At 44.6% G+C, this 142,342-nt stretch overlaps 6 protein-coding genes and 1 pseudogene across 8 annotated transcripts; 3 read left to right on the plus strand and 4 right to left on the minus strand.

Moving 5' to 3' along the window:
- The first annotated feature begins 7,862 nt into the window (after positions 1-7,862).
- Positions 7,863-33,404, plus strand: pmepa1 (prostate transmembrane protein, androgen induced 1). Of its 2 annotated transcripts, none has more exons than XM_066702114.1 (4): positions 7,863-8,283; positions 27,939-28,093; positions 28,756-28,809; positions 29,070-33,404. In XM_066702114.1, exons 1-4 carry the CDS (start codon positions 8,181-8,183, stop codon positions 29,670-29,672), a joined length of 915 nt encoding a protein of 304 aa, XP_066558211.1. In that variant the 5' UTR covers positions 7,863-8,180; the 3' UTR covers positions 29,673-33,404. The 2 variants fall into 2 exon arrangements, with proteins under 2 accessions (XP_066558211.1, XP_066558212.1); XM_066702115.1 differs by having other exon boundaries at positions 29,073-33,404.
- Positions 33,405-54,902: 21,498 nt separating this feature from the next.
- On the plus strand, positions 54,903-63,421 carry LOC136748820 (interferon-induced very large GTPase 1-like). The gene is made up of 4 exons (XM_066702867.1): positions 54,903-55,484; positions 56,100-57,367; positions 62,818-62,951; positions 63,402-63,421. Exons 1-4 carry the CDS (start codon positions 54,903-54,905, stop codon positions 63,419-63,421), a joined length of 2,004 nt encoding a protein of 667 aa, XP_066558964.1.
- A 1,839-nt stretch (positions 63,422-65,260) lies between these two features.
- On the minus strand, positions 65,261-70,622 carry pck1 (phosphoenolpyruvate carboxykinase 1 (soluble)). The gene is made up of 10 exons (XM_066702116.1): positions 70,519-70,622; positions 69,639-70,012; positions 69,057-69,238; positions 68,640-68,843; positions 68,137-68,324; positions 67,660-67,822; positions 67,246-67,470; positions 66,998-67,129; positions 66,625-66,720; positions 65,261-66,445 (listed from the first exon to the last, which is right to left on the minus strand). The coding sequence occupies exons 2-10, from the start codon at positions 69,860-69,862 to the stop codon at positions 65,985-65,987; spliced, it is 1,875 nt and encodes a 624-aa protein (XP_066558213.1). The 5' UTR covers positions 69,863-70,012; positions 70,519-70,622; the 3' UTR covers positions 65,261-65,984.
- Positions 70,623-81,690: 11,068 nt separating this feature from the next.
- ccndbp1 (cyclin D-type binding-protein 1) lies at positions 81,691-88,194 on the plus strand. 2 transcript variants are annotated; one of them, XM_066702117.1, is made up of 11 exons: positions 81,691-81,873; positions 83,165-83,224; positions 83,458-83,537; positions 83,701-83,782; positions 83,941-84,037; positions 84,347-84,420; positions 84,614-84,690; positions 85,353-85,606; positions 85,798-85,858; positions 86,216-86,262; positions 86,983-88,194. In XM_066702117.1, the coding sequence occupies exons 1-11, from the start codon at positions 81,786-81,788 to the stop codon at positions 87,089-87,091; spliced, it is 1,029 nt and encodes a 342-aa protein (XP_066558214.1). In that variant the 5' UTR covers positions 81,691-81,785; the 3' UTR covers positions 87,092-88,194. The 2 variants fall into 2 exon arrangements, with proteins under 2 accessions (XP_066558214.1, XP_066558215.1); XM_066702118.1 differs by lacking the exon at positions 81,691-81,873 and adding an exon at positions 82,028-82,273.
- Positions 88,195-95,263: 7,069 nt separating this feature from the next.
- Positions 95,264-114,307, minus strand: LOC136748821 (protein-glutamine gamma-glutamyltransferase 6-like; annotated as a pseudogene).
- Positions 114,308-121,704: 7,397 nt separating this feature from the next.
- LOC136748822 (protein-glutamine gamma-glutamyltransferase 6-like) lies at positions 121,705-125,306 on the minus strand. The gene is made up of 4 exons (XM_066702868.1): positions 125,290-125,306; positions 123,242-123,579; positions 122,947-123,107; positions 121,705-122,067 (listed from the first exon to the last, which is right to left on the minus strand). The coding sequence occupies exons 1-4, from the start codon at positions 125,304-125,306 to the stop codon at positions 121,903-121,905; spliced, it is 681 nt and encodes a 226-aa protein (XP_066558965.1). The 3' UTR covers positions 121,705-121,902.
- Positions 125,307-129,670: 4,364 nt separating this feature from the next.
- On the minus strand, positions 129,671-139,030 carry LOC136748407 (protein-glutamine gamma-glutamyltransferase 5). Its single transcript, XM_066702119.1, has 14 exons — positions 138,946-139,030; positions 136,028-136,198; positions 135,828-135,906; positions 135,247-135,431; positions 134,286-134,404; positions 133,722-133,847; positions 133,369-133,546; positions 133,004-133,124; positions 132,497-132,600; positions 132,103-132,345; positions 131,402-131,698; positions 131,077-131,237; positions 130,371-130,504; positions 129,671-130,030 (listed from the first exon to the last, which is right to left on the minus strand). The coding sequence occupies exons 1-14, from the start codon at positions 138,953-138,955 to the stop codon at positions 129,886-129,888; spliced, it is 2,073 nt and encodes a 690-aa protein (XP_066558216.1). The 5' UTR covers positions 138,956-139,030; the 3' UTR covers positions 129,671-129,885.
- Positions 139,031-142,342: the final 3,312 nt, after the last annotated feature.

The following is a 142,342-nucleotide window of genomic DNA, read 5'->3' on the forward strand; positions in this document are numbered from 1 at the left end:
ACTTCATTGGTCTCCGTGGCAGAGAGCGAAGGGGAGTGCGATTTCCCGGAGTATTGTATTTTCCTGACGAATCCTGCTGCTGCCTGAACTGCTCGTGCACTGGTATGTGCCTGCGTCAGTTCTCTACAATAGTTTACACGCATTTCTGGAAACAATATCTCACGTCCTCAAAACTACCAACACAATGCTCAACACTACTAACACAATGCTCAAAAAGGTTTGTTGCCTCTGCACAACTTCGCAGATCCTGGGCAAAGTTGAACAATGCCTTAAAAACCATGTTAACAACCCTCAGAATGAAATATCTGCATCAAAATAATACACACACATCATTATATCAAGAGCTCTTACTGACCACCAATTGCACACTGCTGTGATAAATAGAAAACACTACCGACATAATTCCTGTGTGTGTCTGGCCTGACTGTACCTTTTTATGGATGACCTTTTTACATTCTCACTTAGAAAATGAATACACAAACACAAGAGCAACATATCGAGAACATATTTTGTTCAAAACATTTCCTTTCAGACACAGGATATGAAGACATATAAAGCTATACAGTGTACAGTATCTGTATGGAAAAAGGAAATGCGTCAAAGTATACAGACCCCAACCACACAGCGCAGCCCTCAATAAACATTAAATAAATGATATGATCAAAGAGAAAATATTCACTCAGCATTGTCCCTCTCGTTTCTGTCTGGCAACATGTGTTCATCTACATGACAAGCTGAAGAACACTCTAATATTGGACTAGGAAAGAGACAATATGGAGGGGCAAAAATTTATGAAAACCATGGATGACTGTGGAACCCATTGTGGATGAGTGCAGTGCGGTGGAGACCCAAATCCCAGCCTGCACAATCGGCTCAGGACCCTCCTGCTCTCTCTTTTAGCATTATCAAAATGCCGTCTGCAATATTTGTATAATAAAATAATAACAATAATAACATTTATAATAATAATATAGCCGATTTTGTAGTTCTCATTATTATTATTATTATTATTATTATTATTATTATTATTATTGTTGTTGTTGTTGTTGTTCTTTGCAAAGAAGGAGAATGAAAATGGATTTGGTTTCAGTAAAAATAAACAAACAAACAAACAAACAAACAAATAAATAAATAAATAGATAGATAGATAGATAGATAGATAGATAGATAGATAGATAGATAGATAGATAGATAGATAGATAGATAGATGCATTCCAAAAAGAAAAACTTGAAGGAGCAGCTACATTTTTGTAACCATTTAAGTGAGCTTACTGTTAATCTGCCTTCTTACCAGGAGGCAGGCTGTAAATCTCCCCCTCTGAATCCCTGGTGAAAAGGGGATTGGCTCACGCTCACACTCTGCATTGTTGCCCTGTGTGATGGGGGATTAGCGCTGAACACACCTGTGTCACCAGAGCCACTCCAGACACAGGTAAGGGCTGTGTTGCAAGGCGCTGCACATCCTGGCATTCCTTCATTGAGGCCCTGCACAGATGCTCCTTCTGAATGGGGGTTGGAGATGGAGGGGTGAATAAGTGGGGTTTAAGCAAGTGTCTCTGTTGTTGTTGTTATTGTTCATTTTAAAAGCATATGTGTGGATATATATATATATAAATAAATCTAAAACTTACTTCCCGGCTGCTGTGCATGTGAACACCTACACCCCGCCCTCCGGAGCTCCTTCCCCACAGCATTTGTTTTTGCATACAGAAAAAAGGGGCTAAAGTACACACAGCTTCTGGGCTTTCTTCTTCAGTGGAGGAATCAAGAAAGTGTGTGTGTGTGTGTGTGTGTGTGTAGGTGTGTGCGCATGTCTGTGTGTCTGTGTGTGTGTTTGTGGGTTTGCAAACCCCTATTTATTTGGAATCGTTTGCAGCTTTGCTTAAAATGCAGCCTCCACTCAGCAGGACAGCTTACATTCAAATTGCCAGTAATAATGAAACAGCCTGAGGATCGGTAGACAAAACATCCTCTTGAGTCGTGCCTTTCAGAGCCCCCCCCACCCTCTCGCCCCAGCCCACACACACACTCTGCTCCAGAGTCTGGCTCGCAGCGTTCAGGGATTAGCTATTATCCACAGAGACTCCCTCTCTCTCTCTCTCTCTCTCTCTCTCTCTCCCTCTCTTTCCCTCTCTCCCTCCATCTCCCTCCCTCTCTCTCTATCTCTCTCCCTCCCTCCCTCCCTGTAGTATAAGTTCTGGGGTTCTGCGTACACTGTGTGCTCCTCTTGCCTGTGAAGATAATTGATAGGTTGCTCCTCATTACAGGTAGGTGAGCTGTCACCCTCGGGGGGGCTTGATTGCACAATTGAACACGATGTACCTGAAGAAGTTAATTGCACTAATTAGTGGGAAAAACTTGGGCGAGAGGGGCAGGAAAACATTCATTTAATTAATATTATGAACCAACGTCCCCAATAATTAGACGTTTACGTTAATTGGAGGTATGGCTTGGCCGTACATGAGACACATATTTTGTTGGCTCATTTAGCAATGTCACACTCCTGTATTTATATTGTGTTTTTCCTCATTTGAGGGAATCAGACAACTAAAGACAGCCTCATGGGAAGCTTCCTGGTTAAATATTGAGTATTTGAGAGTAGCCACAGTGAGACTGTTGGTTGTGTACGCTGGTGGGGTGGGGTGGCCGGAGACTGAAAGAGAGAGAGAAAGGGAGGGAGAGAGAAACAAAAAGAGGGAGAGAGGGAGAGAGAGAACCAGTAATATACATATAGAGCGAGAGGGGGAAGGGGAAATATTGGCACTTAAGTCTTCACCGAAATGGTGAGTCCTCCACTCTCCTGCAGGTGGGGTTTGGGGTGGGGGAGGTGCTGGACTGGACAGACAGACAGACTTGGACTTTGTGGAGAGGAGAGGCAACCATGGGCAGCTCAGTGTAATCCTGCGGAAACCCCCGCCCCCGCAGCCTGGCGACTACAGCCTTGCCCAACCCGTCTACCCGCAGCGGCCCGCCACGGCTCCAAGTGAAGTCAGCATAACCAACAACCAACCGCTAAACACCTGCCAACAACAGCAAACCCCCCCCTGTCTCCGAGCGCGTGCAGGGGGGTGGGGGGCGGCTCATGCAGTGGCAAGATAGGAGGCTGGGATACGCGTGCGTCTGTCTCATAAACCCAGGAGGCCTCCTTTCCTTAAGACTGACAAGGATTTAGGAGGACTTGCTGCAAATCCAGAAATAAATTAGAGATATCCTCACTCAAAGGTGCCTTTCTCCTTTACCTTTTGTTTTTCAACTCTGATGCAGTGCAGCTTAGCGCAGACCCCCACTGTGCTGTGCTGGCTTTGCTCCTCACTGCGTAGGTTTGGCTTACTGAGGGGCGGCTGCGAGATTCAGTGAGCAGCGCTCAGAGAGGAAGAGAGTCAAGCCTGGAAAGCGCAGGGGACTCGGGGATGTCGAACCGCGTGGCTACCGTGCAAACGTCACACAGCACACGCGCTCTGTGCGTCACGACGCCCCACTGACACCCCTCTGTGTGGATCAACACCTGCGGACAGTTCCAATCTGCTCTTAAGGCTTGCATACACGGAAACACGTACCACTGGATATTATTCACAGTGATGTGGTTACCTTTGTAATATTGTGCCTGAGCACCACACAGTGTGTTAGAGTTTGTAAGCCTTGTAACCTTGGTTAAAGGCATCTGCTAGGTGATATAATGATGACAGAAACAGAGCCTAACAGATCCATTCATGCAGTCCGAAATGCACCATTTAAACCAAACCTCATTCTTGCCTCCTTTTCGAAATGATTATTATTGATTCATTTATTTGTTTTTAATTCTTGTTTTCTCTTTATATCAGCCGGTGAGGTTTCGGCTGTGGATGACTCTCAGCAGGCCTGTCCTGACTCTGAAGGCCCCGAGCTCTAATGCTGGTGTTTCAACATTGCCTTGTGTTTATGAATTGTTCTGCGTTTTGTTGTTTTTCATTGTATTGTGTTGTATTGTATTGTATGTACTGTTGCTGACCCCCCTGCTCTGCCCAGCCCAGCCCAGCCCAGCAGCTCTGACCAAAGTGGGTGTAATTGGATAAAAAAACAACTGAAAAAAGGGCAGCATTTCCATACTCTGAGATAAAGTCTGCCTGTCACTTTGCTTCTAGGGATTTTTCATTTTTTTCATGTCTCTCTCTCTCTCTCTCTCTCTCTCTCTTTCTCTCGCTCTCATCAAAACACAATTCTGAATCCTCCATGTCATGTCCTGGGATAGCTACTTCTCTGCCTTGTCTCATTCCCACTCCGGCTGCCTGCTGTTACAATACTGCCTCTGTCTCCAGGGCTGGATGGCTCATCGCTTGAATCAGGATGCAAGGCATTTCTCATAGTTGTTATTTTTGGATGTTTTTTTGGGTGGCAGTGGGAGTGGGGGGGTGGGCTGAGCAGAATAATGGAAAATATGATACAGCCCAGCTGAGACCGGCGATCTCCTCTCTGGACACGTTTAATTGAGCAGCGCATGGATGGTAGGCGTAGGTGCGGCAGACAAAGCACCAAGCACAAATGGAGAGCATGCACGAACACATCAAACTTGGGTGGATTCCAACTATTAGAGGAGAGGAGAGGAGAGGAGAGGAGAGTGCTGGGATGTAAAGTGGGAGAAAGAGGTGTGCAAAGTACCCCAGTTGAGGTCCCTTTCTAAATATGGAGCACACACAACCCAACACACACTGAACACACAACCCAGCAGCATGCAGCCTGCAGATAAGCATGTATACAGATTTGGAAATGTGTAAGTGTGTCCTCATATGAATATGGATATACATAACACACTGCGAACTAATCGGTGATAACAAATAATAAACAATTTGTGTTAAAAGGGGATTAAAATGAATGTCACACTATGGAGTTATGTTTTCTGTCGTTGCTGTCTTTATCTGATTGTCCATCGGGGGGCGCCTGTTCCGATGGGACAGGTCCCAGGTACAGCACAATCACAGGGCCAGTGAAAGGGGAAGGTACCAACACGGCACAATGCCTGTAGCTGTCAGCACAGGCCACTAAGCTCTGTAAGCAATTGCAAAACTATTTACATTTTTACCAGTTTACATTCCAATCGGAGGAAGAAAAAAAAATGCATTCGGGTCCCTAAGTGCAATTCTAGAACTAATTTGTATTTCACACATGAATGTCCAGTTTTCAAAACACCCCCTCACCTTATTGACGTTACAAACGTAGCTTGATATATTATGATTTGTTGCAAATATTTTGTGTTGAAATATAAGATTTGAAATGGATTTTGCAGAAGTAATCTTGCACTGTGTTTCTGGTCTTTGCCTTTGCAATTTTAGAAAAAAGAAAGATCACGCCCTGTTATTCAGGTTTGCAATTTCTACAGAACTAGAAATGACTAAATCCGCTCATCTGTGTATGCGCACGCATCCATTCAACAAGCGTGCTGTGTCGGATGTATGCTTTAAATACACAGACAAACTAATGTAGGGAGTGCCAGGTGGAGAGAACTAAACTTTAAATACCTCTGAGAAGATCAATACAACCAGCCATCGTCTCTCCAAGTTAATTCAATATACAGTTGAGCAACACTTTACGCAATTTTACAGTCTACTTACATTTTCAATTTTCGCATCCCATCAGTGGAGCTCATTGTAATGGCGTGTTTTAGGCGACAGGGGGCGTGTCGTAGGGGACACAACAGGCTGCCTCAGTTTTGCCTCACATAGTATACCCGTTTATTATGTCACCCCTTCATCACTGCTCTCTCTGTGTGTGTGTGTGTGTGTGTGTGTGTGTGCATGTTTGTCAGACATTGTGTGTGTGTGTGTGTGTGTGTGTTTGTCAGACATTGTGTGTGTGTGTGTGTGTGTGTGTGTGTGTGCATGTTTGTCAGACATTGTGTGTGTGTGTGTGTGTGCATGTTTGTCAGACATTGTGTGTGTGTGTGTGTGTGTGCATGTTTGTCAGACATTGTGTGTGTGTGTGTGTGTGTGTGCATGTTTGTCAGACATTGTGTGTGTGTGTGTGTGTGTGCATGTTTGTCAGACATTGTGTGTGTGTGTGTGTGTGTGTGCATGTTTGTCAGACATTGTGTGTGTGTGTGTGTGTGTGTGTTTGTCAGACATTGTGTGTGTGTGTGTTTGTCAGACATTGTGTGTGTGTGTGTGTGTGTTTGTCAGACATTGTGTGTGTGTGTGTGTGTGTGTGTGTGTGTGTGTGTGTGTGCATGTTTGTCAGACATTGTGTGTGTGTGTGTTTGTCAGACATTGTGTGTGTGTGTGTGTGTGTGTGTGTGTGTGTGCATGTTTGTCAGACAGTGTGTGTGTGTGTGTGTGGGGGGGGGGGCTTCTTCTCTCTGAATAGGCGCAATCAGACCCCCACCTGGCCGTGCTGTCACATGCAGACCAGTGATTAAAGTCAGATCAGCTGAGTTATCAGATGTATTCACGTGATTTGCGTTTAGCTTATTCTACAGTGCCATTTCTGTGGCTGTTTATTTATATATTACATTTATTTTTATATTTGTGTTCATCCTTTTTGGGTTCATTGTCCCTTTCTTGATGTATCTATTATCGTAGATGAGTTCACAGAGCTGGGACACTAAGCTAGACTGGGTATAACAGTGTTTAATATATTAGCGCTGTGGATAGCGGTGGCCTCCATCAGCAGCACCCTTGTGCGCTTGATTCACTGTTTGTTTTATTCGGCTTGATGATTGATGATAATATTTTGGCATGGCTTTTGTGATCTTCGCAGGCTAGACAAAATAGTATTTATGTGTTTGTTTTACAGTTGTATTCTCGTAAAGATAAGGCTTCAGCTTGACGGCTTGAATTAGTGTATTGGCCAGGACGCGAATTAAAATGTGAAAAGACCCAGAGCGGCTGTGGGGGGAGTCTGCTTCAGAATAAAACCAAACACAATTGCTTATTGTCGTCATTCCTGAAGACAGAAGAAGCCGTCCATTGTGTCGCAGCGGGGGCTGGGCTCTGAGCGTTGAATCCAGGGTCAGCGGCGGGTTAGGGCTGACAGCCGGCGGGCCTCTGAGCGGTGAGTGCGGGTCCGTGTGCCGGCGTGCGGCGCTGCCCGCTCCCTCCCGCCAGGGCATTACCGCCCACGTGTACGCTGGAGGTGCCGCCCCTTCCCCTGATTGGCGCCGGCTGTCCACACCCACCAATCAGAAGCAGGGAGACAAACTTTTGAACTTTTCATTGGTGGCCGGGTTTGTCGCTCGGGCTTGAGGGGGCGGGAACGTCACGGCGGAATGCGGGTCTTTCCGTCCGGCCGATATTTAAAGGGGCAGGCGCAGGGTTAGGCCGTCGGGAAAGTGAAGAAATAAGTTTTGCGTGGAAGTCAGGTGCCTCTGCCAGAGACTGTGGCCTGATGGCGACATAGGTGTCAAGGACTGAGTTATATCTTGCGTAAAAGACCTCTCTTGACCCCCCCACGTCTCCTGACACCCCCAATAAAGGGGACACACGTCTGTCTGTCCATTTTCTCCCCACACTTTTATAAGTAAAAAAGTTATACACAGATACTTCCATCTGATAATAAAGCGATCGTACGCACCTCACTCGCCACTGTGTCGTATGTGTTCACTTGTAACCACTGTGCGCGTCACAAAGGGAATAAAATACATGTTTAATTTTCTCTTTCCCCTCATAGAGAACTTGAATTAAAATATAACACAATTACAATCATAATCACGTCTGTCCGCTCACCGCTGGTCCTGGCTGAGGGGGCGAGTGTCTGTGTATGGTTTTGCTGGTGCGGCGCCACGATTGGTCGCCCCGCCCGTCACTCAGGCGGCCCCAGTCTGGCAGTGACGTCACCCTGTCTGCCTCAGCCGGAGCCCCGCCCCCCCAGCGGATCTGCGCCGCCTTGGACTTGAACGCGGGGCCGGCGGCGCAGCGCAGCAGAGCAGCAGCAGAGCAGCGGACTGCGCGCAGCAAGCTGGAGATACCGGGGCACTCAGGACAGGCAGCGGGCCGGGGCTGGGGGGGGACCCGACGCACACCCCCGACATCCTCCGCCGTCCTTCCAGAAGAGCGCGGACCCGTGTCCGTCGGCACCGCCGCCGAATAAAGCCGCCGCACCGCGGACGCTGCGGGACATTGTTCTACACATTATTAGGAGCAGACGGCGGGGACCGGAGCCCCAGCGCCGGACACAGTGACACTCTTTCTCCCCTAGACAGCTGCCGGGTTTTAATGCTCAACTTCATGGGTCTAAACGGTACTGCGGCCATCCAGACCAATGTATCCTGTACATGCAACTGCAAGCGCTCCACTTCATTCCACAGCATGGAGATCAGTAAGTGCCGCTCGCGTATCTGTGGAGTTTGCATGTTCCTGTGCGGGTTGTGTTTCTGCTGTATGTTATTAAGATGTGCTGTGTTCACTGCTGTGCTCACGGCTCGTCTAGTCTGGAAGGTTTCTTGATTCGCTTGGGGTTTTAAATGGGACCGTTTCTCGGTCCATTCTTGTGTTAGTTCAGGTCTACGTTTTTCTGTGTAAGTTTCTAACATTGGCTGTAATTAAGATTGTTTGACGGATTGGTAGGACCCCCCCCCCCCACGGGTCGTTTCGGTACTTTCAGACAGACAGACAGACAGACAGACAGAGACGTGCTTGATGCGCATAGAAATTAAAACTGAAGTCCTTGTCATTGATTATCAGTCTGCGCTCTGGTTTTGAATGCGCGTCTGTGTCTATGTATGTGTGTACGTAGCTTATCTGTCTGTCTGCCTACCTGTCTGTCGGTCTGTCTGTGTCCCATCCAGATAATTGATCATACCCTTTGCCATTCTTCCCAGTCTCCTCTTGTCCAGTCCTTGCACACTGATAACTTTCCTGGAAAATAGTCTTCAAATACCTTTCCAAATGACCAGCTTTGCTTTTTCACACTAGTGGTCTGCTTCACGGTACCCTAATGATATGAAGTATATATGTGTGTGTGTATATACTGATTATTTCCCCCAGTTTTTATATATGTATTGTTAACTACCAATCCTAGAAGTAGGAGTTCTCTGAGAGAAGGCAGCTCTGAGGGAAGCAGGTTTGGTTGCCAGAGGGGTAATGAGAAGAGACACCGGGGGTCCTTCTGCTCCGGGCCGGGTCTGGGGGTCTGGCTCGGGGCAGGGAGATCCAAGATCCCCCCACCCGTCACTGTCAGCTGTGTCGGATAGCTCTCTCTGTGTTTTAATTCCATGGGTTTAAGCCTCATTATATAATCCACAACCCCCCAGCCCAAGTGTTGGCAACTGTGAGTAGACTTCATATAAGTTTCCTTATTTGTAATTAAAATAATGCAATGGAATGGTAAAGAATCTCCAAAATGTTTGTATTATTATTATTATTATTATTATTATTATTCCTAGTTCTGATGTGAAGAGGTCGAGGGGAGCTGGCAAAGTCTAGTCACAGCCAGACCGGTGAGACATGGATGTCAGACGGGTTGTTCTGGACACCAGGTGCGCAGTCTGTGCGCAGACACTAGACGCTCCTGTATCCATTTGATAAGCGTCTGTGCTATTTGTTTTATTGAGTCGCCTCACAAACTGGGAGAGACAGAGAGAGAGAGACAGAGAGAGAGAGACAGAGAGAGAGAGAGACAGAGAGAGAGAGAGACAGAGAGAGACAGAGAGAGACAGAGAGACAGAGAGAGAGACAGAGAGAGAGACAGAGAGAGAGACAGAGAGAGAGAGAGAGAGAGAGAGAGAGAGAGAGAGAGAGAGAGAGAGAGAGACGTGTGCGATTCTATATTATTCACCATGTCTGTTTCACAAGGAAGTCATTATACCGCCGTTGGGTAATTAACTGTAGATCGCCCTCTCGCCAGTAAATCATGTTCATAAGTGTTTATTTAGATGTCAAGAAAGCAGACCCGTACAAATATGAAGCAACGTTCAACATTCGTACTGCTCTATTCATAATCACCCTGTTTGTCTCTGTCCACACTGCATCATTTAACGCTTAATACACAATAAAATACCATTCGCACATAAAATATTAAGTCTTGCCAGCACAGTCAAGTTACAGAATAGTTGTGTGTGCAGCTAAGCAGTAACCAACATGGATCTTATACCTGTCAACCCAAACCCTTGTAGACTTGGCTGTCTAATTTACTGGAGCTTCAAATCAAGTAAAACAATCTAACACGCATATATGTCTTTATATGTGTGTCTGTGCACGTAACCCTCAGAACTAGCATAACAAAGTAATTTTTGGTGACTAACATATTGTTCTGACAGCCCCCTCTAGTCCCGAACACTCATCTGGTAGTACAGGGCGATGCAGTAATGTATTTGCTTGCTTATGATATTTTGGTAAGGACAGCACTATCTTGCTCATCTCAGCCTGCGATAACACAGCTGTGATTTGCAGGGGCTGTTGTGATGCACCCTGCTATGATAAGATTTCCCACAGGAGCAGAAAAACAACAACACAGACTCCCTGATGCTTGGGTATCTCGAAAAAGGATCGGCAGAATAAATGTACAGACAGTCAGTTTATATATAATCACTTGGCAGAGTTTCCATCTGTTTTTTATTCCCCTTTTTACAATTTATGACCCTCGGTACGTACCGCGCGGGGGGGAGCACTGCCTTTGCTACAGAGAGTGTCCAGACACCCGCAGAAAAAGGGAACGTAACCTACACATAAATTACTCCATGACTGATGCCCCCTCCCCCCTTGCACCCCCCCTGGAGAGCGCAGTGTGTGGAGGGGGGCCCGTGCAGTGCCTCCACTCTGGGACAATTGCCACTCAGACTGTAGACTGTGTTCTGTCAACAAAGATTCCCTATTGTGGCAGCCTGTGGGGGTGTACTGAGTTGAGACTGCACCAAAAAAAAAAAAAAGACAGAGGTTGGAGCAATTTGGTGCCAGCCGAAAAGGCCAGATGTCTCCAGGGCCTTTTGTTTGGAAATGTTTTCTTTATTTTTTGAATGGATAATTGGTTAATATAAATATATAGTGTGTATAGTTTTAAACAGTATGTATGCTCTTTTAACTTTGTTGATTAGCCTTAGTAGTCTGTTATAATTAGACATTCAACAGCTAATTGCTGTTTTCAGAGCAGAAAAGAAAATGTAGATTTATATATTCCTGGCTGTGGTGTTTAGTACTGTTTGCTGTTTTTAGGCCATCAGCGCACCTCAGGTGTTTCTGTAGCTCCCTGGTTTTTTTGGGCAGGGTTGCATGAGTGCAGTCTGATGAATGCATGTGTGTGGAAACGTGTGTTTTAAAGTGCTGACATAATTGTAGAAGGTTTTTCTTTTTTAAAGGCAATAGCAGAGTTGCTTGTTTATAACTTTCTGACATGTTCGTATTGCTCACAAAAATAAGAGGGGGCGCCCCTGTGCCACACGGTCATGTGTTGGTAAAGTGTTTACTGTACACGATTACTTGATTAAGAAAAGGAGTGGAACTGGAATAAAACCAAAACTGAATTCCGCACTTGCTTTGAGTTATGCTCCTGGTGTCTCTGAAGGCATTTACAAATAAATCTCGGCCTGCATTTGGTTTGCGTGCGAGAAATTGTGATATCCTAATTAAGGGTGTTGCTACAGCCTCCGTTAAAACAAAAGATAAAGAGTGTCTTCTGTTTTTTTATTTTGGTATTCTCATTTGTTATATGATGCATTCATATTTTGATTGCTCTTTTTGCAGGGAGGTTTGCAGTCAGCTGGGCTTGTGGAGACATTTGGGGATGGGGTGGGTGCAGCAGTGACAGACCTGACTGTGTGGATGCACATTGAAGAGCGATGCCTGGCTTCTCCATGGCTCTGGCCAGTTTGCTGAAGCAGTAGCACAGCACAAGCCTCCAGCTCCCAGCCACAGTGTGTTGAAAGATTGACTGACTGCCCGGTGTAAAGCAGTCATTCATAATGTAGGCCTAAAGGATGTTTGCTAATGGCAAAAGCACACGCATAAAAAGTGCTGACGTAATCTGATTGTGTGCAATAAACGCGGCCGCACAGAGAGCCAGCCAAGACCAGAGTGGTGGTGTGCCTGTCCAGACGGGCAGTGTCCAATGCCCTGCAATGCTGGGCGGGGGCATGCAATGAATCTGAAACCTTTCTTCACTGCTGGGTTCTGGGTGTTGGAAAGGTTGCCGTTCCCCACAGCGCACAGTCACCGGCGCCTCATCTGGATAGCTCGGCAGTTTGGACCGCTGCGACGGGCTGGCTCTGTGTGTTCGGGTTGTGCCTTGTGGTCCTCCGGGACGTGGGAAGATGGAGGAGCCGGGGTGGGGCCTGGAGCCCTGGCAAGCTCTGGCGTTGGCCCCTGTCTGGGCTGTGCAGTCTGTGCGCTGGCCTGGCTCAATGCTGGCTCAGTGCTGTCTCGCTGTGCCGTGCGTAGACAGGAGATTATCTCTGGACGCACGCAGGGCTGGTTTCCACTTCATGCTACGGCACACCTGGCTGCCCTGCCCCTGCCGTCCGCCTGCTCGCAAAAGGAGCCCAGAGCAGTCTGGTTATATATAAACTGCAGAGAATAAAATCGACAAACGCGGGCTGGCACGCTCTGCACAGCAGGATGCAGGCTGGGCTTTAGCTGACCCTGTCTGCTTCTACAGCAACATCGCGATAATGCATCCAGCCTGGATTAATCGTCTGTGTTTATATTTTATTTAATTTTATTTCTTTATAATGTATTTCTCTGCTTGGGTTAACAAAAACACACCCTTACTATAGGCTACTGCAGTAGCCCAAAAGAAGTGCAGTAGCTGTGTCGGGAATTCGATATATTCTATTAGGGTGTTTGTTTTATCTATTTATTTGATTGGTTTGTTTTTATTGAAAAAGCAGAGGACTGAACTTGACTTGACCTCAGGCAGGGCTGTGGATAGATGCAGGTTGACCTTTGCCCTTTGACATCTTTACAGCAGTAACCCTGAGAGCCAGTAAAAAAAAAAAAAAAAAGACAATTTTAAAACTAACAGGTGGAGAGATGAGAGCGTGCACTGAAACAATGAATACACTTAAATATAATAAATAAGAGCGCAACAATATAATTTACGAACAAAAACAACAGGGAATAATCTATTATGGGATTGGACTCCGAGTTAGCGTGTGTGAGGAGAGCCTGCCACTGCTTGAGCTCTGGTTCTGTCCGGATCGCAGTGGGTTACAGTGCATGGCTTCTCTCCGGCTGGCCCGTCTGCCTGCTGTGGGGGGGCTCCGGCTGAGAGACCCTCCCCTCTTCAGGCGGGTCGGAGGAGCCCTGCTCCATTGCGGACTAAAGAAAACCAGATGATATCAAACGCCATTCTTCTGTCTCCTTTTCTCAACGGATGTCGCCCTGTCTCTATTTTCCTTATCTGTTTGGTCGCATTTGTTTTGTCATTTTGCCAACAGACATTTTCAATAAAGTAATAATGGAATCTTTTTTTTTCCGTCATAAGGAATTTTTGTTTCCCTAAACCAATAATCAAACAACACTTTATTTTAAAGCTAATCTGAACCAAGGACTGTGTTTTAATTTAATAAAAGGAACCAATGAAGAATAGGAAAAACATACAACCAAATGTAATTATTTAAAGACTATGTGAAACGTAACCAAACACACAGATTGATTTATAGTGTGTGAGCTGGTTTAAAATTTCAAGAGTGACGTTTCAAATTTAAACAGATTTTACTTTCTGTTCATGACCTCTTATTCCCGCACAACGACTGGAATTGTAATTGTGTGACATTAAAATTACAAATCAGGCCTCTCTTTTTTTTCACGTCTTCCTTTCCTGCTTCGTTATGCGCCCTCTGTGTTTATTTTGCCAGAATTTCCTATTTACTTTATAAAAACCAAACTTTCCATCTACGCACTCTGGCTGACACCGCACCGACCACGTAGACCCAGCACTGACAGCCCAGACCACCCAGCGAAACAAAACTCTCACAGACCCCCCCCCCCCCCACACACACACACACACACACACACACACACCCACCCCCGCACGCACGCACGCACGCACACACACATAGAAACTCTCACACACACATACACACATTGACACAAACACTCTCTCTCTTCTCGGTTTCTCCCATAGGCGACCATAAAATCGGGCTCGTAATAAAAGGGGAGCACTGGGGATATATAACTTGGCACAGTTTACAGTAGGGGAGTGACCTCCAGTCCTGTCTCTGGGCAGACTGGGGATGTGAGCGCGTACGGCTGCAGTGAGCTCTCAGCACAGGCGATCCCAGTGGACCTCCAGCAATGCAGTGAGGAACGTTTCCTGGTCTGTCTTCGTTTTCCTGTAACCCCCCCACAGCTGCCAGGGATTCTGCGCTTCTTCCGCGAGCTGAAAAACCTTTTTTGTTGTTGTTGTAAAACTTTGGATATCCGATAGCTGGCGTCCTGTGTGACCCTGTTGGCGTGGGCAGCGTCAGGGCTCAGGTGGCCGGCCCATGTGGTCCGTGCCAGGCGGCGCTCAATCGGGTTCATCAGGAGCCGGAGCGAAGATGCCACCCGTTCTTACTATACTTGTACAACTTTTAATAAGATCGTGCAAATTGTGCGTTTTAATTTTTGCTTTCAAACCCAGTTTTTAAAGTAGTTTTTTTAACGTGTGTGTGTGTGTGGCTACACCTTCAGCCTCAACCCTCCCTGTTGTAAAGAGGAAGGTGGCTGGTCTAAGTGAAACAAGATCCTGTGTGTGTGTGTGTGTGTTGGGGGGGTTATCGCATTGTCTTTTTTAAAATGTCTGGTGTGGTGAGCCTTACAGCGCTTTATCAGGAAAGGGCAACTCGTCTGGCCTTCAGTTTACAGTCGGGACTTTTTAATCATTACCCAAACAAAGAGCCGGTCTGACTGGGTGTTTCAGGAATACAGCTCCTATCGCCGGGCGGCTTGGCGAGTTTACATATCTAAACCGTAACCAGGTGTGCAAAGCCAGCCTGGGGCCACGGTGCGTTCGGGCTATTTATACATTGTAATTATCCCCGCCTGGACCCGACAGTACAGTAATTGCAGACCACACTTTTGTTTGCCTTTGTTGTTCTTCTACTGTACCCCCCCCACCACCGACTCCCTCCCAGTCAGCACGCAGTCATTGACAGACGCAGCTGGCTCACCGTCTGACCTCGCACCTCCGGTCTTGCTGCCGCCGTGACACATCTGCACAGGGAGAGGAGAGAAAGGAGCAGGGGGAGAGCGATAGAGAGCAGAGGAGAAGGGAGACGAGGGAGAGGAGAGAGACCAGGAGGGAGAGAAATAGCACCTGGCAGCTTCATTCCAAGTAGCTCCAGCCGCTAACTGTGCACATCCTTTAGCATAGTGTCTTTGAGGCTCTGTGGGGGTGTCTGTGAGGGAGTGTGTGTGTGTGTGTGTGTGTGTGTGTGTGGGTGGGTGGTGTGTTACTTCACAACATTTCCACAGTGATATTGCACATGAGTCTGTGTGCTGTGCTGGGCTGAGCTGAATTTCCTATGCCCTCTCCCTCCCTGTCTCTCTCAAGTCTAGTCTGCTGCTCCACACCCCCACACCCCCACTCCCCAGCCTCCCACACACACACACACACACACACACACACACACACCCCTCCTCTGAATGCCCTACGGGAAATCAGTGTTAGGATGCGTGTCCTTTGTTGTCTGTGTTGGCTGGGAGCTCCAGACCAGGGATATTTCTATTGGTGGTACAGAAACTCCTGAGCAGTGTGTGGGGTGGGCAGCACAGAACACTGCCGTATAGGAACAGACCCTAAGGCTGCCTGGTGACCCGGCGTGGCTTTCGGGACAAGCATCCTGGGGGGACAGGCCTTGGCTCGGCTCGGCTCAAACACAATTCTCGGGTGGAATCGCACGGTGCGTGGAGTGCTCACCTGGCGCAGTTACTGCACCCATGGGCGCGAGGGGGCTGTACCGTGCAAAGTGTCGATCCGGGCGTATAAAATGGAGTCGAGGAAGGGAGACGGATCTGTGTCTGTCAGTGGAAATGCTTGGCAGCTGAATGCTCTGCTAGGCATTGTAGTGACAGCTGCTGCAAGTGTGTGTATTAGTCACCTTGCTCGGCCGGGGGATAGGAGGAGGAGGAGGAAGAGGAGGAGGAAGAGGAGGAGGAGGAGGAGGAGGAGGAGGAGGAGGAGGAGGAGGAGGAGAGGTGGTGGATGTGGTGGTGGAGGGGGTGAGGTCCTCCTGTCTGACTCAGCCGTTTCCTTCCCCCTGACTCGCTGTCTGGGAATGTATATTGCAAACTCACCATCGGCTTACAGTGCACAACACAGGTGCTTGGCTAGCTAGTCAGGACTGGAGAGAGAGAGGGAGAGGGAGAGAGTGTGAATATGAGATGGGAGAGGAGAGAGAAAGAGACGCACAGGCAGAGACCTCAGCCCACACACGTCTACCTCTGGCACAGAGCCACAGACGGAGTTCACTACAGGGTCCCGGGACACTGATCTAGTGGACAGCTGTACTGGACCCTCACGGGAGACAGCATCTCTGCCTTGCACACCTCTCTTCTGCGTCGTTTTTTTTTTTTTTTTTTTTTTTGCTCACATGTTCAGTGGTTAGTCGCATTCTGCTGCTGCCCAGCCGCGTCGTTAGAGGGAGAAATTATTATCAATCTTAAAACCACAAACCAGCTACTGTAAGCCTTGAGCCACGATGCACAGACCGTCCGGCCGTCGCTGTTGTGTAAAGACGAGGGGCGAAATCTAATATAGATATTGGGCCCTATTGTGTGTTTGTGTGTGTAATTAATTATATAATATAATATATATATATTATATAAATATATATAAATTAAACTAATAAAAGTCTAATAACTACATCAGAGACTCTCCTAACGGCCCTGCAGAGTAATTTCTCCAAGGAATCCGCTCCGCTTTGCAATGTGCAGCTGTTTCGCCGGGCTCTCGCTGCCTGGCTTTTTTTAGCAACCCTGTGCGCAGCTCGGGGGGTGGGGGGGAGAGGGTGGTTGCCAATTCATTTGGAAGGGTGTCAGAATATTAACAAACTGCAACTTGGCTATGTCCTTAACGGGGAGAACGCGAGAGAGAGACGCAGAGGAGGAGGATTAGCGTAGTTCTAAAATAAAACCCAGTAATTGTTTCATTATATTTCATGGCTGGTGACGTATGGACACCTTAAAAGAAGGGCAAAGTGTCTAAGATGTCTTTGTAGGCAGTTCTGGGGGAGGGTGGATGAGGAAGCGCGGGGATACAGTGGGGCGGCAGGTGAGCGCCCAAGCTGGCTGGGGTCCCTGCGGGTGAGCTCCAGTCAGAGGCTGGACTCATTGCGTGGCCAGCTGGGTCTGTTTTCAGTGCTTTACGAGTTGCAGGGCACTGGAGCAGCCAGAAGCAGGTGGCTGGGCCTCCCAAGGTCGTTGCCTTTATTTTGAGCAAGTTTGCATAGGTATGAGAGGCTTGTGGGCAAGAGCACAGCTGGACACCTCCCTGTATCCATTTCCAGCAGTGCACGGCTGCATGGCAATCTGGACAGCCTGCCCCCCCACCCCTCGCCTCACCCCAGACTGAAGCTAGAGGCCTGAGATAGACTGTGTAGGGACTGTGGTGGAAGAGCACTGTGTGGGGGCCCCAGGGACATCTGGTATGCAGCTCTCCGAAAAGATGCCTTCAATTTAATTTCTTTTTTTTGCACGCTCCCCTGAGATGGCTGATCAATCAGCATTGATGGCAGTATCGGTTTACATGTCTAGCAAGGCGATTCTGAAACTCACGCAAGCGCGGGAGTTGGTCTCGCTCCAGAGCAAACACACCGGCCGAATGGGGGGGAACGCAAACTCCACAAAGGAGTCTTTGATTTCCTATCTGATTGGTGTGCATTCCTGCACGTTGAAGTGTCTTTTGGTTTTCCCCCCAGTTTTTTTTTTTTTTCCAGTATGCCAACCCAGGTATTTGGCAGCCCGTTTGCCAAACAGGCATCAGTCATAGAAAGGAGGAAAAAAGACCAATGGTTCTGTCTGGTGTGTGAGAGAGGGTGAGAGGCCGAGGGCTGTGTAGGACAGCCGGGGAGAGAGGACACTGGGAAACCCGAGGTGGAGGGAGGCTGATCAGGAAAGCCAAGGGAAGCGTCTGTGTGTTGGTCTGTGCCTCGGCTTTTTGGGAGCGGACAGGGACACAATGCCCTGGTTCATTTCCACATGTATTTTTATTTTCCTGGCCTCCCCTGCAGCCACGGTGACCTGCGGGGGTCCCTACGGGGCCGGCGCTTCGGGGACGGCTCTGACTCGGAGGCGTGACACAGCTTGCCCTTGGTATGACAAAAACACTGATAAGCCAAGCAGCAGCTATGCCAGCCACTGCCCGCCCCCTCCATCTCTCTCTCTCTCGGTGCAGTGTGGTGTGGCAATGGCGGGGCAACACTGGGACAGGGGCAATACACAGTTTTCGTGTTGGTGCGCAAGCAGCCTCACTTACAGAAGTTCATATAAGTCCCCCCCCAAGGTTAAGGTCTCCCCAAGATTTATATCTGACCCTGAAGCAGTATTTCGTGTAGCCAGAGTCTGTTGTCGGGCTGTCCAGCTCTGTTGTGGTTTTGAGCGAAGACTATGGGTTTGCTCGCTCACTTGTTTGTTTGATTGTTGGTGTTAATCTTATGAGACCTTTCGTTTTCATTGGAGAGGCAGATTAAAGTGTTTGGGGAAACGTCCCCTTTTCAAAAACTAATATTATTAATAATAATAATAATAATAATAATAATAAATCGAGAAGCAGAAGCGTCTGCGGTGAGAGCTTAGTGTTGTTTTTCTGGTTTGATTTTTCTTTGTTTTTTGTTATTTTTTTAAAGATCCGTTCATACAGGTTCCAGTTCCCAGGCAGAAGCTGCTCTTTCACAGGCTGTTCCCAGCTACAGCTTCAGTTTAGCTTTCCTAATCTGACTTCATTATGGTTTGACTGGTGCTGCCCTGTAACCTTTCACCTGGAAGTGCTTAGTTCAACCAGTCTGTTTGGGGGAGCAGTCACCTGGGCTGAAGTCATCCAAGAACTGCTTGTAGCCTGACCCCTCCACCCCTCCCTCTCTCCCTCCCTCTGCTTCACCGGCCTTTGTTCCAGCTGTCTAGACATGATGCAAAAAGGGAATACAGTACTGACTGACTGACTGATGGAGTGAGAGAGAGCAAGCAGAGGGAGAGGTAGAACTCTTTAACCCTTTGTCTGCCGCACTGTCATTTGCATCCCCAGGGCTGTGGGGAGGAGGAGGTGGGGGGTTGAGTTTGAATAATCTGCATACATTTGTTTGTGTGGGGGGAGGGATGGTGCATATTTTGGGGGGGACTGACATTCAATTGTGTTTGGCCAGCCAAGCCTTATTAACTTCTGCATATTTTTTGCAATTTAAAGAGAGCAGTAAATTAAAGCACTGAAAGGTATTAGCACTTTCCACAAGACTAAGGGGTTTTGTGTGTGTGCGCGTGTAAATACATAAATAAGACAGTGTTCTGAATCCTTGTACAGCAATAATTAACATCCTTTCTGTGGGTATAATTATGATTAATTAATCTGTAATAATGGCATTCAGCCCAGGTGTGTAATGCTCAGGTAAATCAGTGGGATTGAATTTGCATGGACATCTTTAAAGTACGCCAAATAGATAGAGGGGGGTGGCACCTCCATTGCTCCTCACTGCAGCAACCTGGACAGTGGGGCTTGGACTTGGGTGTGATGCTGGGCTGAGCCCCTCAGGAGGGACAGGGGGCGATGGAGAGGAGTGGACAGAGAGGGGTTGCAATGCGCAGGGGCTGGCCGTGGGAGATGTTTGCCAGCACCTCGAGCAGCTTGTGCGTGACAGACGCAACACAACAGACACAAGAACACTGAGAAGTCTTGCTATTCACACTAGCAGTGGGTCTCTGCCCCAGCATGGAAGTGGACTCTGTCTGAGAGTCTGCAGGCAGTGGGTTTTGCTGTGCCTGGCCCCACTGGGAGCTGTAGTTGCCCTAAAGTCAGGGTCTCTTCTGCTGCAACAAGGGCAGCGATTGACTTTCATGTCCCTGCAGTGGTCAGGGTGGAGGAGCCAGACGGGTTCCTGGCCTCGTCTGAACCCTAATAACCCATACAAGCATTACACTGCGTGAAGTTCTGATGTAATTTAATTGATTTTCTCTCTCTTGTTATGTTGGAGGCTTTTGTAACAAAGGTGGACTGTAGTTTGTCCATTTTCCGTTTGTTTTATTTTTAACTCTCAATTGTTACTCTGCAACAATACTAGTGTGTGTGAGTTGTATACATGAATGCAGGCGCACTGCTGCCCCTGTGAGTCACTACAGGCACGACACAAAAGGCTGTGGGTGCGTCCGAGCCCTTCAGGAGTGCATTGTCTTAAGAATTCAGATTTATGTAAATAAAATAAGAAAACAACCCCAAAAAAAACAATTGAGCCCTTGCATTATTAGCGTGGCCTGTGCTGCCGGTCTGCTGGGAGGGCGTGCCTGTCTGGTCTCCAGGCAACCGGCCGTGCCTGTGTTCAGAGGTTCAGAGGTCAAGGGTCAGGTATGAGGGGGAGGAGCCTGGGAGAAAGCAAAAGGGTTCATTGTCACCAGGGAGGGTTGGAGACATGGGTCTGGGCTCTGGGGTCTGGTGGCAACCATTGTCACTTCAAAACAATAGACAGAGCTGGGCTTTAAATCTTTATATATGTATACACACACACACTCTTCTCCCAACACCTACCGTCTTACTCACAAATTAAGTCCTCCATCTCCCAGTGTCAGCCTTTGTTTGTTAGTTATTAATAACTGCTAGACACCAAACATTCCCACCCCACTAACCACCCCCGCCCCAATGAAGAAATAATAAAACAATAGATTTGTATGTGTGTGTAATGGCTGTGTGTGTGAGTGTGGGTGCTGCACTGCTTGCCCTACCCCTCTTGTCCGAGTGCTGTTTCCGGCTCCCGCCGTCTCCCTGGCGCACTGTCATGTTTAATCCATGACGCTGGCTTTTGCAGCAGATTGATTTATTCTTTGTTTGGTTGGGTGGTTGTCGTGTGGGCATGGTAATATGCATGTGATTGCACTCCCCCTGCCCTGACCGTGGACCCTGCAGCTGCCTGTGCAGAACTGTCCACTGAGCGGGCAGAATTACTCCCTCACCCTGGCGATGGAAATGCAGCCAGAAACTGACACTCCTGCTATATTAATCCAAGTGGAAGCAGTGACTCATTGCCCACAATCTCATCCTGTTTAGTTTGGTCTGGGTATCCAACACAAGGAGCTCAGGCTGTGGCGGTGACGGCAGCAGCAGCATCCGCTGCTCCAGGATTGATCCGGCCAGCCGCCACTACCCCCTGTGCCCCCCGCGGCAGGGCCAGGGAGAGAGATGGTGCTGAGCCTGCATGCCCACAGATGCCCTTTCTATTTGTGTGCGTGTGTGTATGTGTATGCATGCATGTTCCCTCTGTCCCCAGTCTTTTCCCTGGAGCTGAAATGCTGGTGCAGAAGCTCAATAGCAGACTGGAGTCCTTCCCCCTGGTCAGCCCTGCATTTCAGTTCCCCACACCCTCCAGCAAAGGGGCTCTGCCCAGGTCGGCTCCGCCTGGCCCTGGTCAGCAGCAGCAGTGCAGTCCTGTGGTCAGCTGCTCAACCTGAGCATTGAAGCCAAATCTTGCCTTCAGGTTTCCCTTGAGGTGCTCCTCCAGGTTATAGCCTGTGGCATAAAACGAGTTGTTTTGAAGATGTTTGGTTTAGTTTTTGTGTTCCGGTCTCTTTGCCGCTGCTGGCTTTCTGCATGGCAGTTGCAGGGGGAGAGTCGCAGAAGCGCATAAATATTTATATAGTATAGATTGATAGATCTATAGAGAGATACACCGATCAGCCATAACATTATGACCACTGACAGGTGAAGTGAATAACACTGATAATCTCGTTATCATGGCACTGTCAGTGGGTGGGATATATTAGGCAGCAAGTGAACATTTTGTCTTCAAAGCTGATGTGTTAGAAGCAGGAAAAATGGGCAAGCATAAGGATCTGAGTGACTTTGACAAGGGCCAAATTGTGATGGCTAGACGACTGGGTCACAGCATCTCCAAAACTGCAGCTCTTGTGGGGTGTTCCCGGTCTGCAGTGGTCAGTGCCTATCAAAAGTGGTCCAAGGAAGGAAAAGCGGTGAACCGGCGACAGGGTCATGGGCGGCCAAGGCTCATCGATGCACGTGGGGAGCGAAGGCTGGCCCGTGTGGTCCAATCCAACAGACGAGCTACTGTAGCTCAAATTGCTGAAAAAGTGAATGCTGGTTCTGATAGAAAGGTGTCGGAACACACAGTGCGTCGCAGTTTGTTGCGTATGGGGCTGCGTAGCCGCAGACCAGTCAGGGTGCCCATGCTGACCCCTGTCCACTGCCGAAAGCGCCTACAATGGGCATGTGAGCATCAGAACTGGACCACGGAGCAATGGAAGAAGGTGGCCTGGTCTGATGAATCACGAGTTCAAGGTGTTGACTTGGCCTCCAAATTCCCCAGATCTCAATCCAATCGAGCATCTGTGGGATGTTCTGGACAAACAAGTCCGATCCATGGAGGCCCCACCTCGCAACTTACAGGACTTAAAGGATCTGCTGCTGACGGCAAAAGGGGGACCAACACAATATTAGGCAGGTGGTCATAATGTTATGGCTGATTGGTGTATATCTATATGATCAGCTGTACAACCAAGCTTCAATCCTGTTTTTGTTTATGTAATATTAATAACAATTTTATCATCAACTCCTATATAAAGCAGTTCCTGTTCTCAAAGGTCTTGGCCCTGGAAACCGTGCCTGAGACAGCTGATGGCTAAAAGGCAAACAAATCTGGATTTGTGAAGCACATTAGTAACGTTTATTTAAACAAGATCTACAGGCCGACACTGACTTTACCAGCTACCCCCCGTCCAGTCTCTGTGAAAGTCTGTCTGCCAGTGTCTGTGTCCATCTGTAATTAGGCGCAGCGTGGTGGGGGCATCCTCTGGGCCGAGGTGCTCATTGTCGGCGCTGTCTAGACACCATGTCGAGTCTCCGCTCTGTGACGCAGGGGCTGAACAATGCTGAGACCTCCTGATGAATATCAATGGGGACCAGCGGAGCCCCTGTGCTCTCCTCTCCTCTTATCACTCTCTCCTCTCTTCTCTCATCACTCTCTCTCCTCTCCCTGCGCTCCTCTCCTCTCCTCTTCTCTCTCCAACCCCCCCTCTCTCAAAAGAGTTTAATTTTTTTTTTTTTTCCAAACACACAATAAGCTTGTGTCCTGCTCCGGGCTCACTGGCTGCACCCCCTCACAGTGATCCAGCAGTAGTGATTCATGTTTCCATATAATCACAGCTGACACTGCACTGACTAAGTCACAGTCACCTCTACACCCCGTCATACACCAGGGCTTTGGCATCCCCAGTACTGCACAGGTCACGGCAGTCAGTGCCTGTCACTGCTGTGACTCCTCCGGTCTCGCCGGCTCCAGTGCGCTGTACAGTGCGGCTCCCTCTCCTGCACACCTCCGTGGTGACTAATTGTGAATCAGTGTGCATGGCAGACAGACCTCTGCTGCTTTACTTCTGCGCTACTTGTTCGTGTGTGACTACTGAGCTGCCAGGCCCCGATCACAGCTGGCATTTCAGTGTGTATGAGCATCAGTGTGTCTGCGTGTAATAGCGTGTGTGTGTGTGCATGTACAGTATTAGCTAGTGTGAGTGAGTGTTAGGGTGTCTTTGTGTGTCCGAGACCCATGTCTCAGGGCTTCACACTCCTAGTTTCTGGGGGCGTAACCTGCTTAGTTTCCATTTAAACCATTCCTGGGGACGGGCTGTTTCGTACTTGCCAAAATTTGTAAAACTGCTTGGTGGGACACCCAGGCTAGGGTGGGGTGGGGAAGTGAGGTAGACGGAGGAGGGGCAGGGCACAGTGAGCATATAATATTACTGGATGTGGCATTCACACATCAATAAGCTGAGATCTGGGCATTCGAACACAGTCCCTGTGAGGCACGGCAGAGATCACTGGAGCCGCTGAGAGAGAGGGGCAGTGTATGGACAGTGTGGAGTGAGACAGAGGGGCAGTGTAAGTGTATAGAGAGAGTATGACCCTGGGTTGAGAGTGCGAGTGTCACTCTGTAACCCACAGCTCAAGTCAACAACATTTAGCTTCCTCTCCCATCACTCGGAGCTCGGACCCTGTACCGGATCGGGGTGGCAGGGGTGGGGCACAACAGTGCAGGGATTACCGATATGCCCTCCTTCAGTTTGAGTAGTGCGCTTCTCCTTATCCCCACTGAAGAGCTCATCGTGCCAATGCCTTAGGGTCCAGGCAATCCACTTGCTTGGAGACCGATAAATCTTGTCTTTTTTAGTGCACGTAATTTGCAGCTCATTTTGATTGCAGCATGCAATTTGTGGTTAGGGCTCTGGACTCGTAACTGGCAGGTTGTGGGTTCAAATCCTGAGTGGGCAGTGCCGTTGTACCCTTGAGCAAGGTACTTCACTTAGATTGCTCCAGTAAAATGCCCAGCTGTTTAAATGGGATAAGAGCGTCTGCTAAATGACAAATAATGTAAATGCGAGCAGTCAAATTCAGCTGATTAATATCTATTGAGTTAGTGTTACATCACTCACTCAATCACTCACCAACAAAACAAATCCTGGCTGGCTTTCTTTTTCTTCCTGTCTGTCTCGGTCTGTCTGTCTATCTATCTGTTCTGTTTAGTTTTGTTTGGTTTTGTTTCCTCACTGTGTAACCAAATGAAACTCCTGGCAGGCTGCCGCAGTCTTTCAGGTTATTCTGTGGTTCGCAGCAGACAGTGTTATGTCTGCCAGCGTGCTCGGGCTGTCTGTGCACGGCAGGTATGGCGAGTTCCGGAGCTGGGAAACGCGACGGGGTCTGAGCCTGATGAGACGATTGCCGTGTGAGAATGTGATTAAAGTGAGGGAAAGAGACAGACGGAGAGAGAGAGGCACTGATTACATAGTTCTGGGCTGCGAGGTGGGGCACATCAAAGTGTGATACATGGGGGTGAATAATTAAAGAAAATATATATTCTGTTTTTTATCAGTAATTCAATTGGACTGCTGAAGGGGGGGATAAAAATAGTGTCTGAAACAGTGGGGGGGGTGCTGAGCTGTGTGGGCGCATGTCTAGAGTGCTGATCCTCTCGGGTGGGGGCGGGGGCACAGGTGAGCTGGCTTGTGCCTGTTCTGCTTGGGCGCCGTGGGGAGAGCGGTCTGTGTTCATGTCGATGCTGTGTGTAGGCAGGCCGGGAGGGATTGTGTGCAGGGAGAGGAGCAGCTGGCTGTGTGCCCACACCCAAATTTGAGTGCGTGTGTTGTGTGGGATCTCATGCTCTCTTTTTCTCGCTCTCTCGGAGCACTCGGTGACTGCGACTCTGGATACGTGGCTCATACCACTGCCAGGCCAGAGTTAGGTTCTCTGTGTATGGGAGAGATACAGACACACAAGCACACACACACTGAGGTATCAAGATTGTGTGTGTGTGTGTGTGTGTGTGTGTCTGAGAAGGGGAGACATGGAGACAGTGTCTGTGTTACCAGAGAGCTGTACTGTAGCGCTGTGCTCATCTGGCTTTTCCCATTTATTTCATATTCAAATGAGGGGGAGCCGGGCTCGTGCCCTCGGTGACAGGAGATAAACGAGGCCGCGGGCCGGGCCGGGGAGACACGGCTGGGAGGAATAAGAATGAGCGCTCTCTCTCGCTCTCCGACTCAGACACTGGCGCTAATAACGAGATGAGATTTTCATAAATGTCAGACAGTGGGGAGGGCTCTTTACCTGCGCTGCGGCCTCGCCAGGCCAGGGCTGCCACTCTACTGACTGGCTGGCTGTGAGGGAGAACAGCACGGTGGGGAACAACATTGAAAATGTCGTCTGTAATTTGTGTGTGTGTGTGTGTGTGTGTGTGTGTGTGTGTGTACCTCAGCACTTCACAATGCTAGCAAGTTAGCAGTACAGTGTGTGCAGCTCTGGAGTCTGAGAACAGGGCTGGGGGAGGAGCATAGCTGTGGGGGGGAATTGGGATATTACAGCTCCCCTTGTCTGGGCAGCTCAGGCACTTGGAAATCAAATGCATTTTTGTTGTTCTTGTTGGCATTTATATGTATTAATTTATGTATTGAAATCCTAATCTGATTTTAAATCCTCTTCAGCAATGGTTTATTTTATTATTTTATTAATTTATTGAAAAGCTCTTGTGATTGGTGGATAGAGGCGGTGGCTTGCCTGTGCCACCGGGGCCTTGATCACTGCCACAGAGCCAATGCCAGCTAGGTCCTGGTTACACTGCAATTGTTGAAGAGGACCAGGCGCGTTCCCTGTTCTCCTCTTTGTTTGTGTGAAGAGGTGAACAGGGATTCAATAAATGGATCAATACATTTAAAATAAAATAAATAAACATTTAAAAAAGTGTGGTCTGTGTTTTGGGGAGTGGGTGCAGTGGGGACGCCTCGCTGGCTGGGATTCCACACTGTCCTGCCCTGCCGAAAAAAAGTCATGCACAAGAGCTTTGTTCAGGGCTGGAGGGGAGTGCGAGGTGGGGGTGCTGTAATTTACCCCCTCCTTGCCCTGTGTTGCCCTCAACTGTCTCCGTATCAGGACGGCACTGCATTGTCTTCTGCCCTGTCTCCCTAGTGCCCCCCCCCCCTTATTCACATGCAGATTTGCAAACAAACTGCATGAACCCTTAACCTCCAACTCCTACCCCTCCCCTCCTCAGTTTTCTACAGACAGGGTTACAGACATGAGCGATTCGCACCCCCCCCTCTAATAGGAACCCCCCCCCCCGTCTGCGACTGCACTGAGCAGAATATAAAGCACCGCAAGACTGCCTCCCCCCTCCCTCTCCTGTCTGCCTGAGTGCTTAGAGCTGTCTGGCTCAGCTGTGACTGGGAATGCCCTGAATATGGAGGACAGGGGAGGGGAGGAGGTATTCCCTGCCTGGGATCCCCCATCACCTTTAACCTTCCCCATTTAGGACAGGGTGTCCCATCAGCCTGCATCGTGTACCGTCTGCTCTGGGAGCCAAACGGAAACCCATGGCAATGAGAGAGGGCCCCCCAGTTAGCAAGTTCTGCATGTCCCCACCCTGGCCTCTGGCTCCTGGGCTGCTCTTTGCACCACCTGCTTCTGCTGTATGCCCTGACGTCTCTCAGACACAGGAGCAAGAGGGGACACGGCGGGCCAGGAGGGGGAGAGGGGGAGAGGGAGGGAGGGAGAGTGTGTTGTGGTGGATTGTTCTCCCAGGAGTGTGATCAGCTCTGCTCCTGAGTGCCACACTGTGCTGAGTACTGTCTCAGCAGGGCCCCTGCCTGAGGCCCAGCAGTCAGCCTGACCCAGACACAGACAACACAGCCACTCAGATTATCACGCAGGCCGGCAGGGGTGGGGGGGTGCACAGACATCACACACAGCGCTGGCCGTTCGCTCACTGCCCTGAGTTACACTGTGCTGCCCTGTGAGGTGGGCTGGGCTGACCTCTGACTACCAGTAAATGTTTGTGAGGATGACCATCAAAATATTTTCCATTTTCTTAAATCTACCTCGTTTGCAGTTTTTGTCTTTGTCTTTTTTTGATTTGAATTCTACTCTTGTACACTTTCTGTTGAATTGGCCTGTCTGGGACCTGGGGGGAGAGACTGTGGCTCTGCTCCAGTCCAGTCCAACCCTGAGCCCCAGCTGGCACTGCAGAGGGGAGGGGGTCTGTCCTGTACCCAGTCTAGCAAGGGTGGGGGGCAGCCACTCCCTGAGCCCCCAGTGTGGCCAGGCTCCTGACTGCAGACATGCTGCCCCCCCTGTGCCACAGACAGCAGGGCTGGGCGGCGAGGCGGGCACGCTGCCAGGGGGACGGTGTCTGCAGCCTGCCAGCACAGTCTGTGCCAATTATGGAAGCAGCCTACCGAGCTGAGAGTCTGTCTGTTCGGTCGGTCGGTTGAGAGTGTTGCCATGTTTGTTTTTTGTTTTTTAATTTTTTTGGACCCAAAGTCTCTGTCTCTCTATCTAACCCTCCCTCTCTCTCCGTGCCCCTGCAGCCCAGCTGGAGTTTGTGCAGATCCTGGTGATCGTGGTGGTGCTCATGGTGATGGTGGTGGTGATCACCTGTCTGCTCAACCACTACAAGCTGTCGGCCCGCTCCCTCATCAGCCGGCACAGCCAGGCCCGGCGCCGCCACCTGCCCCTTGCCTCCGTGAGTACTGCCCTGAGAGAGAGAGCTTGAGGGTGTGGGAGTGGGAGAGTGGGAGAGCGCGTGAGAGAGCGAGACCGTGTGGGAGAGTGTGGGAGTACTGCACACTGCCTGAGAGAGAGAGAGAGAGAGAGATGGAGAGAGAGGTAAGGAGGTGGAGGAGAGGACAGAGAGGGAGGAGAAGAGGTGGGAGGGAGGGAAACAGGAAGCAGAGAAAGCTGTTGAGAAGAGAGAGGAATCGGCTGTGGTTGTCCTCCACTGCACTGCTGTGTCCTGCTCTTCTCCACTCTCCACCGCTTATCAGTCCTTTTACAGAGGAAACGGTCCCCATCTGGTGGTGCATGTGGGTACTGCATGCTGCCCTGCACTCTGGGCACAAAGTACTGGCACTGCCAGTCATTCCCTATTACGTCACTATTTTGTTATTGCAAAAATAAACTGATCTTTCCTGTGCTGAGCTCAAAGTCAAGTGGCATTTGCACTTCTCTCTCTCACACGCTGAGCTTTGTGTCTGTGTCTGTCTGTGTTTGTAAGTATGTGTTTGTGTATATGTGTGCTCATGTGTGGTTCTCTCTAGTGTTCAGGTGTGACACAACTGTGTAACTGCCTAATTGTCTGCAACAACCTCTAATTCTCTTCTCCTCTCTCTCTCTCCCTCTCCCCAGGATGGGAGCCTGTGGCAGTCTGACGGCTCAGGTCCCTCCAGTGGAATGACAGAGGTACGACGGATTTTTAACCAATTAGCATGTTAAGACTGACACAAGCATAGGAAACGGGATTAAATCAATCCTCAATGCCGGCCGCAGAGCCTCGCCAGTCTTTAGGGCTCACTACCAAGCGCAGCCTCCACTAGGAACACCACAACACAGCTTCAGACTCCCTCAGCTGTGTGCGTTGTATGTGCTCCCACATGTATTCGTCCATCTAGTTACGTTCTCTCTCTCCCTTCCTCCCTGCCTCTCCTCTCCTCTCCTCCCAGCAGCATATGTACACCCCGCGGCCCCCGGACCGGTTGCCCATCCCGTCGTACCTGCAGAGGGATCGCTTCGCACGCTTCCAGCCCACCTACCCCTACCTGCCCCACAACATCGACCTGCCCCCCACCATCTCCCTGTCGGACGGGGAGGAGCCCCCCCCCTACCAGGGGCCGTGTACCCTGCAGCTGCGAGACCCCGAGCAGCAGCTGGAGCTTAACCGTGAGTCGGTGCGCGCCCCCCCCAACCGCACCGTGTTCGACAGTGACCTCCTCGACACCTCCATGTGCCCCCCCAGCCTACACTCCGGGGTCAGCGCCTCCTGCTACGGCAGCCAGGGCCGCCTGGAGGGGCCACCCCCCACGTACAGCGAGGTCATAGGACACTGCCCGCCCCTGCCCCCCAGCCCGGCCTACTACCCCCCGGGTAGCGCCACCACTGCCCCCCAGAGACAGCAGCAGCAGCAGCCCCTGCAGACTGCCACCTCGGCCCCCCAGCCTCACCCCCACAGCCACAATCACAACCACAGACTCAACCAATCACAGCTCAGCAGTCTGGAGAGCACAAATGCACGCAACAAGGAGAAGCAGAAGGTGCAGCCATTCTGATGGGATGGGCCAGGCCAGGGGCGGGGGGGGCGTTCTTTAGGGTGGTTTTGACACTTTGTGCACTTCATTCAAAACCAACTGTGCCCCCCAGCCCCCCACACCCGAGGAGAGGGCGCCGTCCCACAATCAGGGACACCCAGTTCCTGCCCCTCTCCTCCCTCGGTCGTATATATTTACTCGTGGCGCGTGTGTGCGTGTGCGTGTGTGTGTGCGTGCGTCTCCGTGCTCACAGCTTCTGCTTTTCTATATATTGTTTTTATATATACTGAGGAATTTAAAAAACGAAAGCTGAAAAAAATCGAATCCATTTTTTTGCTTTTACTTATTTATTTTTCATTCGTTTTGTTTCTGTTGTCGTTCGGTTATTATCGCTGTTGTTCTTGTTATTGTTATTATCATTACTTATTTTTTCAGGGTTAATCGTCTGATCCCTTGTAGTGTTTCACAGGAATGCGTTCAGCTTGGGTGTCTCGGGCTGCACTGTGAGCTCCACCACGTCAACTTACCTCTGTAACGCCCGCTCTTAATTCGAACTGCTCAAAAGTCTTTAGAAGTCTTCCTTTTACATTTGGACGACTATTTTCTGCTCGGCGTGCTGACCGCACCCACAAGACGGCGTGGCCTCTCGTCTGCAGACCGGTGCGGTGTCTTTCCCCTGCGGAGCGGCAGTGGTCGGGCTCGGCACTGTCCCTGGGACTCATCTGTGGAGCAGAGCGCATGAATGCTTTACTCTGTCTTTAATTTCCTTCACTTTTTAAGAAACGTTTGCACAAAAAGAAAAAACAAATAATCTGAAAGATCTGCAATATGTATAGTAAGAGATGAGTGTCAGTGCGAGAGCTGGGGTATTTTTGTAAAAGCAAAACGGATTATAAAGAGAAATAGTTTTGTTTTTTGTTTTCTGTATGTTTTTGTTCAGTCTGAAAAACTAGAGAAGTGAACTGGCAGATTCACTCGGGGTGCCAACTCAAAGCGTGTTTAACCTTGTGGGGACGAAAAGAAAAGCTGAAAAACTAACTTAAAATCAAGCACGATTTTAGAGTTATTTATATAAATGTTGAAAATAAATATTGCACTATTTTTTAATATAAAAAAAACAAAAAAAAAAAAAACCTCTATTGATCTGAGACCTGTTTTGTGTGGATGTGTGGTGAGTGAGTGTGGGGGACTCCTTGTGTAGGGGCTTGGGGGTGTAGGGGCCAGAGCAGGAGGCGGCGGGGGGCCGATCTGTGCCACACTGCGGAACCCGCTCCTCCGCAGGGCCTCTCTCAGCACTTTAATGGAGACAGAGATGCACCACTCCTCTCGGGCAGCGCTGGTTTCCACTCTAATTATGCAACCGCTCCCTCCTCCAGTGGAAACTGCGAAGGGGAGAGAGGGAGGGGGGTCAACAAAGATGTATCAATCCCCCCCACCACCCTCTCAACCTCCTGGGAAAATCTGGGCCTTGTTTTTTTGTGTGTCTTTCTTTGTGTGTTTGTTTTTTTACAGCCATAAATACCTCCTTCCCCCCCAAATAAAAGAGAATAAACTAAAAGAGACCGAACCGCCGCCGCCTCTGTTGGTCTCCAGCAGTCAGAGCTGAGGGGGAGGGCACTGGTCACCCGTCACCATTCAGATCAGGGCAGTTTCCACCTGCGTGGGTGGGCGGGGGGGCTTGGGTATGATCGGGTATAGTCCAGTTACTTTCAAGGAGACCAGCGCTGTCTGCTTTTCATTTTTCTTGTCTGTTTGTGAGCGGGGGGGGCGGGGGGGCGGGGGGGCAATGATGGTGCAATAATGCGATGGGTCTCTGGGTAGGGGGGTCCTGACGCACACTCGCTCGCCCTGGTCACGCCTGAGCATCGTTTACTGCTACCTGATCTGGGACGCGCTCTGGAAGGCAGTGAGTTCACACAGGAAACTGCCCTGCCACCCCCCCCCACCATAAAGACTGCTCTTAGTCAGATTGGGCAGGAAGAGGGGTGGAAAGGCGGGTGAGGGCATCCCAGAATCCCAGGTGGTTTGCACAGTGCAGGGCGGGGCCATGAGCAGGACCCACTGAGCCCCGGCCATCACCCTCCCCCCCCAACACCAGCTCTTCCTGTTCCAGAGGAGTCCGTGCCCAGGCCAATCCCGCCCCCTGCTCCAACTGACCGACTGGTCCTGTGTGAGTGGTCTGAGGTGTGTGACAGTCTTGAGAGAGAGAGAGAGAGAGAGAGTGTGGACAAGAGAGGTTTAGGGAGAGCGTTGCAATATACCTACTATTTGCCTTTTGATAATGTAGTTGTTGTTTAACTTAGAAATATTAAAAAGATTAAATAAAAAAATAAATGAAAGGAGGTTGTTTTATTTTCATGTTTTTGTTGTTTTTAAACATTGATTTGTGCAAAGTCATTATTGCATTGATGTGTAACTTGCAAACGAAGCAACAATCCTGTTTTTAGATTTTTTTTTTCGTGTGGTTTCCTGGGTGTGCAGAGTGGCGTGGAGTGGAGTGGAGACGGGACCACAGCTTGTGCACTTATGGAGCCAGAGGGCCTGGGGTTGCATTGAACCTGGTTGGGTGTGTCGTGGGTGGGGTCAGGGGTAAGTGCATGTCCCCAGCACACCTCCGGTCAGGCAGCACTGTCACTCCCAGCTGACCCCGGGGCCCAGTCCGGTCCTGTAGGAGAGAGAAGGGTGGATTATAAATGTCAACGGGTCCGTGGGAGAGTGTGATAGTGCTGCTTTGGCCAGGAAGTGCCAGTAGGGGGGTGCTATGTCCCCTGCCAAACTGCCTGGGGTCCATGATAGGGTCGGCCTGTGTCCAGCCTGGTCTTCTCAAGCAAGTGCCTGAGGGGAGAGTCGGGGGCAGTGCTGTAGATCCTGGGTACAGAGTCAAGCACACATCCATTTGGTTTAGCAATTCCTTCAGGCATGTATATGTACGCATACGTTTACATCGTTTTTTGATCCTACGTTCTCAAACGGTGGGGCAGCTGTTGGTGCCGAGTTTCCCCCCGCGCTCTCCGCTCGCCCCAGGCCCCCGGGCCCGGCTGATGGTTCAGGGAGTGAAAGCAGGCGTTTCCAAAGAAGGAAGAATCCTACAAGCCCCTCAGTCTGTCAAGAGGCAGGGCAGTGTGACTTGAACTCTTTGTTGTCTTTCTCCCATGTTTGTTTCAGTTTGTTTCTCTGTGGCCCATTAAAACCAGCACAGTGTTCTCTGCTTCCTCACTTTTATTTTCTTGTGCTGATTTTTTTTCTTCCTTTTTTATCTTCTCAAAAAGATGAGAAATCAACACAAAACAGTGATGTAACACTTTAAGGCTGCAGTATAAGCCTACCTATGAAACTGTTAAGCAATTTATGATCTGTACAGAAACAGACACAGTTGTGGTTCATTTCTGTACTGGTGCTTCTTTTGTTACGAGGACTCTTGTGTTCTGATGAGGAGGTGTTGTCAATAGACTCTGTTATTAACCTGTTCTACTCTATAGTATGTTGTGTTCAGAGATGTATTGCAGTATATAAAATTTATATATATATATATATATATATATATAAATTATTGTCAACAATAACTGCTCATGTGTAACAACCTCTATTTTCTATATTAGTTTATATTGAATCGTGAAGGTTTGTACCGGTCCGATTTGATAAATCGGGAGACAGAAGTCGATGCCACGGGACACGCTGTAAATCTGAATCATTTCAATTAGCCTCCATTTAAACCAATAAAAACATTTTATAAAAAATATATAAATATCAGCACTCTGTTGTACTGTGTGTGTTTTTGTCAGGTTTGTGAGGGGACCCAGCTGAGGAGAGCTGTGGATGTGTGTGATAGAGGCAGGGAGAGGCAGAGAGAAAATAATTACAATAAATAAATATCTAAATTAGGCACTACTGTAAGGTGTACTAGTGCAAGATTGATTGGCAGTAGCCCAGTATCGCCACAAGATGGAGCAGTATTACTCTGTATTCAAGCTGTCGATTGCAAAACACAAAAAAGTGGAGACCAATAAATAATACTAATTACTAGAATTTTAATTTAATTTTGCACAATATATGATAACCGGTATTATTTTTTGGTAGTATGCATTGTCACATAACATAACATAGTTGAGGTTAGTCGTCTGCATCAGTAATCGTGTGTAAAAGTCAGTAGGTTGGCAGCTGTAGTAACATGTTCATGTTCTTGAGTCTATGGAAGTTAGCCTGAGTAAATGTAAGAGTAATAATACAAATGATTACTATCATTAATCACTGATCATATAATGGAAATAGCCCCCACTAGTAATTAAGCTGTTTTTACATTATAACATTATACATTATACATTATATACATTATATTATAAAGAGAAATACAAGGTGTGGTACAGGACAGCCAAAACATGTCATATGAGACCAAACAATAGCAGTAATATATTACCAACAAAAAACATACTAGCCGATACGTAGGCCTATATAGTATAATTGAGAATAATGACTACTTCTACTACTTCTACTACTAATAATAGTAAGATGTGTACCAAACAACAGGTCTATACATGTTATAGCTGTTATTAATCCAAGGCAGATGTTAAAGCACTCCCTAAATGAATACATTAAGTCATTGGCGTTCCCAGCATTTTGTAGTTTGATGGTCGAAGGCCAGAGACTGCCCAACACGTGTCTCTATTGTATGTGCGCCGCAAATGATCCTTCCCTTGAAAATAAAGAATGAAGATGTAATTACTGTCATGTATAAATTTCAGTCTTCATAGTTTTGGAACTAAAACAACAAAACCCACATGTGTTGTAGCCTATAGAGCAGGGATAGCTGCTGATTGGGTGCATGAATTGCGGGACAGGGAATAGGTTATGTGGAGATAAATCCAGTGATTTTATGTCTTCTGCAATTTTTTGTACATTAAAAGGGGGGTTTGGTCATTACCCCCGAACCGCCGCTGGGGATGAGACTGTCACACTCTATGGGTGCAAAGCTAGACTCTCAAACCGACTACGCCACCTCAGGTTTTACGAGTGAGGGGCTCGACAGACCCAACTCTTCCCCACACAGGTTCAGCTCAGGACCCCAGGGCACCAAGACACAGATGGGTAAGTTACAACAATTATTTTTATTAACAGCGTAACAATTACAGAGATGGGCAGGGCACAAAGACTGCACCAGAAATTCAATATACAGGTCGAAGGAATTCATTATTCTAATTAAGATGCTAAAATACCTTTAAGAACTGGGATAAAACGAATGCTACTATAAAAACCTAGTTAACCTCACTAAAAAGAATAATAAGAATGGCCACTAAAATCCCTTAAAATCTCTGTCTTGTTATAACTCCTGCCCGAAACAGTCAGCAATAAATAATCCCCTTACTAAGAACAGATACAACATACAATCTCACTAAGCATTGACACTATTTTATCTAATAAACTACAAAAGTAACTGTGTTTTGCTGCCAAGTGTGCTGGTCACTATTTCATTACACCCAGGTCCTGCTCTGTAGTTCAATGCAGAGATCTGTCTGCTCTGCACATGCTCTGCACATGCTCTGCACATGCTCTGCACATGCTCTGCACATGCTCTGCAGCTCATTTGCAGCAGTCTACAAGGGCTACACGAAGGTCGGGGGTGCACGTGGCCTGGGTAATTGGGAGTAATGCAAGTTAGTCCAGGTAAATATGCGTCTCATTGGAGTGTGCTCAGTGCAACAATAGTCAAACAATTAAACTGAAAACCACTCTTAAATCAAGAAAAACACACAATCCAAACAAAAGAAAATAATCACACATCAAAATAAACCAAAATAAAACAATATGATAGAGAAAAAGTGAACAAACCAATCATCTTAAGTGACAGAATAATAATAAAATAAACATAATTAGCGATAAATTGAGTCACTGCCCCTTCTGCGACACTTGCATGAAGTTAGAAGAGGTTAAGCTTTATATTCTTACTTTAAGCATACATTTCTGTTGTATGCACCTACAATAGCCTATGTTTATTTTGCACATGGACCAAGGCATTGGAAATTACTCAATACAAAATGAATGGCAAAATCAAGCAGTTCTTAAAACTGTCAAATGTCTGCAATATTGAAATGCAATACTGACCTATGTCAGTACAGCATTAATAGTACAGTATTTGATGAGGGAACAAAATATAATCTCAGCCTAATTATTTCACACAGAACAATAGAAAAAGCACATGCCTTAATACTGATCCTCCACTAACAACCTCACTCCAGTTAGAAGTGACTCCTCTAATCGACACCCTCTGTTTCCTATTCATCAGCCAGTTCATAATCCATCTACTTACATTACCCTGAATGCCTACAGCTTCCACTCTGAGGATCAGTCTTTGGTGTGGAACCGTATCAAAAGCTTTTTGAAAATCTAAGTATATCATATCATATGCTTTCACATGATCTACAGCTGCAGTTATAATAAATTAGTAAGACATGATCTGCCTCATCTAAACCCATGTTGACTATCTCCAAGTATATGGGGGATATTCAATGCCTTGGAAATGTGACACACCTTACTTGCACAGAGGTGGACTCCATTCAACTCGTGACTTCTAAAGACAATTGGTTTCACCACAGCTCAATCAGGTGTCTCATCAGGGGTGTTGCTAGACATAAAGCTCTACTGGGGCACAGGCCCCCCATTACTCATATCGCTTTCTTTTGTCTTGAAAGCCTGCTGCGTGCAAGAAGTGTGCAACACAATGCACTATACACACTTCCCTTGCTTAACCCACTATTCCTACACTGCAACAAGTACTGGGAAAGGTAAACATGTAGAGAAATACATATTTTCATAAAGATTAATATAAGTATCTTCAACATACTGTACATGAACATTCTCAACATGTTTTACGGCATAAAAGGCAGACACTGTTCAGTGAGGGAAAAAAGTATTTGATCCCCTGCTGATTTTGTACGTTTGCCCACTGACAAAGAAATGATCAGTCTATAATTTTAATGGTAGGTGTATTTTAACAGTGAGAGACAGAATAACAACAAAAAAATCCAGAAAAACGCATTTCACAAAAGTTATACATTGATTTGCATGTTAATGAGGGAAATAAGTATTTGATCCCCTATCAATCAGCAAGATTTCTGGCTCCCAGGTGTCTTTTATACAGGTAATGAGCTGAGATTAGGAGCACTCTCTTAAAGGGAGTGCTCCTGATCTCAGCTCGTTACCTGTATAAAAGACACCTGTCCACAGAAGCAATCAATCAATCAGATTCCAAACTCTCCACCATGGCCAAGACCAAAGAGCTGTCCAAGGATGTCAGGGACAAGATTGTAGACCTACACAAGTTCTTTTACAAAGTTCTTCCCTCTCAACTGATAAGACAGCAAGATGGTGAAGCCTGTCTTGTCCCATTGTGCACCTCAGCCAAGTGTGGAGCCGTCTCAGCACACTGAATGACCTTCACAACTACAGCTATTGACTGGGATTGTCAGAGAGATCTGCATAACCTGTGCCAAGGCTGGGAACATGACTGTATCCAGCAAGTTGAAAACACACTGTATATCCTTAACTGGCAGAGTTGGTAGCTAAACGGCTGAGTTTGGTCGCTAGCTTGCAAAACTAGCTGAGTTCTCTCTACAGGCAAGGCAGGCAACTGCCTGGGGCCCCATGCCGTTAGGAGGCCCCCAAGGTTATTTATAACATAGCCCAATGGTGATGAAAGCTGGTTGGAGGGGCCCCCTGGGAATTGTTGCCTAGGGCCCCAACAGACTCTAGAATCACCAATGTCTCTAACTTCATGAATGCAGAAGTGTCGTTTCTATAAATTAATAACTAGCTAGCTAACATAATTGGTGTAAGTTTAAACTGACGTTTGAAACTCATTATGTTTACTTGCAACAACAACTTAAAACAAGCCAAACTATAGTCCATTTTAGTCGCTAGATAATTAGCACACTGCAGCCATAGTTACTGCCAACTGTTTATGTAGTGTCCTAAACTAGCGCTAGCGAATTAAATTATTAATTTCATATCCGAAAGATTGATTCATTGTTATCATACACAATTCATGATCATTAGCACCTGTTTGGTATAATTGTTAATCATACACCTGACTATATGCCTACAAAATCCCCGACTTTGTGCAAGTGCACCTAGAATAATTGATGCTGTTTCAAAGGTAAAGGGTGGTCACACCAAATATGGATTTGATGTAGATTTTTCTTCTGTTCACTCACTTTGCATTTAGTTAATTGATAAATATAATCTATTAACATCTATTGTTGAAAGCATTCTTACTTTACAGTATTTTTTCACACCTTCCTAAAACTTTTGTACATTACTGTATATATATATTAGCCCGTCCTTTTAAAGTAATTTAATTTAAACAGTAATTGTGTCCAGCTTTCCCAATGTTAATCAAGCCTATTACAATGTCTTAACATATACGATTACGCAGGAATGCCGCAAGGGCTGCTGGGATTGTGGAAGAGGCCTGTATTGTTACCCACGCTCCTTTATCATTAGCTGTGCGATATCGCAGTGTGACGTCACAACATTAGTTAACGAAGTGCGCGCTAACCCTGACAGTCAGCCCACAGCATCTGACACGTTCACATCGTTGGTCTGTCAGCCGCTGAGAGATGGGCAGCAACAGCTCAAAGACTGCGAGAGTTTTTCCTTCATCGCCGATGAGTCCGTCTCTCGCTTGATTGGCTGCTGGCCGTTTCTGACGTGTGTCTGCCCTCCTTCCCGCAGAGCCGCAGTGCCTGTTCCGCTGCTCGCTGTGCTCGGGCTTCGTCGCGCCGCCCATGATGCGATGAGCTGGAGATGCCGCCGGATCTGCCCCACCTGCCGCGGCCCGCTGACGCCGCCGATGCGCAACACAGCCCTGGAGCAGGTGGCGGCAACAATCGGCCTTTCCTCCGAGGTGAGTCGCCGGTCTTGCGGGTGCCAATGTACAGAGCCAGGCCTGTACAGAGAGATCATCAGCAAAGGTGAGAACAAGCCGGGGGGTGGGGCCGGTCAAGGCTGGAGACCTCCACTCCACTCCCACTCCCAAGCATTCCAGAAACTCCCACTGGAGACGTGCCTCAAAAAGCAGGTCTAAACTGGCTCTGAAGCAAAACCCGGGCGTCCAGAGCCCACCCAGCAAAGGCAGAGAGCCGGGGGCCAGTGAGCAAAGTAAGTGTACGCCGTCGATGCCGGTTCCACTGTAACAATGTCCTCTCGGCGTAGTTCAATTAAAACTTTAAATCTGGGGGTCCCGAGGCGACGATTAGGTGGGTTTCTCCTCAGGTGGCCACCGTAGGTCCCGTGACAAGTAAACTCTGGCTTCCGTTCGACAAGACGGAGGGTTGGCCGGCCGGTGTGGCGGCCGAGAGGCAGAGACGCTACTGAGAGGAGCTGGGAGCCGACCCCGAGCGCCCCGCACCCTGAGAGAGAGGGAGCCCAGGAGGTACACACTCGCAGCGCCTCTGGGTGTTGTCCTTGGTGTTCCTGTACTGTAAGGCAGGGCCCTGTTGACACGTCACTATGATATTGCGATAATAACTGGAGGCCTCTGTTTCAGACGCCATGAGAGGAAGATCTGCCGGTGCCCACCCAGGGGCTCCGACAGGAGGATGGGAGATGTCTGTGCCACAGGACACGCTGTAAATCTGAATCATTTCAATTAGCCTCCATTTAAACAAGAACATTTCATAAAAAATAATATAAAAATATATATAAATATCAGCACTGTGTTGTACTGTGTGTGTGTTTTTGTCAGGTTTGTGAGGGGACCCAGCTGAGGAGAGCTGTGGATGTGTGTGATAGAGGCAGGGAGAGGCAGAGAGAAAATAATTACAATAAATAAATATCTAAATTAGGCACTACTGTAAGGTGTACTAGTGCAAGATTGATTGGCAGTAGCCCAGTATCGCCACAAGATGGAGCAGTATTACTCTGTATTCAAGCTGTCGATTGCAAAACACAAAAAAGTGGAGACCAATAAATAATACTAATTACTAGATTTGAAAGTGTCTGAATATATTTAGTGTGCATGTGCCAGTATGTTTTGCACTATATATGATAACCGGTATTATTTTTTGGTAGTATGCATGGTCACATCAGAGATGGTTTGTAATTGTAAAGTAGCAGCCTATAATTGAGGTTAGTCGTCTGCATCAGTAATCGTGTGTAAAAGTCAGTAGGTTGGCAGCTGTAGTAACATGTTCATGTTCTTGAGTCTATGGAAGTTAGCCTGAGTAAATGTAAGAGTAATAATACAAATGATTACTATCATTAATCACTGATCATATAATGGAAATAGCCCCCACTAGTAATTAAGCTGTTTTTACATTATAACTCCTTTATAATATGCAAACTCCAGCACAATAAGAAAGAGAATCGTAAGCTAGACGGAGACCCTACGATTTTACTAATTGTTTAATATTTACAATTCAATTGGCACCGATCGTGGAGGGTGACATGATCAGCTGAGCTGATTGAAGAAGAAAAAAGAAACTGGAAGAATTAACATGACAAGATAATTCAATTTTCATATGTATTTATTAAAGTACTTAAATTACCAATGGTTGTTTTGGGGCAGGTTATTTTCAAATACTATAAGACAGGGAAAATATTTTTTTCAAATACAAATACCAATTAGTATCTTTAATTGACCCAGGTTTGCACAAAATATTGATCCCTAAACGGTGATGATCATACTGTATATAGCCTGTAACTGTTACTCACCTTCAGGTCTCACACAGAGTAGACAGGCTATTGTCCTCGCCTCCCCGGCCATGTCTTCCCACACACTATTTTCTTTCCAATTTTTGTTTGTCCGCACAGACGAACAAAAATAGCAACATTGGCTTGTGGTCTCGTTCTATACACAGTTTTTCACAGATCTGCAGAAATCCACTCATCCCATTGGTGGATCACTGCAGATCTGCGCTACACAAACATGAAAGAGGGTGGGGTTTAAAGTGATAAATACCTCATATTCAGGTGTGTATAATTATTTGGCAGCTTTTTCACCACAGGTAAAAAAAAGGGCAGAAAAAATGATCCAACTGATGCCAAAAAAAGATAAAGTTGTAAAAAAACAGAAGGATGCAAAACTCTTGAAATTTCCAAACTATTGAGGCATGATCACCGCACTATCAAACGCTTTGTAAGGAATAGTCTGCAGGGTCGCAAAAAACGTGTTGAGAAGAAAAGTCACAAATTAACTGCAATAGACTTGGGAAGAATTTAACAAGCCTCCAGGAACCCTTTAGCCTCCAGTGCAACCATTTTTCAAACCTGCAACCTTCCTGGAATCAGCTGAAGGTGTCAAGTGCTCAAGGGCATTGCTAAGGTCAGGAAGGCAGATACACGACCCCCACTGAATCACAAACATAAGCTGAAGCGTCAAGAATGGACCAAGAAATACCTTAAGAGTGATTTTTCAAAGGTTTTATGGACAGATGAGATGAGAGTGACTCTTGATGGACCAGATTGGTGGGCCCATGGCTAGATCAGTAATGGACAGCTGTAGTTGGACCTTTTCGGTTTGCAGATGGGCTGAAAATCAACTCCCAAAACTACTGCCAGTTTCTGGAAGACACATTCATCAAACAGTGGTACAAAAAGAAGTCAGTAGCATTCAAGATGACCATGATATTTATGCAGGATAATGCTGCAGTTCCATCATCATTGGGGGTGTGTCCGCTGTAATTTCATTCAACAGGAATAAATATATTCAGACAACGTCAAGTTCACCTGCCAGGGAGCAGGTTTAAGATGCTGCACATGTTTCTATGGTAACAAAGCTGTCTGAACTTTAAGCTCGCTTCTCAGACAGAAAATTCTGCATTCATGCCAAGTTATCCTGAAACTTAGCTGGCTAACCTACCCATGTACGATGAACAGACCCCAGGTGATGTGTTTGTTTTTAATTCTGCTAGTCCCTTTAGTACCTCCTCCTCATTTATCCTGATCTCTCTTAGGGTTTGACTGGACTGATTGTTAACTTGTGGCATGTTATCTGTCTTTCTTTTGTAAACACCTCTGTAAAATAATAACTTAGAACATTTGCCACATCTTGTTCATTTTCTAAAATACTTCCATGAAGTGAAGGGTCAGTTGATCAGGCAATCAGAGCATCAAAGGGAATCCAGGAAACGTTGTACTGAAGAACAGGCAAGGGGCAGGAAAAACTAGAGTCCAAATACTCAGGAGGAAACAGCCTTGGTAATGTTGCTAGAAGCAGACAAGACTTTGCTCTAAAGGTATGGCTGGATAGGGTTTAAATACATGTGCATAGTTCAGAACACCAACCAAAAGGACTACACCACCTCAATTTAACGGAGTTGAGGAAGTCCCCACACCCTCCCTGGACAGGACCTATGGATCTGAGCACACCAAATGGACCACAGGTACGTTTACAATTGGTTTTATTACAATTATGCCCAATACACAATAAGGTAGAGAAAGACTGGCAAAACAACAGGGCACAAAGTCTGTAGCTGCCTGGAAGAATAAATATACAATAAGTTCTAAATCAAAGTAAAAAAAGAGTTAATACAATCTAAAATGCCTTTAATAAAAACTGGCAATACGAATGTAAAACACAAAAAAAGATGCAGGTCTTCACTGTAGGATGCAACCGGCTCTCCTGGAAAAGACAACCACAGGTGAATACAATAGGCAGTTCTTATTTCAATGTTGTGACTCTTCTTGGAATTCACTAATTGTATAGTTTCTGTAATTTCATGGCATGCAACAGTCTTTGAACAAAGGTCTTCTAAATAACCTCTGTCTCTCTTGTTTTAAATCAATATAAATGCCACCACACTTATCTTAGTTATCCACACATCTCAGAAAGGACCCCACCATGGAAACTTCCTCATCTTATTTGTTGCAGACTTGGCCCAATCAGCTCCAAGCTCTGCCAAGGATGAGTTGCTATGTCTTGCTGTCTTCCTCTAATTAAATAATAAAGTAATAAGTGCAAAAACAACAAACCACACAAGATAAATAAAGTGAAAACAAACTTCAGTACCTAAACATATTTAAACAATTATAAGGATAATTACTGTAATTAAGATGAGTTTCGCCATCTCTGACACACACAGAGCTGATGAGCAAGGAAACAGTAGACAGGTGAAGGTAATTATTCAATAGTGAAGAAAGACAGGAGGAAAACAGAATGAAAACGGGGATGGGCGACATCTATTGGTGGAATTAGACTACAGACAGTACCTCCCCCCCTTAGGGGTGACTGATGAAGACAACGATGTCTGCGAGGTCATGGGGCAGGGTCTCCAGGGTGGTCTCGGTGGAATTTGGAAATGATGGAAGGGATGGGTTCAGAATGTCTGAAGCAGGAACCCAGGAATGTTTCTCTGGACCGTACCCTTCCCAATCAAAAAGGTACTAGAGACGGCTTCCACGGTGATGGGAATGGAGCAGAGAGCGCACCACATAGGCTGGACCGTCATCCAGATCCAAGGGAGGAGCAGGAGGGGCCGGCTGAGAGGTAACTGTTGAACCGGTGGACTGTCCAGGGTCAGATACAGCTGGTTTTAATAAGGAAACATGAAAGGTAGGGGAAATCTGGTAATGAGTTGTAAGCTGTAGGAAACTGGGTTAATTTGGCACAAGATTTTAAACCGTCCAATATACTAAATTAAAGGGGACTTGATTTCTTAGAGGGGAGTTTAAGCTTTATGTCCCATGTTGAGAGCCATACTTGTTAGAGAATTTTGGGCATATTCTACCGAAGGTATAAACCTGCTCCAATCGTCCTATTTCCTGATTGAGGCGCTCTGTCTGGCCATTTGATTGCAGGTGATAGCCTGAGGAAAGACTGATGTTAATATTAAGAGACTTACAGAATGTGTGCCAGACCCGGGAAGTGAATTGGGGGCCTCTGTCAGTCACAATATCCCCTGGTAACCCATAAACCCAAAACACATGGTTGAACAGGAACAGGCTGTGTATAGAGCTGTGGGACGATTTTTAAGCGGAATGAGTTTACATGATTTAGAGATACGGTCAATAGTGATAAGAATAGTGGTGAAGCCTTGAGAATTGGGGAGATCTGTGATGAATCAATTGCTATGTGGGACCAGGTTCGATGGAGAATGGGAAGTGGTTCCATGAAACCGGCAGGGCGTTGATGAGGTGATTTGGATTGTGCACATGAGGGCAGGCGGAGACAAAACGACTGACATCCTGAAGCAAGGTGGGCTACCAGATTCTCTTCCAGACAAGAGAGACCAGTTAGCTGGTCTGACCTAACATCTTGTCTGCACTTATCAGCTTCTACAATCTAGGATGTAAGATCTCATATATTGTGTAAATTGGAGTTTGTAAAGTGTATTATGATTTGAATTGCACTGTATTATGTAACTTGGAAATTGTAATATGTTATGCCTTGTACTGCACTGTATTTTTGCACTTTGTGTGGGCTTATATTTTGTAAGTCGCCCTGGATAAGGGCGTCTGCAAAGAATGAAAGAAATAATAATAATAATAATAATAAAGGGAAAGGGAAAGAGAGGAGAAAGAGTGAAGAGGAAGAAGGAGGTATGTCTCTTTCTAAGAAACAAAAATGTCATTACAATTGGCAAATGGAAAAAGAGTTTCCATTTATACGTCCTGTAGATCATGATGAAACAATGGTTCACTGCATCATTTGTAATGCATCTTTTTCAGTTGTTAGTGGAGGGAGAACAGCTGTTATTGAGCACCAACAAAGGAAAAAACACAGATCTGCCACGACTGCATGTCATTGTAGCACTATTGTACCTTAATGCCACTATTACTCTTACAAATTCTGTTCAGTTTAACAAATTGTAGAAAATGTGTATTAATTATTGTTATTATTGTTATTGTTAGTTTTAAAGTTAAGTATTAATATTATTCACAATAAGTAATACAATATTTTCAATTAAAACATACGTTTCTGAAATAAGTATTTTTGTATTTGTAAATGTTTCCATTGTTCTGGCATTCCAGGTTTTACCCAGTCCCATCACTTACCTCAAGGACAATACCACCAATTCATACAAAAAGGGTTAATTTTATTGAAATTAGTTTTAAAATAAACAATACAGCACGGTTGGGCAGTTCAACGTAAAGTGCTTCAAACAGCAGCAAAAGTAACGATAGGTTATTATCATAACCCTGGTTCCCTGAAAAAGAAAGACAACCATTACGGAATGTGAAGAGCCTTCTGACCTGCCAATCATTGAAAGCATGTACCAAAGCTGACCAAATGGGGCCCTGCTGGCAGGAGGAAGACCCACCCCGGGCATCTGTGAAAAGTCTCCTGCTGACTGCAGTTCCCTGCCATTTCTTCATCAGGAAGGTTGTCTGTCCGACCCCTGAAGAGTAATGGCTGTCTTTCTTTTTCAGGGAACCAGAGTTATGATAATCTATCGTTCCCTTTCAAATTGAAAGACAGCCATTACCGAATGGGAAGACTATACCAGAGCTGTCACGAGTCCTGACACCTGACTGAGCCTACCCCCACAATGACAAGGATAACAGAGCCTCACGGCGCCTGAGGGCTAGCAGTCTGAAGTACCTGGGAGCCCAAGCTTGGGCGCAGCCGGTCCGCCACGTTGAGGCGATAGAACCTTGTGAAGGTTTGTTGATTGGACCAGGTTGCAGCATTGCACAGTTCTTGCAGTGTGGCACCATGAAAAAGAGCCCACGATATGGCTTGTCCCCTCGTCGAGGGCGCTGAAATGTGTTCAGGCATTAGCAGTCTGGTAGGTGAGCCAGATCGCGTCCGCCACCCAGTGCGCCAGTTGCTGTTTTGAAACTGCCCACCCTCTGGTGGTGGAACCGTAGCAGACAAACAGCTGGTCGGATTTGCGGCTCTGCGCAGTTCTCCGCATATAGCACCTCAACGCCCGGATAGGGCAAAGTGTGTGTAGTCTGTGGTCTGTGGAAAGTCTTCAAGACAACAGGCTGGTTTATGTTGAATGCTGACACAACCTTCGGCAAGAAGGCCGGCTTCGTCATGAGAGTAACTCTGTCGTTGCTTCCTGAGAAGATCAGACAGGCTTTATCCACAGACAAGGCATGAATTTCACTAATTCTCCTTGCCGATGTTATCGCTACAAGAAAAGCTACCTTGAGCGAGAGGAAGCGGAGCTCCGTTGTGGAGATGGGCTCAAAGGGAGCACCGCTCAGTCCATTCAGCACTAATTCCAAGTACCAGGCTAGAATTGTGTCCTTTATTGGTGGTCTCAAGCGTCTTGCACCCTGCAGAAACTGGATCGCCATGCGCTCCTGGGGAGACATTGTCAATTTTATCGTGACATGCCGAGATGGCAGCCAGATAAACTTTCAGCGTGGATGCAGATTTCCGGTCTTCAAGCAGCTGTTGCAGGAAGCACAGGATTGTCGATATGGGGCACGACATGGGATCCACACACCTCTCTATACACCAGTTCTGAAAAAGTATATTGGACCCTTGTGGAGGGAGCCCTGGCCGAATACAGCGTTTCCACGACATTAATAGGCAGCCCCAGAGACATCAGGTGGTGCCTTTCAGGTGCCAAACCCACAACTGTAGCTGTGCTGGGTTGGGGTGCCACAACAGTCCTTCTGCCTGACTCAGTAAATCCCGTTGAAGTGGAAGCTGCCATGGCTCCTCTGTGCCAGTGTAGTGAACCACAATTGTCTCGGCCACCGGGGGCCGATCAGGAGAACTTGAGCTCCTTCCTGGTGAATCCTCTCCAGTGTCAGTGGAAGAAGTGTCAGTGGGGGGAACCACAGAGGACAGTGGGTCATTGCCTGTGTAGCAAAGAGGTTGACTCAAGCTCATCCCAGCCTCCTCCAGATCTGCTCCACCACCTGAGGATTCAGTCTCCACTCCGAGCTGTCCGGACCTCCCCTGGAGAGAATGTCCGCCGCTGTATTGGATATGCCTGGCAGGTGTATTGCACATATGGAGCGGAGATTGTCTTACGCCCACAGGAGAAGTCTGCACACCACACAATGTAGTCTGGGGGAGTGCAGGCCCCCCTGGTGGTAGATATAAGCCACCACGATGTGTTATCCATCAGAACCAGGACGTGTTTGTCTGCCAGACCATGGCAAAAGTGGCGCTGTTCCTGTACGTTGATGTGTGCAGCTGACCAGAGGCCGCTCCACACTCCATGGACTCCATTTCCATTCCAGACAGCGCCCCAGCCTGTCCCGGAGACATCTGTGTTGATAACTTCCCGTCTGTGCGGGCATCCGAGGGGGGAGCTGAGGTGCAGATTGTATTGGTTTCTCCACCAGGGCAGTGCCTGCCAGCACGCAGCGGTCACTTTCAGTGGGTGGTGTTTGTGTCTCGCTGGGTGTAGCCTGTGGGCGTTTACCCATTATTGCAATGGGCGCATGTGCAGCAGGCCCAGCAGTTTTTGAAATTTGACCAGCTGGAGAGTCGATACCCTTCTGAATGACACCAGGCAATTCTCCAATGACTCGATTCTGTCTCCGGACAGGTAGGCAAGCATTTTTTGAGAGATCGGTTTCATTCCCAAGAAGCCCACCGTCTGTGCGGGATCGAGGGAGCTTTTCTCTATGTGAACTGCGAGACCCAGTGCAGTCACGTGACGTATGACCTCCACTGTATGTTCCTTCCGCCTGAAGCCTGGAGTCTGCGCACACCAGCCAGTCGTCCAGGTAGTTCAGGATCCTTATCCCCTTTGTACTGAGGGGGGCCAAGGCTGTATCCATGCACTTTGAGAATGATTCTCCCGAATCACCGAGATCTCCTGAGAGACAGCTTAAGCACTTTTGGGACATCCGACAGTAGTAGGCAGCACTCCTCTGAAGGGGGTGGGGCCAGAGTGGAATTGGAGGGCGTATCCATGGGTCATCGTCATTTACACCCAGGAGACTTGGGTGCAGCCTTGCCATTGGTTGAGTCACATTGAGTCATGGGGGGGGTGGGGTTGGCGATGGCGGGACGATACTGTGCCTTTGCAGGGGGATGTTGGGCTTCTGTCTTGCTCTTCAGCTTCCAGCTGGAGAGCCTACTTTTCCCTCTCGCCTGCGGCTGGTTTCTGCGGCGTTTCTCAGGCTGCCAGCCACTAGATTGTTGTGGCTTGGGTTGAGGCCTCCTCTACCTCTGCCATGGCCTGTTGGATTGCTGGGATCCCCATAGGTGCTGCTGTGGCGGCCGTCTAACCTGCTGGAGATCAGCATATTTTGACGCTGTCTCCTTTGCCTTTACCGATCGTTCAATAGAGAGGTCCACCCTCTCTCCGAACATCTGGCCCGAGGTGATGGGAGCATCGAGGAGGACGGACTTCTCCTTGTCCTGGAGCTTCGTCTGCGTCAACCATAGATGGCATCTGGCTGTAACCATAGCTGCGAGAGATCTCCCCATGGCCTTCGACCCCTCTCGCAGCAAGTCAGTCATGTAGGCATTGACTAGCTCCATCTCCTCTACATCCATCATAGACTGGCGCTCCCTCAAACATCCTGTCAGGTAACCCATATACAGGATGAAGATGGCCTGTGCATTATTAGCCCGGACCGCTAAAGTCTCTGCCAAATATGCCTTTTTCAGCATAGCGTCCGTTGTTCTGCACTGTCTCCTCTGTAAAAGATGGAGGACCCGATTTGTCCGAGCGCGAGGCCACATGGGACAGCACTTCTTCTTGTGGGGGCAGTGGCAGCTGAGGGAGACCGTCAGAAGTCGCACCACCATGGAGTGCAGCATTTGTTGCTGGGAGTCCAGCCTGTGGGACAGTTCCCCCACTGTTCTGATTAGTGACGTGATGTTGTCCGCTTCCTGCTTCCTGTGATGTAGAGAAGTTCGCGGAGCAGAGCGCCTGTCAGATCTGGAGCGGGAGCGCCTCGCTCTTGGGGACCTTCATCTGGGGCATCACGCTCTCCTCCTGGGGGAGTGTCTGCAAGGAGGTGGAGAGGGGGAGACAGACTGCGCCCTTGCTGGTGAAGGACGGGAGGAAGACGAGCACTGCCTCCTTGGAGAGATACTCGCCGGGGGTCGTCGCGGAGCCAAGCCCACAGAAGAGCGGCGGGCGGAGGAACTGACCGATGGGGAGTTCCTGGCCCTCTTACGGCGCGTGGCCTCCGTAAATGCCGCTTAGTGCACGCAGCCCCTTTCTCCCGTCGCATTCTGGACATGCTCCTCCCCCAGACAGTGCATGCATAATTCGTGTCCATCGTCCGAGGGCAGCTTGCCCTGACAACCAGAACATGATGGAAAGCCCCCTTTGGCTTCATCCCAGTTAGCAGATCTGTGTCTATATCCACCTCGTTCAGACTCTCTAGGTAGAGCGACAGCTCTTGTTGTAGAAGGACTTCACCAAACTCCTCAGCTCTGATACTGTCCCCCTCGATGTTTAAGTTGAGGTTGTCAATGTCGAGGTCCGAGAGGTCGACATAGGCATCCAGAGGTCGTGAGCAAGTTGTGTTGTCAATAGGTCGAGGGAACATGAAGGTCGACTAGGTCGGTTGAGGTCGACACGGGTTGCAGAAGGTCAAGGAATGGACAGGGTAGGTCGATACTGACAAGAAAGTCGAGGGATTGTCAGTTCGTCAAGGTCGATGTGATCAAGGTCGACAAGGTATTTGTCGAGCGTTGCTGTGGATGTATTGAGTGGTTTAAAGTCCGCCGACAGAGGTCAAGAGAATCCAAAGGATAGAGCGTGGGGGTCACTGACCAGCCCCGGAGAGGTTGCTCCAGAGGAGGAGTCTCCGTCTCTGTCCTCTCCTACAGCACTCGAATCTGTAAAGAGAATAATGGTACAAGAAGGTAAAATCCATGCTGTAGATCTCCGTGGAGGGACCGAGGCCGGCTCCGATCGAGACTCCTACCACACACTTACCTTAAGAGAAGCAAATAATATAATGAAAAAGACTGTAGTCCGAGCTCCAAAGAGACAAAAATGGCAAGGACACTCAGAAGAGGATAAGAAAAAATGTAACCGCACAGTAGGTGAGCACACTTCTCAGGCTTTAAGCAATTGCGAGTGAAAGCATAAGCACATTTACGGGCAAGTGAAAGAAGAAATGGCAGGGAGCTGCAGTCAGGAGGAGACTTTTCACAGACCCCGGGGTGGGTCTTCCTCCTGCCAGCAGGGCCCCTTTTGGGCAGCTTTGGTACATGCTTTCAATGATTGGCAGGTCAGAAGACTCATCCCATTCGGTAATGTCTTTCGATTTGAAAGGGAATCTCTATTATACCCTTAACTTTACACAACCAAAACTACAGAATCCTATTAGCGTCACAGAGGGGAAAAAAATGATTGCAATAATTATTGTGTTATTATGAGATAATATTGCGTTATTTTGCCATGATTATTGCATTATTATGAATAAAAGTATGCTTAGCAGGAAGTCAGAGAGGATAGAAGGGAGGGGAAGGGAGAAGAGGCGGTTTTAAGTAAATACTGCAGCCTGACGAACCTTTGAATCGCATCTCTCCAAATGTTGAATGTTTGTAAATCGTCAATTAGTCATGTTTAATGAAAATGTTTCCGTTCACTTTTTTAAGATATTGAAACGAACAGGGGTCTCTTTTATTTCTTTTTAAAAGACGGACTGTTCAACGCAACGTCGGGAGTTTGTTGCCCTTTTGAACACAGAACTAGGCCACAATAACACAAATGCCCATCTCTCAGTCTCAATGCCCGGCAGACACGCTGCCCAATCACTGCCTGTCAACGCAGCCTGGCCGCAGAACTGCTCCTGCGTACAGACTGCTCTGTATCACTAACCAAAATACGAACATAATACTGTTGATTTGATGTTTTTTGTTAAGCTATGTGGACCTGGCGATCCGGTTTCGATTCCTGATCAGTACTAATTATTTTCTTATGTGTACATTTGTTTTTTGTAATATATAACTTCCTGGAGTTAAACTGTATCAGCGTAGAAATAGCATTTAGAAGGCGATTAATAAGGATTTAAAATTCTCCTAATTAGAATTGCGTTTCAATAACACGGTTCAGGGATCATGAACTAGTAGCAAATCAGACAGAGCAAGGCAAATTCACTCATTAATATCCAGTTAGAATGGATCATTATTCGAATTCAGACAAACTTAATCTAAGAAATCATTATTATTATTATTATTATTATTATTATTATTATTATTATTATTATTATTATTATTATTAAGACATCCACATATGCACTGAATTTAACGCTTAAGTGAAAAAATTACAAATGAATAAATTATATTTGCCAGGACAGACCCTCCATATTTAAGCACTGTATTTTCAAAAGTTCATTCTACTCTGATACCGTTTAATTCCAGGAAATTATATATTTAAACCAGGAGAAGAGCTAATGTTTATTTGTTTTGTTTTTCTAATTAAAATGTTTATTTTCAATAGCCAAACTTATATTGACATTATATTTGTAAAAAGATTTATTTTATTTTATTTTATTTCTACAAGTTCTCCAAGATCTTTCACTTGTTGGTTTTCTGGTACTCTTCTGGTGTAGAACCAGAAGAAGGAGTCTCTGAAATCAGTGATCCAAGTTCAGAAAGTTTTATTAACAAGCCGGCTTGGGATAGTCTAACACAGAGGCAATCTCAGCATAGAATCTCAAAGTAATACATAGTTACATCCTCTTTTATGTGTTTCTCAGTACAGTGTTGACATGGCTACATGCCATTCCACACATAACGGGAACAACATTGTATTTTGCTATCTTAGTTTCAGTTAGAAAAAGGTCAAGTTTATACAGTCCTGTAATCATGAGACAGGACACAGACACAGAGCCTTCTTCAGGTGTGTGAGAAAAGTGTAGAGAGATCTGAAGGCAAGGTGAATGGAATAAAAGCAGTCCAATAAATCCTTTGTTAATATGCAAAGAGAGTCTTTTTATTACAAACAGTGCAGCACTCCACACAGGAAGATGAATGCAGTAGAAAACAACAACAAAATAATAAATAGTCTTGTCCTAAAAAATGCAGTCCCTCTGAATTGGAGATATTTAAAAACATTAATATCCGAATCTATAAAGTGACATAGTGCATATTTTCTGCTCCCCAGGTTACATCCTTTTTAAAAGAGATTTCGGCAGAAATAGAACACTTCAGGTTAAGCTCATAGTAGCCACCATCTCAAGCTCAAAGTTGGTGCGAACCACTTTAGGTTCACCATCACTCAGGGGGGATTCAAAATAAACAGCATTTTCTAGCCAGAAATAAACATACAAACAAACAAAATAAAGTTATCAAAATGAATTTTCCACAATTACACATTTATCCTAATTCACAACATCTCTATTAATACTTTAATCACAAAAAAGAAAACTTTAGTCTCATGCTGCTGTAAATCTTCCTTGGATTATTATTTAAATGCAGATCATTTAAGCCACTACCCACATCATCACAAGGTGCTTATACTAACACTTAACTACAATTTTAGTTTTCCTGAACTGAGATAATTGAATCTACATTAATTATTTGATCACAACCATACTTCACAGAAGAATTAAGAAATTAATTTAGTTTTCAGAAAAAAATATTTAGAATAATCTATTAAACTCCATATTAAGCCTTTTCATGCTTGTTTCTGAAAGATATTGAGTTAAAGAAAACTAACATATCTTAACTGCTATCAAATCATTGCTATACTTATATAAATTTTCATTTGGTTCAATTTTTTACTTGTAAAGGTCTGACTCATACTAAGGCATGACTGCTAAATATACAAGGAAAATTTGAATATTTTCTGTTCAAGAGCTTTTACATTCCTCTGATACATATCACTTTTGAAATTATATTATTATGATTGATGCTGCATTTTTTATAACCATATTTTCTAATTTCAGAACCAAAAACATCACAGTGAAGGAGGACATGAACCATTTGTAAATCAAGAAATTCATTGATATCTGACCATGGACAAATGTCTGTGAATGGACCCTGAACAACACACAATGCCAGGTTCCTTAAAGCAACAGGAAACAACTTGTTTTTAAAATCAACAACACAAATGGAATGTTTTGGAGATCAGGACAGAAATGAGAAATGAAAATGTACCCTTAAATAACTTATCGACTACCTGAAAACTGGTTCTCCAATACAAGAGAAAGAATAATAATTGTTATATTGTGTAAGACTAACAGAGATATTACAGGTTCTGCCTGAGGGATTGTGATAGAATGAATAATACAGATGACCCAAAGTTCCTTGAGGGAGCATCAGAAGGGGTTGTCCTGCAAGGAGTATTAATTTCTAATAACCCAGAAGATATGCTCAAGAAAAAGAAGCAACTGCTTGCTGTCCCTTCAAAGTCCAAGTGGACATCTCCGTCCAAAGACTTAGAGGAATCAGTTCTGATTCATACTTCTGATTATTCAGGTAGTGAACAACAGTCTTCAAAAAGCATCAGTCGGTTAGGATTAAGTATTTCTGCTCAATTTAATTTATTTAATATTTCTGCAGAGTACAGTAAGTCATCAAAAGAATCCAAAAAAACTACTGATCATGTCCAATCAACATATAGCAGAGAAAGGAGCATATGTGTTATTAAAATGATGTGCTGTGAATTTAACAACAAAGATCTGTCTTTGTCTGATATGGCCTTATCTGATTTACAAAAGCTTGACAAAATTGTCACATTTGATTCTAAATCAGATGTTCATGCACTATGCAAACAGTTTCTGGAAACATACGGCTCTCATATAAGCATATATCCCACTTTTGGAGGAATTTATTTCACTGTGGATGAACAAAGTAACCATTCAAAAAAAAAAAAAAACGTGTCCACTAAATCAATATCACATGAAACAGTGGCACAAGCTAAAACAGGAGCTTTTGATTTATCTGCAAACTGCAATACTTTGAACAAGAGTGAAGATGATAAGAACTCTAAAGCTAGTAAGACATGCAGTAACAGGACAACAGAGATGATCGGTGGCCCTGCTGATGCAGTTTCCCTAGAAGCTTGGCGACAAGGTTTGGTTAATCAGAAGGAGACTTGGCGAGTCATTGATCGTGGAAACAAAGAGCAACTAATTCCAGTTTGGGAAATTATCCAGAAAAATCATAAAAGCGTTTTTGAAAACCCAGAATCTCTGGGTCATGAACTGCAAAAATGCTGGCAGCAAAAATATTCAGAAGATGCCCTAGATACAAATCAATTTGTCCTGCAAAGACTCAACGGAGTACTCATCGATATAAGGAAGTGGAATAAAGCTGATGAAAATTACTTTAATGAGAACTGCTTGAAAAATATTTCTAAAGTCAAAGCTTTGAAAGATGAAATTGAAAAAGTAATTGGTTCAGACTTTTCAACACATTGGTACAAGGAGTTCCTCTCCAATAATGAGGTACAACAGTTTATAACATCTGTCTGGCGCTGTACCGAAAAAGACATTATTCTGTTTGAAAACAAGCTGCGTATGACTCAGGACATGGAAGTTCTGCTTCAGCCAATCAATCTTTTAAAAGACAAAAACTTTCTCAATATTTCCCAGATACACCAGTGCATTAAACAATGTAAACAAAAAAATGATAAATTCACCTTCAATGGCTTAGAAGGTGCAAAAAATACTATAAACACCCAGGTGGAAAGGTATTTACAAACTGACCAAAAAAGTCTCTTTCTGAAAGAGGTATTGTGCCACAATCTGGGAATGGCCCTACATGGGCTGAAGTTGTATTTATATGAGTCAGGAAACAAGTATACAGCATTTGCCTTAACTGCTTTTCTGTATCAAATATACAAGGGAAATGACTCTTTTGAAAATACAATTTTATCTGATGATGACTGCAGATTTCTCTCTTCACAGCTGAATAAATTAAACTGTTTAGCTGAAGATCTTGTATCAAGGGATACTAAAGAACAGCAAACTCTACTGTTCTACTCTGTAATGAAAGACCAGGATGAAACCCAAGCAATGGAACAAGTTTTACAGATGCTTTGCTCTTTCATTAGAGATGAAATGTGTGAACCAGTACGTCAGATATTGTTAAAAGAAAATGGTGAACTTCAACCAGATTTAAAACATATTAGAACTGCATTACATTGCTTATTGTCTGAGAAAAGACATGAACAAGAAAATCTTGCTGAGAACTTTGCATATGGAAATATTACCAGTCAGCAAGAGCAGATTATAAAACTCAAAGATGAAGAAGAAATCTTTAAATTACTTGGACTAGAAAAGTACTGCAAAAACAAACTCTCCTTAAGAGATGTAAAGGCGGTCACCAGAGATGTTCTGGAGGATAATAAACCTAATAAACCTAGTCACTTACCTTGGTACTTTCTTAGGAATATTATGAAACACAGTACAAAAGCACTTCAAATGAAATGCACTACTGAGGAAACAGAGGATTCTGACAGCAATGATGAGTTTGATGTATCCAGCTATGAAGACAGTGAAGAAACTGAGATTTCAGCTCACCCCACGGATGTGATAATAGCTGTATATCAGTGCTCAGATTTCAGGTTAAAGCAGGAAATATCCACAAAGATATCTTCATGTCAGTTTGCAGTGCCACTGCTTCTTCCTGCATCTGACAGTAACTGTTATTTCAATTTGTGGCCAATGCGATCAATAATCAAGAACTGGAGACCACATAATTCAGGGTCAGGATTCACTGAAAGTTCCATGGTGACAGCCCGTTTTCCTGTTATCTCCTTCATTCGAGTCGGAGAATGTGGTGTCTCCAAATCCAAACTTTTAAATAAGATTCTTAGTGGATCAGAGCAGCACAATTTTTTCTTTCATCGTGATTTAGAATGTGGAAGAACACTGCGTAAACTTTCCAATGGACTTGTTGAGGTGTGCTGGTACCTACCAAGTGGAAGTGAGAATCTTGACATTTTTACAGATGGCATAACTATACTCAACCTTCGTGGAGATGCTGTGGACTTCCCTAAACAGGTTGAATTTCTATCAAACTTTTCTTCAGCAATGGTTTTTTTTGTGGATCAATTTGAAGTTAAAGAAACTCAGTTTCTAATTTCTTTAAGGGAATATTCTGCAAAAAGCTTTTTTACAATCAATCTGAAAAAAGAAAATCAAACCATTCTTCATCAACTGAAGTTAAAATCAAATCAAATAATATCCCGAATTAAAAAAAATGAGGCTGAACTTGCAGAAAGCCTTCGAAAAAAGATCAGTTCCTTACTAAAGTCAGATGTCAGCTCCCTGTCCATTGAGGAAATTGCAGGACAAGCAAAAATACTTGGAATTCATATAGATGAGGATCAAGAGCAAAATGCCAAGAAAGCAGCACAGTGCATACTGGCCACAGTTGATTTTGAAAATATTCCTGAATGCAAAGTAAAAATGCTGCCCTTGCAAGGAAACCTTTGGAAAGAATGGTCCAAATTAGATAAGGAACAGTCAAGACCAAAAAATGCTACAAAAGAAATTACTTTAAGTCAGTACAATGAGAAACTTAGCCAGGACAAAAAATCTGTTCGCAGGAAGCAGGCGGAGCAGGGACCATCACAGGAAATTACAAAGATTATACATTTTCTTCTTGAAACCAAGGGAGTTCAAAGAATATATTTTTTAGAAATGTTGAAGTATGACATAGATTTAAAGTCTAGGCAAAAGCTAGCCACATTGAGAGAAGAATACAAAAAATTATGTGAGAGTTCAACAGGGTCTCACAAGGATCTTCTTCAAAAGTTGGATAAGCAAATTTCAGAGACCTCCATTGGATTAGAGCATGTGATGCGAGAAATAGGTCAGATTTATGAAATTTGTACTGAACATGGTCAGTGTGCTGCATTATCCCAAGATAAAATTAATCTTTTACCAAATGTAGCTGCTGATCTGCTTTTAGATGGATACCCTTTAGAGCTGCTGGATGGCGATGTAGGGTATGTGCTTATTAACTGGGTGACTAAGGTGTTGTCAGAACTTGCCAGAAAAGTTGAAGCACAAAGTCGAATATTTGTTCTGACAGTGTTGGGAGTACAAGGCACGGGGAAATCTACCTTACTCAACACAATGTTTGGACTGCAACTTCCTGTAAGCAATGGGAGATGCACAAAAGGAGCTTTCCTTCAGATCATTAATGTGAGTGAGGAATTAAAGCAAAAGTTAAAGTGTGACTATGTCTTTGTAATGGATACAGAAGGTTTGAAAGCCCCTGAACTGGATAACTTGCAGAGCAGCTATGAGCATGACAATGAACTTGCAACATTTGTCATTGGTTTAAGTGATGTGACATTAGTCAATATATCCATGGAAAATTTAACAGAGATGAAAGATGTTTTGGAAATTGTACTCCATGCGTTCATACGAATGAAGGACTCTGTGAAAATACCAACCTGCTTTTTCGTTCACCAGAATGTTGGTGATGTATCTGCCAATGATGTGAACATCAGAGATCGTCAAAACCTTGTTGACATTCTCAACAAAATAACTAAGGCTGCAGCCAAAATGGAATTAAAGGAAGGAACTTACTCACAATTCTCTGATGTGATGCATTATGATCCACAAAGGAACACGTTTTACATTCCAGGCCTCATGCAGGGTAACCCTCCAATGGCCTCTGTGAATCCAGGCTACAGTGACAAGGTATTTGCCTTAAAGAAATATGTTTTCCAGCACATTGAGGAACAAAAAAGAATGCAAGCCTTCTCAACAATTACCGAGTTTACTGAGCATGTTAGGATAATATGGAAAGCTGTTAAAACTGAAGAATTTATCTTTAATTTTCAGAACAGCCTTGTAGCTGTTGCTTACAATGAGGCATCAAAAAAATGTTCAGATTTGGAATGGAGTATAAAGAAGCACTTCAATTCCTGGTTAGAAAAAGCTGACAATCAAATTGCTAACTGTAAAGCTGACTTATTAGACACCATAGCCTCACAACTGAAACATGAGGTGCAAGAGTCAGCTGATACTATGGAAAATAACAGTCTTCAAAAACTTGAAGACTACTTCAAAAGCAGTGAAGAAAACATTCTCCTGGTGCAGAAGTATAAAGCTGAATTAGTTTCTAACATTAAAGCAATTACTAGACTTATGTTGTTAAATGCAGAAACTGAGTTTGAAGTTTCAGTTCTAAGACAGAAAGAATTGCAGAAATTCAAAATTGCACAACAACAGTATAAGACAGCGATTAAAACAGATGTTGAGAATCTCTTACAATCCTTAAAATGCAGATCAGAGAATGAGGAAAGACTTAATGAAGAGGAGTTAAAAGCACATTTTCTTCACACCTGGCATAAGACAATTGCATCATTAAAATCCTTTTCATATGATGAAAAACAAATCTACATCAATATGGAAAATTGTCTCCAGAAAACACTTTCATCAGAATACAAACAAGAATTGCGAGAAAATAAACTTAATCCTAAGAAAAGCATTGACAATTTTGAAGTACAGCATAGTCATCTTGATTACAGAATATCTCAAAGAGTAATGTTATATCTGAATCCAAATAAAGGACTGGAAAAAACTCAGAACTTTACAAATGATTTGATAACACAAAGCAAGAAATGCATCCAAACTATATGTTCAAGAGGCACAGATTACCGTGAAAGCTACTGTGAAGAAATTGTACGAGAAATTGATACAATGATTAGGAAATTCAATTCACAGACATGTTCCCCCAATAAAAACTATGAGTGTGAAATAAAACTGCATATATGCAGTTATGCTGTTTATGAGCTGCAGAGAATGCGAAAGAGATTTCATGAAGAAAATGATCCAAAGAGAAAACTTGAGAAAATGAAGGACGAATACTTTGATGATTTCAAAGATATGTACTATGAAAAGAATGAAACCCAGAAGCAAGCCAAGAAATTTGTGAATTCTGTTTTAAAACCAGAGCTGATTCAAAATATTCAAAAGCGACTTGGAACAGATATTGTTTCTGATATGCGAGACAAAAGCACTGTTTCAGAATTCAAACTTCATAAGCATTTCCAGGTGGTTTTGTTATTACATCTAAAGTACAGAGACTGTTTTGATGATTATTTCCAATATGTGACCAACTACAAAAGCTATGCCCTTGACTGGATTGAGGACAGGTTGGCAATGCATTGCCACCAGAGCTGCAGCGGTAAGACCAGGTTGTCTGTTCTAGCTGAGAAAATTCTGAAAGATGATGTTGAAAAAATTAAAATTGCTGTGTGTACTACTAAAGATGAAGATCATCCCTCTATAACTGAGTTTTTAAAGGCATTCAGAGAAAAACTGAGTAAAGTAATTCGAATTCCAGATACCACAGACTTTGGGCTCACTGGAGATGCATTTGATTTTTCAAAATATATCTTAGAGGTAATTGGTGACTGTACAGAAAAACTTACGAACAATATCAAGTTTTGGACATCAGAGGAGATACTTAAAAACCTCTCAAATTCTCCAGTGAAGGAACTGTATTCTAGTCTTCATGCTTGTGAAGAGCAGTGCCCATTCTGTGGTGTGATGTGTGATTGCACTGGTACAGACCACCAGCACAGAGCTACAGCTCACAGACCTACAGGACTATGGAGATATACAGCAACTGAATACAATAAATTTTACCTTAAACTAATTTCAACAGAATTTAGATTAAGTCCAGATATCTGCACTAGTTTAGTAGCCAGTAACAATTGCTTTAAAAATGAAGTCACAAACCTTAAGTATTGTTCTTATAGCAAATTTAACAAGATAGGTGCTTATGAATCCTGGCACATCCAAAAAGACCCCCAGAACTCTGGATCATCCTACTGGAAATGGGTGTTTTACAAATTCAGTGATCAGTTTGCTAAGATGTATGAACTGAAAGCAGCACCAAAACTGGAGTCATGGGACATACCATGGGAAGAGGTGAAAAAGGATCTTGAAGCAAGTTTCCATGTGAACATTGATGAATTCTGCAGGGCTCTTGGTTTAAACTAGGAAGTCAGTATCAGCCTCGACATTCAGAACACAAATTTCAATATAATGTTTTTTATTTTGTGTCAATGTAGTAATATTTTATCCAAGGTTCTGCCTTATAATCATACAATGTAGGAGCATTACAGTAAATAGTTTTGTTTTAAATATGTAAATGTTTCGTTTAACAAAAAAATATCAATATGAAGAATATGTTTTCTGTGTATTGACGTAACTTGGCATTGTTATTATGACAACATCATGTTTTTTATGTATTGAAACTGAGGGGTGGGAGACAATCTAGCTGTTCAAATATTTTCCTGTTTAAGAATTATGTATTTATAGGGTACAAGAGACTTATGTGTATTTTATATTAAATGCTTCTTGTTAACTAAATTACTGTATTATTACATATAGTATGTTTAGGGAATCAGGGTTTATTCCTATTAACATAGATTTGATTCTTAATTTTTGTTTAAGTATTTTTCATTTTTGCTTTAATTGCATGAAATATTAAATTACACTGTGAACCAAATGAATCAAATTCATTTGAAAGAAGTGATTGTTATTAAGCTTGATAATATTTTGATTTTAATGGAATGGATTACCTTCTTAATTAAACACTTTCTGTAATAAACTAGAATTATAGATAAAGGGTAAATGCATAATTTTGTGAATTATAATGATACAATTCTTGTCTTCTAAGTAAAAATAATTAGCTTTTGCATATGTATCTTGTCATATCTTAATTTTTTCCAGTCAATCTTTGTATTATGTTTATTTCTTTTTAATATAAATAAATAAATATGCAGCCTAATGTTAAACAACTGACAAATCCCCATCACTTAAGAGTAGCAGCCATTTGTAATCCTGCTGGCCAGACAGATTGATGTGAATTTGGGAGAACGCAAGATTATTAGCACCATGTGTTCACCATTAATACATCTGTGTGTTTGTAATAATGTTTTAAAAATGGGATTGCCTGCCCCCCCAAATGATGCAACTGCTACCCTATCCCAATAATATTAATTAATGTCAAGTTCTTATTCAAAGTGAGCTCTTAATTAAATAATATTTGTTTAGCTCAATTGAACTTGTGATTTTAAACTCTGGCATGTGGGAAACAAACACCCCAGAGCTGCTCAGAATAACACAGACTCTCTATGCCAAACACTTTGGAGGTGAACATCCATTCTGAAGTCTCATTCACTGGACTCTGATCATTTACACTCACTGATAGATCCTGATCCATTTTAAAATGTTCTGTTCTGGCTGTAGGTTAGGAGAGAAATGCAGTTTGCTATTGGAAACCTTCTGTTACTGTCTTGTACAGAATCCAAAGAGCTGGATTATTATCACAGATTGTCATTGCCATCAGGAAAGTCTGTATGGTGTCATGGTTAAACTACACCACGTGAGCTTTAGGAGCATGTTCAGTCTCACAGTCTACTGCTTGTAATTCAGACACCCTGAATTTCTAATAAAGGGGAAGTTCACTCCCCTGTTTATCAAGTTTTTTATAGGCCCCTATACCATAAGACTTTATATCCAGCAGGGGTCGCCATTACAGTAAATTAGCACTGCTCAGAGAACCTCCACAGGGATGCAGATCCTGTTTTCTTCAGCATGGACTGCACCCTGGCTGTGAAGGGTACAGATGAACAACTCCAGCCCTGGAGGGCAGATTTTTCTTCCTGTTTCCCCTGAACTTTAAGCTCTGTAAATATCTAAATATGAGCCTAGATTTGTCTTTAAATATAGCAACTGTTCCCATTATAAAGCTGTTAGTGATTTAAAAACACCTACAAAAATGTTAAAATGAGGCAACCCCCTCTCTTTGCCCTGCCTGTTGTTCGAGAGAGTGTGCCACCCGACACCCATGCCCTCCCCGGCAGTCTCAACACGTCCTGTTGGCATGAGCAGCACCCTCGGATTTAATTAGTAACAGCAGAGTTATGTAACGGGAAAACCTCTCCCACACCAGGGTCCAGCTGGAAAGTGTGTGTGTACTTCTGTATCTGTGTGTGTTTGTGCATCTGTGCATGTGTCTATGTGTGTGTCTGTGTATCTGTGTGTGTACTTGTATATCTGTCTATATGTGTGTATGTGAGGACAAAGGACTGAGGCTGGGGGGAATGAAAGCCGTGGTGCTGACCGTCACACAGCCAGGGCACAGTCTACTTGGGCCGCCCAGGCTGTGATCTCACAATCAGTTCATTTACATAATGACGCAACCCAGTTAGACCAGAGACCTGCACTGACACTGATTGTAACGGCTTCAGTTTGGTTTGATCAGCTGGAGCATCAGTCCCCTCTGACCTCCAGCAGAACAGAAATTAATCCAAGCGCCATTTTGTGAGCGCTGGTTCAATCTGGAATTGACTGTTTCTCGTCAGCGTGACTCGTTACTGGAAAATCGCCAACCAACAAAACATGAAATGTTGCAGCTGGTGTCATTCATGGTGCCAGAATTTTGTTTGTATTTTACAATAGATTTGTTTCCAACTGCGGGCAGTAACAGACGGTTTTAAAACTTTACATGGGCAATCCCAGTATGATTACGACTCCTGTTCCCTGGCCCTGTTGTACTTTAATTCATTGTGGAAAAAGCAATCTAGTTTTATAGAAGCAGTGTTTGGCAGCCTGTGGCAGAGCAAAGCCCTGGTCCGGTTCATGAGACGCCCCTCTGGGCAGCGATGCGAATGCAGACTGCAGGCTACACAGCTGCCTTCGCCCTGCACTCGATGAGACAGGCACAGCATCAGGCAGTTCAGCCAGCGGCTCTGGCTCCCTGTGCTGTACGGAGGCAGGTCCCTTTAAATACCGTGTTCCTGGCCAGACTCGGCCCACATGCCAGCAGGGTATGTCGGTAACTGGGGCGAGAGTATGACTCGGTAATCTGCGAGGCAATCTGGGATTAAAATCATAAAATAAAATAAAATGTTTTATAGATGTGAACACACAGCCCCACCCTGAGAGCACAGAGCTGTCATCCCCAGAGCCAGATACTTTGCCCCGCTGTTACACACAGCTCAGCAGGACTTCACGGTGTCTTGCAACACTCTCGCTCTGGGCCAGAGATTACACTCCATGCTGAGGGGCTCCGGGTGTAATAAGTCACTGCTTTCACAGCAAATCTCTGGATGTGTGTGATAAGTGTGCGGAGCTGCCTGCTTCTGGCCAGGCGAAGCAGGAGAGATGGACCTGCTCCACAGCACTGACATAAGCTCTCATCCTCCCCTGGCTCTCTCTCTCACTACTGGCTTGCACACACACACTGAGCAGACTGGACGCTGCACTCCTGCTGCCCCCTGGGCCAGCACACCCAGCAGCAGACAGCAGACAGAGCCGCCCCACGCTTCAATTAATTCTCTCTCTCTCATGAGGCTAGGAGCATGAATCGAGTGGTCACAGTGGCATCAGCCCGGTGCTTTCGGCCCGTCTGGGTGCGTCTCGGCCGCACGGGCCTGCACCACGCTCTGGCCAAGGCACACCGCTGTGAGCTGCAGCATGACAGGGGCATCAGTCAGCCCAGCGTGGGACTGACTGACCATGATTGACAGCATGGCTGAGGGATGGAGGAGTGGGGCAGGGGGTGAGTACTCAGTGTGGTGATGCTGGCAGGGGTCACGGTCCTGCCCCCCCTTACATCACCGGCCTGATTGCCCAACAGTGCTCCTGCTCGCTGCTCAGTCCTGCGTTTTGTGATTGAGCAACTCCCATTATACGCCACTATCTTCCCGAGCAAACAGGCTGTTCGGCCTTGTCCCCGCTCTCTCTTGCATAACCTGGGGGGTGCGCTGACTGGGTGCAATGAATGAGCAGAAGTGCTGAATTGGTCCTTTTGATTCATTCACTGGGATGGGTCGGGGGGGTGCGTAGTTTCACACCAGCTCTGACTGGAAGCCTGCTTACCTGGCAGTGTGGTGTGTTTGTCTCTCTGCCTTTGTCCTCTCTGACTCTGTGGTGTCGCAGGACTCTCTCTGCTCAAGTAAAGCTGTCGAGATAGTTATGTAACCTGCAGCAGTGGAGGTCCCAGTGTCTCCAGTACGAGTCTGTGTGTGTGTGTGTGTGTGTGCGTGTATTTGTGAGAGTGTGTGTGTGTCTATTTGTGCCTGTATTTGTGTGAGTGTGTCTGTGTGTGTACTTGTGTGAGTGTGTTTGAGTGTGTGTGTATTTGTGTGTGTGTGTGTGTGTGTGATTGAGAGTGTGTGGTTGGTGTCCAGATTGCCCATGCCTGTAGATAGTTGCACAGTGTACACAGATCGCACAAGAGTGGCGCTGTCCACTGCACAGTGACTTCCTGTGTTTGCTGAGCCGTTGTGCTCAGAGCTGGTTAGCAGCAGTTCTGACTGGCCTGGCCTGACCGCCTCAGAGCTCTGAGTGTGTGAGCAGCCCTGACACTGACTGACTCCTGACTCACTGACGGAGTGAGGGGGGCTGGCGGTGACTCTGCAGGTTTCATTTCTGCTTTCCACTGGAAAGTGGACTCCATAGAGCTGCCAAGCAACGCTGGTCCTGGCCTGGGCACTGGGTGAAAGGGCACGGCTCTCTGAGGACTCCAGCTGCCCCAGGAAACAGACTTGTATAGTAGGGGAGAGGAGAGAGAAAGGAGAGCAGAGCAAAAAGGAGAGGGAAGGAGGAAGAGGAATAGAGGAGAATAAGGAGGTGTGCAGGATTTTGTGTGTGGATTTTTTCTCATGGAAATACACCTTCTGGGCCACTTTGTAGCTGCACAATTACACACTCACACTCAGACCAACACACACACACATACTCACACACACTCCTCCTCCTCCTCTGGTTGTCCTTTGTGACTGAAGAAGACTTCCACTACTGCTTGTGAGTTTTTGGATGACTGTATAATCCGATGCAGGATGCACACACAGGGCAAAAGAAGAGCTGGGCTGTTTGGGCTGTTTGGGCTGGTGCAGCCATGGCCATGGGTCTCCTTTGACGTTTCTCCAGTTGTTTCTCTGCCCTTCACTCCTCAGCCAGCTGGACCCCTTCATGACGCTGTTGTTGCCAGGCAGAGCAATTTGCAGCAGCAGCCTCAATGGGGTGACTGTTGATCCCACACCGTTTTAGTGACGCCTTCAGATGGTCTTTCAGACATTTTTTCTGCCATCCTGCGGAGCGGCGGTCCACTGGCATTCTGACAACATGACTGAGCCATCGTGGCTGGCAGTGAGTGATGGTGCCCTCAATGCTCCTGCAGTTAGCTCTCCACACACACACACCAACACTCCCCCCCACACTCACTCACACTCACACACACACACACACACACAACCGCACACACACACACAATCAAACATAACCATGCACATACAACCCTCCCCTCTTCCCCTAGTATGAAGTGAATGAAGGTGAGTGGCTGTTATGTCTGCATTATGTTGTGATTTGTTATAGTGTTAGAGTGGCAGCAGAGGAGGACCCTTAATTTCCTGTAACCCAGACAGTACATGGCCGTAGGCAGCAGTGCTGTGCTCAGAGCGGGGGGTTGTGGTTTCAGTCCCAGGTGGGGGACACTGCTGTTGCTGTACACTGAGCAAGGTACTATAACCAGATTTCTCCACTTAAAACCCAGCTGTATAAATGGGTAATTGTATGTGAAATCAACGTGAAAAATTGTAACTTGCTCTGAAAAAGGGTGTCTTCTACTAAATATAATAATAATCACAGAATTGAGTGTCGAGGGGGTGGAATTTACACTTTGCAAAAGCAACACCTTAAACCCCAAAACAGGGGACCCAGGACTGCAAGCGCTCTAGTCCCACTGTTTGTAGAGGCAGAGATTTACCAATAAGGACCCACAAGACAGACAGTACAGGTTTGTTAATAAAAATACATATGTTTTATTAATTTTCATAATAATAACAATAATGGTAAAAAAACTTGTCTAAATTACAAAAATTGAATTTGAAACGATTAAAATGTTCATAAAAACCTAAAAGTTAATGTCATACAAAAATAAATTAAGGCATTTCACAGTAACAGCAATAACAGTGGTAATAATAATAATACTAATACACAGGCCTACACAATCAGAGCACTCCTCAGTGAGCCGCGTACTGATTGGATGACAAGACAGGGTGTCAGTACCTTCGAGTTCTACTCAGAATCTACTCTTTAAAATAGATTTCTGAAGAACATGCAATTGGAAAGCATGTGAAAATAAAATAGATAAATATGTAGTTTTAATCTCTCTCTCGCTCATAAATAAGCTCTTAACAACATACAGAAAATTAAAAGAACAAAAATGTGAAGCAAATGTTTACCACTTTTCGATTTGCATATTTCGCTGTCGAGCGCGTGAGGGGAGGAGGAGGATTGGAGCGGGAAGCTTTTTCTTTAGAAGCCCAGCATAAACTTACAATTAAACAACGATGAAATTAAATATATAATTAAGTAATCATCTAGCTCCTGTATGTCCTGGTGTCTTCATTGGCAGTGGGTGGCTGGTGGCGGCCGGCAGCGTGTCAGTCGCTGTGTGTGTGTGTGCGCTCAGCGTTGCAGGTGGTGCTGTAGTGTTTGGGGCTCTCTGCCCTGGCGACTTCACAGCTGCTGTATCCTCTGCTCCAGCTGCTCCAACTGCCGCTCCATCTCGCAGGGCAGGTCGGCGCCCACCTGCGTCTGGAAGTACTCCCGGATCGAACGTGCCTCGTCCTCCCAGAACTCCTGGGACAGGCCGAACAGCTGCTGCAGGTCCAGCCCCGGGCCCAGCCCCTTCAGATTCAGCTCCCCCTCGGCGGGCAGGTATCCTACGGCCGAGCGCCGCCCCTCCGCCTGCCCGTCCACCCGCCGGAAGATCCACTCCAGCACGCGCACATTCTCCCCGAAGCCCGGCCACAGGAAGCTGCCGTCACGTTCGCAGCGGCGGAACCAGTTGACGTGAAAGACGCGGGGCAGCCTGGCCTGCGGGCGCTGTGCCATGGACAGCCAGTGTGCCAGGTAACGGCCGAAGTTGTAGCCGAAGAAGGGCCGCATAGCGAAGGGGTCGTGCATGATGGCCTTGCCTGTCGGAGGAGGAGGAGGGGAGAGGATGTAGCAAGGGAGCAGAGGTGGAGGGAGAGAGAAGTGGAGTGTAGTTCTAAGAATGCATGGTTGTTCCGCAGCTACTGCCCGCAGAGTTCTGGTCTGTTCTGCTGTGTGTGTGTGAGTGTAGCGTCAGTGCATGACTTGTATGACTGCATACCTTTGTGTTCTGCTGCAGCTGTGGCCTCTGACCTCATGGCGGCTCCCACAAACACACCGTGTTCCCAGTCGAACGCCTCGTACACCAGTGGCACACCTGCACAGAGAGAGATAGAGAGACAGGGGCTGGATGAGCATCAAGGAGGGTCTCTCTCACCCTTCACTGCCCTAATATAGACTCTGGAGTGTGGAGGATGCTTCAATCAGAGCATAGTTTCATCTTTCTCCTGGACAGGTTTTGTTTGTTTGTTTGTTTTATTTGTCTACAAGCATTTTTAGGTTTATAAGTCTCAATAAACGCAAAGCAACACTCCTGTCCCCTGACCCCCTGGCCCTATCAGCACTGCTGTGGTGTATCAGATTGTGTTCCTCACCCTGTGGACGACGACCTCCAAAGATCACAGCCTCGATTGGGACACCCTCCGGGGACTCCCACTGCGGGTCGATGATCGGGCACTGACTGGCCGGAGTGCAGAAGCGGGAGTTAGGGTGTGCACAGGGTTCACCTGCAGGGGAGAGGGGAGAGGAGAGAGATTAACACACAATGTCTCAATGCATGCAGGTGATATTTTTCACAGAGAGAGGGGTGGGGAGCATGGAGTGGGGAGGGGGGTAGTCTCACCATCCTCAGGGGTCCAGAGCTTGTTCTTCCAGGAGGTGAGGGTGATGCCCTCGGGCAGAGACTGGTCCATGCCCTCCCAGTACACTCCCCCGTCGCTGGTCTCCGCCACATTGGTGAAGATGGTGTTCTTGCAGATGGTTGCCATGGCGTTGGGGTTGGTCTTGGCAGAGGTGCCCGGGGCCACGCCGAAGAAGCCATTCTCGGGGTTGATGGCTCTCAGATTTCCTGTGGAGAGAAGGAGAAAGAGGAAGATTAGTAAGTCAGTGCATGAATGTTTCCCCTTTGCAAAACAGAAAAGACAAGTTTGTGCAGCTGGAACTCAGGTCCGGGGACAGCTACACTGTGCCCAAGAGAGCACTCAGAGAGCAGCGATGGCCGGAGCAGAGGAGGAGGAGGAGAGAAGGGGATGTTTACCTTCCTTGTCGAACTTCATCCAGGCAATGTCGTCCCCCACACACTCCACCTTCCAGCCAGGCAGGGCAGGCTGCAGCATGGCCAGGTTAGTCTTGCCGCAGGCGCTGGGGAAGGCCGCAGCGATGTACTTCTTCCGACCGTCGGGATTGGTGATACCTAGGATCTGGAGAGCAGAGAAACCACAGACTCCCTTCAATGACTGCAGCACTGCTGTCCGGCACAGCCAGGGGGGAACCATGCGGAGAGCCGCACGGCTGTATGGTGCTGTGCTGTGCTGTAGTGATTGCTGTGCTGTTGTGTTAACTGTTGCTGTGTTGTGCTGTTGTGTCAAATTCTTTCTGCTCCTCCAAGAACTGTTTCTCCTGTGTCACTCGCACACTTTTTTCTCTCACAGATATGGACTCTATAATGAGAGTTACCCAAGAGGAGAAGAGAGGAAAGGAGAAGAGAGGAGAGTAGAAGGTGTGATCTGCTCACCAGCATGTGCTCGGCCAGCCAGCCCTCCTCCCTGGCAATGGTGGAAGCGATGCGCAGGGCGAAGCACTTCTTCCCCAGCAGGGAGTTACCGCCGTAGCCGCTGCCAAACGACTCGATGCGCCGCTGCTCCGGGACATGCGCCACCAGGGTCAACTCGGGGTTGCAGGGCCAGCTGTTCACCAGGGGTCCTGCAGAAGGGGCAACATCAGGGATAAGTATACATGGGGTTGGAGGGGTGGATTAAATGTACCATTTTTGCACTGACTTCTTTGCTCTTTTGGCGGGGAAATCCAGGGCTGACTGGGACAGGGGGAAATAATGTAACACATACCCCCATTACTCAGCAGAGACTGGGAGAGGTGCTGTCCTAATAAACACTCGAGTAGCTATAAGGTGTAGGGCACAGCTGTAAGGTTTACAGGTTCACACTGCTGCTCACACATCCTCCTGTGTCAACTCTGCCATAAGTGAGAGAGCACTGAACCGTCTCCATGATGACTTACTCTTGAGTGGCAGCGGGCAGCCCACGGAATGCAGGCAGCGCACAAAGTCTCCCCCGCCCAGGGCCTCCAGCACGGCCCTGCCCATCCGGGTCATGATCCGCATGCTGGCCACCACGTAGGCGGAGTCAGTGAGCTGCACACCGGTCTTGGATAGAGGGGAGCCCACGGGTCCCATGCTGTAGGGGATCACGTACATTGTGCGTCCTGCAGAGAGAGTGTTACTACAGTAAGTGATACTACACACAGCTCTCCCTTAATTCATACACATACACAAATATTTGTATGATTGTGTGAATGAGTGTGCGTGTGTGTTTGCGAGTGTGTGTGTGTGTGTTCAGTTCCTCCAATCTGCCACCCAGCAGTCCTTCATTCTGGTGAACCCTAGTAAACCACATCCTCCTGCCCTCCCTCTCTCACCTTTCATGCAGCCGGGGAAGCGCAGGCTCCTGGCCTTCTCGAACTCCTCTGGGGACATCCAGCGGCCCAGCTGACTGACCCCGGCGCGGGCAGAGGGCACTGCGTCCCTCTCCTCGGTCGTCACGATCACCGTCTTGCTCTCCACGCGTGCCACGTCCCGGGGGTCCGTGCGTGCCAGCCAGCTGCGGGGACACAGAAGGAGAAGTGAGCATCCCCCACAGTCATCACAGACACTCTCTCTCTCTTTCTCTCTCTCTCTCTCGTTCACACCTTTCCAGTCTCTGTGTGCTGTACAGTGCTGCAGTTACATTCAGAGCTAGCTGCTTGTTTGCACAGAGCGATTGCTGCGCGAGTCTTCTCTTCTGTCTCCAGCTCTATCAGTTCAAGCCCTAGTTCTCTAACCTCTGGACTCAAGACTAACTACCAGAATTAGCAATGCCTTCACTGAGAGACTGAATGGAACACCGAAATAAATAAAAAATCTCAGTGTTGTACTCATCAGCATTGCTTCTGCCCTCCATGCTGTGACTTTATTCTACTGCACTGCAGGCAGACATATGAAAAGAAAAGACAGACACCTACCAGTTCTCATATTTGGGCAGTTTCCTGATCATGCCTTGCTCCTCCAGCAGCGCCAGGATGCAGCGGTTCTCTTCTTCGGACCCGTCGCAGATGTGCAGTGCGTCGGGCTGGCACAGGGCGGCGCTGCTCTCAATGAACTCCCGCAGCGCCGGGCTGAGCGCCGCCAGGTCTCCCTGCAGGAGGCGCAGGCTGGACGGCGGCTGGGACTGTATCTGGGGCGGCATGAAGACGGGCGGTGGAGCGGGTGGAGATGGAGTTGAGAGATGGTGGCGGAGGGGCTGTTAAATGACCTTCGCAGCGCTTCGGTTGTAGTCGGGTTTTAGGGGTGTGTGCGTTTCCTCTGGACAAACAGCTGTGCCTTGCGGATGTAAAATCTGAAGAGAAATAAAAGGCAGCGACACATTAAGGGAGGTTGCAGGTTTAAAAGCGAGATATCTGTTTGTGTCCAGTTGCGTAAAATATATAGTTTCATTAGAAAGCTGGATTTACGTCCTATTTTCCTGTCATTTATATGCAAATTAATACATTTATAAATATGTATATAAAAGCGATTATAATGTGTCTTGGGAAAGCTCACCTACTCTACAGAATATAGGCTGTGTTTTGCAGTTGTGTCTTAAACAGCGCACTTATCTGACACTAAACGCATATTACCATTATTTGGGATTTTCCCTCAGGATGGACCCAGTGTTGAAGCTGCAGGGAGCACCACGGTCACAGGTGCGCTATATAATCACCAAGCATCTGCTCCATTAGTATGAACCTGTTTATACTTCATTACTAAAGGTATTACTTACTACATACTTCAATTGCACAGCAAACCGCAATCAAGTCAAACCAGATGTCTAGAGGTTTTAAGTCTGGGAATATAATAACTTACCTATGTATATTGGTCTTCCTCTGTTATTTTTCTTTTGTACTGTCTTCCAAGTCGGACCCGTCTCTAACTCGCTGTCTTGCTGTGGCAGATGCTTGCTGGATGGCATGTCGGGACAGGTCGGTCCAGCCGCTATATACAGCGGGGGGGGGGCAGGGGGCTCGTTTGCATATGTCATTTTAGTCAAACTATGCCAACTATTGCCAACCTCTACCACACAAAAACACGCACGAGTGAATAATTAAACTCAGAAAAATACGTCTTAAAAGTTAAATATTCAACTGAGCATCTCGTAGGATATAGAGGGGGGCGGTGGCAGTGATCCAGCAGGTTCATGCACAAATACATTGCACCATGCGTGTCCATGTAAGGGTTAAACTTTGACCAGGCCGCGTTGTGACGCAAGAGAGAACTCCGGCGCAGCTGCGGACAGCCCTCTCTCATTGGCGGGTAATCCACCTGCTGTGAATCCTGAGCTGTGATTGGCCAGCGGCGCGGGGGCTCGTGACCCGCGTGGGGAATCCTGTCCTCGAGGCGCTTGCGGTGCATTGCGGGCATGCACGCGCCTCCAGCTAACACTTCGTTCATATATACGCACAGTCCGGATAGCTAACATTTCATTTATATAAACCATATATATATATATATATATATATATAGAGAGAGAGAGAGAGAGATAGATAGATAGATAGATATATACACCATTCTGTGCTTCGATATTTATGTTTTCAATTAAAAATGTATCATTGAACTTTAAATGTGGTATTCAGTTGTAGTATGCCTCAATTATCACTCTTGCATAAAGCAATATTGGGATCTGTAAATATGGGAATATAAATATGCATATATATATATATATATATATATATATATATATATATATATATATATATATATACCTCTACCACAATATGACGCGGTAACTTGTCTTGTTCGAAAGTCGAAACACAAAGCCGAGCGCATTTACACAATTTTTGAACTTTCACTCCAATCTTCATTGCATTAAAATAGTCTTGTCTGCAAGTCTTAATAAAACTTATATCGTTTACAGTTTAGTTCCGTTGATTACCTATTTTAGCTCCATTTTAACTTATTCTATAAGCACAAACTCCCACCAAATGATTTCAAACAATTTAATACTTAACAGTTCATATTACTTAACAATCTACGTATAACATGCTTGGCTACGTGACAAAGTGGCCCATGCCCTATATTTGCAAAAATACCCAAATCCTTTTTTTTACAACAATTTGTAAGGATGTGTAATTAAAAGCGTTTTCTGATATTTCGTGAATTTAACATTTTTCTAAGCAGAGTGTTGTTAATACACACTATGTTTTAAGTTTTTTTTGGTTGTTTTTGTTCTGTTCTTTTGTCAAATGCATTGAACGTTTGGATTTTAATTTTAAATGCATCAGATTGTTTTGGTTTTGTCTTTATTTTATTGTTTTATTTGTTTTTTGATTTATCTGATGCATTTTCAGTTAATTTCAATGCATTTGACCATTTTGTTTAATTGTGTTTTTTTGGCAGTTTTGCCCTTTATCACAATTTTATTGTTTTGATTGATTTATTGCACATGTTATTTGAGTCCATGTATTTTGGTTCCTTTTTATCACGTTAAGATTTTAAAATTTTTAAGTGATTTTAGAATTGTCTTTTTTAAAAATTTGAATCAAGAGAATTAAAATGTTGTATGTTTTTATATTTGTAATTTAAAATACTTCTCCATTAAAAACAGTTTGTGTGTTTGATTGGGTCTGGGTATTTATTTACTGAAAAGTAAATTGTAAATATATATATTTATATATTCTATCTATCTCTCTCTTTCTCTCTCTCTCTCTCTCTCTCTCTCTAAATATATATGTATAACAAAGGACTGCTAGATTTTAATACACTGTATCAATTATACACATGCACACATTTCTGATCATCCAGAGTGTATAGAAGCAAATCTTGTGGTAACGCTAGTTATCGTTTGATTGATAAGAGCAGAGTAAACAGGGGTTTAACACAATGAGAAAATTAAATTTTAACACTGAGAAGAGTTACATTTTAGAGTAGAGTTAACACTGGTGAGTGAGAAGTGCAGTGTTAAATAAAATAAAAAATAAAAACACTTATAAAAGTTGTTTATTTAACTCCCTGGGAGCAGAACGTTTAACTCTGAGGCAGTGTAAAAATGCCAACTCTGTTGAAAGTGTTAATTTTACTATGGTGAGTGTGGATTATATAAACATTTTTGGAGTTAATTCAACACTGGTGAATTTACTGTGCAGAGAAACTGATAATTTTGCAGTGGTCTCTTAATTTTTTCCAGAGCTGTATATATATATACACTCACCTAAAGGATTATTAGGAACACCATACTAATACTGTGTTTGACTCCCTTTCACCAGAACTGCCTTAATTCTACGTGGCATTGATTCAACAAGGTGCTGAAAGCATTCTTTAGAAATGTTGGCCCATATTGATAGGATAGCATCTTGCAGTTGATGGAGATTTGTGGGATGCACATCCAGGGCACGAAGCTCCCGTTCCACCACATCCCAAAGATGCTCTATTGGGTTGAGATCTGGTGACTGTGGGGGCCAGTTTAGTACAGTGAACTCATTGTCATGTTCAAGAAACCAATTTGAAATGATTCGACCTTTGTGACATGGTGCATTATCCTGCTGGAAGTAGCCATCAGAAGATGGGTACATGGTGGTCATAAAGGGATGGACATGGTCAGAAACAATGCTCAGGTAGGCCGTGGCATTTCAACGATGCCCAATTGGCACTAAGGGGCCTAAAGTGTGCCAAGAAAACATCCCCCACACCATTACACCACCACCACCAGCCTGCACAGTGGTAACAAGGCATGATGGATCCATGTTCTCATTCTGTTTACGCCAAATTCTGACTCTACCATCTGAATGTCTCAACAGAAATCGAGACTCATCAGACCAGGCAACATTTTTCCAGTCCTCAACTGTCCAATTTTGGTGAGCTTGTGCAAATTGTAGCCTCTTTTTCCTATTTGTAGTGGAGATGAGTGGTACCCGGTGGGGTCTTCTGCTGTTGTAGCCCATCCGCCTCAAGGTTGTACGTGTTGTGGCTTCACAAATGCTTTGCTGCATACCTCGGTTGTAACGAGTGGTTATTTCAGTCAAAGTTGCTCTTCTATCAGCTTGAATCAGTCGGCCCATTCTCCTCTGACCTCTAGCATCAACAAGGCATTTTCGCCCACAGGACTGCCGCATACTGGATGTTTTTCCCTTTTCACACCATTCTTTGTAAACCCTAGAAATGGTTGTGCGTGAAAATCCCAGTAACTGAGCAGATTGTGAAATACTCAGACCGGCCCGTCTTGCACCAACAACCATGCCACGCTCAAAATTGCTTAAATCACCTTTCTTTCCCATTCAGACATTCAGTTTGGAGTTCAGGAGATTGTCTTGACCAGGACCACACCCCTAAATGCATTGAAGCAACTGCCATGTGATTGGTTGGTTAGATAATTGCATTAATGAGAAATTGAACAGGTGTTCCTAATAATCCTTTAGGTGAGTGTATGTGTGTGTGTGTGTGTGTGTGTGTGTGTGTGTGTGTGTGTGTATGCATAGAGAGAGAGAGAGAGAGAGAGAGAGAGAGAGAGATTAATAGTATGTGGACAGTGCTAGGTTAGTTTTAGCCTTCAGTCTGGATTCAAAACTACATTTATAAAAAGCTGCAAACTTTATTTGGATATTTTGTAGCATGGCTGTTGTCCAGTGTGTCACACACTGAAGTCTGTTCTTTCTGTAACATCTTTGTTTTACTGACTCTTGCAAAGCCTCTCACACTGGTGCTTGTTTTTCTGTTGGCAGATTAATTGAGCTCAGTTATAGAGATAATCAATTGCTAATCTTGGTAATCATCACTCATGCATTTTTCAGTTGTTTATTAAATGGTATCTTGCAGGCTGTTTTAAAAAAACAGATTACTTGTGCCTGCAGGTACAGGGGTGAAGTTATGCAACACGTTATAAATGTGTGAGACTTTTAGATTGTACCTAAGAACCCTATTAACAGCACAGTACTGGCAATCATTAAACCCGTCCAGAACGCACTGTACCCGTGCTCGGAATGCCCAATGATAAGACCCAGCTCTACAGGCACCCAGGTCCTATGGGCACCCTACTGCAACTGGTAGCTCCCAGCCTCCGCTTGGGCACTGGCTGCACTGCTGCTTATGCTCAGGACTCAGGCAAGACACGGCTGGGTCACACCATGCAGCCGTGTCTTGGATGTGACACAGGAACACAAAACATAATAAATGTCTGCCTCTGTAAACCAGAATATTTATGTTGGTGGTGTAATATTGAAAAGGAAATAAAAGTCAACAATTAAACTGACCTGTGAAGACTATACTACTGTCCTACGAACCCTTTATGGCCACAACACATCCTCCACATGCCAGGCAGAAAGGTTTAATGATATACAGGGAAAGACACAAACAACCTGGCTGTGAACTCTACTTCAGATAGCACACTGTGACACTGATCACAGACAGCTGTTTTCGGTCCACAGTGTACGCTGCTGCTGAAAAACATGTTTTCCCTGACTGTCCCTTAAGAAAGCCTGTTGTTGAATACCTTTGTAATAACCTGTTGTGTCCCTACCGAAGCAAGGGCACCACTGATGTTCAATGTTTTTCTTATTTCCATCCCCTCAGATGCCATGTTTGCAGTACAAACATACACAAAGCAGCATCTGCTGGTCTCTCGATGAGCACCGTGTCTTTTGTTCTCTCTTAAACCAGTAGATTTTATTGGTTAAGACAATCAATTCAATAGATTTGTGTGTGTGTGTGTGTGTGTGTGTGTGGTGTGTGTATAAGTATGTACACACACTCTCTCTCAGACACACACACTCTAATGTAAGACTACTCTTCTTAGATTTCTATGTATTTATTTTTAAATGTATTGATACTAGACACAGGTCACCTTGCACCCTGAAATGATCAAAAACACCATGAACAAAAACAAGGGCCCTGAGATTGTTACTGTTCTTATACAGCATTCACTGGCACTAGGTATACACACACTTACGCACAATCAGTTAGATAAAACTCTCAGAATTCTTGAAAAATTAACAATTAACCTCCCCTCCCCTTCTCGCTCACAGCGTGTTAACTCACAGCATCCAAACTGGCTGATCTGGCCTGTGACCTGTTTTATTGCGATGATACGGAGAGACCAGGATGTTGTTTGGGAGCCAGTGCAGCTGAGTTAGGCACGTAACCAGCTGCAAAACAGGCCAGCGTTGTACAGGAGAGGGGTGGAGGGGAGGGAGGGAGGTGGGAGTTGGGGGTGGTTTGGGTGCTGGAAACAGGAGCAAACAGGTCTTGTTACTGTGGGGGCAAAGTGTGAATGATGGCATAGACCACACTGCACCACTTGGCCACAGCCCATGACCTGGTGTCCCAATCTCGCTGTTCCCCGCTGACACAGCTGCAGGGAAGGCCGTGGCCCTGCTGAATACACTGTGGAAACTCCAGCACAGCTGCTCAGACACAGAGCACCAGCACTGGGCTGCTGCCTGAGGGACAGACATGGACACACATCCTGTTTCCTGGAGAAAGTTAACAAAAAAGATACAAACATAAGCACACACACACACACATATTATAAAAATGAACACTCCTCTCCCACTATGTGGCAGTGCTCCAGTTTTCAGTGGTAATTATTCTATCTTTGTAAATCATTGCAGTGTATAGATGTGTCTCTGTTGTCCGTTTGATTGTTGTCGTTTGTTTGTTCATTGGTTTACAGAGAAGGGATTCCAACAGTACTTAAAGAAATGAGGGAAAGTATTTATAGTCCGCTAACTAAAATATTCCTAAAGACGCTTAGAACAGGGGATGTGCCAACTGACTGAAGACAGCACATGTCATACCAATCCACAAGAAAGAGGACAAAACTGAGCCAGGAAATTACAGACCAATCAGTCCCACCTGCATCACCTGTAAAATGTTGGAGAAAATGATTAGACAGAAAATAGAGGAGCATCTTAATGAAAAACATATTCTTGGAGATAGTCAACATGGGTTTAGACGAGGCAGATCATGTCTTACTAATTTATTATAACTGCAGCTGTAGATCATGTGAAAGCATATGATATGATATACTTAGATTTTCAAAAAGCTTTTGATACGGTTCCACACCAAAGACTGATCCTCAAATTGGAAGCTGTAGGCATTCAGGGTAATGTAAGTAGATGGATTATGAACTGGTTGATGTATAGGAAACAGAGGGTGTCGATTAGAGGAATTGCTTCTAACTGGAGTGAGGTTGTTAGTGGAGATCCACAGGGATCAGTACTAGGGCCTTTGCTTTTTCTAATCTATATTAATGATCTGGACTCTGGGATAGTTAGCAACCTTGTCAAATTTGCAGATGATACTAAAATAGGTGGCTCGCCAGATACAATCTCGGCAGCACAGGCTATTCAAAGGGACTTAGATAATATTCAGTTGTGGGCCGACGCCTGGCAGATGAAATTCGATGTGGACAAGTGCAAGGTAGTACATGCAGGTAACAAAAATGTCCACTATAATGACACTATGGGAGGAATAGAACTAGATGAAGTAACGCAGGAGAAAGACCTAGGAGTCTATGTGGACTCCTCACTTTCTCCATCCAAACAATGTGGGGAAGCAATAAAAAAGGCAAACACAATGCTAGGGTATATTGTCAAAAGTGTAGAATTGAGAACAAGGGCAGTGATGTTCAGACTGTACAATGCACTAGTTAGAGCTCATCTGGATACTGTGTGCAGTTCTGGGCTCCACACTTGAAGAAAGATATCGCTGCTCTAGAGGCAGTTCAGAGGAGAGCAACCAGACTTATTCCAGGTCTGAAGGGAATGTCCTACTGAGAGACTGAGGAACTGAACCTTTTCACCCTGGAACAGAGGAGACTACGTGGGGACTTGATCCAAGTCTTCAAAATCATGAAAGGCATCGACCACATCAAACCAGAGGAGCTTTTCCAGATCAGCAGGGACACACGCACCCGGGGACACAAATGGAAATTGGGCTTCAAGGCATTCAAGACAGAAAACAGGAGACACTTCTTCACACAGAGAGTTAATCTGTACAAACTCCCCAGCGATGTGGCTGAAGCTGAAAGTTTGGGAACATTCAAGAACAGACTGGATAGGATCCTTGGATCACTTAGTTATTAATGGACACCAAACGAGCACGATGGGGCGAATGGCCTCCTCTCGACTGGACACTTTCTTATGTTCTAATGTTCTTATTCAGAACAATGTCTCTAATGCACGCAGGCAGTACAGTTGCACAGCATGCCTTCAGTATAACACAGAACAGAACAGACATGTTTAACATCCTCTGATGACCTGATTCAGCAGACCTGGATGGTTGAAGTGATGCATTGAAGAACAGCGGTATACTCCCCGCAATGGAGTTTACTTTTATTTTCTATTTTCCCTGTTGAAATACAGCTTGCAACAGATTCAGCTGCTCTGATGCAGATATCGCTGTCTAGCTGTATTGCGCACTGTCATACTGATGTCAAAGGTAGCACCTCAGCGGTGCAGTATGGCAAGCCGTTGTGACATTTAATCCATAATTACTGATATCAAGAATACAATTGCTGATATCAAGAATGATCTGGTATTTGTATTGTTGATATAAGAAATTGTTTTTTTGATATCAGAAATTGTATTTTGGATATCAGAAATTGGATTCTTGATATCAAAAATGCATACTAAATAGCATCCGGTTCTACTTTTGATATCAAAAATGCATACTAATTAACATCCATTTTCGGCTGCTTTCCATGTTATAGTTCCTCTGCTTCTTTGGAAAAGTCCCCAGTAGATATAACTGAGCTCTCAGACTGGCCTCCTGTCATTGTTAATGTCTGGCACTGCCTGTTCACTGTGAACAACCTCAGCGGTATTGCAATCTCTATGGCATTTTTCCTGTTTATTTTTGTGTTTCTCTTTGATAGTACCATATGCATTTATTTTATATCAAATGAAAGAACAAGTTGTGGCCTTTCGTATTATAAGGGCTAGTCGGCTGACAGAGTACAAACACAAACTCGAGCAGCTGCACATCAGTCCTGCACATTGTGAGAAACGGCCCACTGTGCCAGCCTGGAGCTCAGGCTAGGAAGACCCGACATACGAGTCACACATCGTTTGAAAGTTCCTGGTCTCTAGTTTCTATATTTTATTTTATTTTATTATTTATATGTTGATAAATGTATTTGATACATTTTTTATAATGATCTGAAAATAATAGGGCGGAGTGTAAAGGGTTAAGTTACACCTCAACGGATGTTAATTATTATGCATTTTTGATAGCAAAAATAAAACCGGATGCTAATTAGTATACATTCCTGATATCAAGAATACAATTTCTGATATCAAACATACATTTGTTGATATCACCAACTGGCAGTTTATTCTTGATATCAGCAATTATGGATGAAATGTCACGACGGCTTGCCATAGTGCCGCGCTCTGCAATTGCAGTTTGTATTACATTTGTTGTCTGTTGGTGCCACAGCTCCCCCTAGTGTTATTATTTTGTAATGCACCTCGTCCCAGACGCATTCTACTACCAAGACCGAGCGGCCTAATGAAAGCAGGTTTGGCGTTGAGATGTACAGTGGAGGAGCCTCCTGCCCTGGTGGCAATTTAATACGAGCCTGAGCACCTGGGTGTCGGAGCAGGAGCAGCGTTTGCACCTGTGAGAGTTCGTTTGAGCCTTTTTTAATTCAATGTCTTCCCAATTCCACCACTTTGCAAACTGAATCTGTCAGCAATACTGGTGTCATTTCATGTGTCCTACTGTAACTGTCATTTAGGGGTGTTTTATTATCATTATGATGATGATGACGATGATGATGATGATGATGATGATGTTGACCGCATGCATTGCACACATCACAGAGCCGCACTACGCTGCGGACGGGGGGCTGCCCTGTGACCCCCGCTGACCTCGGTGCGGTGCGTGCGGGACCGCGGAGCAGGGGCGTCATGCAGCTCAATGTTTTTTTTGTTTTTTTTTTGGGGGGGGGGAATTCAGAAAACAAATGACTGTTGCAAATGGTTGGTATTTAATTATTTTTACTCCATCTATACGGTATTCTAAGGTATTGTACATAGTGTTATTTAATGTACTGCTCCACATACATATTCAATAGTATTGCTCATTAAAAATGGTGTGCAATGCATACTGTATTGTACAAACTATAAGAACAATTAGGTCAGTGTAATTGCAACTGAAGCTTTAATTACTAAAGCATTTATTTGGTCTTGTACTATTTCTGTCTTAACTGTGTCACCCTAAACAATAATCACCACTTCCTACCTGTCTGACCCTCACTGGTGCTGCTGCTACTGACACTACAGCTGGTTTCAAGGGACACTTCAGTCTCAGGGCGTAAAAATAAATACATTGAATATGCTTTAATATATCTTATATGTTAATAAGTAGTTTTAGCAACACATACTGAATGTACCCTTTTTGTGGCTGTAACCCACTCTATGAGGGATGTGAATAATTCTGGAGGCAACTATACCTGTGGGTCTAGTTAGTAGTATTACTGGATATGACTTTTGTTTTTTCTTCTCTGCTAATTTAAGTTTAGAATTTGAAATGCAGGAAAAGCACATCAACACATATTAATAAATATTAATAAAGTACCAAAAGTAAAATGTTTGACAGCAAAAACATTTAATATACATTTTTTTAATACAATTTTGCATTTTTGTAAAAACACAATTATTGACTCAATACATTATAAAACAATCATACAAGAGATAAAACAACAATGCCTGTTTTAATGTACTTAAATATTGTTCTAAGCAGCTTGCAAGACTTATTAAAAACAGAACATTACCACAAGGATGAAACAGCTGTACAGGTACCTTTGACAGGAACAGTGAAGGAGGTGAGGTTCCAGTCTGTACAGGTCAGGGCTCACCACAGTAATGCATTTCATTACAATATTTAGTTGCAGACACTTATAATGGCTACCCATGATCATGTTGCGTTTCCATTGAGGTAAATGTGTTGCCACATGTATTCACATACGTGGATGAAGTGGGATTCAATTTGCCCGGAGTGAGCAGACGCAGGAGGAGCCTCATCAGTGACAGAGCCACAGTCAGTGTGCCAGGCCCGAGAGGTGCGATATTGCCATGTGTGCAGCATCTCAAGAGAAGGTGATCTATGTTTGCTCATACAATACAGCACACATAACTGCATTCCCTGACCTTGTACAATAAAATTGTACCCCCTGAAGAGAGAGCTCGTGAGGCTTGATATGCCAAACTTTGTAACAATTACATTTTTTTTGCTTTTTTATGTAATTTTTTAGTCGTAACCAGCTTGGTCCTGAGTATCTTCAGAGGACTTGAGTCACTGTAAAGTATTTCCAGCTTCATTCGATGTGAACATTACTGTAACTGAATATAGTACAATATTTTGTCAAAGTATTTTTTGCTGTTGAGTGAAATTGTTTCTACTTTGGCCTTCTTGATATGAGTCACTCAGCGAACATGAGTTCAGCTCATGCTGTGGTGAAATGTTTAATATGTACGCTTATTTTACAAACAAGCAGAAGACAAAGAGAGCATGTACAGGGCTGACCGTGTCATATTGATGCTCACAGTTAGTGTTTTCTGTGCCATTGAAAGTGGCTGATAGAAAAAAAAAACGTTTAATTAACTGACAAATTATACTGTTTTGATGGACTGATTTAATTGTGACATGTATTTGCTGTTTTGAGAGTCTGTGCATTTTGCAAGGGATTTGTGTCATTTTGGCCAAAGGTGTTTCAGTTTGGAGCACTTGTTAAAAGTTAATTGAGTTTGGAGAATGTGCTCAAGCAATCGAGAGAAGCTGAAACTCCTGCGTGTAAGAAGAAGACAAACATTTGGGAGATTTGTTTGGCTCTTGCTATTAGCGCAGATTAACATCAATTTTCTTGAATTAAATGTCTTCCCAATTCCACCACATTCAGCAATGCTGGTGTCATTCCATGTCTCCTAGCGTAGCTGCCGGTCAGGGATGCTTTATTACCATGGCATGCTTGCCCACGTCACATGTTAAACTCCATATCCCACTGTCCTTTGCGCACGGCGTGACGGCGTCGCCTGCATTGCCTTCCGGTACGACCTGCCGTGCCGCCGCGTCCTCGGCTCGGCGACAACACAGCGGCGCACGTCGGTTCCGCGGGTCCTGCTGTGCGGAGGAGCGGCGACATGAGCGCCGACAACGCTGCGGCGGACGGCACGGTGCCTCTGCGCAACCTGCTGAACTCGGTGCGCTGCGTGCGGGACCGGGTGAGAGGTACGGCGGCGACGCGGGCGGGCCTGTCTCGATGGGATTAGGCGAGGAGCCGCAGGGAGGAGGCCCGCTCTGGGACCTCGCACGGCGGGACGGCTGCCCCTGCCCATGCCGGTTTGCACGCTGAGCCGGAAGGATCGCGCCGTGTCAGCCCGGCGGGTCCCGCTCCTCCGCGCCGCGGCTCTGCTCATGCGTGCGGGCAGTGCGATGTGCTTTGTTGCGGTCGGCAGAGGGCGGTGTACGGGTGTGCAGCAGGGGTGCGCACAGCGAGCAGAAATGGCTTAAAATCCTCTGCATTCACGACAAGAGCGACAGTGAAAAGTGGGTTTAGAGGACAGTGTGTCTCCGGCGAGGAAGAGGCCCTGTGATCGGAGCTTACGCGTCTGCTGCGGCCGATAAGCGGGTTAGAGAGGCAACGCCCCGGGAGGTCTACATCTGGACTTGATATTGTTGTTATTTATTTAGCCTATTTATTACTATTTATGTTCATCGCTTTTATGCATGTGGACAGTCTTGGATAAAGTACAACTGCGTTAAAATAAGCTCAATACAATTAATTTTAAATTGCAATTTAGCTGGAGAATAAAACCCATACAGAGAATACTAAAACATCAGCAGTGTTAAAAAGTCAGTTTTAGAAAGCCATTGTGTACAGAGAGTGAGGGTGTGTTTCTAATAAAACATGGCATCAGTGGTTGCACAGGCTGGTAGGGAATTAACATCTCAGTTAAATAATTAGGGGCCTTTCCAGTCAGTGCTTTGTATGTTAGCAAAATGATCTTAAAGTATAGTGGAAGCCAGTGCAGAGAAGCCAACACAGGAGTGATGTGGGCCCATCTCTGTTTCTGTTAAATCCCGGCAGCTGCTCTCTGCACAAGCTGTTGGCGTGATCTGTGATCCCAGAGAACAGTGCGTCGCAATACTCTAATCTGGAAGGGTGAACAAAGCATGGAGCAATTTCTCAGCATCAGATGAAGAGAGAAACGTTCTAATTTGAGTAATGCTTCTCAGATGATAAAAGGACACTTTAGTAACGTGATGAATATGAGATTCGAAGCTTGAATCAGAATAAAAATGTATCCCCGGATTTCTCCCCACAGATTTTACATCAGAGTTCAGGTTTCTATTTTAGTCAACTCGGTCTGTCTCTGAGAACCTCTTAATAATGCTTCTGTCCTATTGTGGGAAATACATTACAGTACACATCAGCGAAGGGCCAAGAGTAAAGTCATACCAAGGCGATGCAACCATAACAACATTCCTGCACTAACAAGTGTCATTTGCTTGTTTACAGATGGAGAGTCCAAGGAGGCGAGTGAGGATTTCAATATGCAGCACTTCTGGGATGCTCTAGGCTGAGTATTGTTTGTATTTGCTTGTTTACCACATTTAGGACCCCCCAAGCCCCCCCCCCAGACACACACTGACATCTGTCCCTCTGTTATTCTATCCCTCCCCCTCTATAAGTTCTGCTTTCTGTGTCTTCATTTCCACTACCTCCTGCACTCTGTTACCCAGTTGAATGAAGGTCGCTGCACACAGGAAGCATCCAGGAAGGGGAGCTCATGTGTTGTTTTGCTGGTACAGGTCAGGCATTCAAGGCTGCGTCCCAGGAGGCTACCAGACTGAGCCTAGCCTTCTCCAAGCCCCCCCTGCCTTCCCCTGATGTAAGTGGCTGTTGGGTTGTTGTTTATTGAGGGGGACAGGGAATTTTCTTTCCTTTTCAATATTAAGCAGAGGGTCATGTTCCCAGACAGGCTGGAATCATGTGCACCGCCTTGGTAGCAAGTCTGGGATCGCGTGTTAATCTTCTTCCCTCCTCTCCCTCAGGGCTGTGACCAACTCGCAGACTCCATTCAGAAGAGTGTCCTAGCACTGGCTACAGTCTACTACTGGCTCCCCAAAAGCCAAGGTGAAGCTCTCCACTGTGTATCTATCTTTGTGCACATTTGTCATTGTGTTCAGTTCGTCCTCCTCTGTGTATTTGTTCGAGTATGTATTGTGGAGACAGTCTCTGTGCATCTCTGCCTGCCCCAGTGTGTCTCTGAGTGACAGTGCCCTCTCCCCCAGGCATCACTCTGCGCCGGATGGTCCGCGACGCCACGGCGGAGGTGCTGGGGGGCGTGGCACAGCTGATTGAGGTCATCCTCAGCTCCCCCCTGCAGAGGTACTGCTGCCTACCACTGCTGTTCCTCACTGACAGCACCTCTGCTAATGTTAGATTGTATGAACATCACTGGTGTCCTCACTGGTCTCGTTCTGGGTCAGTAAAAGCTCCGCAGGCCTGGTCCTCGGGAGCCACAGAGCTCAATCCTTTATCGGTAACTAAATTATCCACCAGCACAGACATGGTAAAGAACTTAATGTAGTGGATCTTTTTCTAAGTCATCTGGAGCTCTGCTCTAAGGACCAACCAGCTGGAGACTCTCTGGAAGTGGGGTGTTACTGACCTCTCATGTCTCGCATTTCTCCACAGTTTATCCCAGGAGCAGCTGACCTCGACTGGCGGAGTGTGGTCGTCCTGTGACCAGTTCACACACCTGCCTAGAGGTACGGTGTCCTGAGTTCACCTTCCCAGCATGACTTACTGTTTGATGTTATTGTACTGCTCTGGGTTGTGTAAGGGCAGTGATGTCATTCTCAAAGCTCTTTCCCTGTGCCAGTGCCAATGGAAAATACTACTACTACTATAATACTATTCAGAGGATGGGTAACACCCCCCTTCTCTCGCTTTTCCCTGTAGACAACCAGATGGCCGTGCTGGGAGTGCTGTCCTCCTGCTTTGGTGTGGTTAAGGACGCCATAGAGGAGATGGAGCAGGTGATGGGACTGTGTGTGTGTGTGTGTGTGTGTGTGTGTGTGTGTGTGTGTGTGTGTGTGTGTGTGTGTGTGTGTGTGTGTGTGTGTGTGTGTGTGTGTGCCCGCGTAGGCGGTATAGCTGAATGGGTTCCATCCCAACTTAAAACAAGAAAAGGAATTGTAATTAAGGAACTGTCAGGGATTGTTGAGAAGGTCAACTATAGTTTGGCATGGATCCATGGCCCACTGGAATAATGAAGCTCCTGTATCAAATCTGTATTGGATGTTTGTCATTGCGTCTCTCCATGACAGGACAGAAGTCTGTCTTTACAGTTCCTCTGCACTGAGAATTCACACTGAAGTTAGAACCTCTTTCCCAGTTCGCAAAGAAATTCAGAAAGTAGTGTGACCCCCCCCCCCCCCCCCCCTTCCAACTGCCAGTGACAAACCCTTACCCTGTGGCAGATACTTAGGTAATTTCAACAGAGAGGAAAACCTTTCATTTGGTTGATTGAATGCATGTATGTTCGTGAGGCACAACCCACTGTGTAGAGGCTTTTGGCATCAAACTTAACCGCAGCTGATTTAGGGCTACAGGGTCTTTGTGATTCACAGGAAGGGTGACATTTTGCCCTCCCTCTACTGCCCCAAATCTCAAAACTCTCTCACTCCCCCGGGTTCAGGCGCAGTCGGACAGTTTGGACCCTTTCAGCGACGTCCTGGACGACGAGGGGCTGGACAGCCGGGGGAACCAGGACACCTACTGGTCAGAGGCGGACCGGCGGCTGCTGTCCCCCTGCCAGGGCCTGATGAAAGCGTCTCGTGCCTGCCTGAAGAAGCTGATGGCCGCGGTGCGCGGTCACGGCAGGGTGGACACGCCCGAGAGCATCGCACAGCTGGACGACATCGCGGACATCACCAAGGACATCAGCCCCAGGTGGGTGTGCTGCCTCGAACCCCAGCGGCAGCTGTAAATTGCGACAGGGCCAGCTGCAGTCACGTCGCCGTGAACTCCGCCGCATCAACAACGAACAAGATCCTGTTTCTCTACATGTCCGCATGCTGTACGATCGCTACTCATTCAGGAGTCTGTGTTAATGGCTCTCCCTGTCTCTCCCTCCCTCTCAGTGTCGATGACCTGGCCCTCAGTCTGTACCCACCCATGAACTACGCAGGAGTACAAATGAATGTAAGCCTGTTTGACTATTACCATATCCACTGTAATTACTATTACTCTCACTGTGAGCAACACCTGCTGTAAACGGTGACACCACCAATCTTGGCACTCTGGTGAAAGGGTGTCTGTAAGGCCAGCAGGCAGGGTCTGGAATCGCTGGGGTGGGGGGGTGTTCAGAAGAACCCCATGACATGTAAACCTGCTGTGGAGGAAAGGTGTTCATCATTGGCAGTGGCACTGCTTTGTCCAATTGAGTTTCAATTGTAGGGTGTGCATCCAGGTGCTCCCAGGGCTTTTCGCGGCACTGTGTATGCAGTTACATCAGGTTGGCAGACGAGTCCCTAATGAGTGGGTGTGTTGTCTTTGCAGGCTGCCACCCTTGCCTCGGTCCTGAGGAAAGTGCTCCAGATTACCAGGTGAGAGTGGGGGAGGACCCTTCCTTTAGACTGTGGCTGCAGTGTTGAGTCGTGGGCCTTTGCTTCGGTCACCGCAGGCAGGCGTGCATGTGGAGCGAGTTTAGTTCCCCCTCTTTATTATCCAGTGCAATGGCTTAGCACAGGACAGTGATTTATACCATGCTTTTTTTAAATCATAATAATTGTGAGGAGGGGTGGGGATTAGAGAGTGCCGAGAACTGTTTTTAATGGGAGTAAAATGAACCATTCAGAACCACAGACCCTGGGGTTGTGCACTGTCATATAGTGGGTGGAAAGGGTCAGTTTCATAGGAAGTGATGTGTTAAAAATGGGACCTGGCGAGGATGTAGTGTTTCTTTGTTCACGATGTCTCACACATTCCAGCATTGCTCTTGGAGACAGTCACAGACATGGTCAAGAGTTGGCACAAGATAAAGACTTTTTGATTTTACTGTTATTTTGAAAATGTGTGATTTGCTTGTAAATAAACAAATGCATACATTGACATTATCATGCACACACATTCAAACACACTCACACACACACACTGACACTCACACTCATACACACAATAAGTTAAGTGAGAAACAACCCCCCTGCTAATCTTGGTGTATTACAGAGTTGTACTGTTGTGTTGTGATCCAGGCCAGCAGCCCTGATTTAACCACTCTGACACCCCACCCCGCTAACCCCACACCCCTCTGTCTCGGCCATCGCCAGGGCCAGTCACGTGTGCACGGAGAGTGAGTTGACCTGGGTGCAGTTCCTGGAAGGAGCTGTCGACCACAACATGCAGAGAGTCACAGAGCTGACACAGGCCTCGGTGTAGGGCACCAGTCAGCGCCAAGGCCACAGGCCACAGTGCCATGGTCACAGCTGCGGACCAGCTATGGGGGACTCTGAGCGTGTGAGTGTGTGTGTAGACAGTGCTCCCTGTCTTATTAGAAATGAGTGTCCTTAACTCAAATGTTGTCTTTTGCAACACAACATCAACCCCAAAATCTGAGCAGGTTCAAACACAGCAGTTTCTGGTCTGTTCTTCTTTTTCAGAAGAAAATGCTTTTATATGGCTGGGCTGTGTGTGTGTGTGTATGTATGTATGTATGTATGTATGTATGTACACGTGTACTTAAGTGTGTATATATAGGCACACAGTATTTAAATAATGCTTGTAAATGCTTCGGAAAATGCATAGTGATTTCACCCATAAATAATGGATAACTGAAGAAGATTGAGTGTGATGGGTACAGTTTATTAAAAGTAACCAAAGTTATTTAACTGCCACACTGTGTCCCAGCACATCTCTACTGTGGCACCATACCATCACCCAACTGTGGCAGCCACAGGACGCACCCTGGGGTATTAGCTGTTGTCTTAATCTCATTACGCAGTCGAGTCAGAATGACTGTTGTAACAGAATAGCAGGTGAGTCAATAGGGAGTGAAAGGTAGGACCTTGGCTTCACGGCAGATCAATTTACAGGGAAAGAAGCAAAAGAACCCCCTCTGCTCCGTGCAGAGGAGTCTTTAGACACTGAATACACCTTTAATGTGTAAAAGACTGAAGACTTTTTATGTAAAAGGCAAACCAAGTTGGCCGGGACTGCTGGGCACTGGTTTTCTGCTCACTCCAAGGCAGGGGCAGGAAACTACAGGGCTCAGAAGGCAGCAGGGGCGTATGTATGTGCAAAAATTGAGACTTTATTAAGGTTGAAGCACAGCTGTGGCCAAAGTGCTGATCGCACAGTGCTTCAGCACCGCCAGCTGCACCCAATCCACTGATGGCAGACCATCCTGCGCCCACAAGCAGCCGACCTGTCACAGCTGACTCAACAACAGTCCTAGCAACCTGGAAAACCAAGGAAGGGTGTGTGTACGCCCTCGGTCTGAGGAATGCCTCTCTCTCTGAGAACAATAAATTGATTATTTGTGATTTTTCTTTTTCCATTGGCATTATTATCTGTGTATCAGAAATATATAGTTGGATCACCATGCTTTCTTGAAGCTGTATACTTTTTACAGTGACCCTGTGTTTTGGTAGCAGGATTGTGCATTATCACAAGTTACAGCGACAGAGAGGAGAAATCTCATTCAAAGCTTTGTGTAGGAGGGCTGAAACATTTGGTTTCTTACTGTGCCTAGATTTGACACAGCTGCTGTTTATTTGGGGTTCTGGTTAATGGCTTGTTTTGTTGACTTTCCTTTTACTTTCTACAAGGGTTGCTTTCAAGTGTCCATTCAGTGTTGAAGGCAGGATAGAAATGTTCCCTGTGAAACATAGAAGACCCATGGAAAAGTGGTCACCAGTCAATAGAGCCAAGGTGCAGCAAACTATATAGTTTTATTCACTGTGCGCAGGGAGAGCACCTCTGTGTCAGACAGTACAGAAACAACACTCAGATTTCTGAGTTCACAACATTACTTTATATTCTTTTACTCTAATCGTTATTGTCCTCTCATTCTAGGCAGGATGCCAAGTCTCTTCTCTGCGATTGACCAGATAAAGTTCTACATACAAAATGTTATGACTTATCTTTCCAACCATTCCACCCTCACGGCTTCACTTTATAAGATAAAATAAAAACAACTTGAAAAGTAGACAGTAACAGACAAATGTCTTTATGACAGAAATCTAGTAATCTGGAGTTATTATTATTATGATGTTTATTTCTTGGCATACGCCATTTTCCAGGGCAATATAAGCGCAATACAGAGAATACAGTTAAGTACAAGGCATCAAACATTACAAATTCAAATTTACATTAAACATAGCAATTCAAAAAAATAATCAATTTTACAACTTCCAATTTACACAGGTATGTACAGTAAGTGAGGTCATACATCCTGGAAAGTAAAAGTGCTGTCAAGATGTAGGGTCACAGTCAAGGGTTACGTGATGGGGAGCAAGGAGGAAATCAATCAATAATGCAAGAAGCATGATAAAACTGAAGTGCTATCTAACGGGGATTAAAAGGACTAATATTGCAAGGACTGTCTGAAAAGATGTGTCTTGAGTAAGCGCCAGAAGGAGGTCAAGGACTCTTGATGTTTTGTTGCTGAGTTGCTGCCGTGTGGAACTTGCTTCTCGAGTAACTCTTTACTGTAACACAGTCTTTGCCTTCTGTGGACACTTGGGAAACAATGAGTGCCTAATTCGAAGGCTGTTACCCAATTGTTAAACCTATGATTTCAGGGTTTCACAATTGAGCTGGTCCACAGTACACACTCCAATTAAAGGTTGTATTGTTTTTTGACTTATATTCCCAAGGAGCTTAATCATTGAGGCTTTTGCGTAGATGTGTACCCCGAGTTACAGGGCCTCAACAGCAAGACGCCTGGACAATTGCTCGACTAGAGAGTATCTGGAATCGAGGATTAATTACCCCTATATATAAAAATTGAGATAAATTTTATCCCAACAACTACTGCTCACACAGCATCTGTTCTTCAGTATCATCAACACCTGGATACTGGCCTTCCTTACCACACAGTGTCCTGAGTAAGAGTCAGATTGGCTTCCTACCAAAATGCCACACATCTGACCATATTTACACCCTACGCACACTGATAGATAAATAAATAAAAATAAAATATTTGCTTGTTTAATAGATTTCGATAAAGTATTTGACTCAATTTGGCACAAAAGATTATTTTACAAACTTATTCAAAGTGGTGTAAGGGGTAAAGTATATGATGTCATCACGTTTGTGTATACAGATAATAAATGCGGGGTAAATACAAGATACAAGATTTTTTTTCCCACAAGGGCATAGAGTAAGACAGGGCTGCAGCCTGAGCCCAACACTGTTCTATATCTACATCTACATCAATGAGTTGGCCACAGTGTTGGAGCAGTCTGACGCACCTGGCCTCACCCTACATGACACAGAAGTTAAATTCCTGCTCTACGCGGAAGACCTGGTGCTGTTGTCGCCCACAGAGCAGGGGCTGCAGCAGAACCAGGCCCTGCTAGAGCAGCACTGCCAGACCTGGGCCCTGGCAGTGAACATGAATAAAAGTAATGATATTCCAGAAAAAAGCAAGATCTCGGAAACAAATACCACTTCACCTTTGGCAAAAACACTTTAGAACACTGCACAGACTATACTTATCTAGACCTAAAAATAAGTGTGTCAGGGAGTTTCAACCTAGCAGTGAATGCACTAAAAGAAAAAGCACGCAGGGCATTTTATGCTATTAAGAGAAACATCAATATAAGCTCCCAATTAAAATTTGGCACAACATTTTTGAAAGTGTCTTATAACCTATTGCTCTGTATGGCAGTGAAGTATGCTCACAAAGCAGGATTTTACAAAATGGGAAAAACACCCAACAGAAGCCCTGCATACAGAGTTTTGCAAAGGTATCCTGTAAATACAATGGAAACCTCCAAACAATGCATGCAGGGCTGAATTAAGCCAATACCCACTATTGATTCATATCCAAAAAAGAGCTATGACATTTTGGCTCCATCTAAAAAAAGTTTAATATCAACTCTTACCACCATAAAGCCCTGCAATACCAAGAGCAGAGCCCAGAGAAGAGTCCCCTTAGCTCAGGTCCGGAAGCTCACTACACAAACCCACACTGACACCAAGCAGTTTCAGGACAGCACCACTCAAACACAGACAAGCAGCTAAACAGTCAACTAAATTGTAGCACAAAACAAAAAAAAAATGCCTCGCCCATTGGGACACACACTAAAACACAAAGTAAATTGGAATGCTATCAGGCCCTAAAAAGACAGTACACCCCGGTTGAATACCTGACCCAGGTGAGAGACTATAAACAGAGACAGACCTTAACAAGGTACAGGCTCAGTGAGCACAGCCTGGCCATCAAGACCGGCCGGCACAGGCAGACATGGCTGCCCAGAGAGGACCCACTGTGTGTCCACTGTCCTCTCAATCAGGTGGAGACAGAGCTACGCTTTCTAGTGCCGTGTGCTCTCTACACTGAAAACATTGGCCGCTAACTAAAATATTCCAAAAGACGCTTAGAACAGGGGATGTGCCAACTGACTGGACGACAGCACATGTCATACCAATCCACAAGAAAGGGGACAAAACTGAGCCAGGAAATTACAGACCAATCAGTCTCACCTGCATCACCTGTAAAATGTTGGGAAAAATGATTAGACAGAAAACAGAGGAGCATCTTAATGAAAACCATATTCTTGGAGATAGTCAACATGGTTTTAGACGAGGCAGATCATGTCTTACTAATTTATTATAACTGCAGCTGTAGATCATGTGAAAGCATATGATATGATATACTTAGATTTTCAAAAAGCTTTTGATAAGGTTCCACACCAAAGACTGATCCTCAGATTGGAGGCTGTAGGCATTCAGTGTAATGTAAGTAGATGGATTATGAACTGGTTGATGTATAGGAAACAGAGGGTGTTGATTAGAGGAGTCTCTTCTAACTGGAGTGAGGTTGTTAGTGGAGATCCACAGGGATCAGTACTAGGGCCTTTGCTTTTTCTAATCTATATTAATGATCTGGACTCTGGGATAGTTAGCAAACTTGTCAAATTTGCAGATGATACTAAAATAGGTGGCTCAGCAGATACAATCTCGGCAGCACAGGCTATTCAAAGGGACTTGGATAATATTCAGTTGTGGGCCGACGCCTGGCAGATGAAATTCAATGTGGACAAGTGCAAGGTAATACATGCAGGTAACAAAAATGTCCACTATAATTACACTATGGGAGGAATAGAACTAGATGAAGTATCGCATGAGAAAGACCTAGGAGTCTATGTGGACTCCTCACTTTCTCCATCCAAACAATGTGGGGAGGCAATAAAAAAGGCAAACAGGATGTTATGGTATATTGTCAAAAGTGTAGAATTGAGAACAAGGGCAGTGATGTTCAGACTGTACAATGCACTAGTTAGAGCTCATCTGGATACTGTGGACAGTTCTGGGCTCCACACTTCAAGAAAGATATCGCTGCTCTAGAGGCAGTTCAGAGGAGAGCAAGCAGACTTATTCCAGGTCTGAAGGGAATGTCCTACTGAGAGACTGAGGAACTGAACCTTTTCACCCTGGAACAGAGGAGACTACGTGGGGACTTGATCCAAGTCTTCAAAATCATGAAAGGCATCGACCACATCAAACCAGAGGAGCTTTTCCAGATCAGCAGGGACACACACACCCGGGGACACAAATGGAAATTGGGCTTCAAGGCATTCAAAACGGAAAACAGGAGACACTTCTTCACACACACAGTCATCACAATCTGGAGCAAACTCCCCAGTGATGTGGTTGAAGCTGAAAATTTGGGAACATTTAAAAATAGACTGGATAGGATCCTTGGATCATTCAGTTATAAATGGACACCAAACAAGCACGATGGGTCGAATGGCCTCCTCTTGTTTGTAAACTTTCTTATGTTCTTATATTCTTCTTACGAGTTCAACAAGGAAGACATAGTTTTAGAATGTCTCAACAGAGATCTTGAAGACCATACTAGAATAATAAGTTCAGTTCCTTCCATATTTTTTTCAATGATGAATCTGGACACACACAAGAAGTTATCAGGATTCTAGAAAGCCTTTACAGCAATTTCCTTCTCCTCCTAAATCGGAACAATGCAAGACTTTTTCCTGCCAACCATCCTTTCCGTATACCTGTACCTATAACTATTGTGGCGTGTCGTCCTCAATATAGTATTTCATATGAACAAATTCAACATTGTGTATCACTTGGATTTAGATGGCAAAGTATTGCCAGATGCTTTGGAATACATTAACGTACTCTTTATAGACACAGATGCCTTTTGGGAATTGAACCACGATCATTTTCAGCAATTTCTGACAATGGGTTGAATACAGAGATAATTGACATATATGTGCTGGGAAGTCTAAGAGGACGTAATCTACGCATTCAATGTTGGCGTGTAAGGCAGAGTATTTGAGATGTTGATGTTGATTGAAATAAACTACGAGTTCCCCATTTACACTGCTGTGTGTCAGCCTTTGTGATGCTCTCCTCTCCACAGTATTCGAGACTGAATGTATTATTTCTGGCGATATAATTTTTTCTATTAAAAGTACAGCGGCAGCTCGACTTGTTTCCTCCATTCTTGTTTTCCCAACTAACTAAAACTTGGGATGCGCGGGAGTACTTATATTTTGGTGTCACCTATCTGGTCTTGATTTCAGTGTACACGGTGTGAGCATTTTCAGTGTAGAGAGAGCAAATGTTTTTCAGTGATAATGTCCCTAACAGTGCCTCATACTGCCCAGTTCACTAGAGCCTGTCACAGCCTGAGGGACAGAGAGAGACGTGGGGAGGAGAAACATACACAAATAAATACAAATAATAATAATTATATATGTGTGTTTGTATGCGTATATATATATATATATATATATATATACTGTCCAGGATGTATGACCTCACTTACTGTACTTGCCTGTGTAAATTGGAAGTTGTAAAATGTATTATATTTTGAATTGCTATGTTTAATGTAAATTGAATTTGTAATGTTTGATGCCTTGTACTTAACTGTATTTTTGCACTTTGTTTTGCACTTATCTTGTAAGTCGCCCTGGATAAGGGCATCTGCCAATAAAAATAAAATAATAATAATAATAAATAAAATATTGTCTCAAATAAAGCAAATAAAGCTCCAGAAATTGAAATTGAAATTGAGTAGTTGACATGTTTTTGAAAAATAAAACACACCTAGACTTTACAATGCACCTGTTAATTTCTTGTGTATTGTTTCTTGTTAATTTAGTTTTTATTTATATAACTTTTATTTTACCTTCTGGAAAGACTCCTAGATTGTTAATTGTTAAAAGCCAGAGCCCTTGTCACTCAAGGAATGTAATTTGCATAATTGTCATTGTAAAATTAGTTCAGGTAACACACTCTTGCACTTCATGCCCCGATTAGGTGTCTTGTTGTGAAACTCCGTTCATGTTGGAACGCATGAAGAACCTGCAATTAATTTGGTTCATTAGTGCGTTCTCTCCCTGACAATCGTCCCACTCTCATCCTCTCAGGAAAATGCACGAACATGACAAATCTATATAGAAGCAAAGTAATTAATGATTTCATACGAGAACAGAATAGATTTAGAGGTTTTGGAAACTTCATCTGTGTTGTAAAACTGATGTTTTCAGATGAAACAAGCAGTTCAGCATGTTAAACGCCTTTTAAAGAATTGTAGCTTTAGAGCAGCTTCGTAGCTTTTCTCTGGAAGGATTTTAGAGAGGGTTTTGCATTTTGCCTTACAGGAAGGTCAAAGGTCATCACAAAGGGCACTTTCAGATAGATCATACATGGCTTTGACCCTAAAGGGAGGATCAAAATTCAAACATTTGCCCCTTATGACATGATGTATGATAACTGTGATGGGTTTGAAAACTAACACCAAAATCCCCCAAAATCACATTTAACCTCGAAGGAGGTCAGAGGTCAAAATAACGGTCATGCTTGGATAGATCAGATATGGATTCCTATACATGTTCTATAGTGACTAACATTGTATCTGCCACCCATAAGGTGTTATGCACATTGTCACTATCCCATGATCCTTAGCTCCGATTGGAAAACAGATAGCATATTTGGAAACTTCATACATGGTTTCCTATCTGTGTTCTATAGTAATATTGCACATAAAAGCATCCTGGAAGCAGTAATGAGATGTTAAATATCTGAAGACAAATTCTAACAACCAACATGCAGTTTCCAGCTTTTGGAAGGTCAAAGGTCAGATGTAATTTATTCAGAAAGGGAATCTATGGTTTACTATTAGTGTATGGGGTACATATGTAAGTATGGTGGTAAATGTAATGTATCAGTAGTTATTAGCGGTTGAAAGTTTTGGGGTCCTTGGGCCCCCCCCCAAGAGAATCTAGACCACCAATCAGTACCAAAAACAATAGCATACATTTTCAGATATAGTACAAAAAGTGCTTAAAGTGTCATCTTGATGACAAAAACAATGTAGAAGATGCATTTACAAAAGTGGTCCGAAACAAGAATAATAAGCAGAAGAGAAAACCATAATTAAGAAACCAAGAACGAACAAGAAATATAGGAACATTAGGAGCAAATGGGAGCATTGCACGTTCACTCCACACGGGCCCACAGTGGAACCCAGGTCCCAGGAGCTGCACCACTGCACTGCCCTCAGTCTCATTCAGCTCCTGGAGATTTGAGTTTTCAGTAGAAGAATCACAACAATCCAATCAGTCATTGACTTACAGAAATTGATTTTATTATTTCATTTGAAACCCATATTCACAACACAATCACTGAAAAGATAATTCCAATAATAATACTAAAGTTACATAATGCAAAGCCACCAAGTTACACATTTGTTTTGCAGGTTAACAGGGCAGTGCCAGGCATGTGACGCACGTGAGAGGGAGGAATATTGGTGTCACATCAGAACGTCACAGGTCAATTGACAGTGATGTCTTGGAAGGTCTTGATGTTCTTGAACAGGTTGCAGCTGAAGTTGACTACCAGCTTCCTGCTGCCAACTCTGTAGGGCATCACTGGGAACTTCATGTGCAGCTTCTTGTTCGGACCCAAAAAAGCAGTGCTGAATGACACGGACACAAACCGGTCAGTACAGGGCTGCAGGAGAGTGAGCTCTAAGTGCAGGGATGCACAACACACGCTGGACTGCTCCGGACACCCCAACTACAGTACTAATGCACACAATCACAGTTCCCAGTTCTCACAATGAACAGACCAAGTGTTTGCTGATGCCTTGTGTCGTGCTGGGTTGGGCTGTTTTGTGTTATTTGGCTTTAATCCAGATGAGTTTCCAGTTGCCAAACATCAACTGTCAGCTGACAATAATTTAAATAGTCAATTCATTAATCAGCAATTAAGCAATTATAGTTAAATCAAGTGTTCAAGTAATACTTTTTCAGTAAAATAGCAGGAACAGCTTGGGCTGGGAGCCTCATGTGTACAGATGTGTGAGTGGGTATAGGGGTCTGTGTGGGTACAGTGTTTGTCAGTCTGGGGTGAGGCTGGCCAGGATTCAGTGAGGGAGACTGTGTGCAGGGATGGTGGACAGAGACTCTGGGGGTAATGATACTGACCGGGCAGAGCAAGGCTTCTCCAGCAGACCAGCTCCAGTCAGAGTGATGCTGCAGTCCTTCAGGGGCTCCGGGAGGGGGTTCTCAAAGACCAGCTCAGCTGTGAAGTCATGATTCAGCTTGCAGATTTTAGGGATCTGGAGGAAATGGAGGCCCACAGGAGATAATGTCAGGGAGTGGAAAAGCTATAGGTCAGTTTCTGAATTTGCTGTACACAGTACTGTTGCACATGTTAAACCACTGCAGCTTAGTGTAGTAACAATAATAATACATCTGTGCTCCACACTTCCCCTGTTCACCACCAGAGGTCATCATCACCCGAATATTAACCCTCACATTCCCCAGCAATCAGCCAATTTATATTCCTCAGCACCATGTGCACTTGCACCTTCAACACTCTGTCCCCATTGGACCTACACTACACATCACAGTCCTCTGCTTCCCTCTGCTCTGCATTAAAACCCCATGTTACTGCAATTATCTTCACTGGGAAGTGGTCAAGCAGGGACCAAGTGTCCCCAAGCTCAGTGGGGAGGCCATTCCCTCCAGTGGGAATGAGTGAGCTCTGTGGGCAGGGGAGCCAGGGTAGTTCAGGAACACTAGAGGTGGGGTATGGAGAGATGACAGTCTGGAGTTAGCTGGCTAAGGCAGTAGTAACCAAGAGCCAGAATCTTCCACTGGGAAGCATGCAATGATGGGGTGGCAGGTCTGTACTCACGATCATGGTGATAGGTGGGCCCACCAGTTCAATGCATTTCTTTTCTGAAAAGGTGTCACCTCCCGAGGAGTTCACAGCCACTGCCTGCAGCCTGATGGTGGTGCTGTCCTGAGTTTCCGACTGGTACTGGGAGTAGGGGATCAGGTTGGGGATGGTGACCTCTGGGGAAGAAAGAGGTGATGAAAATGTCAGAGGTAAATAGGCAAGGAAGGAAGGTGAAGATTAGGACAGGCACACACACACACACACACACACACACACACACACACACACACACACACACACACACACACACACACACACACACACACACACACACACACACACACACACACACACACACACACACACACACACACACACACACACACACACACACACACACACACACACACACACACACACACGGAGGGGAGGCTACCCGTGTTTGGTTGCAGCACCACGTCAACCTCCTTCCGCAGCAGCTCTGCCAGGGCGAGCCCATTGTACCAGATGGAGTGAGCGGTGATGGTGACCTTCAGGCTGTGGACGGTGGGGCTGTTGCTGCGGACGCTCAGGGAGAAGGCAATGTCCTGGCCATTGATTGGCTTGCTCCTCTGCACAAACTTCAGTCCCACGGCCAGTGGCTTCTGAGGTCTGGGCTCCAGTCTGTCACAGCCCCCCTTGACTGCCAGCTCATACACCTGCCTCTCCTTGGCCGAACCTGAACACACACAGACAGACCTTCGGTTAGATGTTTCTGTGCTTCATTTCACCAGCTCTGTCAGGTAGTCGGGAGCAGGGGCTCTGTTGTCACACCTGCCAAGCTCGAACCCTGGAACAGGAGACTGAAGCAACAGCAGCAGTGGTGGTGGGAAGAAGTAGAAAAAGAAGACAGGCAGCAGATTGGTTGAAGATTGCACCTGTATACATTTTCTGGGTTACCGATTAATTGTTTTTTAATATATAGCAGTCCAACTCTAATGGTAACTGCACCTGTAATAGCAACTGTAACTTACTTTAAATGTAAGTGTAACTGTTACTATTACTTTAACTCATAGTGTATCTTTTACTTAACCCTAAGTCCAACTGTAAATGTAAATGTAGCTGTAAGTGTAACTCCCACCCACCCTCAGGATACTTGTAGTTGTTAGTGACGTCCTGGCACTCGTTCTTGCCCACCGCCTTGGTGCTGATGTTCATGCCCACAGACCTGGGGTTGGACATCACCTTCCTCTTGCTTCCATCGGGCTGAATAACCCAGGTTACCTCATCAGCATTGACCTCGGCGAACACAAATGGCACATCATACTTCACTTTGGTGTGACCCTCCAGGATAGCCTTGACTGGAGCTGGACCGCAGCGCATCAGACCTGGGAGAGGAAAGAGGCTCCATTCATGTTACTGCCTTTGCCACTGCTGCTTCTATTGTTGTTGTCATGCATCATCATCGTCGCTATCAGAATCAAAGCCTTATCCACCGCTGCTCTAAGGACATAATGATTGTTATTGATGTTGCTGTAAGGACAGGGAAACCAGTACCTTCACTGGACTCCTGGGGGGTGGCGTCCACAACCTGCCAGCCACCGTAGTCTCCCGAGAGGTCAGATCGCCTCATCCATGCCTCCACCCACACATGGAAATTCCTGCACAACATCCACAGGTTTGTACTGAAGGGATTAATTTAACCAATCAATCAAGTATTAGTAATTAATGAGGCCCTCTGTGCTAAGATTTCTCTGTCCTCATTGCTATCCTGTGACACTATGACTGGAGAGTGTTGATGGTACACCCCTCCCACACACACACACACACACACACCCCTTTCTCTACTTGTTTAAATCTTACAAAAATACTGGCATGGCTTCAGACCCTTACAAAGATTATTGTGTATGTAGAATACAATATTGTCAAGAAAGCTGCTGGATAATAATTTAATATTTAGCAAATACAGAGGGGGAAAAAAGTAGTGTTACCAATTGTTTTCTTGGTGAATATGGTCCCAGCTGCCTTGAGATCATTAACAAGATCCTCCCGTGTAGTTCTGGGCTGATTCCTCACCGTTCTCATGATCATTGAAACTCCACGAGGTGAGATCTTGCATGGAGCCCCAGACCGAGGGAGACTGACAGTTATTTTGGGTTTCTTCCATTTGCGAATAATCGCACCAACTGTTGTCACCTTCTCACCAAGCTGCTTGGCGATGGTCTTGTAGCCCATTCCAGCCTTGTGTAGGTCTACAGTCTTGTCCCTGACATCCTTGGACAGCTCTTTGGTCTTGGCCATGGTGGAGAGTTTGGAATCTGATTGATTGATTGCTTCTGTGGACAGGTGTCTTTTATACAGGTAACGAGCTGAGATTAGGAGCAGTCCCTTTAAGAGAGTGCTCCTAATCTCAGCTCGTTACCTGTATAAAAGACACCTGGGAGCCAGAAATCTTGCTGATTGATAGGGGATCAAATACTTATTTCCCTCATTAACATGCAAATCAATGTATAACTTTTTTGAAATGTGTTTTTCTGGATTTTGTTGTTGTTATTCCTACTCTCACTGTTAAAATACACCTACCATTAAAATTATAGACTGATCATTTCTTTGTCAGTGGGCAAACGTACAAAATCAGCAGGGGATCAAATACTTTTTTCCCTCACTGTATTATACAGCAAAAGGGAGAGGAGGAGAGAGTGAATATTCACTGAGGGAGTTGCAAGTCTCAGGCGCTCTGTTGTCATGATGAGCTCTGAACTGATTGGGTGGCTTAGTAGAGCAGGGAGACTCTCACCAGATACTGTCGGATGACCCGGTGCCTCCAATGTAAGTGTCGATGCTCAGGTTTCCATCTGAGTCGTGGGCGGATGCGAAGTTGGTGATGACACGGGCCGGAATCCCCAAGCACCTCAGCACTGTGGGGGTCAACAGATGTATGAAAACCAACATTAAGGCTGGGGCTGCAGCAGCACAGATTGATCCCTATTGTGCTCATGACAGGAAACCGAGGTCACTAGTGGTTATGAGTCAGTGTGCGACTCTCTGAGACAGGGTATCAATAGCCGAGCCAAGGGAAACAGGTGTCCCCCTTGCACACTCCTGTGCTGCGATCTCTTTGAAGGTGATGTGTGAAACCTGAGAGCTCAGAGGTGTGCTCACCTGTGCACAAGACCGCAGCGAACACCCAGCACTGCCCGTACTTCACACCCTTGCCCTGCTGCTTGTACCATTTCTGCAGGATCTCCACGCTATCACTCCACTTCCCAGGATGCACTCCATCACTGTAGTCCCCACTCCAGCAGCCCACCAGCACCCCACTATCATCGTTGCAGTTAATCTGCCCAGAGGGAGAGCGAAAGAGAAGGAGAGAGAGATTGGGAGGGAGAGACAGAGTGAGTCACCAGGTACATCGCAGGTGACAGGCCCTTCAACAGACAGTTGACCGGGCCACAGGCTCCAGTTAATGACTTGTTTATTTTGTCTGGAAATGCTTGCTACAGGAAGTGCAACACACAGTGCAATGCTTGTGTGCGCAGCGCTGTGACGCACCATAGCGCTGAGCACCCGGATGATGTAGACAGGGCTGCTGCGAGCCACACAGTCCTTCACAGGGTTGCCCTTTCTCGGGTTGAAGTCCAGCATCCACAAGCAGATGTCCATGATGTCGTCCTCGAACTGCACATAGACACAGAAACACACTTCAGATTTCAGGAATCAATTTAAATCAATGTTTATACTCTAATTCTAACTAGCCTGTCTTTCTGTCCCTTGTATATTGTCCTTCTAAGCACTGCTAGGTGTAAGACTTGATGTCTATGGTAGGTGTGTGGGGGGTGTGGAGTGGTTAATTGAACAGGGTGTGCCCCCTGGTCAGGGCCCTGGACTTGTAACCAGAAGGTTGGGGGTTTAAATCTTGGGTGGGGCAATGCTGTAGTACCCTTGACCAAGGTACTTCACCTCACTTCAGTAAAATACCCAGCTGTATAAATGGGTGTCAGCTAATTGATGATAATGTAAAGTGTGAGTCTGGCTTTGAGGTGTCCTTTGGGCACTGTGGTGTTGCACACAGGGCTGACTGCTCTCTGGGTTGAGCCTGGGCCTTGGTAACAAAATATTTATGATTGCTTGTCTCCAGGAGTTGATGATTTCTACATTGTTCTTGCCACCAGCCAGAGCAGCTCACCTGTCCGAAGGTCCAGGGCATGGCACGGATGTTATCATGCTGCCCCTGGTACAGGAGGCCGTGCTCATTCATGACGTACTCCTGACGCTCGTCCTCCCGGGGAAGGAAGACCTCGTCCTCTGCAACACAGGAGACAGGATGACATGAGGTGCTATACACTGGCCATCTCAGCATTCCTGCCTCTGTGTCAGGATGGTAGTGACCTCATTTGTTATGATGCAAAGCAAATGTCATGGATGTCATTTAAAATATATACCAAACAATTTTTCGCAGACTGTGTTCTACCTCTCTCCACACATTTGTGAGATTAAGGAATTTGGGAGTAAGATGCTACCACCTTACTGTTGCTATTGTTGTTCACCTCCATCATCAGTGTTATCAGAATCAACGTGTTATTATCGACACTGCTGGAGGTGTATTATATATTATGGTTATTGCCGCTGGTGTTGCTGTCAGGACAGTGTGGTCAAGCCCTGCAGGACTGTGGCTCTCCAGGCTGGCCACTGACATCGACTGACATGGCTACTCACCAGAGCACCAGGGGTTGAACAGCAAGATGAAGGAGCCTGTCCTGTTGATGTTGTTGGAGGTGGGGGGGATGCCTGTCTGCACGGTCAGAGTGTAGGTACCGATGCAGGCGTCGGGGGGGCTGGAGACAGCCAAGGTCACTTCATTCTGCTGGGTGCTCTGGATGGTGGCCCCCAGGATTTGGACTTTGCCGTGCTGGGAACGTCGAACACTGACCGAGTGCCATCCGATACTGAGGGCTGGGGGCCTGGAGACACAGAGAGATGCAGCCTGTCAGTAAGTAATACATTTAACCCCCCCCTCACATTCAGGTTCTCAGAGCCCCGAGAGTCAGAGCCCAGAGCCTTGGGATTGACTGTGCCAAGTGTCCATGTACCTGTCTCCACTGTCAGTTGGAGTTTGTCGAAGCCCTGGCGGAAGGTGCGGTTGAAGCGCAGGGTGATGGAGAACGCCTGTCCCCTCCTGGCGATCAGTCGCTCCTTGCTGATTTCATCAGTGCGGTGGGCCTTGTTGTTATTCCTGGAGTTGAACTCATGTTATACTACAGCTGGAGAGAGAGGGAGTGAGGGACAGAGGGAGAGACAGAGGCTCTTGACTTTTGGGTTAAAGGGACAAAAGTGTCATTGCATTTCATTATGGCACAACAAATTGGCTACATCTTGTAATGTAATACTCCAATATGGTTGGATTTCAACATATGTATAGTTTTGCATTTTGGCACCATAGGCAGAAATCCCAGGAGGGTCAGGGGACACACAACCCCCCCATCCTGGGAAAAATATGATTTGTCCCCCCATGTAATTTCAATAATACGCAATGAAAGCACTTGCTGATTATTGACACTGATTATAGTGCTGATTATAGACACTTAATAGTGCGTTTTATAGTTTCAAAAGATCATGATCCCCTGCCCTTTGCCTCACAATTGTTTGATCCACTGTAGTGCTTCGAAGTCCCTGTGATAAGGTTAGTGATAAACTGAACTCCAAACTGAACAGAACTACACTCTCTTCTACCATTGTCGTAAATATCTTTAATGGTCTCATTGCAAAAGCTAAATTGTCGCTAGGGGACTTAGAAGCAGCTGTGTGATGATCTCGGAGTAAACTGACAATAGCAAAGATTATAGCAAACGCCACAGAAACAGAATTGGTGCTCACTAGCTCTGCAAATTCAGCTATTGTGGGAAGCCAGACAATTTAAAATGAAAACAAACTATATTAACATTTCAAAAGGTTGCAGCTTACGTTGAGTAAATGGTGAACTCATACAGCTGTCAACCCTTATCAGTGCAGTCTGTTTCACATTTGCTAGCTGACAAGCTAGCAACCTGATAGATCGAAGCTTATTATAGAATGATAGAAGATAGACTATAGAAGCCCTTCTCCTACTGTAAATAACCTGTGTGTGTGTGTGTGTGTGTGTGTGTGTGTGTAGCCAGCCAGCCAGGTAGAAAAATACCTTTCTTGCTGGTTGTAAATACAAATAGCTGCATACATACTGGACTGATAACTGATAACTATGAGTAATAGTAGTATTATAATGATGTAAACATTTGAACAAGTTAGGACAACCCTTCAGTTAACTACCTATCAATTATCCAGTAGTAGTAATTATGATTCCTCATTATACATTTAACATATTACAACGTAGGCTATGTATTACAGCACTACTTTTGGTGTCGGCCTCAGGAATTGCTCTTGAGAAAATGTCATGTAATTGTCCCCTCCAAAGTTTATATCAGATTTTCGCCCCTGTTTGGCACTAGATTGCTTCTACACTTCAACAGCCCCCCTCCCCTCTCTATCTCTTACACACACACTGTGTTTCGCACACATACACTGACTGATAAAATACCCCATAGAACGAATAACAAAGTTCTGACCCTCACTGCGGTTTAAAAATCACGTTTACATAGACAGATAGATAAATGCCGATCCAGAACAGCGATTGTTAATTTAAGTTTGGATAGTTTCGGCGTCCACGCTGTGTATTTAATGACTGTTTCATAGAATTGCTTTATGTTGTTGTAACACCCAAACTTGCTATTAAGTTTTTACTTCGATATATCCGGTGTATTTATTAATGGTAACCTAATAGTTTGATAATATAACCCAACTAGTGTAAAGTACCAGATGCTTAATTATAGTGAATTTGAGTTGTAATATTTGGATTTGCTATTTAGTTATATGGATATGGATGGTTATATGACTGCTAAGCGCCCATATGGTGCGCACCACACAGAGTCGTACAGGAGATCAGCAGAGTGCGCTCCTGTGCTCTGGGGGTTGGGGAGACCTTATCCGTCAATCAAGGCTATAGTCTGTTGAATAAGAGTTTGTTTTTTATTTTCCCACAGTGCGGTGCGCATCCTAAATAATTAAAATAGCACCATGCCTGTGATTTGTCTGCACGTAGCACTTTAACTGATCAGATCTTCCTCCTGGTAGTTGCTATAGCCTATATTGAAATATTGCACTGTGGATGTTCTAATGCTATTGCACTTTATATGGTGTATCTATCCTATTGTTATGGGGCTCCAAATGCAAAACCGCTCACACTTTTCTCGAGTGTCTTTTTTCCACAGATTTAATTTAAATACGTAATACTTCAGATTTAGTACATACTTAAGCCGTTTTTCCCACATTAAAAAATATTTCATTTTTTAAAATAAATGCTAAATCTCCGTTTTTGAAAAATAAATATTTATCGTTTAAGTATTTATCTAAATCCTAAATATTGGCTTTGAAAACTAAACATTTAACTTGAAACTTAAATCTTAAATCTCTGAATCACAAAATGAACGTATAGCTTTTAAATAAATGTTTAGTGTAAATCTAAATGTTAAATATAAAGGTTAAATATAAATGTTATCCAAAAGGGAACTCTCCAAGTTCAAAATCAATGTTTAGTGTTGCCTTAAACAAATTTCTTAGCAGTATATTTAGACTAAACATTTATTTAAAAGCCATATATTTATTTTGTGACTCAGATTTAAGTTAAATATTTATTTCAAAGTTAAATGATTAATTTGCAAAGCCCATATTTAGTATTTCACAAAATATTTAATCAAACGATAAATATTTATTTTTCAATAATGGAAATTTATCATTTATTTATGTACAGTGGGGGAAAAAAGTATTTGATCCCCTGCTGATTTTGTATGTTTGCCCACTGACAAAGAAATGATCAGTCTATAATTTTAATGGTAGGTGTATTTTAACAATGAGAGACAGAATAACAACAAAAAAATCCAGAAAAACGCATTTCAAAAAAGTTATAAATTGATTTGCATGTTGGACGATGGACGGGGCCATGTACCGTCAAATCTTGGGTGAGAACCTCCTTCCCTCAGCCAGGGCATTGAAAATGGGTCGTGGATGGGTATTCCAGCATGACAATGACCCAAAACACACAGCCAAGGCAACAAAGGAGTGGCTCAAGAAGAAGCACATTAAGGTCCTGGAGTGGCCTAGCCAGTCTCCAGACCTTAATCCCATAGAAAATCTGTGGAGGAGCTGAAGGTTCGAGTTGCCAAACGTCAGCATCGAAACCTTAATGACTTGGAGAGGATCTGCAAAGAGGAGTGGGACAAAATCCCTCCTGAGATGTGTGCAAACCTGGTGGCCAACTACAAGAAACGTCTGACCTCTGTGATTGCCAACAAGGGTTTTGCCACCAAGTACTAAGTCGAAGGGGTCAAATACTTATTTCCCTCATTAACATGCAAATCAATGTATAACTTTTTTTAAATGCGTTTTTCTGGATTTTTTTTTGTTATTCTGTCTCTCACTGTTAAAATACACCTACCATTAAAATTATAGACGGATCATTTCTTTGTCAGTGGGCAAACGTACAAAATCAGCAGGGGATCAAATACTTTTTTCCCCCACTGTATTTATTTCAAAAAATGAAATATTTATACATGTGGGAAAAACAGCTTAAATATTGACTAAATCTGAAAAAAAAAAAAAGATTTGAGTTAAATCTGTGAAGAATGACGCTCGAGAAAGAAGTGTGCCCTGTTTTCATTTGGCGCTTAATATATTGTCTATATTATCAGTGTTCTTTGGGCAATTTACGGGAGCATTCTAGGTAAGTACCTTGCTGAAGGGTACAACAGCAGTGCCCTACTGCTCCACAGTGCTGCCCATTTTATATGTATTTATATTATCTGGTTAAGCACTGGCACATTTGGACTTTATGACGTTAGATAAGTCACTGGTGTTTGCTGCTATATTGAAAGCATGGTTATATGGAAATTGCAGCTAAATGAAAACTTTATATTGAAACTGCTGAGGTCAGTCGTTAACATGGTGTAATTTAAGAACCCCTTTTCATCATGATCATGGTTGATTTAAGATGCATTTAAGGTTCTTTAAGGATCCTTGTTTCCAAGGAACCTTGGTAACAAGTTCTAATAAGAACCTTTAAGGGTTCTTCCACAGTATCAACCTCGGGAACCCTGAAAGGTTCTTGAGAACACATGTTTTTGCACAAACATTTTAATTGGTCTTTGGTTGTGTACCTAGGAGTCCTTGCTCAATGAAAACCTAATGGGGTTTCCTCTACTACCTATAACACACTTGAAGCAGCTACTAATTTAGAATTTGACATGGTAATAGGTGGAAAGACCTGTTACACATACATATATGCATACTTCCTATTTAAAGTCGTCTGATACATAAAGTATACAAAAAGACACCTAGATCATTTTAAAGGGAATTGGCAACTCACTCAGAGACATGGTGGATTGGATGCTGATTGGTCCTGTTGAGCCTGTGAGTGGATCTGCAGAGGAGCTGTTGTAATTGCTATTCAGCCTGTCTCTATTTATACTCTGTGATGATGAACAGCCAATTCTTTAGAAACCAAAAAACTGGTTCCTGAACTGTTGTGAGGACATGATATTGATTCCTGGAATTTGTCTTCACCTGCGGCTACCCCCCCACCTGACACCTCCACAGTCGGGGTAAATGTCAATAGTCACTCTGTGGGCGAGCACAAGCCACACGGATTATCCCTGTATTTTTAAATAAATAAAATTCACATTTAGACTGCGGCGTACAGACTGTTGAGTTTGAGTTTTAAAATTTGACATATTATATATTGTAAAGTATGTATACAACAGATACAACTGCTCCCCAAACTGGTCACTACAATTGTTGGGAATAAGTGAAAAAAAAAAGTGTTGGAGCGTAATCACCAAGCTTTAAAGATTTTTAAGTGGAAAGTTTAACGCTAAGTGTATACAAAGCACGTATGAAGTGAAAAGATCTTTATCTCCCCAACCACACACCCATTCCATAGAAGATAGAAGGAAAAAATGTTGTTAGACTGTTTAAAAAAACTTTGATTCCTCACATCGAAGATGACAGTGAAAGCGATGTTACTGGATTGGATGTTTCTGTTAGGGACATCACCCCGTGGTTCATACTGAGATGCTTACACTACACACTGAAATGCGTACATTGAGATACTTCCGTTTACACTGAACTTCCGCATACAGTGAGATCAGCTCTTATCCAGGGCGACTTACATTTGTACCCGTTTATACAGCTGGGTATTTTACTGGAGCAGTCTAAGTGTCAGATCAGAGATCACCTACCATTGTTAAGTGTCTTTTTGAAAACTATATCCGCCAACATGGTGTCCCATAGTCAATTCACGCTGACCAAAGTTGCCAGTTTAAATCTGACTTAGTGAGAGATCTCTGCAAGATGCGAGGCATTGTGAAAACACATAACAGGCCATATCACACTCAATAAGATGGTATGGTAGAGCATCTTATTACTCAATTTCTTAGCAGACACCTTACAATTATTACAGTATATCACATTATTATTTTTTACCCATTTATACAGGTGGGTATTTACTGGAGCAATCTAGGTAAAATACCTTGCTCAAGAGTACAACAGGAGTGGCCCTACCTGGGATTGAGCCCACAATCCTCCACTCCAGAGTCTAGAGCCCTAACCACTACTCCACACTGCAGCTCTGAATTTAACTGTGAAAGATCAATTGGTCAAGTATATATTCCAGCATGGAGGTGAATGGGACACTTACCTCAGTCAAGAGGAGTTAACATATAAGTCTACCCCCAATTCCAGTACTGGTCTTACAGCATATTTCTTTGCCCATGGCAGAGAACCTAGACTACCAGTGAACATTCTGTTTGGCTGCAATGAAGACTTGTCCAGTGCAACACCTGGAACACCTGCCGATTATGCTCAATCCTTACAGAGTTGACTCAGATTGGCCTTTGCTGAAGCCACTTCCCAGAATGCTGGCGCTCAGTATCAGCAAAAGACCTAATATGACAGTCAAATAGCATTTCAATCCTTTGAAGTTGGAGACTTAGTGATGATGAAGACGTTCCAGCAAAAGCACATTGTATGTTGGCTCCAAGATGGAAAGGCCCTTTCAAAATTTTGCATCATTTTGACATTGACGGCCAAAATGGAGTAACCTACAAACTCATGGACCTTGCCTTTCCTCAGCTGCCACACATAGTGTAGCACCACAACAGGCTGAAAGCATTCATACTGCTCCCCCGCTTACAGCTTTATCTGGAGCCCTGCCGCACTGGCCCAGATGGTAGACCAAGAATGGACTGAGAAGCACCCCTGGCAGACTCTGCTGCAGGTCCTCTGCATGAGCAACATAATCACATTTCAGCACCACGTGGGACATCTCAGCCTGTAGAAAGTTCAGTCTCTGCTCCTCTTAGTCAACGGGAAAACCAGGACATCCCTTAACACTACACAGTCAACTGCTTCGTTTTCAAATGACACTGCAGAACAGACAACCCATAGTGGACGCTTCGTCCATAGACAAGAGATACTCACAGACTTTCTGTGTTAATATCATGTTGATATTTGTCTCTTTACTTTCTTGTTTTCATTCCTCTTTGTATGTTTACACTAATTCCAGTATTTGTGTTCCCTTAATAGAAACTTATAGAAAGTTCTAGCAATAACCATACAATTGATGTTTTTGAAATGAGGATGTTTAATAAAATACCCCAGGGAGGTATGCAGAAAACAAACAAACAAACAAACAAACAAGGGTGGCTAGCACTACTGCCTCACATCTCTAGGGGTCCTGGGTTCGAGTCCTGGTGCGGGGTGCCTGTCTGTGTGGAGTTTGCATGTTCTCCCCGTGTCTGCATGGGTTTTCTCCCACTGTCCAAAGACATGCAGGTTAGGTTGATTGGCCATGCTAAATTGCCCTGTAGGGGTGTGTGTGTGTTGCCAGTAATGGCCTGGTGTCCCATCCTGGGTGTATTCCTGCCTTGCACCTTATGCCTGCTGGGATCAGCTCTGGCTTCCCTGTGACCCTCACCAGGATAAGTGGTTTCAAAGATGGATGGACAAATACATAGTAATAAATAACAGTTCATTATTTTTGAATCAATAGTGAATGAATGCTGGATTCCTAATAGTTTACACATGTTATATGAGACATCCTGGACATCAGGAGGCGATAATCCTATGTTGATGTGTTTCAAGTTAATGTTATGTATATTGATATTGTTGGTAGATGAGAAGGAAGTAAAAAGGGGGAAGTGAAGACACGAATGGGGAGAAAACAATAATCCACTGCAATCCTCCTTGTTATCCTGTACTTTTGTTAATAAACTTGACTCATCCTTAAACATAACAGTTCATGTCCTGTTTCCACACTTACAGTTGTATTATTTTGTACATTGTATTGCTTCTTGCTTTCTAGGCTAAATATGACTTCCTAAAGTTACAAATGTCATGCCTACATGTTTTCTTGTTGCTGTTGATTTCAAGATACGCACCGTGCTTTAGGTAGCTTACATATTTTTATAATAAATAGTATTTTAACAGGGAAAAAAATTATATTATACTAATTTCCGCAAACAGTATTCAAATCCTACCTTCACCTTCAGCAGTCTTTAGTAGCAACCACCTTGTTAGCACAAGTCATAATTATGAGATACTAAATAGAAATTGAGATAATTAGTTGAAATTATGAGATACTGTAGCATAAGGTACACTTATAAATTTCAATTAAAGAAGTGAATTTATAGTATCACCTTATCACGAATCCTGGAATCTTGTAGAACTCAATTTCCGTAATAATTGGACGCAGACACCAATTCCAAAGATATAAATTGTCAAATTTATTAAAAACAAAGACTAAATGTAGCACTACACTAATTATACAAAAAGGGAAAAACTAATTAAAATTCAACTCTAGATCAACAAATCAAAGACAAATCACTTCTGTGACCAAATCAAAGACCATGGGATCACATATGATAACACACAAATCGTTAAACAATAAAGGTTATAAACACATTGACTACAATATCAGTTAGTAAGACGAAGGTGAGTCTCTCGTTAGTATTGTTAGTCAGACATTAAATAACTACGCAGGTTAGTATTTATGTCAGGTAACTTCTCGTTATATATATATCAGTCTCATTTACGTTTAGGTGCCGAGAAAGATCCTATCATTACTTGTTACCACAATTTCCCTTAACTGATTTTTATTCAATGATTAAGGATAGGCAGGGCCACCAATAATCTAATGTCTATTAACTTGTGTCAATTTCAGACTAAACAGTTAAACAGGAATGAGAAGATATTTCTCGGCGCTGACAGATTTTATTTCTAAAATTGTCAAACAAAACAGTTTAATGCAACACACATTTATATTTAAGAAAACTAAATGATATTACACATTCTAGAGTTATGAATCACAGATTAACATTTCTAATTGATTTCTCAGCGCAGTCTGTAAAGTTCTTTATTTAATAAAGTCCTTTAAAATAATTCTTCGTACGGCTCAATCTCCTTCTCCCAGTTTAACTCTTCTGTTGCCGGCAAAGACTTGGTTGGTTTCTGGTTCTGGCAACAGAGCTACAGGTTGAGCTGTGGCAGCGAGTTACTGGTTCAGGAGAGAGAGAGAGAGAGAGAGAGAGAGAGAGAGAGAGAGAGAGAGAGAGAGAGAGTGAGAGAGAGTGAGAGAGTGAGAGAGTGAGAGAGTGAGAGAGAGAGAGTGAGAGAGTGAGAGAGAGAGAGAGAGAGAGAGAGAGAGAGACCTTTATACGCCTGTCAGATCAATAGGTGATTGGTTCTTGAGTTTGTGAGATTGGATTTCGGTTTCAGCCTCCAGTGTCCTATTGGAGGGGGGCTTAATTTATGGCTGATGTCAATCCATGCCATCTTTTGGCAATGCCGGTTGGCCCGGGTTTGTAGCTCTATGTCGGGATTTCGGCTCTCGTCCATTTCAAACAGTTTTTATTACCTACAGGCCCCCTTCCCCAGACATCTCACAGCAGGGATTCCAAGCTATTTGGCCCATTCTCTGTGCCATCCTCCCAAGACTGCCACTTTGATGTAAACCAGTTCACACGCTGATGAGTTAAGGAAATCTGATAACATTGGGGGAGATGTCTTCTTTAGATCAGTGCTTCAGCTCAAATCAAAATACACCCCCCCACTTAACGTTACAATGTCATCAGTGCATGTCCTAAACATTTCTATGTGTAAATATGGAAGTAAAAGTTGAGACATGTTCAAACTCATATTTATTTCTGTAAAAAAGCTTGTGGCAATTTACCATGTGAAATACTGCAATCAACGGCAAGTTGCAGAGCAGCTAAAATAAAAACAAAATGATGAGTCAACACTGTTATTTACTTAATAAAAATGAAAGCAACAGTAACAATGTTGTAAGTTATGTTATGTTATGTTGTAATATTTTTTTTTTATTTTATTCTTAGGAAAAGGCTAAGTGTAAACCTAACACTATGATTGTTTAATATGTATAATTGTTTAATAATGTTTAATATATTAACTAAAGTTACACTGAAATATGTAATTCAGAAGTATGTAATTTAAGCATGTAGATTAACAGAACGCACAAATTTGGATGCACTAATTATGTAATCAAATCGCACCATGTTGAACTTTCCCTTCAAAGTTTAATGACGACTTCCTGTAAACAAAAGACAATTTATTTATACTTATATGAATACTTATATGAATAATTCTTAACATTGCTAGTCTGTCTGTACAGTTCTTGCTACTTACACTTGAGAACAGAGTTGTCTACCTATTTCCCAGACATGAAATGACCACATCAGGACAGCCCCCTTTTCCCCACATGGCCTTATGGGATTGAAAAGTGTCCAGTGCTCCCATACTTCATTTTCTAAATGGAAACAGTGTCATCCGGGTACTTTTCGCATACTATTCATGGGCTGTATTTGAAACCGCATACTACCCTACATACTGCATACTGCATAAGTACAGCATGCTACATACTGATTTTCTGACTAGTAAGTAGTACAGTACACAGTGTGACGATGAATGATTCAGTGTACTATATATGTCATGTGACCATGTCATTCGGTAAAATCTAAACATTTTGTATAGTTAAAATGTATTTGTTGAAATGTACTTATTTTTTGTTAGAAAACCTCAATAAAATTATCACGTAAATAAAATGATCCAGAGAGCTTCCCTCATCGATAGATTTGTCTGCCATTTTTTTCCCAAAGGGAATGGAATGTCAGCTGAACATGAAGCATGATGGGATGCAGAATTAATTGTAGTGAGCTCTGCTTGTATGCTGTATATTTTGCCGAATGTAGCAAGCCATCTGGGTACAAATGTAATCTATGTCCAATATGTATACTGCATACATCTGAAATGTTGGAATGTAGTACGTGTAGTATGGCAGTATGTGGTTTTGAATACGGCCAGATTGTGAATTTGGACTGTGAATTTGGAATTTGGTGGTGTACTGTTTTGACATACTATTTAGTACGGTAGTATGTGGTTTTGGATGCAGCCATGGTCAAGAGATGGCACAAGATAAAGACTTCCTGATTTTCCTGTTATTTTGCAGCGTTTTTTGTAATGTGATTTTTCATGTAAATAGATTAATACATACATTGACACTATCACGCACACACATTGAAACACACAAACTGACACTCACACTCATACACACAATAAGTTAAAACTTTGATTTTACCAATCTTAATCTCATAACGCAGTCGCGTCAGAATGACTGTTGTAAGAGAATAGCAGGTGAGTCATTAGGAAACGAAAGGTAGGACGTTGTGATCTCAACAGATCAATTTACAGTTGTGCCCCACACAGTCACAGACCAACAAAAGACACAAAATATCCCCACCCCCAGCTCCCCGTAGAGGAGTCTTCAGACACTGAAGACCTCTTTAAAATAAAGAACTACTGTCAATTTTATGTAAAAGGCAAACCAAATTGGCGGGAACTGCTGGGCACTGGTTTTCTGCTCACTCCGAGGCAGGGGCAGGAAACTATAGGGCTCAGGAGACTGCAGGGGCATGTGTGTCTGTGGCAAAAAAGGGGACAGGTTATTTAGGTAGAAGCACAGCTGTCACAAAAGTGCCGATCGCACAGTGCTTCAGCACCACCAGATGCACCCAATCCACTGATGGCAGACCATCCTGTGCCCACAAGCAGCCGACCTGTCACAGCCGACTCCATTCGACTCCATATAATTTTTTCTTGTATCTTTATTGTCCTCTCATTCTAGGCAGGATCAGAGACATCGCAACGGGGTAGGAAAACCAGGCAATTGTCTGGGGCCCCAGGCTGGAAGGGGGCCCCCAAGGGGCAACTAAATTTAATCCACAGCATTGACTGAGAAAACTTTAACCGATGGTTGGGCATGGGGCCCCCAGAGACTCTAGCAGCGCCACTGTACGTAATGTTTAATATAAGGGGGTTTTGTATGATGTATCAAGCCCAAATTGCTGATGAAAACTGGTTCTTATCTAACCCTGTTCTTCTAGGTATCAGGGCTGAACTATGGCACAGTAAGACATTGAGACTGACCTTGTTCACATAGACACACAGGGAAAGAAATGCAGTTCCCTTTCAAATCGAAAGACAGCCATTACCGAACGGGAAGAGCTTTCTGACCTGCCAATCTGTGAAAACATGTACCAAAGCTGGCCCTGCTAGCAGGAGGAAGACCCGCCCCCGGTGATTGTGAAAAGTCTCCTCCTGATCGCAGCTGCCTGCCATTTCTTTTTTCACTTTCACTTTCACTTTCACTTTAGTTTCATTTCGCTTTGTGGGCCTGCTAAAAGCTAGAGAAGTGTGGTCCCCAGCTCTTCAGAGTTTGGTTATTTCGTCATCCCTTAATCAGAATATCTGTTGCGCTCTTCAAAGTATTCTGCAACGTGGTTGCTTAAAAGAGTGTGCTTCTCAGACGAGGTAAGTGTACAGCAGCAGTCTTACTTGGAGTCGGCTTCTGCCCCTCTACAGAGATCTGCTGTGCACCTGATTACCCTTTTCTTGTACCTTTACAGATTAACTAAAAATCAAATGGGAGTGTGTTGCTGGGAAGAGAGAATGTCTCTACCAAGATTTGATCCTCGGTTCGTGACTCTTCCCCCCCATTGAAATCCGGACGGAGAGTGTCTCAGTTGAGACTTGGTCCGCGGACCACTCCTCACTATTCCTTCTCAAAGTGATTTCGCCCTTGACATCGACACTCCCAACGTCGACCCCGCCCTCCACATCGACTCCACCCATGTCGACCAGTCAACTCCCACAAGACCTGTGGGCTCCTGAGCTAGAGAGAGGTCAGCCATCCCCCCGCCCCCTCCGCGGTGATGCTCTCCCAGGCACACCTCCCCGCGCCATGCCTCACCTCGACACACGCCTCCACGGATGCCTGCCTATATGATGGACCTTCTCAGGAAAGGAGGGAAAGCAATGGGCTGGTCTCTGGTGACAATAGTTGTGGCAAGGCGATATCTCTGGTTGACACAAGCTAAGCTGCAGGATGCCGAAAAGTCTTTGTTACTCTACGCTCGTATTACACCGTGGCAGACGTTCGGGTAGACTGTAGACCTCACCATTGAGTGCTTGGCAAAAGCCAAGGAAAAGGCTTCCAAATATGCTCACCTGCAGCAGTCACACCAGCCTCAGTCACGCCATTGGCCTTACCCACAGCATCAGGGAAGGCAGTGGGTTAGGAGCAAAACCCCCCCACAACAACAACAACAGCCACAGACCAGCAGTGCCCAGGGCAGCATCAGACGCAGGGGCCAGATACAGCAAAGGGGCAAAAGTGATCCCCGTAAGCCCCCTGCGAAGTCACAGGAGCATCGCCACCCCCACCACCCCCCAACAGACCAACCGGACTTGACCATTGGCAAGCCTGCACCCAGGACTCCTGGATTCCGGCCTGGGACCTGGTTCTGCAAGGGCTTAGCGGAGCTCCCTTTGAGCCCATTGCCACAGCAGAGCTCTGTTTTCTCTCGCTCAAGGTGGCCTTCGTTGTAGTGATAACGTCGGCAAGGAGAATTAGAGAAATTCACGCCTTGTCTGTGGATAAAGCCTGTCTGATCTTCTCAGGAAGTAACGACAAAGTCACTCTGAGGACGAACCCAGCCTTCCTACCCAAGGTCGTGTCGGCGTTTCACATAAATGAACCAATTGTCCTGGAGTCTTTTCACCCCCCTCCACATGCGTCGGATGAGGACCACAGAATACACACACTCTGCCCTGTCCGGGCCTTAAAGTGTTATATGGAGAGGAGTGCACACAGCCACAGATCTGACCAGCTGTTTGTCTGCTAAGGTTCCACCACCAGAGGGCAGGCTGTTTCCAAACAATGACTGGCACACTGGGTGGCGGCTCACGTCATGGGCTCTCTTTCATGGCGCCTCACTTGAAGACTTGTGTAACGCTGCAACCTGGTCCGGTCAACAGACCTTCACAAGGTTCTACCGTCTCAATGTGGTGGACCGGCTGCGTCCCACATTGGGCACTTAGGTACTACAAGCAGCTTGCACTCAGGCAACGTGAGGCTCTGCTGCACTTGCCATGATGGGATTGGGGCTCAGGACTTAGGTGTCAGGACTCGCAACAGCTCTGGTATAATCTTCCCATTCAGTAATGGCTGTCTTTCGATTTGAAAGGGAACGATAGGTTATTATCATAACTACGGTTCCCTGAAAAAGAAAGACAGCCATTACCATTCAAGGGGTGCTCTTCCAGACAACCTTCCTGATGAAGAAATGGCAGAGAGCTGCAGTCAGGAGGAGACTATTCACAGACTCCGGGGACGGGTCTTCCTCCTGCCAGCAGGGCCCCTATTGGGCAGCTTTGGTACATGTTTTCACAGATTGGCAGGTCAGAAAGCTCGTCCCGTTCGATAACGGCTGTCTTTCTTTTTCAGGGAAACATGGTTATGATAATAACCTATCATTCTCCAATACAGTACACCTGTTTGGAGGGATATGTATTTGTTATGTTCTTCCACTCATTCATTTCCTGCTGAAATCTGTGTAGCGTAAGGTACACTTATAAATTTAAATTAAAGAAGTGAATTTATAGTATCACCTTATCACGAATCCTGGAATCTTGTAGAACTCAATTTCTGTAATAATTGGACGCAGACACCAATTCCAAAGATATAAATTGTCAAATTTATTCAAAACAAAGACTAAATGTAGCACTACACTAATTATACAAAAGGGAAAAACTAATTAAAATTCAACTCTAGATCAACAAATCAAAGACAAATCACTTCCGTGACCAAATCAAAGACCATGGGATCGCATATGATAACACAAATCGTTAAACAATAAAGGTTATAAACACATTGACTACAATACCGGTTAGTAAGACGAAGGTGAGTCTCTCGTTAGTATTGTTAGTCAGACATTAAATAACTACGCAGGTTAGTATTTATGTCAGGTAACTTCTCGTTATATATATATCAGTCTCATTCATGTTTAGGTGCCGAGAAAGATCTTATCATTACTTGTTACCACAACTTCCCTTAACTGATTATTATTCAATGATTAAGGATAGGCAGGGCCACCAATAATCTAATGTCTATTAACTTGTGTCAATTTCAGACTAAACAGTTAAACAGGAATGAGAAGATATTTCTCGGCGTTGACAGATTTCATTTCTAAAATTATCAACAAAACAGTTTAATGCAACACACATTTATATTTAAGAAAACTAAATGATATTACACATTCTAGAGTTATGAATCACAGATTAACATTTCTAATTGATTTCTCAAATGTCATGAATCATGAACTCCAAACTGTTAAACTTATGTGAACATCGTCACAGAGAGGCCTCTCTGTCTTCGGGCTCAGATAACAGCACACGGCACGAGGTCCGTGTGGTTTAGAACAAAGGCAGTCCGGTGCACCTGGAAGTTGGGGTTTCGTGAAAGTAGAGTCGTTTCCCAACAGATTTTCCACTGGTTTGAAGGCTCCAAGGTTGTGCACAAAATCTTTCTTGGCAAGCAGGGTCTCTCACCGTACTTATTTGAAGACAAAGTCTTTGAGGAAAGCAGGGCCCTGTTTGTTCCAAGGGTCAAGTTTCTTAAGACTCAAATAGCTATTTAAATGACTGACACTTTCGTATACAGTCGACTTAGTCAATTGTCCAGCTGTAAAACTCCACTGATCAGGTGGGCACAGGCAGGCAGCGCAGTCTGTAAAGTTCTTTATTTAATAAAGTCCTTTAAAATAATTCTTCGTACGGCTCAATCTCCTTCTCCCAGTTTAACTCTTCTGTTGCCGGCAAAGACTTGGTTGGTTTCTGGTTCCGGTTCTGGCAACGGAGCTACAGGTTGAGCTGTGGCAGCTAGTTACTGGTTCAGGTGAGAGAGAGGGAGAAAGACTGTCCGCTGTTCCTTATAGTCTGTCAGATCAATAGGTGATTGGTCCCTGAGTTCTTGAGATTGGATTTCGGTTTCAGCCCCCAGTGTCCTATTGGAGGGGGGCTTGATTTATGACTGATGTCAATCCATGCCATCTTTTGGAAATGCCGGTTGGCCTGGGTTCGTAGCTCTATGTCGGGATTTCGGCTCTCATCCTTTAAAAGAGTTTTTATCACCTACAGGCCCCTTTCTCCAGACATCTCATAGCAGAATTCCAAACTATTTGGCCTCTTCTCGGTGCCATCCTCCCCAAAACTGTCACTTTGATGCAAACCAGTTCCAAGCTGATGAGCTAAGGAAATCTGATAACTTTTGGGGGGGAGAGGTCTTCTTTAGATCAGTGCTTCAGCTCAGAGCCCAACATGCTCTTATCCAAATACACCCAACATAACGCTACATCTGATTGGCCTGATTAGTTTAATTAATAGTTTATTTCCTGTGGACAATATGGTTCATTAGTTTATTTTGCCGAAGTTTATTTTATTTATGTTATTTATTTTGCCATGTTTTTGTGTACACCTTCCAACAAGAATCCAGGTACGAGAGAGCAGTTGTGAATTAAACACACCTGCTGTTGCGCGCTTGTCTCCACTCCACAGCCAGACTACAGGTTAGTTTCAAGACAACAAGACAGTTCATGGTAAATTGATAGTTTAAATACTCTTGCTGTGCTGAATTGTATTTCTGCTATGACACTGACAATTTGATGAATGGTGATAGCTAAGCTAGTTTATGGGTACCATACATACAGTATAGTTTTTATCAGACTTTTTTGGTCCTATCTCCATCAGGCTGGATTTTTTAATGATCTAAAAATGTCCAGGATTTGCCTACTCATCCTTTTTATAGCACTGAACTACAGTCCTGAGTGTGAGTTTACCCCTTACGCTCTGGCAGCGCTGCAGCTCGATCAGACATGAATGATGATGTGTGAGGTGATAGTGTTCGCCTATGTCAAGCCTTTTTTAACAACAATTGGTTCTTAATAAATGACTGGCATCTGTAAAGACTACAACAACCAATCAGGATGTTTTATTTCATTGGGGGCATTAAGAATCTACAAAAGGAAAGTTAGGTTGAGACGAGAAGGGAGAGTGTGAGTGAGAGGGCAGTCTGACGGCAGAAAATCAACAGGGTGTTTTAGAGATTTCCTTTGAAGAAACAATGACAGCAGTGACAGGCACGGGTCACACCAGACTGAACATATTCTCACACCTTCTCAAATCACTAGTGTTTAGATGTTGTTACTGTTTCTTCATAGTTTTATATCTGTACTATATTACCTTGTTATAGTTAAAATGTATTTTCATTTCATTTCATTTCAAGTGAATATTTTTTGTGTACATTCATTAACTAAAACAAACATGCAAATCTTATACTGATCGTTCATGTTTTTTTTGTTTTTTATTGAATAAGTTATGTTTTAAGTTTTTGTGTTTTTTTCTTGGTAAAACATTTTAGCACCTTTTTGCCATACAACCATGTATTTTATTTTACCTATTTTTATATATTTGCACTGTATATACACTCACCTAAAGGATTATTAGGTACACCTGTTCAATTTCTCATTAATGCAATTATCTAACCAACCAATCACATGGCAGTTGCTTCAATGCATTTAGGGGTGTGGTCCTGGTCAAGACAATCTCCTGAACTCCAAACTGAATGTCTGAATGGGAAAGAAAGGTGATTTAAGCAATTTTGAGCGTGGCATGGTTGTTGGTGCCAGACGGGCCGGTCTGAGTATTTCACAATCTGCTCAGTTACTGGGATTTTCACGCACAACCATTTCTAGGGTTTACAAAGAATGGTGTGAAAAGGGAAAAACATCCAGTATGCGGCAGTCCTGTGGGCGAAAATGCCTTGTTGATGCTAGAGGTCAGAGGAGAATGGGCCGACTGATTCAAGCTGATAGAAGAGCAACTTTGACTGAAATAACCACTCGTTACAACCGAGGTATGCAGCAAAGCATTTGTGAAGCCACAACACGTACAACCTTGAGGCGGATGGGCTACAACAGCAGAAGACCCCACCGGGTACCACTCATCTCCACTACAAATAGGAAAAAGAGGCTACAATTTGAACAAGCTCACCAAAATTGGACAGTTGAAGACTGGAAAAATGTTGCCTGGTCTGATGAGTCTCGATTTCTGTTGAGACATTCAGATGGTAGAGTCAGAATTTGGCGTAAACAGAATGAGAACATGGATCCATCATGCCTTGTTACCACTGTGCAGGCTGGTGGTGGTGGTGTAATGGTGTGGTGTGTTTCCTTGGCACACTTTAGGCCCCTTATTGCCAATTGGGCATCATATAAATGCCACGGCCTACCTGAGCATTGTTTCTGACCATGTCCATCCCTTTATGACCACCATGTACCCATCCTCTGATGGCTACTTCCAGCAGGATAATGCACCATGTCACAAAGGTCGAATCATTTCAAATTGGTTTCTTGAACATTACAATGAGTTCACTGTACTAAACTGGCCCCCACAGTCACCAGATCTCAACCCAATAGAGCATCTTTGGGATGTGGTGGAACGGGAGCTTCGTGCCCTGGATGTGCATCCCACAAATCTCCATCAACTGCAAGATGCTATCCTATCAATATGGGCCAACATTTCTAAAGAATGCTTTCAGCACCTTGTTGAATCAATGCCACGTAGAATTAAGGCAGTTCTGAAGGCGAAAGGGGGTCAAACACAGTATTAGTATGGTGTTCCTAATAATCCTTTAGGTGAGTGTATGTTACATAAGGGTCCAGGGATTGAATGTTACACTCGTAACTTCTTGTTCAGACATTAATAAAGTGCATTTTTTTGCATGTAAATATTTATTTGAAGTAATTGAAGACAGAAAACAGCAGACTCTTCTTCACACAGAGAGGCGTCACAATCTGGAACAAACTCCCCAGCGATGTGGTTGAAGCGACAATTTTGGAACATTCAAAAATAAATAAGGTGATAATAAATTGCCCAGTTTATCATTGTAATTTGCTTCAATCTTAGCTTACAAACTGAGATTTGAAAAGCCATTTTACAAAAAAAAGAATGCACGGGGGACCATGCCCCCGAACCCCCCAGCCGAGGTCGGCACCACTGTAATAATCATGGCCCCCTTATAAATTATTTTATTTATATAACTTTTATCTTAGGTTCTGCAAAGACTTCTAGATTGTTAAATGTCAGTGGGTGTTGTGGGTGTTGACACTTTAGCCTGAAGCCAGAGCCCTTGTGTTTTGTTGGTCACTGTAAGAAAGTAACTTGCATCATTGTCATTGTAAGACAAGCTCAGTCGCCACACTCTGTTGCACTTCACACCCAGATTAGGCTTTGAAGAGCCGGTATTAATGTTTTATATAAACTGTATAATGTTTAATATTAATGTTTGAAATACTAATATGCCAACAGAGCCAATTGTATTAATTGTCAAGCAAGCAAATGTTATCAATGCTGTTTTTACGAGTGCTGACGCTACAGAAGTCACTCCCGGCATTTGCTTCAAGGTTTTCTGTGGCTTATCTTAAGGCTGGAGAGGTCACATCATGGTGATTGATTAACAGTTGTTAAAGAAGCCATCTGGTTTCCGCATCCCACACCTTCCCCCAGGAAGACAACCACAAACAACCACAAAGGGCCAGGGACCTGACCTGGAGATAACACTTATTGGAAACATGTGACTCACCCTGCCCACAGAACCACATGTCATGCATTGTATAAAAGCTGTTAACTTTTGCTGTTCAGAGAGACTCCGCTCAGGTGGAGAGCTTCCATGTCAGGGCCTTCCAGGCTGGGCATGTTAAATAAATACATTATCCTCTGTGCTTGAAGACTTCAAATCTTTACTGGGTTCAACAGGTATCTTGTGAAAATCAGGTAATGTTGGAATGCATGAAGAACCTGCGATTCGTTCAGTTCATTAGTGTGTTCTCTCCCTGTTGATCCTGGTCTAATCATCTCAGGTAAATGCAGAAGTGTGATAAATCTATAAAGTGTGGAGTAGTGCTTAGGGCTCTGGACTCAGGGTTGTGGGTTCAATCCCAGGTGGGGGCACTGCTGTTGTACCCTTGAGCAAGGTCCTTTACCTACATTGCTCCAGTAAATGTCCAGCTGTATAAATGGGTAAATGTAAAAAATAATGAGATATCTTATAACAATTGTAAGTCACCCTGGATAAGGGTGTCTGCTAAGAAATCAGGTAATAAAAGAGCAAAGTTATTACATATGAGATGTCATTGACTTACAGAAATAGATTTTATTATTAATTGGAAACCCATATTCAATCCAAAGATCATTCAAATAATAATAATTGTAAGGTTACTTAATGCAAAGCCACAGAGTTACAGATTTGTTTTGTGGTTTAATGAGGGGAGAACTCGGCAGAACACTTTAATGTGACCCACATGAAAGGGAGGAATATCTGTATATCAGTGTCACATCCGTACATCACAGGTCAATTGACAGTGATGTCTTGGAAGGTCTTGATGTTCTTGAACAGGTTTCAGTTGAAGTCGACCACCAGCTTCCTGCTGCCGGCTCTGTAGGGTATCACTGGGAACTTCATGCACAGCCTGTTGTTCGGATTCAGAGAAGCAGTGCTGAAAGACAGAGACACAAACCGGTCAGTACAGGGCTGCAGGAGAGCGAGTCCTGAGGGCAGGTATGCACAAAACATGCTGGACTGCGCCAGACACCCCAACTACAGTACTAACGCACACAACACACAATCACATAGATCCCAGTTCTCACAATGAACAGCCCAAGTGTTTGCTGATGCCTTTTATCAGACAGTCATTGTCAATTTTTATGAATCTCACCCGATTCAGTGAGGAAGTGTGAAAGAGAAATGTGTTCCCCTTCCCTAATTATGAACTTTTTCACAGAAACATATAGATATCACCGCAACTGGATCCTACTATCTCCTGTCTTCCTTGGTCCCAGCCCTGACACCTGTTTCCTGCCAGAGACTGATGCATTGTTTTGTAAAACAACAATTAATACTTCTTTCAGCATCTACAGAACTGGTAAATTACAAATATCTAACAAAAATCTTGTATTAAATTGGGAAATAATTATGCAGCTTTGATGCAAACTCATTTTACACTTTGCACATCTGTAAGCAACATCAATACGTTGTTTAAGGCTAAAGCAGCAGAATACCACAGCACTGGTGGTAATTGCCTCAGCACGCACTATAGATGCCATCTGAACCAGTTTGTGTCTTGAGCCGATGCTGGAAGGTTGTCAGGCAGGGACCAGGTGTCCCTGAGCTCAGTGGGGAGGCCATTCCCTGCTTTAGGATGGGTTGGTGTGAGTTCTTGTGGCAGGAAAGCCGAGATGGTTCTAGAACACCAAAGGCGGGGTAGGGAGAGATGATGAGAGTCTGGAGGTAGCTGGTCGAGGCAGCAGTAACCAAGGGCTAGAGTCTTATACTGGGAAGCATGCAATGACAGGACAGGCGGCAGGTTTGTACTCACGATCATGGTGAGAGTTGGGTCCTCCAGTTTGATGTCTTTTTTTTCCAAAAAGGTGTCACCTCCCGAGGAGGGCACAGCCACTGCCTGCAGCGTGATGGTGGTGCTATCCTGAGTTTTCCACTTGTACTGGGAGGTGGGGATCATTTTGGGGATGGTGACCTCTGGGGAAGAAAGAGGCGCAGAAAATGTCAGAGGTAAATTGGTGAGGAACGAAGGTGAAGATTAGGACAGGCACACTCACACACACAAACATTAATACACACACACACACAGTGATCCAGGGAGGGGAGGCTACCTGTGTTTGGTTGCAGCTTCACATCCTCCTCCTTCCGCAGCAGCTCTGCCAGAGCGAGTCCATTGTACCAGATGGAGTGAGCGGTGATGGTGACCTTCAGGCTGTGGACGGTGGGGCTGTTGCTGCAAACGCTCAGGGAGAAGGCAATGTCCTGGCCATTGATTGGCTTGCTCCTCTGCACGAACTTCAGTTCCACAGCCAGTGGCTTCTGAGGTCTGGGCTCCAGTTTGGGGACAGTGCTGCTGCCACAGATCTCCTTGACTGCCAGCTCATACACCTGCCTCTCCTTGGCCGAACCTGAACACACACAGACAGACCTTCTGTTAGATGTTTCTGTGCTTCATTTCACCAGCTGTGGTGGGAAGAAGAAGAAGAAGAAGAAGAAGAAGAAGAAGAAGAAGAAGAAGAAGAAGAAGAAGAAGAAGAAGAAGAAGAAGAAGAAGAAGAAGAAGAAGAAGAAGAAGAAGAAGAAGAAGAAGAAGAAGAAGAAGAAGAAGAAGAAGAAGAAGAAGAAGAAGAAGAAGAAGAAGAAGAAGAAGAAGAAGAAGAAGAAGAAGAAGAAGAAGAAGAAGAAGAAGAAGAAGAAGAAGAAGAAGAAGAAGAAGAAGAAGAAGAAGAAGAAGAAGCTTCCTTGGTTAATTGCATGGTCTACATTTTCTGGGATACAGATATACACTCACCTAAAGGATTATTAGGAACACCTGTTCAATTTCTCATTAATGCAATTATCTAACCAACCAATCACATGGCAGTTGCTTCAATGCATTTAGGGGTGTGGTCCTGGTCAAGACAATCTCCTGAACTCCAAACTGAATGTCTGAATGGGAAAGAAAGGTGATTTAAGCAATTTTGAGCGTGGCATGGTTGTTGGTGCCAGACGGGCCGGTCTGAGTATTTCACAATCTGCTCAGTTACTGGGATTTTCACGCACAACCATTTCTAGGGTTTACAAAGAATGGTGTGAAAAGGGAAAAACATCCAGTATGCGGCAGTCCTGTGGGCGAAAATGCCTTGTTGATGCTAGAGGTCAGAGGAGAATGGGCCGACTGATTCAAGCTGATAGAAGAGCAACTTTGACTGAAATAACCACTCGTTACAACCGAGGTATGCAGCAAAGCATTTGTGAAGCCACAACACGTACAACCTTGAGGCGGATGGGCTACAACAGCAGAAGACCCCACCAGGTACCACTCATCTCCACTACAAATAGGAAAAAGAGGCTACAATTTGCACAAGCTCACCAAAATTGGACAGTTGAAGACTGGAAAAATTTTGCCTGGTCTGATGAGTCTCGATTTCTGTTGAGACATTCAGATGGTAGAGTCAGAATTTGGTGTAAACAGAATGAGAACATGGATCCATCATGCCTTGTTACCACTGTGCAGGCTGGTGGTGGTGGTGTAATGGTGTGGGGGATGTTTTCTTGGCACACTTTAGGCCCCTTAGTGCCAATCGGGCATCGTTTAAATGCCACGGCCTACCTGAGCATTGTTTCTGACCATGTCCATCCCTTTATGACCACCATGTACCCATCCTCTGATGGCTACTTCCAGCAGGATAATGCACCATGTCACAAAGGTTGAATCATTTCAAATTGGTTTCTTGAACATGACAATGAGTTCACTGTACTAAACTGGCCCCCACAGTCACCAGATCTCAACCCAATAGAGCATCTTTGGGATGTGGTGGAACGGGAGCTTCGTGCCCTGGATGTGCATCCCACAAATCTCCATTAACTGCAAGATGCTATCCTATCAATATGGGCCAACATTTCTAAAGAATGCTTTCAGCACCTTGTTGAATCAATGCCACGTAGAATTAAGGCAGTTCTGAAGGCGAAAGGGGGTCAAACACAGTATTAGTATGGCATTCCTAATAATCCTTTAGGTGAGTGTATATATAATATATATATATATATATATAATGTTTCATATATAGCAGTCTAACTCAAATGGTAACTGTAATAGCAACTGTAACTTACTTTTACATGTAAGTGTAACTGTTACTTTAACTCATAGTGTATCTTAGAAGAACATAAGAAAATTTACAAATGAGAGGAGGCCATTCGACCCATTGTGCTCGTTTGGTGTCCATTAATAACTGAGTGAGCCAAGGATCCTATCCAGTCTGATTTTAAATGTTCCCAATTTCCTTTTGTGTCCCCGGGTCTGTGTGTCCCTGCTGATCTGGAAATGCTACTCTGGTTTGATGTGGTCGATGCCTTTCATGATTTTGAAGACTTGAATCAAGTCCCCACGTACTCTCCTCTGTTCCAGGGTGAAAAGGTTCAGTTCCTCAGTCTCTCAGTAGGACATTCCCTTCAGACCTGGAATAAGTCTGGTTGCTCTCCTCTGAACTGCCTCTAGAGCAGCGATATCTTTCTTCAAGTGTGGAGCCCAGAACTGTCCACAGTATCCAGATGAGCTCTAACTAGTGCATTGTACAGTCTGAACATCACTGCCCTTGTTCTCAATTCTACACTTCTGACAATATACCCTAACACTCTGTTTGCCTTTTTTATTGCTTCCCCACATTGTTTGGATGGAGAAAGTGAGGAGTCCACATAGACTCCTAGGTCTTTCTCCTGCGTTACTTCATCTAGTTCTATTCCTCCCATAGTGTAATTATAGTGGACATTTTTGTTACCTGCATGTAATACCTTGCACTTGTCCACATTGAATTTCATCTGCCAGGCGTCGGCCCACAACTGAATATTATCTAAGTCCCTCTGAATAGCCTGTGCTGCCGAGATTGTATCTGCCGAGCCACCTATTTTAGTATCATCTGCAAATTTGACAAGTTTGCTAACTATCCCAGAGTCCAGATCATTAATATAGATTAGAAAAAGCAGAGGCCCTAGTACTGATCCCTGTGGATCTCCACTAACAACCTCACTCCAGTTAGAAGAGACTCCTCTAATCGACACCCTCGGTTTCCTATACATCAACCAGTTCATAATCCATCTACTTACATTACCCTGGATGCCTACAGCCTCCAATTTGAGGATCAGTCTTTGGTGTGGAACCTTATCAAAAGCTTTTTGAAAATCTAAGTATATCATATCATATGCTTTCACATGATCTACAGCTGCAGTTGCATGTTAAAAAAATGCAAATAAATTAGTAAGACATGATCTGCCTCATCTAAACCCATGTTGACTATCTCCAAGAATATGGTTTTCATTAAGATGCTCCTCTATTTTCTGTCTAATAATTTTTTCCAACATTTTACAGGTGATGCAGGTGAGACTGATTGGTCTGTCATTTCCTGGCTACGTTTTGTCCCCTTTCTTGTGGATTGGTATGATGTTTGCTGTCTTTAGTCAGTTGGCACATCCCCTGTGGGTTGTGGGTTCAAATCCCGGGTGGGGCAGTGATGTTGTACCCTTGAGCAAGGTACTTCACTTAGATTGCTCCAGTAAAATGCCCAGCTGTATAAATGGGTACTAATGTAAGTCGCGCTGGATAAGAGTGTCTGCTAAATGACAAATAACGTAATTTGAAAAGATCAAGTCAATGCATGCACTCCCCCTGGTTGGTTCCCTGACAAATTGAGTTAGAAAGCAGTCATTTACCATCCCAACCATTTCTATTTCTGCTTCTGTGGTCCCAACCGGGCTTTCCCAGTCTATGTTTGGGAAATTGAAATCCCCCATTATAACAGCCACATCTTTGCTACATGCAGTCCTGATTACACTGTACAATGCAACATCTTTCTGAATATCTGAGTTGGGTGGTCTGCAATACACTCCTACCACTAATCCTCCAGATCTCTTGTCCAAAAGTCGAACCCACAAAGATTCTGTTCCATTACTGGGATCTAATTTTAGTTCCTCTGCCTCAATGTCATTTTTAACATATAATGCTACCCCACCCCCTCTTCGATTTTGCCCGTCTCTCCTAAACTGTGTGTATCCTTCTAACTTGTATTCATCCCCATCATTTTCTGTAAGCCATGTTTCTGTCACTCCTACAACATCATTGTCACATGCCAGCACTGTGGCTTCTAAGTCCAACATTTTGTTCCTTATACTCCTGACATTGAGGTACAAATATTTCAGGACTTTCCTACTAGCAGTTTCCCTTGGTTTTCTTTCCTTAGTGGAACATCTCCCATTGTCAGAGCCCCCTGCCCCCCTGGTCCCTAGTTTAAATGATTCTCAATTACTCTGCACATACGCTCTCCCAATGCATTAGCCCCCTTCTGTTTAGATGTAGACTGTCCGGTTTGTACAGGTCCCATCTATCCCAGAACAAAGACCAATGCTCCATTGAAGAGCTAAATTTAATATTTCTAGAACTAAATTTAATATTTCTAGATACATTTCACATTCCTAGTTTTAATGCTGACTCTGTTTCTCTGTTACTCTTTGGACCAGGTTAAAAGCTGACAGAATCTATACTGTTTGAGGGAGGTTGTTTCTCTCATTTCAAATATAGATATCTTATCTCTAAGGCTCTGTATTCTGTTGTTTCACTACATCTTGTTGTTTTACAAAACTTGCTGTGTTGGCATCCTTAACCAAGAGGTTATTCATTCATAAAGTCTATGTAGGAAGTAATTTAACGTCTCTTGTTAATTAGTTACAATTTGCTTAGTAAGCTTGTTTACACCAATCAAGAAGGAAAGAACTGTCTTCTCTACCTTGAACACAACCCATAAAATACTGTCTGAGGAAATTTCTCAGGTCAGGCTCCCCTGCAGCTGCCGGAATAAAAAAAAAAATATATATATATATATAATCAACCTTCTACTACACACCAAGTCTCTTGCTATTTTCTGCAATTCTTCCATAACTCTTCCATCCATAAACCTAAAACCCTCTTCCCTACACCAAGATTTCAACCACGTGTTAAACTTTCAAATCTCTGCCCGTCTCCCTGGCCTGGCACGTGGTACCAGAAGTATTTAGGAGAAAACTAGCATGGAGGTTCTGCTCTTTAGTTTCTTTCCTAACTCTTTAAAATTTGTATTGCAGAACCTCTGTCCTACCTTTTCCTATGTCATTGGTTCCAATGTGGCCCATGACCAGTGGATTCTCCCCGGCTTTGGCCAGTAGCCCGTCTACTAGTTTAGGGAGATCTGCAACCTGAGCATCAGGCAGGCAAGATACCATGCGGGTCTCCTTATCACTAGAGCACACTGTGTGCCTCTAAGGATCGAGTCTCCTACTATAACTACCTCCCTCTTCTGGGGGTGGAGTGGACACCATGGTGCTCATCACCCTCTGAGCTGTCACTGTCCAACTCAGTGTCCAGCAGTTAGAACCTGTTTGGCATTTCCAGCTCTTGGGGTGTCTCTAGGGGTTGTACGCGCCCTGTTCTGCGGTTACGACCTCCTGTAACCCAGCAGTTCTCTACGCTGTCCTGCTCGAAGGTCTCAACTCTCCTAGGTTTTGGCGTGCACACCATCTCTCATGGGCTGATTGACCAATTCTTCTATATCCCTAATACAGCACAGATCAACAAGCTGAGCCTCAAGATCACGAGCCTTGATCTCTAGGATTTCAACATGCTGACAACGTTCACAAATTAAATCTTCTTGGATGAGTTCATCCAGGAAGGCAATCATTCTGCAAACATGACACTATAGTGGCCACATGCTTCTAAATCTTTTTTTTTTTTTTTTTTTTTTTTCCTTCTTCTTGGTCCCTTGGTTCCTGTTGCCTAGTCAACTGCTTCACTTTTGTGACTGAGAAACAATGCAGCTCTTTATCAACAGCTGCTTTAAGTAGCTTTTGTCTACCTGCCCCCAATTAACACCTAACTGGCCCCACCTGGCTCCTCCTGCAACACAATTCCTGCTAGTCCGAGACAAAATCTCCCTTCTACAACCTGTTTACTTTCACCAACTCAGCAGCTGAACTGAATTGACTTCAATTTATGCAAACTACAGACAATGCTAACTTCAGTTTAGGCAAACGTAAAACAAAATGAGCAATTGTTAATTTAGTTATTTTATTTTATTTATTTAACTTGTATTTCATCTTCTGTGAATATTGTTAATTGTCATGTTGTGGGTGTTGATGCTTTATCCTATTTGTCTCTTAAGTGAAGTCATTTACATCATTGTCAGCCTGTAAGACAGGTTCAGCCGCCACACTCTGTTGCACTTCACACCTAAAATCTGTTCATGTTGGAACGCCTGAAGAACCTGCGATTCATAACGTTCATTAGTGCGTTCACTCCTTGTCGATTGTCCTGCTCTGATCGCTTCAGGTAAATACAAGAGAGGAACAAATATATAAATAAGCAAAGTTATTAACAATGACATGCACGTTCATTCCACACACATTCACTCCACATGGGCCCACATTGGAACCCAGGTCCCAGGAGCTGCACTACTGCACTGCCCTCAATTCATCCAATTCAGCCCCTTGAGAATTGAGTATTCAGTATATGAAACGCAACAATCAGATCAGTCATTGGCTTATAGAAAATAATTTTATTTATTTGAAAACCATATTCACTAAATATCAATGAAATAATAATTCAAAAGTTACATAATCCAAAGCCACAGAGTTACACATTTGTTTTGTGGTTTAACAAGGGCAGAACTTGGCACAACACTGACTGAGACAGTGAGGCAAAAGGTAGTGCCAGGCATTTGACAACAGGGAGGAATAGCAGAATATACGTCATAAGTCAATTGACAGTGATGTCTTGGAAGGTCTTGATGTTCTTGAACAGGTTGCAGTGGAAGTTGGCCACCAGCTTCCTGCTGCCGGCTCTGTAGGGCTTCACTTTGAACTTCATGATTAGTTTTTTTTTCGGATCCAGAGAAGCAGTGCTGAAAGATATGGACACAAAGTAAGTATCAATTTTTGTGCTGTTGTGCTGTGTCATGCTGGGCTGTGTTGTGTTTAGTGCTGTGTTGAGTTTTTTGGATTTAATTCAATTTAAATATTCAGTTAATTAATTATCAATTAAGTCATTATAGTTAAATCAAGTGTTCAATTAAGACTTTCAGTAAAGTAGCAAGAGTAGCTTGTGTGTACAGATGTGTGAGTGGGTATAGGGGTCTGTGTGGGTACAGTGTTTGTCAGTCTGGGGTGAGGCTGGCCAGGATTCAGTGAGGGAGACTGTGTGCAGGGATGGTGGACAGAGACTCTGGGGGTAATGATACTGACCGGGCAGAGCAAGGCTTCTCCAGCAGACCAGCTCCAGTCAGAGTGATGCTGCAGTCCTTCAGGGGCTCCGGGAGGGGGTTCTCAAAGACCAGCTCGGCTGTGAAGTCATGATTCAGCTTGCAGATTTTAGGGGTCTGGAGGAAACAGAGGCCCACAGGAGATAACACCAGGGTGTGGTTAAGCTATAGGACAGTTTCTGAATTTTCTGTACTGTTGCACATGTTAAACCTGCAGCTTAGAAATCATACATGCACATTGTTAAAAACATTATTATATATATTACAAAGAAATCATCATAATGCAAGGTTTTTTGCACATCTGTAAGCAACATCAATTGTTTAAGGCTAAAGCAGCAGAATACCACAGTGCCAGTGGAGATTGGCTCAGGGCAGGGTAGTGTGTCATATTGCCCAGGAGGCTGGGGGCTGAGGTACTACAGGTGCCGTCTGAACCGGTGTGTCTTGAGCCAATGCTGGAAGGTGGTCAGGCAGGAACCAGGTTTCCCTAAGCTCAGTGGGGAGCGGGGGTGGGATGGAGTGAGCTCTGGGGGCAGGGGAGCAGGGATGGTGCAGGAACACCAGAGGTGGGGTAGGGAGAGATGATGAGAGTCTGAAGGTAGCTGGCCGAGGCAGCAGTAACCAAGAGCCAGAGTCTTGCACTGGGAAGCATGCAATGATGGGGCAGCAGGCTGCAGATCTGTACTCACGATCATGGTGAGAGCTGGGCTCTCCAATTTGATGTTTTTCTTTTCCAGAAAGGTATCACCTCCCGAAGAGGGCACAGCCATTGCCTGCAGCCTGATGGTGGTGCTGGCCTGAGTTTTCCACTTGTACTGGGAGTAGGGGATCAGGATGGCAATGGTAACCTCTGGGGAAGAAAGAGGCAAAGAAAATCAGTGGTAAACAGGCGAGGAAGGAAGGTGAAGATTAGGACAGGCACACTCACACACACACACACACACACACACACAAAGACACACAAACATTAACACACACACTCTGAAGCTCAGTAATCCAGGGAGGGGAGGCTACCTGTGTTTGGTTGCAGCTTCACGTCCTCCTCCTTCCGCAGCAGCTCTGCCAGGGCGAGCCCATTGAACCAGATGGAGTGAGCGGTGATGGTGACCTTCAGGCTGTGGACGGTGGGGCTGTTGCTGCGGACGCTCAGGGAGAAGACAATGTCCTGGCCATTGATTGGCTTGCTCCCCTGGACGAACTTCAGTTCCACAGCCAGTGGCTTCTCAGGTCTGGGCTCCAGTTTGGGGACAGTGCTGCTGCCACAGATCTCCTTGACTGCCAGCTCATACACCTGTCTCTCCTTGGCCGAACCTGAACACACACAGACAGACCTTCTGTTAGACGTTTCTGTGTTTCATTTCACCAGCTCTGTCAGGTAGTCGGGCTCTGTTGTCACACCTGCCAAGCTCGAACCCTGGAACTGGAGACTGAAGCAACAGCAGCAGTGGTGGTGGGAAGAAGTAGAAAAAGAAGAAGAAGACAGGCAGCAGATTGGTTGAAGATTGCACCTGTATACATTTTCTGGGTTACCGATTAATTGTTTTTTAATATATAGCAGTCCAACTCTAATGGTAACTGCACCTGTAATAGCAACTGTAACTTACTTTAAATGTAAGTGTAACTGTTACTATTACTTTAACTCATAGTGTATCTTTTACTTAACCCTAAGTCCAACTGTAAATGTAAGTGTAGCTGTAAGTGTAACTCCCACCCACCCTCAGGATACTTGTAGTTGTTAGTGACGTCCTGGCGCTCGTTCTTGCCCACCGCCTTGGTGCTGATGTTCATGCCCACAGACCTGGGGTTGGACATCACCTTCCTCTTGCTTCCATCGGGCTGAATAGCCCAGGTGACCTCATCAGCATTGACCTCGGCGAACACAAATGGCACATCATACTTCACTTTGGTGTGACCCTCCAGGATAGCCTTGACTGGAGCTGGACCGCAGCGCATCAGACCTGGGAGAGGAAAGAGGCTCCATTCATGTTACTGCTGCTATTGTTGTCATGCATCATTGTCGCTATCAGAATCAAAGCCTTATCCACCGCTGCTCTAAGGACGTAATGATGATTGTTATTGATGTTGCTGTAAAGACAGGGAGACCGGTACCTTCGCTGGACTCCTGGGGGGTGGCGTCCACAACCTGCCAGCCACCGTAGTCTCCCGAGAGGTCAGATCGCCTCATCCATGCCTCCACCCACACATGGAAATTCCTGCACAACATCCACAGGTTTGTACTGAAGTGATTAATTTAACCAATCAATCAAACATTTGCAGTTAAGGATACCCTCTGTGCTAGGATTTCTCTGTCCTCATTGCTGTCCTTTGAAACTATGACTGGATAGTGTTGATGGTACAACAACCCCCCCCAACCCCACCCCACCACCCCCACACACACCCCTCTCTCTACTTGTTTAAATCTTCCAGAAATACCATTGTGACAATATTCTATTATTCTACATACACAATAATATAATATTTAGCAAATATTATACAGCAAAAGGGAGAGGGTGAGAGAGTGAATATTCACTGAGGGAGTTGCAAGTCTCAGGTGCTCTGTTGTCATGATGAGCTCTGAACTGATTGGGTGGCTTAGTAGAGCAGGGAGACTCTCACCAGATACTGTCGGATGACTCGGTGCCTCCAATGTAAGTGTCGATGCTCAGGTTCCCATCTGAGTCGTGGGCGGATGCGAAGTTGGTGATGACACGGGCCGGAATCCCCAAGCATCTCAGCACTGTGGGGGTCAACAGATGTATGAAAACCAACATTACGGCTGGGGCTGCAGCAGCACAGATTGATCCCTATTGTGCTCATGACAGGAAACCGAGGTCACTAGTGGTTATGAGTCAGTGTGCGACTCTCTGAGACAGGGTATCAATAGCCGAGCCAAGGGAAACAGGTGTCCCCCTTGCACACTCCTGTGCTGCGATCTCTTTGAAGGTGATGTGTGAAACCTGAGCGCTCAGAGGTGTGCTCACCTGTGCACAAGACCGCAGCGAACACCCAGCACTGCCCGTACTTCACACCCTTGCCCTGCTGCTTGTACCATTTCTGCAGGATCTCCACGCTATCGCTCCACTTCCCAGGATGCACTCCATCACTGTAGTCCCCATCCCAGCAGCCCACCAGCACCCCACTATCATCGTTGCAGTTAATCTGCCCAGAGGGAGAGAGATTGAGAAAGAGAGAGTGAATCACAGGTGACAGACCCTTCAACAGACAGCTGACCGGTCGACAGGCTCCAGTTAATGACTTGACTTTTGTCTGGGAATGCTTGACACAGGAAGTGCAACAGGCAGGCAATGCTTGTGTGCGCAGCGCTGTGACGCACCATAGCGCTGAGCACCCGGCTGATGTAGACAGGGCTGCTGCGTGCCACACAGTCCTTCACAGGGTTGCCCTTTTTCGGGTTGAAGTCCAGCATCCACAGGCAGATGTCCACGATGTCTTTCTCGAACTGTACATCAACACAGAAACATGCTTCAGATTTCAGAAATCCTGGCTTCTCCAAGCAAAACACTGGTGGTATATCCACACACACACTTTGGTTTATTGTTGTAGACCAGATTTTGGATAGTAGTTTTTATATTACAGCTCCCAGGTATAATGTCAATGCCAGCAGATAACAGACCTGTTTACAATCTTATACTCTGTCTTTCTGACCCCTGTATATTGTCCTTCTAAGCACTACTAGGTGTAAGTCTTGTTGTCTATGCTAGGTGTGAGTCTGACTTTGAGGTGTCCTTTGGGGACTGTGGTGTTGTACACAGTGCTGACTGCTCTCTGGGTTGAGCCTGGGCCTTGGTAACAAAATGTTTGTAATCACTTGTCCCCAGACTTTGACATCTGCTTATTGGAGTTGATGATTTCTACAATGTTTCCCGCCGCAGCTCACCTGTCCAAAGGTCCAGGGCACGGCACTGATGGCATCATGCTGTCCCCGGTACAGGAGGCCATGCTCATTCATGACATACTCCTGCCACTCGTCCTCCTGGTGCAGGAAGACCTCGTCCTCTGTAACACAGGAGAAAGGGCAACATGAGGTGCTATACACTGACATATATCCCAGCAAACCCTGCCTCTCTGTGTCAGGATGGTAGTGACCTAATTTTTCATGTTTTTTGTGTGCTGTGCCCCTGGAGTTCTCTTTAGTAACTTGAATTGTCTGCATTCTTGTAAGGAATATGCTTTTTCTGTTACTCCCTTCTTGGTTATCAGCAACTTACATTCCTTTCTTGCAATGTATTACCTGCAAATGACCTTCCAATGCAACTGGCAATATAGAGGTTAATAATTAATATTCATGAGTAATGATTATAATATTGATGAGATGGGAAGGCTTAGTTTAGAAGGCCAATGAAATCACTGCTATAGTTATTAGAAATGACCAATCAGACACTGTTTGTAAAATGCTAAGCCCCTTGAGGGTATGTCCCAGAAGGAATATATAAGCTTTGTACTTCCTTGAAAAGTCTGAAGAACAGTATCATACTTGCTTAATACTTTTGAGTTCTGTGTTCTGCTGTTCTTCCACCACAAAATGCAATGGATGATTTTTTAAATATATAACAGACTATTTTTCACAGACTATGCCATACCTGTCTCCACACATTTGTGAGTTTAAGAATTTGTGGAGTAAGGTGCTACCACCACTGTTGTTGAATCGTCACCTCCATCATCAGCATTATCAGAATCAATGTTTTATTTGCCTTGAGGTGTTTTATATATTATGGTTATTGCCACTGGTGTTGCTGTCAGGACAGTGTGGTCAAGCTCTGCAGGACTGTGGCTCTCCAGGCTGGCCACCATTGACATGCCCTCTGAGTGCAGAGACCTCGACTGACATGGCTACTCACCAGAGCACCAGGGGTTGAACAGCAAGATGAAGGAGCCCATCTTGTTGTTGGTGGGGGGGGTGCCGGTCTGCACGGTCAGAGTGTAGGTGCCGATGCAGGCGTCGGAGGGGCTGGAGACAGCCAAGGTCACTTCATTCTGCTGGGTGCTCTGGATGGTGCCCCCCCAGGATTTGGACTTCGTCGTGCTGGTGTGGAAGGAAAGTTAGAAATTCCTGTCTCACAAGGCTTACTGCTTGTATACTTAAGGAAGATAGGTCAAGCCTAGGGTCAGGTCAGAAGGTAGCTTGACCTCTGTTTGAATTTATGATGTGCATATAGGAGATGATATCAAACAGTGTGATTTAAGCGTCTGCTCCCTAATCTATACATTAGCCTGTGAACTATCAACTATAATTATATATCTTCTGCTTAGCTAGCTTTTAAAGATTACATAGAAATTACTTTTTAATTATTACCAGATCTTTATTGACTTCTGTGTGTATAAAAGACTCTGACTGAGTAAGAGCAGCTTTGTAATGTCCTTGATTCACTGTTCCTCTCCACGCTGCATGTAATAAAGGCATTGCAATGAATGCTCTAACCTGACTGAAGGCTGAGTTTCTTCCACACTGGCAACGTCAATCACTGACTGAGTGCCGTCCGATACTGAGGGCTGGGGGCCTGGAGATACAGAGAGATGCAGCCTGTCAGCAAGTAATACAGTTAACCCCCCCTCCCATTCGGGTTCACAGAGCCTTAGAGCCCCAAGAGTCCAGATTGACTGTGCCAAGTGTCCATGTACCTGTCTCCACTGTCAGTTGGAGTTTGTCAAAGCCCTGGCGGAAGGTGCGGTTGAAGCACAGGGTGATGGAGAACACCTGTCCTCGTCTGACGATCAGTCGCTCCTTGCTGATTTCATCAGTGCGGTGGGCCTTGTTGTTATTCCTGGAGTTGAACTCATGTTGTACTACAGCTGGAGAGAGAGGGAGTGAGGGACAGAGGGAGAGAGAGAGAGAGAGACTCCTGATTTGGTTAAAAAGTACAAAAGTTTATTTGTATTTCATTATGGCACAACAAATTGGCTACATCTTGTAATGCAATATCCCAATATTGTTTAGATGTCAACATATGTATTGTTTTGCATTTTGGCACTAAAAACCTTCTGTATCCCTGACACTTCAACAACCTCTCTCTCTCTCACACACACACACACACACACGCGCAGAATTGGCGTTGAGTCCGTGGTAAAAAAAAATAATGGAGGTCTCTGGTAATTTATTCAAAATAACGCGACTTGCAAACTGTTGAGAAAATTACGTTTAACTTATGAAACCTAATATTATGATTGCGAGGCAAAGGGGCTAAATCTGGCTTCTGCTTCTCACCGTAGACCTATGACACCAAGTTTGATGACGCTAGAGCTTTGTTATCCAATCAGAAAGCGTTAGCTACACCCGCCATGTGTAACAAAAAAACATGGCGTCGAATTCAAAGAAAAGATCGTTCAACCCAGCTTGGGAAAGGGAACATTTAATTTTCGAAAGGCCCACAGATTGTTTTACGGAGTGTGCAAGATGTGGACAAATAATGAAACCACTCAAGTCAACTGTAGCTCATGACCACACTGAAACAAATGTCTCAGACTTCTAACATGTCGAGCACAGAGAAGGACCGATTCATCAGGGATGCCAACGGCGAAAGAGGAAGCCAGGTAAATTGAATGACGTACTTTCTTAACCAGGATATCAAAGATGCACAAAACGATCTTTGCCTTGCCTACAGTTTAGCAAAAGCAAAACTGCCATTTACAGCAAGGGTTGTCTTCAAAGAAATCGCTGAATAAATTGACCCAAACTCTGCTCCTTTTCAACAACTGCACTGCAGTGCAAAAACTGTGGCACGAAACACAGAGGATTTAGGTGGCTATCTTTTCAGTGAAACTGTTCAAGCTGCAGTAGATGCTCCATTTTTGAACTTAATGTGCGACGAGAGCACTGACCACAGCGACAGGAGTCAAATAAAAATGTGCCATCATTTTGTAAATGTTGATGCAGGTGAAATTCGGTCAGATATCTTGAGTTTAATTGAAATTATTGAATGTTATAATGCACAAAATCTGAGTGCAGTCATTGTTGGTTTCTTGGAAAATTAGGAGAAAAACAAGTACCCTGAAGTGAAAATTGTGGGATTTACATCGGACGCGGCATCTGTAATGCTAGCCCAACGTGAAAGCGTTTCAAGGAGACTGCAAGATCGCTATGGTGATTTATTCAACCAGCACTGCATGACACATCGCCAAGCCTTAATGTCTAAAGATGCTGAATTAGTCATTCCCGACTTTGTGGAAGACACAATCAATGTGGCACTAAGACATTTAAGCGGGGCTACAAGAAGAAAAAGAGTTCAGACAGATTTGTGAGGTGAGTGAAGGCATACTCAAACCTGGTCAACTACAAAAAAAATTGATGGTTAAGTTTGGTTAAGTGTTGAAGGTTTTTAAGTACTGCGGGATTTTCTAGTGCAATACTTTGAGAGAGAAGCATTTGGGAATGGGTTGCCAAATTACAGAACAAGTTACCAGAATATCCATCACATGCTACAATCACCTAAATTAATTTTGTATCTCAGTTTCTTGAACTGGGTTTTGCCCCTTCTAGCATCAATGAATGTGGCACTGCAGAAAGAGAACTCTGATCTGTACAATGCAGCTCTCTGGAGAAGTACTGCAAGGTCATTTTGACACCGTTTAAACAGCCTTCAAATGAGGATTCTACACAGGAATCCCCAAGTAACCTGTCTGTCCCCAGTGCCAAGGTCACAGAGATGCTGAGGGAGTGTGCGGAGCTTGCCGCAAGACTTTCAAAGCACATTGACTCAGCAAAGTTGAAATGCAATATGTTTTGTACTGCGAGGATGAAGCTGTGAAGACACTTTTCAGTTGTTCATTTATGTTCGGATAGTTTCTGCGTCCACGCTGTGTATTTAATATTTAATACACAAACAAACTTCTAATTTAGTTTTCATTCGATTATATCTGGTGTATTTATTGATAGCAGCCTAATAGTTTGGTAATCCGAACCAATGGTAAGTACCAGATGCTTAATTATAGTTAATTACTTCATATTAATTGTGGATCGTTCTGCGTGGTAATATTTGGATTTGCTATTTAGTTATATAGATAAGAATGTTTATATGGCTGCTAGGCACCCATATGGTGATAGTGGAGAGTTGATGGCTGAGCTTCCGCCCGTACAGGAGATCAGCAGAATGTGCTCCTGTGCTCTGGGGGTTGGGAGATGAAAGTCTGACCATTGCTAATTGTATCTCAATTAGGCTACTGCAAGTCTGTTGAATAAGAGTTTTAGTTTTTTCCTAAATATATAAAATAGCACCATGCCTGTGATTTGTCTGCACGCAGCACAGATCAGATCTTCTACCTGGTAGTTGCTATGGAACCTACTTGAAATATTGCACTTCGATTTGGTATGATGTATCTGCCATATTGTTAGTGTGTATGATGTCCATATTATGACATCCTCACTCCTCAGTGTCAGTTGTCACACATCACTTATTCTTGCGATCAACCCTCAGTTAGTTTAGTGTTCGGCCATCAGTTATCACTCATATTTGACATCACCCATCACCTGTCACTCTAATTGAATATCAAGTGTTTTTAGATTCTAGTGCTCTAGATTATTTAAAAGGGAATTGGCAACTCACTCAGAGACATGGTGGATGGGATGTTGGTTGGTCCTGTGGAGCCTGTGAGTGGATCTGCAGAGGAGCTGTTGTCACTGATGTTGAGCCTGTCTCTATTTATACTGTGCTGAACAGCCCATCTGGGTGTGTAGCTCAGGATTCCAGACACCAAAAACTGGTTCCTGGACTGTTTCCAAGAACCAGATGCTTCCTGGAATTTGTCTTCACCTGCAGCTGCCCCCACCCTGGCACCGCCACATGTGAGAGTGCCACACGGATTAACCCTGTATTTCTAAATATTTTAAATTAAACTCAAATGTATATAATTTCACATAGAATCCACCTCCATTGTCCATTTATAAATAAAGTATATGGGCAGGCTCTATATTATGCATATAGGGGTCTTCTGTAAGATGATTATCAAATGCCCCCCACAAAGTACCAAAGTAAACAAGAGCAGCACACATCTTGTCATTTGCTACCAACCAAATGTTTTTATTTATCCCGAGATCGACATTTCTCTGGGCATTTTTGGTGCATCTTTGTGTAGCTGCTGCCTGCTGCCAGGTTGGCTTAGTCTTTGCGTTGGATTTCCCCTTACAAAAACAAAATATATTGCAATATATTTTAAAAATCTATGTTTAGACAATAAATATATTGCAAAATGTATTGCCATACTTAGCATATATGTTGCATTCATTGCAAAATATATTGTAGAGTATGCCATAGGTAAAATATATTTACTGGTATATTATTATAATAAAATCTATACTGGAATATATTGTGCTTGCTGTTGCCCTAAGAGCAGGTAATAGATAAACCATTTAAATAAGATCGTCATAAATTTGGGTTAGATGTTAGAATATTTACTTTGTTAATAATGTGTATTACAGTTTTTCTGAATTGCTAAGACACTAAACCCCATTCTCTGAACCAAATGCTCAGTGTCCTAAACCCATTTGTTGACTCAATTACTCTTTTGGCAAAATCTTAAACAAGTTCAGGTAGTTAGACACCATTTGCAAATCTCATCTACTCTTTTTGCAAAACTCTAAACACATTCTCACTCACTAAAACACATTTCGCACTGTGATGCACTTGTGTTGCAAAATGGTAAACACGGGCGGCAATAGTTAAACAATAGTTAAACACAACTACAACAAGTAAGCTATACTATCCTGTCATTGGTACTGTATTCCTGTGTATTGTGCTATACACCGATCAGCCATAACATTATGACCACTGACAGGTGAAGTGAATAACACTGATAATCTCGTTATCATGGCACCTGTCAGTGGGTGGGATATATTAGGCAGCAAGTGAACATTTTGTCCTCAAAGTTGATGTGTTAGAAGCAGGAAAAATGGGCAAGCGTAAGGATCTGAGCGACTTTGACAAGGGCCAGATTGTGATGGCTAGACGACTGGGTCAGAGCATCTCCAAAACTGCAGCTCTTGTGGGGTGTTCCCGGTCTGCAGTGGTCAGGACCTATCAAAAGTGGTCCAAGGAAGGAAAAGCGGTGAACATGGGCGGCCAAGGCTCATTGATGCATGTGGGGAGCGAAGGCTGGCCCGTGTGGTCCGATCCAACAGACGAGCTACTGTAGCTCAAATTGCTGAGCATCATGATTTCACAAGATAGTAGTGTTTTACATTTGTCACATCCATGTGCAGTTGGTGTGTAGAGCTAATCATTTGATGGTTTGTGTGAAGAGTTTTGATGCAAAAACACATTTTTGAGAAGAGTTTCAATAGTTTTGAATGAATTGGTTGCTTTTGCAAGAGATGTGTTGTTTTGCATGTGTTTTGAGGTTCTGTGGGTAGAGTTTAGAGAAAAGGAGCTATAGTTTCAGAAATCATGTCTGAGCAATTGTCAAAACCTGTAATTGAAAAATGCGTTTACTATATACAAAAAAACATTTGTTTCTGTAACTACATGCCCTGGACACTGTGTTCTCCATTATTGTCTAATGAATGCTCTGTAGTGTTTATATACTGTATTGACTGGCTGTATATATGATCTGAAAGCATTGTCTGAAAGCATGCTCTTTAACAGGGTGTGTTTAGGGAAACAAGATGCATAACATTCCTCAAACGTTGATGCTTAAAAATAACGCCCTAATTGCATTGATTTCAATGTGTGTTTTCGGTGAATGGAGAATTGAAACAGGTGACTGCGTTTCTCATGGATAGAACAATACACAGCATTTAAATTCCTTTAGCCCTGCTGAAAAAACAGCTTAGACCAGCTTAAATTCCAAGATAGTCTAAACTGGTTTAAGATGGGCAATGCTGGTCTATTACTGGTCCAAGCTGGTTTGATGCTGGTAAATGAGAATACTGATGAAAATACTTGGAGACCAGCTTAGACCATCTTAATTCTAAGATGGTAAGCTGGTTCATGATGGGCAATGCTGGTCTATTGCTGGTTTGATGTTGGTAAAGCTGGTAAATACAAATATGATGCTGGGAGACCAGCATAGCCAAATTGGAAATCGGATGGTCATGTTGATAGACCAGCTTCGTCAAGCTGGTTGGTTGACCATGTATCCTGGCTATGCTGGTTAAGTGCAGCTAAACTGGCTTGATCAAAATCTAAAGCAGTGTTTGTGGTAATTAGTGATCAATTATTCAGTTGCATGCACTTATCAATGATGCACGAGAGTTAGGTTTAACATCCCATTAAATTAGAATCTGCTATTATTGTTCTCCACAATGTTTAATACCCCATACTTATCTCCCATAAATCTCCAGCATTATCTTTTTTGAAAAACAATACAAAAAATATGTATTTTTTAATTCAATGTTCCTTTGTGGAGACTGTTTTGTAAGTCCTTATCCAGGGCATCTGCTAATAAATAAATAAATATGTCCTGATTGTGAAGGGTAGCCTGCACAGGTAGTGGTGGAAATGGCGGGTTGCCTCCACAACAGCGAGCAGCTCCCGCCGGGTGACAACGTAGTTGCGCTCAGCTTTGCACAGCGTCCAGCTGAAGTATGCCACCACCCTCTCACCTTCCGTGGTTCCCTGGGCCAGCACCCCGCCAATGGCATCATCACTGGCGTCCGTATCGAGAATGAAGGGCCTCTGGGGGTCAGGTGCATTGAGTACAGGGGCGGTGCAGAGGGCCTGCTCAGGGTGTTGAAGGCCTCTTGGTTTGCAGCTGTCCACTCAAAGGGGGTGCCCTTGCGGGTCAGACCATAAAGAGGGACATCCAAAACCCAGGACACACCGCCTGTAGTAGGAGACGAGGCTGAGGAAAGCCCACAGCTGGCGGAGGTTGGCGGGGGGGGGGCAGTCTCTTACAGCCTCGACCTTGGCGATGACAACCTGGCTGACCCAGTGGCCCAGGAAGGAGACTTCTCACCACAGCAGCCAACATCTCCGGGTGCAGCTTGAGGCCGGCCCAGCGCAGTCG

The sequence above is a fragment of the Amia ocellicauda genome, chromosome 4 (assembly GCF_036373705.1).
Source record: "Amia ocellicauda isolate fAmiCal2 chromosome 4, fAmiCal2.hap1, whole genome shotgun sequence".
Classification (NCBI taxonomy): Eukaryota; Metazoa; Chordata; class Actinopteri; order Amiiformes; family Amiidae; genus Amia; species Amia ocellicauda.

Coding starts and splice junctions, on each gene's coding strand:
- pmepa1 (XM_066702114.1), top strand. CDS start 8,181: ATGCTCAACTTCATGGGTCTAAACGGTACTGCGGCCATCCAGACCAAT. Junction 8,284..27,938: donor ATTCCACAGCATGGAGATCA/GTAAGTGCCGCT, acceptor GTGCCCCTGCAG/CCCAGCTGGAGTTTGTGCAG. Junction 28,810..29,069: donor CCTCCAGTGGAATGACAGAG/GTACGACGGATT, acceptor CTCTCCTCCCAG/CAGCATATGTACACCCCGCG.
- LOC136748820 (XM_066702867.1), top strand. CDS start 54,903: ATGAAATGCACTACTGAGGAAACAGAGGATTCTGACAGCAATGATGAG. Junction 55,485..56,099: donor CTGTGGACTTCCCTAAACAG/GTTGAATTTCTA, acceptor CTTGAAACCAAG/GGAGTTCAAAGAATATATTT. Junction 62,952..63,401: donor GCAGCATGACAGGGGCATCA/GTCAGCCCAGCG, acceptor GTGGTGTCGCAG/GACTCTCTCTGCTCAAGTAA.
- pck1 (XM_066702116.1), bottom strand. CDS start 69,862: ATGCCGCCCCAGATACAGTCCCAGCCGCCGTCCAGCCTGCGCCTCCTG. Junction 67,823..68,136: donor GGCTGGCCGAGCACATGCTG/GTGAGCAGATCA, acceptor TCTGCTCTCCAG/ATCCTAGGTATCACCAATCC. Junction 66,446..66,624: donor AGCTGCAGCAGAACACAAAG/GTATGCAGTCAT, acceptor CTCCTCCGACAG/GCAAGGCCATCATGCACGAC.
- ccndbp1 (XM_066702117.1), top strand. CDS start 81,786: ATGAGCGCCGACAACGCTGCGGCGGACGGCACGGTGCCTCTGCGCAAC. Junction 81,874..83,164: donor CGTGCGGGACCGGGTGAGAG/GTACGGCGGCGA, acceptor GCTTGTTTACAG/ATGGAGAGTCCAAGGAGGCG. Junction 83,538..83,700: donor CCCCCCTGCCTTCCCCTGAT/GTAAGTGGCTGT, acceptor CCTCTCCCTCAG/GGCTGTGACCAACTCGCAGA.
- LOC136748822 (XM_066702868.1), bottom strand. Junction 123,108..123,241: donor GAAGCTGCAACCAAACACAG/GTAGCCTCCCCT, acceptor TTTCTTCCCCAG/AGGTCACCATCCCCAAAATG. Junction 122,068..122,946: donor ACCCAACTCTCACCATGATC/GTGAGTACAAAC, acceptor TCTGTCTTTCAG/CACTGCTTCTCTGAATCCGA.
- LOC136748407 (XM_066702119.1), bottom strand. Junction 134,405..135,246: donor GTTCAACCCCTGGTGCTCTG/GTGAGTAGCCAT, acceptor CCTGTGTTACAG/AGGACGAGGTCTTCCTGCAC. Junction 131,699..132,102: donor CAACTACAAGTATCCTGAGG/GTGGGTGGGAGT, acceptor GTGTGTGTTCAG/GTTCGGCCAAGGAGAGACAG.